This window comes from Anabrus simplex, chromosome 1 (genome assembly GCF_040414725.1).
Source record: "Anabrus simplex isolate iqAnaSimp1 chromosome 1, ASM4041472v1, whole genome shotgun sequence".
NCBI lineage: Eukaryota > Metazoa > Arthropoda > Insecta > Orthoptera > Tettigoniidae > Anabrus > Anabrus simplex.
In genome coordinates this window covers 1,557,370,477-1,557,514,655 of record NC_090265.1, presented here as the reverse complement: position 1 = coordinate 1,557,514,655, position 144,179 = coordinate 1,557,370,477, and the positions used below count along the sequence as shown (strand labels likewise).

Genomic DNA, 144,179 nt, shown 5'->3' with positions numbered 1-144,179 from the left:
CCATAAAAATAATTCACTTTTTTCACTTCCTTTCAAACTCCTCCCCCTCCCCCCTAAGTGAATTTTCCGGCAAAAAATACTTGTTTCTTTAATAGTAAAGGGTTTTCTAAATACCAAATATCACGACTCTAACTTCTTCAGTTTTAGATTTATGTGTCCTCACGAAAGGAATTCAGTTCCTCTTCACTCCCCCCCCCCCCACACACCCCAAGATGGTTTCCCCCCAAAAACGCGTTTTCCTTTGTTTTAAAAGGAGATCCAAATACCAATTTTCACGTCTGTAACAATTTTAGTTTTTATTAGCTTATGTATTCTCATACAAATAGTCAATTCATTTTTCTATTCCTTAACCCCCCCCCCCCCCCATTTGATTTTCCGAGAATACGTGTTTCTTTACTTTTAAAGCAGATTCCAAATATCACATTTCACGTCTGTAACATCTTCATTTTTGAGATATCAGTAGCCTAATTAAAAGAATTCAACACCATTTTCAGTCATTATTAACTACCCCCTCCACCCAAGTGGCATTTCCGAAAACAAAAAATACATGTTTCTTTATTTTTAAAGGAGATTCTAAGTACAAATTATTACATCTATAAACTTTAGAAGTTTTGATATATAGATATACTCATTTTAAAAATTCACCCCCCTATTAATTGGATATTCCAAAAACCAAAAAATACGTGTTTCTTTATTTTTAAAGGAGATCTCAAACGCCAATTTTCAGGTCTGTAATATCTTCATGTTCTGAAATATAAGTAGCCTCATTTAAGGCATTCAACCCCTTTTTCACCCTTTTCCACCCTTCCTATTGGGATTTTCCGAAAACAAAATAATACGTGTTTCCTTATTTTTAAAGGATATGCTAAAGACCAATTTTTAGATCTATAAACTTTAAAAGGTTTGAGATATAGATACACTCATTTTAAAAATTCACCCCCCTTTTCACCCCCATTAATTGGATTTTCCGAAAACAAAAAGATACACGTTTCTTTATTTTTAAAGGAGCTCCCAGACACCAATTTTTAGGTCTGTAATATCTTCATTTTCTGAGATATAAGTATCCTCATTAAATTCACTCAAACAATTTTGCACCCCTTTTCACCCTGCCTATTGCGATTTTCGGAAAACAAAAAAATACGTGTTTCTTTATTTTTAATGAAGATTCTAAATACCAATTTTTACATCTGTAAACTTTCAAAGTTTTGAGATATAGATACACTAATTTTAAAATTCACCCCCCATTTCACCCTCCCATTAATTGGATTTTCCAAAAATAAAAAAATACGTGTTTCTTTATTTTTAAAAGAGATCAAAAGTACCAATTTTCAGGTCTGTAATATGTTCAGTTTCTGAGATATAAGTACCGGTATCCTCATTAAAGGCATTCAACCAATATTTCACCCTTTTTCACCCCTCCCATTGGAATTTTCCGAAAACAAAAAAATACGTGTTTCCTTATTTTTAAAGGAGATTCTAAATACCAATTTTTACATCTGTAAACCTTTAAAGTGTTGAGATATAGATACACTCATTTTAAAATTTCACCCCCTTTTTCACCCCCTTAGAGACGGAATATCCAAAAATCCTCTCTTAGCGAGCACCTACATCTTATTATGAATGTATCCTCAAAATTTCATTTCTTTATGTCAAGTAGTTTTGGCTCGGCGATGATGAATCAGTCAGTCAGTCAGGACAAGTTACTTTATATATATATAGACTAGCAATATACCCGTGCTTCGCTACGGTGTTATACCGAAATTTGTAATTGAATGCTTATTGTTGAATGCCGAAATTCGCGATCTGACTCGTTTTCTGCGAGAATCCACCAAAATTCGAGATCTGACTCGTTTTCTAATAGATTACGGCAAGTTTCCTCCCATTTTTCAATCTTTCTTTCCAGCAATCGGTTTCGTACTTCCCGGGCTAGGTCCAGATATTCTACCCGGTCAGTTGGGTCCCTAAATCTTTGCCATCTTTTCCTATAAGCATTTTAAATATGGATCAAATCGTTCAGGAGATCCGGCGTGGTGTCGTCCTGGATGCCTTGGCGGTACTGAACCCGCGGCCGGACTGCATTCTTAGTCATTAGCAGTCCAGGACCCGTTTCCAGCGCGGTCCGCACATTTGACGACGGTCCACAACATTATTATTATTATTATTATTATTATTATTATTATTATTATTATTATTATTATTATTATTATTATTATTATAGATGTTCTGGACCCCACAGCAAGATGCAAGACCGCTACTTGGCGGTAACTTACACCCGCTGCCATTGTCATTGTTGACAATGTGTCCAGCACCATCGTCGCGCGTAGGCAAATGTGCGGGATTTCTGGCGATACGAATGACATACTTCCGTGCATTATTGACCTTATTATAGAGGTGAACGGACGGTCAATCTCTTTCCTATCGTTTATTTGAAATTAGTTTAAATTTTTATTTATATGCCAGCAGAATCTACTGTAATCTAAGAACGTTCTCCAAAGGAAAAGATGGTTCTTGAAAATGAACCCAGGAAAGGTTAGAAATGATCGGTTTATGATCAGAATAAGTTCATCGAAAATCTACAGCCTGTTTCCAGTCATTCGACAGGGTCAGGAATGGAATGAATAAAGCCCCCGTCTAGCGGCGACAATAGGAATTGTTCCGGCTGCCGAAGCCTGTCGCACTTCTCTGGGGCAATGATTAATAAATGACAAATGAAATGAACTGATATTGGACAGTGTTGCTGGAGTGAATGATGACAGGGAAAACCGGAGTATTCGGAGAAAAACCTGTCCCGCCTCCTTTTTGTCCAGCACGAATGTCACATGGAGTGACCGGGATTTAAACCACGGAACCCAGCTGTGAGAGGCCGGCGCGCTGCTGCCTGAGCAACGGAGGCTCCTTGTAAGTACATTGTGAACAGTAAAATCAATTGGTCTCCCCTCCTTTTACACCCCACCGCCGTTAAGTTTATTTACCCCCCCCCCCAAAAAAAAAGAATGAAAAGATGGCGTGCTTCTTTATGTTTAAAGGAGATTCCAAACACCAATGTGGTCACGTCTATTACCTTCAGTTTTGAGATATAAGTATACCCATAAAAATAATTCACTTTTTTCACTTCCTTTCAAACTCCTCCCCCTCCCCCCTAAGTGAATTTTCCGGCAAAAAATACTTGTTTCTTTAATAGTAAAGGGTTTTCTAAATACCAAATATCACGACTCTAACTTCTTCAGTTTTAGATTTATGTGTCCTCACGAAAGGAATTCAATTCCTCTTCACTCCCCCCCCCCCACACACCCCAAGATGGTTTCCCCCCAAAAACGCGTTTTCCTTTGTTTTAAAAGGAGATCCAAATACCAATTTTCACGTCTGTAACAATTTTAGTTTTTATTAGCTTATGTATTCTCATACAAATAAGTCAATTAATTTTTCTATTCTTTAACCCCCCCCCCCCCTCATTTGATTTTCCGAGAATACGTGTTTCTTTACTTTTAAAGCAGATTCCAAATATCACATTTCACGTCTGTAACATCTTCATTTTTGAGATATCAGTAGCCTAATTAAAAGAATTCAACACCATTTTCAGTCATTATTAACTACCCCCTCCACCCAAGTGGCATTTCCGAAAACAAAAAATACATGTTTCTTTATTTTTAAAGGAGATTCTAAGTACAAATTATTACATCTATAAACTTTAGAAGTTTTGATATATAGATATACTCATTTTAAAAATTCACCCCCTATTAATTGGATATTCCAAAAACCAAAAAATACGTGTTTCTTTATTTTTAAAGGAGATCTCAAACGCCAATTTTCAGGTCTGTAATATCTTCATGTTCTGAAATATAAGTAGCCTCATTTAAGGCATTCAACCCCTTTTTCACCCTTTTCCACCCTTCCTATTGGGATTTTCCGAAAACAAAATAATACGTGTTTCCTTATTTTTAAAGGATATGCTAAAGACCAATTTTTAGATCTATAAACTTTAACAGTTTTGAGATATAGATACACTCATTTTAAAAATTCACCCCCCTTTTCACCCCCATTAATTGGATTTTCCGAAAACAAAAAGATACACGTTTCTTTATTTTTAAAGGAGCTCCCAGACACCAATTTTTAGGTCTGTAATATCTTCATTTTCTGAGATATAAGTATCCTCATTAAATTCACTCAAACAATTTTGCACCCCTTTTCACCCTGCCTATTGCGATTTTCGGAAAACAAAAAAATACGTGTTTCTTTATTTTCAATGAAGATTCTAAATACCAATTTTTACATCTGTAAACTTTCAAAGTTTTGAGATATAGATACACTAATTTTAAAATTCACCCCCCATTTCACCCTCCCATTAATTGGATTTTCCAAAAATAAAAAATACGTGTTTCTTTATTTTTAAAAGAGATCAAAAGTACCAATTTTCAGGTCTGTAATATGTTCAGTTTCTGAGATATAAGTACCGGTATCCTCATTAAAGGCATTCAACCAATATTTCACCCTTTTTCACCCCTCCCATTGGAATTTTCCGAAAACAAAAAAATACGTGTTTCCTTATTTTTAAAGGAGATTCTAAATACCAATTTTTACATCTGTAAACCTTTAAAGTGTTGAGATATAGATACACTCATTTTAAAATTTCACCCCCTTTTTCACCCCCTTAGAGACGGAATATCCAAAAATCCTCTCTTAGCGAGCACCTACATCTTATTATGAATGTATCCTCAAAATTTCATTTCTTTATGTCAAGTAGTTTTGGCTCGGCGATGATGAATCAGTCAGTCAGTCAGGACAAGTTACTTTATATATATATATATATATATATATATAGATAGATAAGAAGGAACATTCTCATTTTTTTGCTATTTGCTTTACGTCGCACCCACACAGATAGGTCTTATGGCGACGATGGGATAGGAAAGGCCTAGGAGTGGGAAGGAAGCGTCCGTAAAACCATCTTCAGGGCTGCCGACAGTGGGGTTCGAACCCACTATCTCCCGGATGCAAGCTCACAGCAGCGTGACCCTAAGCGCACAGCCAACTCGCCCGGTCATTCTCATTTTAGAATACTTACAAATTCCTATATTTGAAAAGAAATCTGTAATATTCCCGCGTCGTTTTATCTCTAACCCTGTGCTCTCGACAACATTCTTTAAGAGAACAACGCCATATGCTCTTCGCCTACTGAGTTATGTCGCCCTGTGCTGTAAACCGTTTGTTGGGGGTTAAGAAGTGGCCTTAAAGAGAGTTTTAAGCTAATTTGTACGTGGCCACTCAAGATCGCAAAGTTCATATGGCTAGTCAAACAATACACTCTGATTAAAATGTATAAGGAGACGATTTAAATTTATGTTTCTCGTACAGGAACTAGTTTTATCTGGGGATAATCAAGTACACGTAGGCGTAATGTTCTGCACATACTTCGAGTTAGTGAAAAACAGTTTACAGCTGGGCTTGAAAAATCCTTTGAGATCCGAAGAATTCGAGTGACAGAACTTTGAGTTATGGAAAATATATAACACATGGATTATACAGGATTCCGCCGGGAAACGGAAATTCTCTCAAGATATAGAAAAATTTAACTGTACCTGTATTGTACATTCCTTACATTTCTGCCATCTGTTATACCCCAATCATTCTCACTATTTTCATTTCTCTGTTATTCTAATTTTTTAATAAGCTATCTTGTGTTAATCCAGTTTTCACTCCCATAAAGCAAAGTTGGTCTGAAAAAGACCTAGGCCTATGTCAATATAGTTTCAACCGAGAACTCACTTCTTTCTTACAGAATACTGTTAATCGGAACTGCGAACTCAATGTATTAGCTTTGCTGCATCTTAAATCAAATTCACTTACCGGTACTATACTACCATCCTGGGACAACACACATCCAAGTACTTGAAATGATGCACCTGTTCCAGTTTTGTATTCCCAACAAGCCATTCAATTCTCTTAGGGAGTTAGGGATTGGAATAACTTACCAAGGGAGATGTTCAATAAATTTCCAATTTCCTTGAAATCATTCAAGAAAAGGCTAGGAAAACAACAGACAGGGAATCTGCCACCTGGGCGACTGCCCTAAATGCAGATCAGTAGTGATTGATTAGTCTTGAAAATGCTAATCTTCGTATCATACTCGCTGCAGCTCTTTTCAAACTCAAGATATTAGACTGCAGGCTTTCAGCACAGTCTGCCATTGACGCCAAGTCATCGACATAGGCCAAACTGCTTTCCACACGAACGTTTTCCTCCCTGCCATTTTTTACCTTTCAGTAAGTGATCCATGTGTATTATGAACAACTAATCCCTAATCCCGTTAACTACTTTGAACCAAGAACTTTTTCTACCATCAGTTCTCACTGCGGCCCGATTGTCTACGTAAATAGTTTCGATTGCGTGTAATAACCTACCCCTGATCCCATTATTCCCCAGTACGGCTAACGTATTTTCGCTTGGCAATCTGTAAAATGCCTTTTGTAGATTTATGTAACGTGTTCATAACTGTCTATTCCTCCTGCAGCATTTTTCAGTTACTTGACGCATACTGACAATCTGGTCCTGACAGCCCCTCTGTGTTTTCATCCTGATTCTCCGCCATTCATCGCACCCTCCTTTCCAAAATGCCACTGAACACCTTGCCTTGAAATACTGATCAGTGATTTGCAATCCTATCTATTCCTCTGCTTATACTGTAGATACTGTAGATGCATTCACTGCTTTCATCTAGCCAGAAAGTATCTTACATTCCACGATAATCCTATTACTATCCCAGTCTTCAGACTATATTTCACCATTGCTGCTTTATGACGATGTAGTTAGTTATCATCCTTTCCACTTCTGCGAGCGTTACAATATGGTTAAAATATTGCGATTTGAATTCATTTTAATTCGAAATAAACAGCCTCCGTGGCTCAGACGGCAGCGCGTCGGCCTATCACCGCTGGATACCGTGGTTCAAATCCCGGTCACTCCATGTGAGATTTGTGCTGGACAAAGCGGAGGCAGGACAGGTTTTTCTCCGGGTACTCCGGTTTTCCCTGTCATCTTTCATTCCAGCAACGCTCTCCATTCTCATTTCATAGCATCTACCAGTCATTAATAAATCACTTTGGGAGTGGCGACCCCATCGTACTAATAGCCTATATCTGCTTCCTTCATACCATCCCTGACCCGGTCAATGACTGGAAAACAGGTTGTAGGTTTTCATTTTTTTTTCATTTCGAAATAAACTCATTTTAACTTTGTTTAAACCATCTTTACGTCGCACCGACACAGATACGTCTTGTGGCGTCCATAGGATAGGAAAGGGCTAGGAGTGGGAAGGAAGAGACCGTGTCCATAATTAAGGTACAGACCCAGCATTTGCCTGGTGTGAAAATGGGAAACCACCTTCAGGGCTGCCGATAATGGGGTTCGAACCGACTATTTCCGGAATGCAAGCTAATAGCTATGTGACCCATACAGCATAGCCACTTCCTCGGTAATTTTAACTTTACATTAAAGTCTAGTAAAGATTATATTATAATGTTATTCAATATCAGCTATAATCAAAGAGCAGCAATTATTTTCGTTCATTTCAGCTTTTTGCAGCACACCTTCAACACTACTCCCGCTCCCCTAGCTGCCTCCTTGCCTCTGAGAGACCCCATTCCACTCCTAGGTTATCCCACCGCCGATCTGTGTAATCTCTCGGCTGGAACACCTTCCCCACTTTGATCTGTGTCTTTGACAACATTGAAGTGACAGAGGTGTGAGCAATTCTAATTCGTTATACAGCCAGTCCTGTGACGAATTGTGTGAAAGTGTGGCTTGACTCCACGGCTGAATGGTCAGCATAGCAGCCTTCCGTTCAGAGGGCCGAGTTCGCTTAAGTGCGGGCAGTATCCAGTATTCGGGAGACAGTGGATTAGAATCCCACTGACTGCAGCCCTGAAGATTGTTTTCCGTTATTTCCCATTTTCACACCAGGCAAATGCTGGGGATGTACCGTAATTAAGGCCACGGTGATTCCTTCCACTACTAGCCCTTTCCTGTCCCATCCTCACCATAAGATCTATCTGTATCGGTGCGACGTAAAGCCAATTGTGAAGAACAAAATCCGCTCAGAGGGCGCCGGGTTCGATTCCGGGTCAGCGATTATAATTTTAAGTGGTTAGTTTCCTTGGGCCCATGACTGGGTGTTAGTGTTGTCCCAAACAGCTTTGCAACTCAGACACTACACGCAACACTACCTTCTATCATAACACAAAGTCGCTATGCACGACATTGGATTCGGGATATTGAACCCTTGAACTTACCATTCCATCGTTGGTCGGCCACGGCTGCTACAGTAGAACAATATAGAACTCTTAAATCTTGGGTCGTCGCGGGAATAAATTCGGTCACGATCTTAACCAAACGATGGGGTTCAGAAGAGAGCCTAACTACTTGAAATGAGGAGCAAATATGTGCTTACTAACTTTTATTAAAATCGAAATGACACGACAACATTGTTATTTTAATATAAATCCTTGAGAGAAAAAAATCATAAATTATTTTTTATTGAATGTTTCAAACGCAGTCACACTGCATAGCGTTGATTTATTTCTCACAATATCGAAGAGTTGCTTCGGTGAAATTAGTACATTAGTGGACAGCGAAACTGAAAAACTGAAAAAGGAAAGACCTGAAAATCGGGCACCTATTACTCCAAACGAGAACTGAGAATTAATCCACACGATCCGTGGAAAATCTGACTTTCAACAAGTAGAACGCCTGATTTCCTCTCAATTAAGGTTATCCACCAGTCGAATACCCTTTACGGATACGGAACACCCGCCGAATGAACCCTTAATCGAACCAAATTGACTATCAGTTGCTTTGGATAGGTTGCGAAATATTATGGGAAAGCATGGTGTTCAGTACAACTTAACAGCATCATTCACAATTGAAATAAAATTCCACCATGTGTTTGTCATTCATGCACCCTTAAGTGATAAGGTAATCCCGATGCTAAATGTGCATCACCCAAACAGCTGTTCGGAAGGAACCAACAACAACATGATCCGCGAGGATCTTACGTTACGTCGTTCTAAAGGAACAAAACTGCGAAATGCAGGAAACACTTATTCATCACGCATTTAGAAGAAATGCCAAACACTGAAGTTAATTAAAAAGTGGTAAATCACTTGAAAAGTATTATTACCAAACCGATTTTCAGGTTAGAAATGGTTATGTTACGCTTAATGAAATTACCAGTCCACATTGAAAAAATATCACAACTTTAAGGAATTCTTTCCTTAAAAAAAAATGACTACCTTTACAGATCCATCTACTTATTGTCTGTCCCAACACACTACCTATAAAATGATTACTTAATCGAATTCAACTACGAATAAAATGAAAGTACGACAAAGATTGAAAATAAAATAATATTACTGGCTGACGAATCGAACCCGCATTCGCAGCTCAAGTCTCACGCTAATACACTGAGTGTCAGTATGCACACTATCAAAACGAAACGGACGTCAGAATGACAAAACATTTAAGTCCGTAAAATAAAATAACATATCGAAGTCATTAAAACCCAACACGCATGGAGAATTACAGTAAAAATATTTAATCTCCATCAGGTCGATATCCAATATTTGGGCAACCCTCATTCACCGATAGCGGCCCCGTTATCTCAAGGAACACCCTGCAGCTGTTGGAGCTACGCACTCGTTGGCCTCATTATTGTCGATCTAACACTCTTCATATTTCATATTTTACTGCAGAGGCTACCTTCGCCCAAGTCACTTCGCAAAACAAAAGAAACATTTAATCTGAGACTTGAGTATGTACAGCTGACATCCCAGACCTATCGTCGGGCTCACTTAAAATCTGTACATCCTAACACTAATCTCTATGTACATGACACCTTCCAAATTCTATCCACGGGCGTGAACTAGGACATCTCATCATCAGTAACTCCAAGGATAACATCTGACGTCCTAAATCTATTGTCGAGCGTCAAAGTGGATCGTACTACGTATCCCCTAGCATGTCAGGCGAACTAACAATTTCAAACCAACTCTGACATTTCAATACACATGGAACCACGTCTGTTACTATTAAACGAATGCAAGTCGGAAAATGCAGTAAGTCTCCATCTCGTTACAATACGTGCACTCGAAAATAAATATACGTGACGAACAATTCTCCAACTCAAACACAATCTCAGCCTGTGCAATGAAGTTTTTAGGGAAGCAATGGTAACTCCCAACACACGTCTACCATTTAGTGGATGTATTCAAAATAATAATCATCACTACCGCATTACAAACCCTCAAATCGCCTACCGTCAATTCCAAATATTTATATCAATGACATATCCAGTGAAACGAAATTCAATACACACCAACCATGTATTCGAAATGCTCTTTTATCCTTGAGGTCGCATTATCTTAATATTCATACGGGCTTTACGTAACTAGTCACTTGACTTTTACTACCAAGATTTTTAACCTTTTACTAGAGTCGTTTTCACTTGGGATCTTACTAGAAATCTACAATGCCTCACACAGTAGTCGTCTCAAATTTCGGATTGGTAGCGGAATACTCTACAGCCTGTCACAATACAGTCTGTTTCACAAATACTTCCTCGGCAAACATAGCCTGTCTCAAACTCATTCTCCTCGCCTTATCCCAGCGGTATCACTTAAAATCCAGACTTCATTTCATCTTCAATATTCCTATCCCTCTCATCTCCACAAATATAAATTCTTCGCTCTCAACCCATTTTTTTCATATTTCCAAGACCCCTTTCATTTTTTCAATCCTCCAGTGAAAACAACAACCATTATGAAATACACCTCTTTATTTTACTATTACTATGACTTTCGGACCTAGAGAATCCAAGAACACACCGCGACTTTCCGTATCACTGATATACACGATGTCCCAAAATTTTTACTTCCCATGAATAAATATAACTCTATCGAATTTCTCTGAAATATTCTAAGTGCCTGTGATCCTTGTAAAATATACAGGTTAAATGCATTTTTAACATAGACAAATTTCTTTATCCCGCGGTAGACATTATTATTATTATTATTATTATTATTATTATTATTATTATTATTATTATTATTATTATCGACAAACATTTCTGAATTCAACTGATATTTGAAATCAAGATATTCGCTACGACTATTTTACAATTATAGCTTTCCTAAATTTACTCGCTTTGGACAATATCTCATAGAACATTAACACCAGATTTAAACGTCGCATTTTTACAGTTTCTTGACGTGAAATTTACAAACTAAAATTTTCACACGCTGACCAAAATTATAACACTTTTCGCCTGATAATTACAAATATCAACCCGACAATCATCTTGAAAAATTTGTTGGGACAGAACAAAAAAATCTAACTACAACATAATACAAATATAGACAGACCTGCAAAATGGCGCCATCCTCAGTATTCTGCCTACATTGTCGCCAGATGACCTCGTGCCTTTAGCCGTACATTTGCACAAATAACATCATCATTTCCAACATATCACTCTTACAAACACTGCCTTTTTCACACGATATTAAATTACAACACAAATCACGCACTTTCCTCGTTATAATGTGTACCACGAACCTCCCTCGTTCTGCAGTCAACTGCTACTGTCTGCTTTCGTCCCAGAGTTGTCTCTCTCTGTCACCCACAAACACACCAGGTGTTCAACAGATAACGAAATCAGAACTACTCTGACTAGCTTCCCCAACTCTCTTACCACTTTCAAACGCACATGAGGTGATACAGTAACATTTCCTGTGAACTTTAACAGACGCCTATACTTTCACAATTTTTCGGCAATAGTTCAGAAATTATCTGTCACCTTCCCTTTCTAACCGACTGGGTGGACCTCAGCCACGAACATGTACTAAGTTGTTTGTAGATCAATCTGGTACAATTTTCTGCTGACGACGGGCGTAAGCTACCGCCGCTTCAAAACCCAGATCGACACTGAAAAATATGCAATGGGGGGGTTCCTCTTATAGTCTTAGGAGGGACGCTACACACACTACTAAGCTTGATTGCGTAATCTGCTAATTTCGCGTCCAATAGACCGATTTTTATGAGACTTGTCCCAGACTTCCGGACCGACTTGTAATTATTTTAGATGTTAATCTCATAATTTTACCACACTCACAACAGGTGAAATAAATTATTTCTGCCGGGACGTTTCGCGCGTTTTCTTCATCCATTGACGTTGGCACGTGGAGCTAGTTCACTGATCTGACGCTGACTTGTACTTAGGCTTAACTGCATTTATAATTTACCCTGGGGGCTCTGTCTTCACGTAGGGTTTAAGAATAATTTAGATGATTTATTTCTTTATTTACTGTATTGCCAAAATCCCTCGTTACGCAGAATTCCGTGAATTTAAAGAATTATCGGGCACTCGAAGTTCGCCGAGGTGTCACGGTATTTCACGAGCTTGCTGCGGGTGAGATCCTTCCCACGCGACATCGAGGCTCTTAGGAGCGCAACATGGCTGCCCTCAAAAATAAAAGTAGCTTGTTGATTTGAAATAAATATTGAGAAAATAAAAAAAATATTTTCTCATCGTGGAATTGTGGGTTCAATATAGTGGGTTCGAACCCCACTGTCGGCAGCTATGAAGATGATTTTCTGTGGTTTCCCATTTTCACCCTAGGCAAATGCTGGGGCTGTACCTTAATTAAGGCCAAGGTCACTTATTTTCCACCGGGCGAGTTGGCCGTGCGGTTAGAGGCGCGCGGCTGTGAGCTTGCATCCGGGAGATAGTGGTCTCGAATCCCACTGTCGGCAGCCCTGAAGATGGTTTTCTGTGGTTTCCCATTTTCACATCGGGCGAATGCTGGGGCTGTACCTTAATTAAGGCCACGGCCGCTTCCTGCCAACTCCTAGGCCTTTCCTGTCCCATCGTCGCCATAAGACCTATCTGTGTCGGTGCGACGTAAAGCCAATAGCAAAAAAAAACTTACTTCCCACTCAGAGCCATTCTGCCCCATAGTCGCCATAAGACATAAAGCAAATTTTAAAGCATTATCCTGTACACGGTAGATGCCGCCCAACCTTACAAGGAACGCATCAAACTAGCAACAGCCACATGAAATTATGATATTATTGGCGTAAGCATTTCAGTGGATTGGCCTAGTGCGGAAAACAACGGGAAATCATCTCACCCTTCATTTACCACGCACTTCTTTTCAGTGACACCTGCTGCAACTGTTGGCGATTAACCTGCCTAAGAGCTGATGGCGCATGCTTGTGGATGTTCAATAAGTCTTCATTGGTATACAATATAAGCTTGGTATTTACTCCTACAATCCTATGAATCAAAAACCACTCAGTCAACCAATTATCCGATCGATCAGTCAATCACGCAGAATTTTTCAACAATTCTCTCCCATACATCGATAGTGTAATTGAAGAAAGACCCAAAATGTTTAGACATCACCTTTCTTAAACGGTAGAATATTGCTAGCGCTGCAACCCCATAAATTTCACAGGATATACTTTAATTCATGGCATGACAAATCACAGTCGCCAGATCACCCCGATGTCTAAAATTAGTGGGTTTCTGCTAGTTACAAACTAGCCCCAGCAGCTGACTCAATGCTACACACCGTTCGTCAGCGGAGTTGTACAAATACTTATGGCAGTTTCTGTACACTGTAGTCGTAGTCTTCTACTGGACCTGGCTCCAGCTATTGACATATTCCTAAGTGCCTCTCTTGATGTGATCACACTTCTCACTAGAGCAAACTCTGTTGCAGTATGGTTGCTTTGCAGCCACGTTTTCACATACTCATAATTTCGCTCAACTGGAGGTGCATTTCAATGAATCCTTGCATTACAGAGGATTCGTTTTGGATTAAAACTTCTGCAGATTCGTCTTACTTCACCGTGATGAATGCCTCCTTTCCAGATTTTAGTAGGATCAAGAACTGCAATTTATCGCAACAGTACGTAACCTGAATCTTATTCCGTCTGAAACTGTTAAAAATGATTAAGTTTTTATTGAATTGTATTCAGGTATTGCTTTTTGAAACATACCACAGCGTAGTAGGCGTATTAAAACTCACCGAACGAAAGGCAAAATTAACAAGGAAAGAAACTAAAGGAAAATATATACAGGATAATTGAGAAGGTATACTCTAATGAGCGGAGTTAAGCAAATGACTTACGGCGTATACCCGCGTATGCGCTCGACTACAGCCCTGAATACTGCCGACTTCTAAACACGTAAGACTTCATGAACATCGACCGCGATTGCACCTGTAATCCTGTTTATTTTTGTATCTGGGTTGCAGCATCCAGGATCCATTCGCCAACTATGCAGACCTGTACAACAAACCGTGGACGAGGATCGGCCCCTACTTGATCGGCATGAGCACGGGCTGGGTGCTCTACAAGACCAACTGCACCTTGAAGTTGCACAAGGTAAGGGACCATCTCTTAGCTGAATTCATACTTGTGAAACTTCTCTTCAGCTCAAGAATAAAATATTTTTCGGTATTTTCGCTTCTCGATATGTCAAGTATTCATCGAGATAATTATAATATCAAACCAAATATCATATATTATGACGACATATGATATAAACATTTTCTTCGTACGATAAATATCTTAGGTATACATGAGGGAAAATAGAAATAACAAGCCCAGCTCCCTGTCTGAACGGTCAGCATAGTGGTCTTCGCTTCAAAGGGTATTGGGTTCGATTTCTGGCCGGACCGGTGATTTTAACTGCCAATGGTTAATTCCTTTGGCTCAGAAACCGGGTATTTGCATTCGTCTTAACACATATCTTCATTTAGATACATCGCAATACACTACCAACCACCAGAGAAACATGCAGAGTAGTAAATATTTCCTTCCACATAGGGTTGGCCTGCCTGTCGTAAGAGGCGACTAAAAGGGTCCCCAGAGGCTCTGTACTTTGGAGCGTGGGTTGGCAACCACAGGGTCCTCAGCTGAGTCCTGGCATTGCTTCCACTTACTTGTGCCAGGCTCCTCACTTTCATCTATCCTATCTGACCTCCCTTGGTCAACTCTTGTTCTTTTCCGACCCCGACGCTATTAGGTTTGCGAGGGCTAGGGAGTCTTTCATTTTCACGCCCTTCGTGGCCCTTGTCTTTGTTTGGCCGATACCTTCAGTTTTCGAAGTGTCGGATCCCTTCCATTTTTCTCTCTGATTAGTGTTATATAGAGGATGGTTGCCTAGTTGTACTTCCTCTTAAAACAATAATCACCACCACTACCACCACCACATAGGGTTGGCATCAGGAAGGGCATCCGGCCGTAAAACGTGGTTCAGTTCACTCCAGGGCTTTCTCAAGTGAATGGGAAAAAGCCAAGAAGAAGATGTAAATTGCAACTCTACGATAGAATGGACTGCTCTTGTTGGTGTGTGCCAGCTGGATATGTAAACAATCTAAGTGGCCACAGACGATCCACGTCTTATAGGCCGTGAAGCCCAGTATAGCTTAGCTGACATGTAGTCTTCGAGCTGCAGTGGCGAGAGAAGTGTTCACTTGGGAAATATGCTTCGCCGACTGGTAGCAGCAAGATATCAACAATGTCACCGGTTGAGAGGGCCAAAACATGTCTCCAGTACAGTGCAATGTATACGACAACAATGCTCAAATTACAATGTTTCAAAAAGTAGACGTGAATTTGAAGTGTTTAAGGAAAAGCTAGATAAACAAGACTGATAGGGAATCTGCCACCTGGGCGACAGCCCTAAAGCAAATCATGGATTGATTGATTGATTGATTGATTGATTGATTGATTGATTGATTGATTGATTGATTGATTGATTGATTGATTGATTGATTGATTGATTGATTGATTGATTGATTGATTGATTGATTGATTGATTGATTGATTGATTGATTGATTGATTGATTGATTGATTGGGAGGATAGAGGAGTGGAAGCACCCACCCACAGTTTGGAATTCTAAAATTCGATATTCGATTGTTTAATGTCATTCCATGTTACCACAGACACTGAAGTTACTTACATTCAACTAACAAGTGTTAAAACCCGTAACGATGTGCTTCTAAAATATGAAAGTGACAGAAAATAGATTGGCAGATTCCTAACGCAGGAACGTATACAGGATGATCGGAAACAACGTGAACCGGATATATCAGCGTTAGAAGGTTGGTCATGCTGGTAAATAATTAAAATATATATAATTCGATATCTCGCGCCGTTGTTATTTCATCAGCTGCCGAAGTTAGCCAATCAGATCGCTTCGCGGGCGAATTCAAATGGGCTATACGAGGCGTGTTGCTAAATCTACATGTGGCTTAAGACCGCCTTCAGAGCCATGCTGAGAAATCCGCATCGAACACAAAAATACCGTGGGTTTGAGCCAGTGTCACTCTAGCGCGATCCTGTCAACTCAGAGGTCTGTGTTGAAATCCTTCCCGTAGCAAATGTTTTATTTGCTGGCCTTTTCTCACTTGTCTGGGGTTGGCACTTTTACATGGATTTAGCCCAGTTGTACCGTCGGATGCCCTTCCTGACGTCAACCCTTTGAGAAAGGTTGTTTTAAGTATTGCGTTCTGTAGTGACGTGTTGTATGCAATGAAGATGTGTGTTAAGATCAGCACAAACACCCAGCTCCCGAGCTACAGGAATTAACCAAATGCGGTTAAAATCTCCCGACCCGGCTGGGAATCGAACACGGAGAATCGAAGCCACTACGCTGACCACTCAGCAAAGGAGCTTACAATCCAGTTAATATTTCCTGTAAACTTTCTTCAGATGAAAGCCACCTTCCAGAACATTAAAATGATCCCCCTTTCTACCATCATCCAACAATTTATAGGAAGAGAAATTAATGATTGGAATAATTTATCAAGGGAAATATTCGATAACATTCTTTTAAATCAATTGTTTACCTAGCCTTTCCTTTCAAAGGACTTAGAAATTTATGGAACATTTCCGTTGATAAATTATTCCAGTCCCTAATTCCTCTTCCTATAAATGAATATTTGAGTCAATTTGTCCTCCTGAATTTTAACTTTATATTTATATCATGATCTTCCTTACTTTTAAAACCTCCACTCAAACTTATTCGTCCACTTATGACATTCCACGCCATCTCTTCACTGACAACTTGGAACATACCACTTAGTCGAGCAGCTCATCTCCTTACTCCCAAACTTCCCAGCCCAAAGTTTGCAACATTTTCTAACACTACATTTTTTGTCGGAAATCACCCAAAACAAATCGTGCTGCGTGGCTTTCGATTTTTTCAGTTCTCGTATTAAGTAATCCTGGTGTGGTCCCTTACAATTAAACTACACTCTAATTGCGGTCTTACCAGAGGTTACACGCCCTCTACCTTTACATCCTTACTAGGCCTACAACATCTATATAACCTCATAATGTATTGTTACGAATAAAATAGCGTATGATTTATTGCTCTAATTTATTTCAGGATGACTTAATAAATTGCACACACACACACACACACACACACACACACACAAAATTCTATTCAGCCATGAATGACCACACTCACTAATTGCTGTCTGTTTACAAGTCTCTATTCTTTTTAACAGCAGGCGGTCCGGGCTGTTGGTATATCTGGGCTCGGCTATAATCCTTACTTTCACTTTTCCAAATCGAGTCGTCCCACACAGCTGCTGCGGGCAGACCGCTGGGTTCGAATACAGTGTTACTGGCTACACAGCACGCGATTACTGTTCCTTGGTTTGACTCCAGAGATTTACACAATCACATGCAGTGAACAACCGAACAGCAACAGCTCAACAGTGCTAAACAGCAAGAAGTATTCACACAATGACCATTAGCGCTGTTCCAATTACGTTTACGGTAGCTGCTTCCCTCACGGCGATCCCCAGTCCACAGAAATACACAAACAAACAGAACTCTCAAGTACACAGTCTTCCGTTCAGTACGCCGTCTCCAGTCCAGCTACTCGCTGGAGACTCTGACACACCAACAGACACAACTCTTTATTCAGACCTGGGTGGGACACTTGCTACAGCCGACACCTCTGTCGCCCTCAGCCCAGCCACCGAACACCAACACACTGAGTCTCACACTGACTCCACCACGGAGTTCAACACTGACCCCGGGTCCAACACTGACTAACTGTCTGCGGCTAGCCTCCCTTTTTATAGCTCGGTAATTTGTACCCGAATATTCACGACGTGGCTAGAGACGGAACATTCTCGTTGCATCTCCAAGAAACTCACAGGTAAACGAGCCGACGAGAACTCAAGAGCCCGGCTGAAAGATCCGCGGTCGTGTGACTCACTAGCCCCTTCCTGGAAGTACTGAGACAGGGCTACCACGGGGCTGGCCCGTAACAATATAAAGAAAGCTGTAACCTTTATTTACAATTTCGTTAATGTGATTATTCCAATTAAGATCTTTCCTTATATTAACACCTTAGTGCTTACAGTGAGTCTGGCTCCATGGCTAAATGGTTAGCGTGCTGGCTTTTGTTCACCGAGGTCCCGGGTTCGATTCCCGACAGGGTGTGGAATTTTAACCATCAATGGTTAATTTCGCTGGCACGGGGGCTGGGTGTATGTGTCGTCTTCATCATCATTTCATCCTCATCATGTCGTGCAGGTCGCGTACGGGAGTCAAATCAAAAGACCTGCACTTGGCGAGCCGAACATGTCATCGGACACTCCCAGCACTCAAAACCATACGCCATTTCATTTACAGTTATCCCCATAAACCACTATCACCCCATCAACACAGCAATTAAAACTAAGATGATTTTACCCCCATGGAGAAACGACCTGGTTTTCATCCCGTTTACCATACCATTGTCTGCTGTCCATCTCATGACATCGCGAGGTCTTTCTGTAGTCGATCACAATCCTGTATTTTTTTCTCTACACAGTATAACGTCAACCGCAGAAGTCTTATCTCTTATTCCTGTTTTTTTTTTACTCATATAATTTATATACATAAGAATGCATGAAGGTCCAATAATACTGCCATGCGCCCCACCCTCTCCCACTTTAATAGTTATACGATCAGATAATTCTTCACCTGTTCTAATTAGCTGAGTTCTGTTTTCTAGAGATGTTGCCACCTATTGAACCACTCTTTTGTCTTGTCGAGTAGCCCCCGTTTTCATCAGTAGTCTGCCATAATCTGCGCTATCTGAAGCCAGGGATAGACCAATAGCAATACAGACCATTTAACCTGCTGTATCTTGGAGGAATCCTATAAGTTGAGCCTCACTGAAATAACCTTTCCTAAACCCGAATTGCTTTCTATCAAAGCAGTTGTGATAAACAGTTCTGGGTGTTAAAACTTAGCTATTTCATAAGACCATCACCATACTAATTAATGGTTACAAATTGTATTTCTTGTTCCAGGGAGTGTTGTTGGCTTGCTGGGCTCTTGCACTGGGGTGTATGGCCAGCATTGTATATGGTCTGTACAACATGCACTTTACTCCAGCATTATCGGCAATCTACGTCGCGCTCAGCCACTCGGCGTGGGCTTTGAGCGTGGCCTGGGTCGTGGTGGCTTGCTGTACGGGAAATGGAGGTAAGTCATTTGTATGAGAAATAAACAGCTACGACAGTAGTTTAACCACTTGCAATCAAATAAGTGTGCCTGGTTACATAATTATATTCGTATTTATTATTCTGTAGAAGTTTTTATTACCATCTCAAACGCAAGTAAAATACAGTACAGTACATGATTATTAGAGGTGGCGAGTTTTCGCAGTAGCGATGTTATGCGAAATGCTGTATTGTAACTACATTTTTCATGATCTGTAAACCATTTTCACGTAGACTACATCTATAGTTCCGAAATGGTACTTGAAGCGGTGAGATGATGTCATACACGACAATCGAAATAATTTCAGACAACACGTATTACGACAGTGTTCAATACATCATTTTAAAAGGGAAGAACCAATGTATCAGGGAACATCAATATGACCTCGGTGTGACGTCAACGGGTGACGCAATATTCCTGCCATCTTGAGGTACTAAAATCGCTGCACCATGATCGTGTGTAGTCTGCTCTAACTTTCCAGATCCGAAGGTCAATCGTGTGACATAATGTGGTTTGCACGAGCTACGGGGCGCCTGTAACTGCCTTGACACTGCTACCAGTCTTATACTTTAAACACAGGGTTTCTCTAACGTGAAACAATTAGTAACTGTCCTGTTCTCGTGTCCGGCTCCATGGCTAATTGGTTAGCGTGCTGGGCTTTGGTCACAGGGGTCCCGGGTTCGATTCCCGGCAGGCTCGGGAATTTTAACCATAATTTGTTAATTCCCCTGGCACGGGGACTGGGTGTATGTGTCGTCTTCGTCATCATTTCATCCTCATCACGACGCGCAGGTCGCCTACGGGTTCAAATCAAAAGACCTGCACCTGGCGAGCCGAAGTCCTCGGACACATCCCGGCACTAAAAGCCATACGCCATTTCATTTTTTTGTCCTGTCCTCGTGATTCGGTCCATGGTCGGTGTTATTTTCAGGTGTTTAAATGCGACAACTGCTTGCAGTTGGCTTCCGCCACGGTAAAGAACCTCTCTGGGATTAATTCCAACATCCAGGCGGCTCTTAAAGTTTATAACAATTTGAGGAATGCTAAACAAAATTAAACCAAGAGACAATCTCCATACAAAACAAGAAAGTCTTTGGAGAATAGAAGGTAAACTGTTCTGCCATTCATAACCTCACACTAAATGGTTAGCTCTACGCCCAGGCGCCTTCGTTTCCGGGAATTAACCAGGTATTCATTTCTCGTGTAGGATGTGAATGCCAAGGTGATGAGCCCCTCCAGAGGAGGAAGTATTGTTTCTCAATTTTTAGACTTCGTAATAGGAAATCAAACATAAGTCCTTCCAGATGAATCAAAAACGCCCTAGCTACTTTGAGTAGGCAGGACCCTAACCAAAACTAACACCATTATTTGAATGCTCTAACACAGATCTCATCCATTTATATGCTCTAAGTCTGCCAGCCCACTGTAAGCCCCTTTGCGCTGACCACTCAGCATTTCTACTGCACGCCTATTTTCCACAACGGATTTCAATGAACTGACTCTAAAATCGTCAACCAACAATAACAGGATTTTATTTCGAAGCGTATAACATGGAAGGTGAGTTTCCAACCAACTTTGCTAAGCAGTTCATTCGTTTTCATATCTTCATCCACATTTCTGTAGAAGTTACCATCGCACTTTTAATTATATTTTTCAGATTAGGTAAGGATGACTTGCATGGTATGTGAGCCACTTTTCCAACTCACTTTGAAGGTGCTACGTTTGTTTCTAGGTTACGTGGATAGCATCTTGTCTTGGCGGTACCTGTACCCTGTAAGCCGCTTGACGTACTGCACCTATCTGATCCACACACAGGTGATACGTGTGGCAGTGCTCAGTTACGGCAGTTCGATACATCTCTCCAACGAGATTGTGGTAAGTTTATCTACTTAATCTATAATAAACATATCTATTTCACACCGTCTTTCAACATAAAATACAATTATCAAGCCAGTCCTCAAACAACAACACCATCACCACCACATAAACAGACGATGGTGCTATAATGAGAATGCATTTTCATCTGGACACTTCATTTAGGTAATTTCCTGTAGAATTAATATGCGACCCTAACATACATATCACACGTCGTTCCATCTTAAGCGATGGGTCGGCGAACGAGGCTTCTCCACCAGTTCCGGTCTCTGAACTTCTCTCCTTCTTCGATGCTTCCCAAAGTATGTCCACGCTGTTCAATGTCAATCTTCACCATGTCCTTGTACCTGAGTCTTGGTCGCCCTCTTGGTCTTTTGTCTTCAAGTTTTAGATCATACATTTGTTTCGGTAATCTGTTATCTCCCGTACGTCACATATGTCCATACCATCTCTGTCGCTGCACTGTTATTCTGTCCTGCAGTCTTACAACTTGAGCCTGCTTGCGGACTTCGTCATTACGGACTCTGTTCCTCCGTGTTTGACTGATCATGCTACGGACAAATCTCATTTCTGCTGCCTGGATTCTACTAACATCTTTATTTCTCATGGTCCATTTTTCGAAACCATAGGTCAGGACTGGTACGTAATAGGTTTCATATATGACTCTCTTACATTTTGTTGGTACTTTCTAGTTCCATATTATGTCTAACTATTTTGTAGAAGTTGCTACCTGTCTGAATTCTGTTGGAAATTTCCTTGTCTATAGAACCAGTATCAGAGTTAACACTTCCAAGATATTTGAACTGATGGTTCAGCTGTAGCTGTTTCCCCTCCATTTCAGTGTATCCCACTGGTTGTCCCTATCTTTTGATGACCATAACCTCACTTTTCTCTTGGCTGAAGATGAGTCCATATTCTTTAGCAGCTACTGTCCAGGAGTTTATTTGTTCTTGAAGGTCTTCTTTAGACCATTAAAAAATGCGACCCTAAAGCATAGGTAATTTGGTAAACGGCTCGCAGGACAGGGACTAGTGCAGTAGAAATACGTGAAAAAACACCTTAAGGTGGAACTAATTGCATCAAAAAGATTTTTGTTGTAAATCGTAGGCAACACGCTCCTAATCAACGTACTGAAAATATACATCCATATTGTCGCGCAAAATACGTTTTTGACCGCCAACTTGAAAATTAAGAACAATAATAAAATGACTCATATGTGGTATCAAATTACAGGAAATTTTATGCGAAAGAAAATATATTCGTTTTAAAAGTAAAATGTTTATAAGGTTGAAGTAGAGGGAAAATGATGAGAAACATATACCTACATTATCCTGAGCAATCAGGAAATTTTGAAATGCACTTACAGGTGGTTGAGCATATGCTACCTTTTTTGAGAGTTCAGGTCATAGTAATTATGGTAAATGCGCAAGAATATACCTTCAGCAAATGCAGTAACTAAAAACAACGAGGCCAGAACTCTACAAAACGCTTAAAAAGGGCCATTTTACTGCAGGAGGAGGTGTGGTGTTTGGACCGAGCTAACGCTCATGAAATGCACTAAAAATAATTCTGGTATAACTCATGGAGGCGGAATGACTGAACGTCAAGGTGCAACTTGGATTTTGAGCCATTCTAAATGCGATGAAGTGATGTGTGTAATGAGTTTGCTGACGAGTGTTTCACGTATTGGCAGTGAACAACAGACTGACTTAACTGATGCGAGGATGGCCAGAGATTTCGAAGATATGAAAAATATAATGCAATTTTCTGGAAAAACACAATCCATTTACTGCTTCTTCAAGTAATCTATGGAATATCTTTAATGTAATTACACATAGTGAAGACAAAGGTACTGCACTGGTCGTGTCACACCCTGTTAATGCGTGAACTAAAAGTAAAGTTTTGCAAGCCTCCTCTCCAATAGATCGTTGCATGACTTGAAAGTCACGAACTTCATCCGTTTGTGTGGCAGACTTCATTAAAATGTTTTTAGAAGAATTTTATAGCAGTAGGATTAAAATATCAGTATAATCAGCTGCTACAGTGACATGTTTCTCCTGGGCTATGATTAAAGCTTCTTTGATGATTAGTGTGTCTGCATCACCTTCTGCATGAATAACGGAATGATTTCTTCCTTGAAAATAACTCCCAATTATCAAGTTGGAAACAATGTTTTTCCTTGATGATCACGGACGAATGTTCATCAAAGACTTCTACAACGGACGACCACTTCATGCGGAATCTATGCTCCATATTTTTTATAGTTGGTCACCTTTCCATACCTTCTGTTCGTGTTGCCTTATAACATCACCAAATGTTGCAGAAGCAGACCGTGGTAACTGGAGAATTAATGCACTTCCATCAAGAACATAGGAGCACTTTGCTGGAAACGAGACCGTTGTATTTAATTGATATTAATGCTATCTAATGAGTTTATCAATTATGATTTATCAGTTTTTCTCATTTGCTGGGTATCATGGTCAAATAATGAAGTTGGTAGAGTGGATAACTTGGTATTGAATGCATCTTGAGCGTGATTATCCAAGGAAATATAAGCAAGCATCCTCTGTGTTAAAAGATGCGAATCTAAATGGTGTGTCTCACCAGCAATAACAATCCTCAGTACTTTCATGGTTACTGCTTGGTCTGATTTGATTTCAATAAAGTTTCATCTTAACAATTTTGTCGGTATGTTTATCTTGGATATTTCCTTCAATAATGTCAGCATTTTCTGCAGTAACTTCGTTTTCAATATCCGTAATTCCATTAAGAATATTCCATAAACCACTTGAAAAGGCAGTAAATAGATTGTGATCTATAAAAAAAATGCATTATCTTTTTCATATCTTCGAAATCTCTGGCCATCCTTGCATTAGTTAAACCAGTATGTTGTTCACTACCAATACGTGAAACACTGGTCAAGAAACTCATTGCCATGTTACTTCATCGTATTTAGAAGGGTTCAAAATCCAAGTTACACCTTGAGTTTCAGTCATTCTTCCTCCATGAGTTATACCAGAATGACTTTCAGTGTATTTCATGAACGTTTGCTCAATGTTTATAGCGGTCCAAACACCGGGCCGTTTCCTGTCCTTTCTTCGTACAGTAAAATGTCCTTTGTTCAGCATATTGTAGTGTTCTGGATTCATTGTTTTTAGTTCTCGCATTTGCGCATTTTAGCGTAATTACTATGTCCTGAACTCGCAAAAAAGAAGAAGAGGTAGCATATGTTTAACCGCCTGGAAGTGCATTTCAAAATTTCCTGGTCTCTCAGTGTCATGTAGGTGTACTTTAAAAAATTATTTTCCCCCTAATTCATCTTTGTAAACATTTTACTTTCAAAAAAGAATATCCTTTTCTTTTTCAGCATTACATTTCCTGTAATTTTATACCACATATTATTTTTATTACCTTTTAAAATTTTTGACATTTTTGCGGTCAAAAAACGCATTTTGCGCGGCAGTACGGGTGTATATTTTTAGTATGTTGATTAGGAGCGTGTTGCCCACCATTTACAACAAGAATCATTTTTGTTATAATTAGTTACTATTTCTACTGCAGTAGACATTTTGATCTGTAAGACTTGACGTGACGACCAGTGATGTGATGTGATAACCATCCTGACTGGGGTATCATCTATAGTGTACTCACGAACTCTGAAGTCAGAATACTTCCCCTTGTCCTACAAATCGGTTTGAACCCCACTCTCGGCAGCCCTGAAGATGGCAAATGCTAGGTCTGTACCTTAATTAAGGCCACGGCCGCTTCCTTCCTATTCCTAACCCTTTCCTATCACCATCGTCGCCATAAGACATATCTGTGGTTCGACGTAAAGCAGACTGTAAATCAAATGTCCTACAAATCCATCACATACATTTAGAGACAAGTAAAGTTTAAAGGTCTTTTATTTTCACAAGTTAATAGCAGTAATGGGTGATACTGTTGTTTATTTCTGTCAGATACCAACTGTAATAATGGGTGATAACGTTGTTTATTTTAATTGTTTCTTCTTTCTCCCGAGTGGTAAAGCGGTATGCGGTGAAACAAACGACTCTGAAATTATTGCTCGTCTGCTTTGCACGCTTCCCTAGCAACGAAGTATGTATTTGATTCACATGATAGTTGGACGTATTGTTAATTCAGTGTTGTGTTGATTTCTGCAATTATGTGGTTCTCATAACAGTGGAAAAGGTGTTGATCGCGGAATATTATTTCCAGTCATACGGAGTGGGGCGTCGGAATGGACCGAGTTTGCTACACGTTACAGAAGAGCACGAGCAGCAGTTTAGTAAGAAGGCGCATAACTATGTCAGCTGTCGTTGATAAGTTCCATCGTATAGGATCAGTTTTATGTCAACAGGGAGCCCAAGAAGAGTCGCCACAAACGATAATCATGGACGACTTCTCCAACAGGTGTTAATTGTCCGGTCATGGAATACTGGGCCTTATTTCGTCGAGGTTGCTGTGGACCAGGTAGTCTACAGTGCAGTGGCGGCGCGTTCCAGTAGTGGTGATTAGGGGGAGCGTGGGGGGGAGGGCGGTTGCCCCCCTCCAACTTCGTGGAGAAAACATTACATTTTTATTCCACTTTAGCCGGCTGAAACTAGGAATTATAGGAATTATTAAAAAAAAGCCATTTGTACAAGCTCTGTTGTCTCATCAGCTAACTATTTCCTTTAATAAAAGCAAAGTCATCTCCGTACAGGCCATGAAGGCCCTTGAGGGGTGGAAAGTAAAGGCTTCCACTATCCGTAACCCCGGCACTTGATGGGGTAGAGTTGTTAGCTCTACGCTCGGCCGCCTTTGCCCCCAGGAATTAACCTGGTACTCATTTTTGGTGTAGGCTGAGTGAACCTCAGGGCCATATGCACCTCCGGAAGTGGAAACCTCATTTCTTAAATTTTATGACTTCTTGACGGGGATTCGAACCCATGTCCTTCCGGGCGAACCGAGCGCGCCTTTACCGCCTCGGCCAGGCAGCCCCTATTTCCTTTAATAGCTTTAATTATCAACAAAATTATTGGCGGAAATACACACAAAATGTCGTTCGTCCCGGCTAACGGATTTGTATAGCGTCACAGCAAGTAGTGGACACTTTGCATGTGCTGTGGGACGTAAGGAGAGTTCACTTGGCGAGGGGCAATGAAGAGCAAGGAAAACAGTCAAATTATCGCTGGTGAGTTGACCAACGATAGACACGAGCTATATCGAGCAGGCCCGAAATTAGCCGAAGCACTGTCAGAGCGCGCGGTTAAAATTTGACGTATGTGGTAGATTTTGAAGGGATTTTAATTTCACGATTTTGCGATTCTCATGTAATTAAGTGCAATGAAGTCCGGCTCCATGGCTAAATGGTTAGCGTGGTGGCCTTTGGTCACAGGGGGCCCGGGTTCGATTCCCGGCAGGGTCGGGAATTTTAACCATCATTGGTTAATTTCGCTGGCACGGGGCTGGGTGTATGTGTCGTCTTCATCATCATTTCATCCTCATCACGACGCGCAGGTCGCCTACGGGAAGTCAAATCAAAAGACCTGCACCTGGTGAGCCGAACATGTCCTCGGACACTCCCGGCACTAAAAGCCATACGCCATTTGATTTTCAACTTCAATGAACCAGAATATTTTGGTAACTACGATTTGTATAGCATCAATAAGCGTACGTAGCTCAAGTTTTTAATTAAACTTTTGATTAGTAATACGTGTTTTATGAAAAGTAAATAGCAAATTGCGTCAAGAAATAAAAATAACAGTAGTTTGCCTAACACATTCTTGAAGCAGTTATTCCTAAGCAAGCAACGTCTTCAAAATCAGAGGAAACTGGATCAGCTTTAAGTAATTGAACCTCGTATTCTCTGTCATTCATTCTTCATTGTTTTGGTAACTTCTTCGAGCTGTAGCCGTGTGCCTTAAAAAAGAAAGTTGCGTTGCTAATCAAGCAGTGTCACTATTTTACATCCACGCGGCGTCACTGTTACGGAGACATTATCACTCTATTCGTGCGGAATTTACCTGTTTTTGTCGCACCAGAAACTTACGTCTCCAATGACAGGATGCAGCAAGATGCAGCTACAGCTCATAGCGTTGGGGAGTCACGTACCCTTCTAGAATGATACTTTGGAGATCGTCTAATTTCTCGTGGAAATCCATTCCGGTACCTTTCCTGCTCCCTCGCATCTTACGGCCCCAGATTCCTACATGTCAGGTATGTTGAAAGAATCAGTTTTCAAGACAGACTCGCCTACAAATATTCCCAAATTACGTGAGAACATAACGTCATTTTTGTGTCTTTACAGCAATAATAATAATAATAATAATAATAATAATAATAATAATAATAATAATAATAATAATAATAATAATAATGTTTCTTACATCCCACTAACTACATTTTTACAGTTTTCGGAGACACTGAGATGCCGAAATTTTATCCCGCAGGAGTTCTTTTAGGTGCCAGTAAATCTGCCGACATGAGGCTGACGTATTTGAGCACCTTCAAATATCACTGAACTGAGTCAGGATCGAACCTGCCAAACTGGTGTCAGAAGGCCAGCGCCTCAACCGTCTGAGCCTGTCAGCCCGGCCTTACAGCAACCATTGTTCATCAACATAACACATTCAACAATCTTCAGAAACGGTGTAGAGCGTCAGAATGGGCCGATATTGCTTCACGTTAAAGAAGATTATGAGGAGCAATTTTATGGTACACATGAATTAAATTACGGTACATTTCAGTGTCGTTTATTTTGACGCATACTGTATTAATAACGGATGTTATGTCTTTTACTTCAATGGTATCTTCTTTCTTCCAGATGTGTTAGTAACAATAGGTGATCACGTTTTTTGCTTCAATTGTTTGTTTCTTCTTCCAGATGGCGTTGTTTTTCGGCTTTCTAGTCATGTCCTACTGCGCTGCGTTTTTCGTTGTAGTGACCTTCGAGGCTCCATTCGTTTCTCTGCTGAGGATCGCTCACCCTATGCGCCGCAAGAAGTCCAGCTAAAAGGCCTATCGGCGAGCAACACCGCGGCTAGTACGACCTCTGTACTGAAGACCCTACCAGTGTCACGCTGCTGTAAAAACGAAGAGCTTGTATTTATAGAGTCTGTTGTCATGATCGCAATATGAAACCTACTTCAAGGAACTACAAGAAGTGTCACGAAGTGAGAGGTTTAGAAATATTTGTCCTTTGTTTGAGCGGTAGGGATCTGTAAAATACCGGGGAGTAAGCTCAGTCAGGTTGCGCATGAGGGATGTACGGTGTCTCTCTACTCTTAGCCCCCACAGCAGCTGAGCATACGATAGTCAGTAGTTCGTTGCCCTTATATGATGAAGAACAATATCTTCGAGAGCTGATACTATGCGTATAATATCCCTCCTACGTACAGCTTGTCGAGAGGTTCTTGTTGCAAGTAAAGTATGCACTGTGTTGAGGGTATTAACAAAAGATGAAATCGATAGAGTTGTCTTATCGGATAAAGGCCCATGAATTCAGTATTCTGGTCATGTGTAATTTCACGATAGGAAATAGGGTCTATTTCAGAATAATTCTTTCAAACAATTATGTTTCTATGTATAATGCTCTTAGAAATAACACAAACAAATATTCGGAATGTTATTTCGATAAATTAATTCGTTCAATATCCTTGAATTTAATATCGTTTATGCGGAGAATTGAATAATGTGAAACTAGTGACCTTGAGTTTTAAATTATTTTCCACTTAATGAATAACAATATACAACAACAACAATAATAATAATAATAATAATAATAATAATAATAATAATAATAATAATAATAATATTTGTATGGTATTCGGAGACGTCGTAATGGTACATACTGGAATGTCTATCGACGCGAGGCTGGCGTATTTGAATACTCAAACATCTCTGAAGAGAGCCGGGATTAATCTCGCCAACTTGGATTTAGAAGGCTAGTGTTCTACCATCTGAGTTTGGCAACTATCAGTTTGCGTCGTATGAATTAATTAATGAAGATGGGGGTTGTACTAGTCCACGATACATTACAATAAAGTCGTCTTCGGTGGTCTAACCACATATTGCGTGCAGCACCTACAACTGCAGATAACATTGCATTAAGCTTCGAAGTTGATGGCCATTGACCAAAGGAGCGTTGGCAAGACTTCATAAGCGATGACATGAAGAACGTTTGCCTACGCTCCTATAACGTGTGAAAAAGTAGCAATCAAAGATCCGGTGAAAAACACCAACGTGAAAGAGGATTGCAATATCAGTCCCATTGTATGAGACAAATACTATGTTATCAATACTATTACACGATGCAGCAGTAGTGATTAAGGTTGGTATTATCAGTGCAAACGAATCATTATAAATGCGTGAGTATTTTACTAAGGTAAATCCGGGACAGATGCCGCCCCGGTAGAGATGCCGCATACACTGTAGCTAAAGGTTCCCATCGTTACAGCTAGATGGCAATATGTGTGGTTTTTCAGTTTCTAAGGAAGAACTACTGTCTGCGAGTGTGACGAAATTTGCTCGTATATTACGCCAATTATAGCCGATATCATGAGGCGAGTACATGTTTCCTCCTGACAAAGTTTTTGCGTGTGTTAATTTATTGTATATTAAGTTGGCTTCAAATGCTTAAATCAGACGTTTTTAGTACAGTAGACGTCAGAAACATAACTGTAGTTGAGGGTAAGCTAATTTTGGGCCATGATAGCCTTGAGGTATGAAAACAGGAGGGTGCGGCGTCTCTCCCTGATAGTTGGCCTTCGGGCTGAGCAGCGGTCGCTGTGCAGGCGAGAGCCATTTCAAGGGTGTTAAGTGCCGTGGGGTTTTATATAACACAGTGAAGAATCCATTGCACATGCACATTTATAGTAAATCGAAATTAAAATATGATTTTAATGTTGTAAATTATCAGATAGATTTTTTCCATTGAATGATTATATTATGTGGATATAATTGTCTTGTAGTACGTTCTAGTGTTCGGTTATATTAAAGTTGAAGAAATTGGCTTATATTTGATTTTGTCATTAATTATTTTACTCGCGGCATCTTTCCCGAGCAAAGTTGGCATCTATACCGGGATCCAGGGAGAGACGCCGCAGATGCAACAATTCCTTTGTTCACTCCTTTCTCCCATTTACTTTCAATTGCCAATATTTTGTTCATCCCTGATCATATGTACATGTTTTCAAATTATGCTCGATGAATTTGCAACAATTTTTAAAGTAAATATACCGAGATATAACAAAAGACATAAAAAGTGCGGCAACTCTCCCGGAATTACCCTAGCACATTCAGTTTCTTGCGTCTTCGTTACAAATCGCGAGAGTTCCAGAAGTCTTCATTTTTCAAATCCTAATTTAGTCGGCAGTATTTGAAGATCTGTTCAGATCCATAGAGTTTATAGTGTATTATGTCTTCTAGTACAGACTAAGATTTTTAAAAAAATCAACGATCTGTCTCGGCCTGATCTTCGATTTTGGCAGTATGAAAGTGAGTGAGATATGAGCGATGATAGTAACGCTGCCCTTTGTAGAGTCAGTCCCTGTGATGAATGGTTTGTAGAGTCGACTGGTGTATACATTTCTGTGGGCTTGGTAGCTTCTTGCTAAAAAACGGGGAACCACTTCACTTCAAAGTTCCCTAAAATGCCTCTCCTAAAATGGATATGATTGATATTCATCCAACCTTCGGGCTGACGACTCAAACACATTCATTTTAACGTAATATTTTCAATTAAAATTGATAACTACAAGTAATAGCACAGTTGAATTACATTATCGTATAGTAAGTAGATAAAATGGTAGAATATGTTGCAACCAAATTAGTTTCACCGAGTCCATTAATTTTTATTTTGGGACTTAGTGCCATTATCTTATGAATCACACGGATCTTTAGCTGAGATTGGTATTTCTTCCAGTGTCTGCCCGACCATCCTTGGTCTTCCAGCCTTGAATATTAACCGATGTCTAGGGTGCCCTTCACTGTCATTTTCGAATGTCGAGCTCGTTCATTTTGTTCCCTCTAATAAGTTCATTCTTCGAAGATCATATCCCTTTCACTTCCCCTTTCTTCGCTATGCTTCTAAGTATTATCTTTTATATATTAAAAGAGTTTACTAAAAGCAGCTTTGGCTAGTGCGTCCGTTAGTTTCTACCGAACCGATTTGCTTAATTTTTATTTCATTCTCTCCGGAATTATCTGCCGGTGAACCATGAGACATTGACAGGTCTCTAAGTTTTGCCTACTTTGAGTTACCATAAAATCACATTATCACTCCAGTAATTGCAGGCGAAGGCTTACCCCAGCCCACAATACATTCTGTACTTAGCAGGTTGCTAAGCGACTAACACTTTCATTAATATTCTGATATATGTGATTTTCATCCTTAGTAATGTCATAGCAAGCAGCCATGTTTGATTATTACCTGTCAAGCCAGAGAGTATACACTTCTTCTGATCATGGAAAAATATTCTAATCTATATACTCTTTGATTCTCCGACCTTCCCCAGCTTCTAAATATATTCAGCAGATGGCAGACCTTTCCAAATAACTCACATGCTGCTAATAGAAAACATCTACGTACGCACAGATGGGAAGGTATCAAGTCGACTAGCCTTCTGTATAGCCATTACCGGTCATAAAGCGCAGTGACAAACTATTGTAAAAGTGAGTGTCTACTTACCCGAACCAGTATTCAGTCACGGCCGATTGTATGTTGCACTATCTCGGGCAAGATCGTTTAAAAATGTTGAGATCCTGATACGCCCAAATGGTCGAATCACAGTGAATACTGCATGGAAAGAAGTGGTTAAAACTACTTTACGAATGAATCAGTTACTATGTACCGGTATTAAATGCTCATAGAACTATTGGAAAGGCAGGCAAAACAATATGACCTATATTTAACGAATCCTGTGGAGTTGCACGGGTTTACTAGATTTTCTGTAACTTTAGTTTGGTTTTCTCATCATTTTAGTGCCTTTTGAAAACACTTTGTTTCGTGTTGAGTGTCACAGTGTCCGAAAGTTCGAAACAAATCTCGAGCTTTCCTCAATTACTTTTGGAAGTGTATCTAATGAGAAAACTGCGTATGATTCCATTTAAGTTCAGACGACTCCAATTATTCCTAGTTCCTAAATAAGGCTTAGTGGCAACGTCAAAGGTTGGTGGAGTCGTACCGAATGGAACATTACGCAGCATGTTCGAGGGTCGGCTCGCCAAAACGAAATAGCCCTGATTTTAACTACCCTTTTCAAAAAGTGTACACGAAAGACTGATTTTTGTCCATTATCAAGAGGAACTCAAGTGTATTCATATTCTCACCTCTTTCACTCTTTCCCGCTGAACCTGACATCTGTCAACGCGGACCTGGTTCTGCATCTCGACATCCGTAAGAATAAAATAGCCTATTTTGATTTGGTTTCAAATAACTAAATTGTAATATAGAAAAGTACAAGTTTAATGTTTAAAGTATTTACACAATTTTGATTATTTTGTGTTTTATTTACAATTTTTTTAAATGTGTGTTTTTATTTGTTTGTATGGTATCTACAGAAATAAATGTAATGTAAACTTTAAATGTATTTCTATTATCTCTACCCGTTGTTAACAATGGAATGTTGTATTGATGACATCCCTTTTATTTGTACAGAATACTCCTAACTTTGTATGTAAGCCTACTGTTGCTTCTATTTTATTGATATGTGATATGACTTTCACGCATTATGAGTCAGGGGAAATTCGAAAATGCAGATAGAAAATAATTGCAATATTTGTCTCTAGAGCAAGAGAGTGTTAGGATCAACTGCTGTATGCCTGGACTTTGATTGATATTAGCTTAACCTACTGGGGAAGGTCAGAGCACCAAACGAGTAGCTCTTGCCTTGGAAGACTTTCAACTTTAGACATAAACTTGCATTCGGGAGATGGTGTATTCTAACTCCACCGTCTGCTGTCCTCGCGATGGTTTCCCATTTTCGCAGCTTGTTTTCACCTCAAGACCACAGCCGCTTCCTACTCCAGCGTTGCCAAAACCTACTGTGACCATGCGATTTTACAGAGCAAGAAAGAAGAAAATAATTTTTCTTTTTATATTTTTGCTTTACGTCGCACCGACACAGATAGGTCTTATGGCGTCGATGGGATCGGAAAGGCCTAGGAGTGGAAAGGAAGCGGCCGTGGCGTTAATTAAGGTAGATCCCCAGCATTTGGCTCGTGTGAAAATGCTCTGGAAGATGACGCTCACCAGGTTGACATCGCGCTCGTAAAGGGTCGTCATTTGCATGAAGGCCCTCATTGATAAACACAACAGAGCGTCATTTCATTCTCCAGGCAATACTTTCCCGACACCAGAAGATACGTGAACGACTGTGACCATTCAGCCAAGGAGTCGGACCTGTCCTGCTGCATTGAAGACAATACCATTTCAAATTCAGAGCACACCCACATCAGAACTCCAGTCTTGTTCAGACAATATTTTTTTTTTTTGCTAGGGGCTTTACGTCGCACCGACACAGATAGATCTTATGGCGACGAAGGGATAGGAAAGGCCCAGGAGTTGGAAGGAAGCGGCCGTGGCCTTATTTAAGGTACAGCCCCAGCATTTGCCTGGTGTGAAAATGGGAAACCACGGAAAACCATTTTCAGGGCTGCCGATAGTGGGATTCGAACCTACTATCTCCCGGATGCAAGCTCACAGCCGCGCGCCTCTACACGCACGACCAACTCGCCCGGTCAGACAATATTAATACAACCTGTGACAATACAACTCGGTGAATGAAGTCACAACTGTCGATCCGGCAACACTGGTGACACAACGCTGCACTTGCGTAGCAGCAGGTTTTGACCACCTGTTCCCAACGTTGTTCAGTTGAGCATCGTTTGTATGCCGTGTAAGACCTGTTTGACACAGTGCGTGTTTAGTGCGTTGGTTCTGAACTGCGAACAGGAACATAAACAACCAAAAGATAAATGTACAGTTCTGTTTTAAGCTTGGCAAGACACCGAAAGAAACGCATGCGATACTGGTACGTGTTTATGAAGATCACGCACTGTTCTTGAAGTGTGTACGAGTGGTTCGCCCGTTTTTGAGGAGGCCGGGAAAGTGTTTCTGACAACCCCCGTAGCGGAAGACTCGGCGACCGCCATCAGTAACGAAAACAGTGAGAAGGTGAAGACATTAATCAGGAACAATCGCCGATTAACTGTGCGCATGATAGCGGATGAACTGCAGATTAACTGTGAATCCGTGCGACAAATCGTTAGCCATAAGTTAGGGAAGAGGAAAACGTGTTCTCGTCTTGTGCCACATCACTTGACTGACGATCAGAAGCAGGCACGTTTAGAGGCTTCACAGGATTTTGTCGAAACGGCGGATGCGACACAAAATTTCTTGAACTGTATTGTCACTGAGGATGAAACCTGGTGTCTCAGGTACGACTCTGAAACGCAACGGCAAAGCATGGAATGGCGTTCTCCGATCCCCTCGTCGGAAAAAGGTCAGAGTCGAAAAGTCATGCATCAAACTCGCTTTGAAAGGAAAGAGATTTGACGACATTGCTGACATCCAACGAAACGTGACGAGGCTTTTGAACACCATCCCAAAGGAAGTCTTCTTGCAAAGTTTCCAGGACATGTATCGCCGATCTCGGTAGTGCATAGTTATGGGAGGGACAGTAGGGTCACTGTCATGCAGTGTTCATCTATGTTGATGGTACAGGACTATTCACCGAACTTTATTGTCTCAGGTTGTACAATGGGGTCACCACCTGCATCGCCAAAATCTACACGCAGTACGACTGTCGTATGTTTATTTCTCGTGGACGGTGTTTTGACGGAAGAAGAACCAAACTCCATGGCGCAACAGCCCCGAAGGGCCTTGGCCTACCAAGCGACCGTTGCTCAGCCCGAAGGCTTGCAGATCACGAGGTGTCGTTACTCTTGGCTCTACTAGCTGTACCGTAATTAAGACCACGGCCGCTTCCTTCTCACTCCTAGCCCTTTCCTATCCCATAGTCACCGTAACACCTATCTGTGTCGATGCGAAGTAAAGCAAACTGTAAGAGAGAGGCCCTACCAATAGTAAACTACCGCCGGCATAGCTCACAGGATCATCTGACCATGCAAGACCCACCGCCATGGTGAGGTAAGGATACGCTTGATTTTTTTTCATGAACCTTGTCGCCCTGGGTATCCGTATGTACACCTATCTTCGAAGAGATGATATGTGAAGTACTGATACAGGTCCGCCCATTGGCGCTCCTCTGTCGGTCTGTTGGGTGTGTGTGGGTCAGTGTACTGTAGTGTAACATTTTAGTGTAATTTTGTAAGTTTTAACTGTTTATGTACTGTGATGTATTTGTGGATGTTTACGGTGTGTGCGTGTGCATGTGTGTGTGTGTGTGTGTGTGTGTGTGTTTGCCAGGAAGTTCGGTATTCTGCAGTGATATGGCTGATACAGTTATTTAGTGTTACAGTGAGTCAGTCCTGGAGGGGAGCCATCCAAGTACTGACCACGCCAGATGTTGCTTCAGTAATTGCAACTGACTGCACTGTGTAAATGGGCCCTACTTGTTTTGCTTGTGCGTTAATAAGTTAATGCGGGTGGAAATTTTGAATAAGCATCTGTTTTAGCAGCTGTTGACGCTCCACCTCGGCTGCACCCGAGGTTCCAGTGCTTCGGCAGTTTTATTGGGAAGTGAGAACTTTATAGGGTTGAGTCTTGGTGTGAACAGTCTTTCTTGGTGGAAGGGTCTGTTTAAGTTTGTTGACTAGGGTATTGGCTTGGCGGGGGAGGTGATAGTGCTCTGTTTTGGATCGAGATGAACCTTGTCTCGCTGTTGATGATGACTATATGGCATGATGTATTTGAATTGATGAGTGTTTGGGTTCATTCGAAGAATAGACTGGTTTGGATATCCAATTTATGCGTAGGCCTGTCATATTTCACGTCATCCTTAGTATAATTTCGCCGGCCCCGCGGTGTTGGGGTAACGTGCCTGCCCCTTACCCGGAGGCCTCGGGTTCGATTCCCGGCCCTGTACCTGAGGGCTTGTTCGAGGTCCACTCAGCCTACGTGATCACTACTGAGGAGCTATTAGACGGTGAGATAGCGGCCCCGGTTTAGAAAGCCAAGAATGATGGCCGAGAGGATTCGTCGTGCTGACCACACGACACCTCGTAATCTGCTGGCCTTCAGGCTCAGCAGCGGTCGCTTGGTAGTGGTGGTAGTGATTATTGTTTTAAGCGGAAGTACAACTAGGCAACCCTCCTGTATATAGGGCTCACACTAATTAGAGAGAAAAGATGGAAGGGACCCGGCACTTTGAAAAATGAAGGTATCGGCCACAGAAAGACAGCGGCCACGAAGGGCGGGAAAATGAAAGACTCACTAGGCCTTAAATGCTCTAATACCGTCGAAGTCGGAAAAGAACAAGAGTTGACCAAGGGAGGTCGGATAGGAAGGATGAAAGTAAAGAGCCTGGCAACGGTAAGTGGAAGCAATGCTAGGTCTCAGCTGAGGGACCCGTGGTTGCCAACCCACGCTCCCAAGTTGAGATCCCCTGAGACCCCTTTCAGTCTCCTCTTACGACAGGCAGGGGATAGGCCATGACCCTTCGGGGCTGTTGCGCCATGGGGTTTAATTTCACCCAAGGAAAAAAACCTTGGCGCAACAACTCTGGAAGGCCTTGGTCTACAAAGCGACCGCTGCTCAGCCCGAAGGCCTGCAGATTACGAGGTGTCGTGTATTGAGCACGACGAACCCTCTCGGCCGTAATTCTTGGCTTACTAGACCGGTTAATTTCACCAACCAGTGAAAATAAAAATCATGATGATGAACCTGTTCCTTTCAATAAAGACGATACATTTATTACCAGTAAAAAAAATCTCGCCCAGAGTTGTCATTTCTTGATGGATACACTACCTTTACATCTGTCCTTTGTCAATGGTCAGAGTAAAATGTAGTTTCCACTGAATTCTCTCTCATGCATAGCTGTGGCTGTGCTGGGGTATGGGTGGTGCTGAGTATTGACATTCGGAGCACAATCGTAGTACGTCTGGCTGGATGTTATGAAGGGTGCAACTCATAGGGTCAGTGGTGCTGCAATAGGTATTTCTGGTCCAGTGAGGAAAGTAATGGTAAGCTACCCTACTCCTCGTTATGCCTTGTACGCCTCATTATGGTGTTGTCATTGGTTTTACCGTTTCCTTTTAGCCGCATAATCTTTGGTGATGTCTGAGGATCCAATCCGCCTCAATACTGAAGACTTATCAGCCTACTGTATACATCTTTTGTACAGTACATGTTACAGCGACACACTAATTATTGTTTCATTTAAATTTCAACACTTCCACGAAGTTATAACGCAGGAAAAGACTTCTGTGGTTGATGGAAACAACCTTGAAATGTCTTCCTATCATTTATCATTCATGTGCTGCATGAAGAAACAGGCTTAATTGCGGGTGAAGGAAGTAAATAACACAAGGCACTAGTTGATGTTTGCGCCACAAACCATGATTATTGAAATATATTTTGAGATATGCCCTTAGATGTATCTATGGCGATGCTAATAAATTGAAATGCATTCAGAGACAAATATTTACTTCAGATTCGCCGACATCTTTGAAAATGTCTCTACTCTCGTAACATTTTTATGTTGGCTATAAGTAATATTTTATGAAGGAGAGAACGTATAACCTACATTATTATAAAATTGTCAAATACATATATTATTAATCTTGAATGTTCAATGGATCGGGAAAACACTCAGATTAGCCGCTATCATCATAGCCAGGATTTGGATGGTGGTGGTGATCATTGTTTAAAGATGAATTCCGATATTTCGAAGAATGAAGGTATTGGCAAAAGAAAGGGAAGGGGCACGAAGGGAGAGGGAAGGAAAGACATCTTCGGCGTCGTAAACCTAACGCCGCCGGAGTTGAAAGAGAACAACAGTTGATTAAGGGAGGTCAGACAGAAAAGATGAAAATGAGGAGCCTGACACAAGTACGTGGAAGAAAAGTCCACGACAAGTACGGGGTACTGTGGATCCAAGATTCGGACCTTGAACATCAAAATGAAAATGCTTGCCATTCAAGGTAGTTCTATTGTGAAAGCCAGGTGATAAATTATAGTGTCTACTCAACAGGAAAGGTGTTCAAAATATTATACCTACGATGTTACAATTACCAGCAGATCTGACAGGGGTTAGACCAGGCTACTTGCAATAAAACTTCGTAGGTTGTCAATTAAGATACCAGAACATCGATAGACCCCTGCCGTTGTATGTAGGCTGTTCACAGCATGACAAAGTGAGTGAATCTGAACGGAATCCGGTAGTTTCATCGTTTGTACTAACAAGAGATTATAACGTTTACCAAGTTTCATACCACAGCAAAACGTCGATAAGACGCTCTCATTCACTGCGCTATCCCGGTCCCTAGACATTTCCTGTAGAAAGTCATATAAAATACCCCGTCATATCGCACTTCGCTCCGTTTGAGACGCTTGTTTTCGAGGGAATTTTCTTTGGTTCATGGTTAGCAAAGTTCAGAAGAAATGGAAAATGTTACTCCTTTGTCGCAAGTGTACCTACAGTATAAACCTGAAGAAAACTCTAAACTTTACCTGGAACTTAAGGCGTCGTAGTGTATTTTGTCTTTCAGACCTCCCAGTCAGCTTATCTTAATCCCGCCACGGGAAGCCTTTTAGAGGTTTCAGGCCAAACTAAGATTTCACCCATGTGATCATTTTTAGCCACTCTTATGACAGGTAAAACTCTTCTCTGGATAGAATTATTGGATATGTTGGGGTTACCCTCTAACCGATATTCATCATTTACGTGTGAGGTGTTGTCACTCGAAGTTGCAGGTAAATTAACTGTTATGTTTGCGGGTATTTCCTCTAATATCTGGGTATCAGCCTGTGATAATTCGGCCCTCCCATCAGCCTTTCAAGGCTTGAAACTTACTCCACAAATGAAAATAATGATGAAATCCTAATGATTTTCTCCTGACCCATAATGTCCTGAATCGTTTCAAAATATTTAATATTTTCCTCCCCAACGACTTCCGAGAATTCTTTGTAACTTACAGACGTACCATCCAGTCGTAAAGAAGGCATCAGGCCTGCTGTTTTTCTCTCACTTCTTGATGACACTAAACATTAGTATAATCAACTACATCGGGGTCCAAAGGGTACAAGATCGCATATACGAAATCCATTTATCAACGATTCAGGTTTTATACTCGTGTTTACAACCTCCTTCAAAACTGGTGCGAAGTTTGATTTGCTTATACGTAGGTGGATCAAAAGGTTAGTTGCACTAACGCGCCGCAGCAGCGCGCTGTGTGTCGCAAACGTGGGCACAGCGGAGAAAGGTACAGACACTGTCCACACGTCTTTTAGGCAGGTCGCTGTGGTGTCTCGTCGAGTATTGTGTGAATAGCGGCCAAATGCAAGGGCGCGTCAACTGGACGTTCACTCCTATGGGCCAAAAGGAAGAATTGCACGGACATTCATCGTAAAATTAGTGCTGTGTATGGGGAGCGGGCCATTTCCCGGCAAGGTATCGTAAAGTGGTGTCAGCAATTCGAAGCCGGACGCACGGATATCACGGACAACCATCGCGAAGGCAGTACCGCAACGTCCAGAACCCGTGCAAAGGTCAGCAGTGTGAATGCAATCATTAGACAGAACCGGCGCATTAAACTGAGAGAAATCGCGACGCAGCTAAACATGTCGTATGGCAGTGTATTCGCCATTGTTCACGAGGACCTGGGATATCGTAAGCTGTGTCAAAGATGGGTCCCACGTCTTCTCACCGATGAGCACAAGGGACAGCGTTTCCAATCCTCCCTGGCATTTTTGCAACGCTATGCCACAGACGGCAACGGGTTTCTGCGGCGAATCGTCACAGGCGACGAAACGTGGGTCCACCACTTCACCCCTGAAACGAAGCGAACATCATTGGAATGGATGCACCCCTCATCACCACAACGAAAGAAGGCCAAGGTTCAACTTTCAGCCGGTAAGGTTATGGCGACAGTGTTCTTTGGCATGGAGGGTTTGCTGCACGTGGAATTCATGCCGAAAGGAACGACGATCAACGCGGCGTCGTATTGTCAAACGTTGCACCAATTGCGTAAAGCGATTAAAGAGAAGCGCGGGGGAAACTTAGCGTCGGTGTGATTTTGTTGCACGATAACGCAACACCTCACAAGGCCCGCCAAACGAGAGAACTGCTGCAGCGTTTCAAGTGGGAGGTCGGGCAACATCCACCCTACAGTCCCGACCTAGCGCCATGTGACTTTCATCTGTTCGGTAAGCTCAAAACGGAGCTCGGTGGTCGACGTTTCCAGACCGATGAGGAGGTGATGGCCGCTGTCTCCGAGTGGTTGCAGAACGCTGGAGGAAATTTCTATGCATCCGGCATCGACAAGTTGGTTCTGTTTTCGCACAAATGTTTGGAGTCTCTTGGAAACTATGTGGAAAAGTGACGTTACAGTGTATGTCGTTATAGTCGTGTTGCTGTTGTATAGGTGGTGTAATAAATGGCCGTAACTGGGAAGTGCAACTTATTTTCTGATCTGCCCTCGTAACTTCAACAAGGTGACTTGTGTATTATTCCCTAACAGCCCTTCTCCAAGAAATTTTCCGTGGATGGTATGCCAACATATCTGCTGGTTGTAGAATACGAGTCGCATTAGGATTCAGAGCATTGAGTTGAATTTTCAGTTCTGAATACAGCTGGTTCACCTGGAAAGTTAAATGCGGCTTTTGTCCCGTCAACGAAGAGAACCACTGGGAATTTTATCTGTTGTTGAAAGAGGAAAGGATGGAAGTCATTTCTGATGTATTCGTAGAAAACACTGGTTGTCATTCGACACCCCAAATACACTAGTGTCCAAAAGTTAAGCATAAGTTACGAGCCAGCAGGCCAACAGGAAATAGACTGCAAATCGCACGACATATGCGCCTACCAACCTTACGTGTTCTCTTTGTATAGGAAATGAGTGTTCCCTGCTTTGACTAGCGGCGTAACCGCAAGGTAAACAAAGCCAGTGCCTATGCCCCATATTCCCTCAGTCGTGTTCGCCCTCTTATAGTGTGCGGAGTGTAGCCTCGTGGTGAACGTGACAACATAATGGCACAACGACGCCATTTGGACCCCGTTTTGTAGGGTAGAATACTCGGCCGCCTGGAAGCAGGTCAGACACAGACCGAAGTCGCCGTATCCTTGAATGTGCCACAAATTGTCATTTCCAGGCTTTGGAGACGATTTTGAGACACAGGAGATGTTAGTCGCAGGCCAGTACCAGGTCGACCAAGGGTAACCACCCCACAGCAGGACCGATATCTGGCCTTAACCGCCCGACGAAATCGGAGCGTACCTGCCAGACAATTGTCGACAGAGCTTGCAGCCGTTTCAGGGGTTGCCGTTTCCTGGCAATTTGTGTACCGGAGGCTCAGAACAGCAGGGCTGTTTGCCCGACGTCCAGCGATGTGCGTTCCGCTCACTCCAGCACAGAGACGGGCCCGTTTGCTGTGGAGCCGTCAACATTGAAACTGGATCATGAATAAATGGAGGCATGTGCTCTTCACAGATGAATCCCGCTCCAGTTTGCAGAACGATTCCCGTCGCACATTAATCTCGAGAGAAGCGGATAGCCGATACAACCACAGGAACATCGTTGAACGGGACCAGTATGGTGGTGGTGGCGTCATGGTGAGGAGCGGCATCATGTTGAATGGCCGTACGGTCCCGCACATCTTCATGGGTGGTCCGAGGAACACTGTTAACGCGCGGAGATACAGGGATAAGGTACTGAGACCACATGTTCGACTCTTCAGAGATGCGGTTGGTTCAGACTTCCTCTTAATGGACGATAATGCCCGATCGCACCGCGCTGCTCTGGTGGATGAATTTCTGGCTACTGTAGACATCCACCGCAAGGACTGGCCAGCGACATCTGCAGATCTGAATCCTATATAACATGCCTGGGATACATTATGGAGGCGAATTGCATCCCGTCAGCCTCCACCAAGGACCCTCCAAGACCTTCGCATTGCCCCTTCGGAGGAATGGGATCGGCTGCCACAAGAGCTCTTGGATCATCTGATATAAATCATGCCACGTCGCTGCGAAGCATGTGTGGCCGTTAGGGGTAACCATACACCATTTTAACAGCATATTTTGTTGTGGAAGACACTGCCAATTTTTGTTAATTGTTGTCAAAGGTGTACCTTAGCTATCAGAACATTTCTGACACTGTTGTTTTGACAAGTTGTGTGATATATGGTGTGTGATTCAGCCTCCATTTGTTCAGCAATCCGTCGGACATTCCTATCAGGCGGTATGGAGGCCATACCCCCTGATAGTGATTATGCTTAACGTTTGGACACCAGTGTATTTGGAACAGATTGGGCAATTTTTCAGGTACTCTTTGATATGCATGAAGTGTCATTGGGCAACAAACGAATCCACTTTCCGAAAAAGTGAACATTACGGACAAATTATGTTTAGAGACACCCTACTCTACTGAATACACGTTCCTGGGAACCATTGCTGCGAGGACCTTTCCAGTACTTGGAAAAATTTGAAAATTAATCTCGTCACCGTTAAATACCCGTGATATGTCAGACATTGCCTCAGGTAAGTTGTTTTCATACAGTACATCTGAACCTCTCTAAACCACCTTCTTATATCCTTTTCACTAACAAAGGAGGTCGCTGCTGTCACTGTTTAATTTGTTCTTTCAGTCACTTCAGGGCGACGCCTCAAAATGCCTGTAAATACAGTACAGTTTTAGATTAAATTTGAAATAGAGCATACGCAGTAAAGATCAACAAAGAATTATTTTACTTCATCCTTTATTCCAGTTCTGTAAAACTACCCTACTTTCATCCAGTCATCACCAGGACGATTTTTATTCCTAAACGTATTAGGGTGTGGATGAATGGCCAGGAATTGGTGGACACTTGTTTTCAAGTCCTCCTTTTCCCTTTGGAAACCTTTCTGAGATAGTTCTAGTATCCGTCTATATTTATAAAATAACTTGTCCTGACTGACTGACTGACTGACTGACTGACTGACTGACTGACTGACTGACTGACTGACTGACTGACTGACTGACTGACTGACTGACTGACTGACTGACTGACTGACTGACTGACTGACTGATTCATCATCGCCGAGCCAAAACTACTGAACATAAATAAATGAAATTTTGGGGATACATTCATATTAAGATGTAGGTGCTCGCTAAGAGAGGATTTTTGGATATTCCGTCACTAATGGGGTGAAAAGGGGGGTGAAATTTAAAATGAATGTATCTATATCTCAAAACTTTAAAAGTTTACAGACGTAAAAATTGGTATTTACAATCTTCCTTAAAAATAAGGAAACACGTAGTATTTTTTGTTTACGGGAAATCCCAATAGGAGGGGTGAAAAGGATGAAAAAGGAGTTGAATGCCTTTAATCAGGATATCGGTAATTATATCTCAGAAACTGAAGATATTACAGACCTGAAAATTGGTACTTTTGACCTCTTTTAAAAGTAAAGAAACACATATTTTGTTTTTGGAAAATCCTATTAATGGGAGGGTAAAAAGTGGGAGGGGTGAATTTTTAAAATGAGTGTATCTATAAATCGAAACTTTGAACGTTTACAGATGTAAAAATTGGTATTTAGAATCTCCATTAAAAATAAAGAAACACGTACTTTTTTGTTTTCGGAAAATCCCAATAGGAGGGGTGAAAACGGGTGAAAGAGGGGTTGAATGCCTTTAATGAGGATACTTATATCTCAGAAAGTGAAGATATTACAGACCTGAAAATTGGTGTTTGGGATCTCATTTAAAAATAAAGAAACATGTCTTTTTTTGTTTTTTGGAAAATCCAATTAATGGCGGGAGTGAAAAGGGGGTGAATTTTGTAAAATTAATGTATCTATATCTCAAAACTTTTCAAGTTTATAGATGTTAAAATTGGTATTTAGAATCTCCTTTAAAAATAAAGAAACACGTATTTTTTTGTTTTGAAAATCTAATTAATGGGGGTTAAACAGGAGTGACAAATTGGGGTGATTTTTTTTTGCTACAGGCTTTACGTCGCACCGACTCAGATAGGTCTTATGGCGACGATGGGATAGGAAAGGCCTAGGAATGGGAAGGAAGCGGCCGTGGCCTTAATTAAGGTACAGCCCCAGCATTTGCCTGGTGTGAAAATGGGAAACCACGGTAAACCATCTTCAGGGCTGCCGACAGTGGGATTAGAACCCACGATCTCCCGGATGCAAGCTCACAGCTGCGCGTCTCTACGCGCACGGCCAACTCGCCCGGTGGGGTGAATTTTTAGATGGACTATATCTACAGTATATCTCAGAAACGTAAAAATGTTACAGACGTAAAAATTGGTATTTGGAATCTCCTGTAAAAGTAAAGAAACATAGGTGATTTGTGTTTGAAAACTCCACTTAAGGGGAACTAAAAAGGGGGTGAAATTTTAAAATGAGCATTTCTACAGTATATCTCAAAAACTGAACATATTACCGTAGTGAAAAATAGTTTTTTATCTCTATTGAAAATAAAGATATATGTACTTTTTGTTTTCTAAAAAAACACTTGGGTGGAGGGGTAAAAGTGACTGAAAATGGGGTTGAATTATTGTAATTAGGATACTGATATCTCAAAAGCTGAAGATGTTACAGACGTGAAATTTGGTATTTGGAATTTCCTTTTTTAAAAAAAGGAACACGTTTTCGGAAATCCACCTAAAGGGAGGAGGGAAATTGAAAAATAAGTTGAATTATTTGTATGAGGATACTATTATCTCAAAAACGAAAGATTTTGCAGACGTGAAAATTGGTATTTGGAATCTGCTTTAAAATTAAACAAACACGTATTCTCGGAAAATCCAATGGCGCTGGGGGAAGGTGAAAAATTGAAAAATTAATTGAATTTATGAGGATACTTTCATCTAATAAAACCTGAAGTTGTTAAAGACGTAAAACTTGATATTTGGATGTCCTTTAAAAACAAAGGAAAAAGCGTTTTTGGGTGAAATCATTTTGGGGGCCGGGGGTGAAAAGGAGTTGAATTCCTTTATGTGGACACATATCTCAAAAACTGAAGATGTTAGAGTCGTGATAATTGGTATTTAGAAGATCCTTTACTATTAAAGTGACAGGTATTTTTAACGGGAAATTCACTTAAAGGGGGCGGATTGTGATAGGAAGTGAAAAAAAAGTTAATTATTTTTATGGGGATACTTATATCTCAGAACTGAAGGCAACAGACGTGAACATTGGTATTTGGAATCTCCTTTAAACATAAGGAAACACGCTTTCTTTCTTGGGGGTGGGGAATCAACTTAACGGCAGTGGGGTGGAAAAGAAGTTGAGACTAACTGATTTTATTGTTCATAATATACTTATTCTGATCATAAACTGATCATTTTTAATCTTTCCTGGGTTCGTTTTCAAGAACCATATGTTCCTCTGGAGTACATAGGGTCAGATTACAGTAGATTCTCCTGGTATATAAATAAAAATTTAAACACATTTGAAATAAACGATATGAATGATATTGACCGTGCAATTGTTCACCTCTATAACAAGGTCAATAATGCACGGGAGTATATCATTCGTGTCGCCAGAAATCTCGCTCACTTGCCTACGCGCGACGATGGTGCTGGTCACATTGTCAGCAATGACAATGGCAGAGGATGTAATTTACCACCAAGTAGCGGTCTTGCATCTTGCTGTGGGTTCCAAACCATCAATAATAATAATAATAATAATAATAATAATAATAATAATAATAATAATAATAATAATAATAATAATAATAATAATAATAGTGCAAAATGAAAACATACAACCTGTTTTCGAGTCATTGACCGGGTCAGGAATGAGATGAATGAATCATATATAGGCTATTAGTACGATGGGTTCGCCACTCCCAAAGTGATTTTATTAATGACTGATAGATGCTATGAAATGAGAATGGATAGTGTTGCTGGAATGAAAGATGACAGGGAAAACCGGAGTACCCGGAGAAAAACCTGCCCCGCCTCCGCTTTGTCCAGCACAAATCTCACATGGAGTGACCAGGGATTTGAACCACTGTATCCAGCGGTGAGAGGTCGACGCGCTGCTGTCTGAGCCACGGAAGCTCAATAATAATAATAACCTAAATTCAACTAATATCACCCATCCGAATAATAATAATAATAATAATAATAATAATAATAATAATAATAATAATAATAATAATAATAATAATAATAATAATAATAATAATAATAATAATAATAATAATAATAATAATAATGTTCTGGACCGTCGTCAAAATGTGCGGACCACGCTGGAAACGGGTCCTGGCCGGGTAATGACTACAATTAAGTCCTGCCGCGGGTTCAGTACCGCCAAGGCACCCAAGACACAACGACGTTACTTCTCAAGGATTTGATCCATATTAAAATGATTATAGGAAAAGATGGCTAAGATTTAGGTACCCAACTGGCCGGATGGAATACCTGGACCTAGCGCGGGAAGTACGAAATCGATTGCTGGAAAGAAAGATTGATAAATGGGAGGAACTTTGCCGTAATCTCTCAGAAAACGAGTCGGATCACGAATTTTGGCGGATTCTCTCAGAAAACGAGTTAGATCTCGAATTTCGGCGGATTATATATAAAACGTTAGCATTCAATTATAAATTTCGTTATAATACCGTAGCGAAGCACGGGTATCTTCCTAGTCGTAAGATGATAAGGAGTAGGCCTACACGAGAATGGCGTAGGGTTTGTTATAAAAGTATTCTGCAAGCGCACTAAGGAAGAGGAAAGGTAGAGGCCTATCTCACTAATGTTATCTCTTCGTAATAATTATAATTTCGTGTGGCTATTTCTAGCCGAGTTCAGCTCTTGTAAGGCAGATCCTCCGATGAGGGGGGTGGCATCAGCCATGTTTAAGTAACTGCGTGTTATTGTGGTGGAGGATAGTGCTATGCGTGGTGTTTGAGTTTGCGGGATGTTAGGAACAGCACAAAGACCCAGCCCTCGGGCCATTGGAATTAACCAATGAAGGTTAAAATCCCCGAGCCGGCCGGGAATCGAACCCGGGACTATCTGAACCGCTGACCATTCAGACAGCGAGTCGGACAACGTATACTCGTGTCCTCGTCCCGAGGTGGTGCAGCTCTTTTCAGGCACACCCCCAATGGAGGTGAGCTGCATGTACCATTTTAACCACATATCAGCCCTCCTGCCATTCTTAAATCTCTGGCAGTACTGGAAATCGAACCCGGGCTCCCCCAGGACGGCAGTTAATAATGCTAACCGTTACGCCACGGAGGTGGACTCTCTTCGTCAAATATATCTTTATGCGCTGATTTTTTTTATTCTCAACAGGAGACTGGATTCTGTACAATGAACATGATAGCCACAGCTCGTACAGAAGCATTATTTAACTGAACAGACAGTAAGCCATTGATATCTCCATTGCCTCTGCACTATAAGCCTGCTTGGGAGGTTGGACATGATGGATACTTAAATATCTGCACCTGTGTTAACATTTGGACACAGTTATTAGCCATCACAGTGATTGGCCACCCAAAAACTGCGCGTAATGTTATGATTCCTGGCATTTCAATTACGCTAAAACAACATTCCGTACGTACAATATAACTATTTGAGCATAAATTGTTCTCCTACGAAATGATCTAACAAATTGTCCAAACCTTAACAAATATTTAAGACATACCTTAAAATCCCGAAGGAGCTTCGCATCAACGAACATCATTCGCCATTACTCGATAGTCACACACCAGGTGATAACAAAAGTAAGCTGAAATCAACAACAAAGGTCGTTGTCGTCGGCCGCTGCTAGTTTTCGAGGATACGTTTTCCTCCTGCAATTCTTCTTAAAGTCTGTTGGTTCTGTGGAAATGTCGCTGATGACTGATCAAGCCAATCTTCGCATGAAACATGCGGCCACAATGTTCACATCTAAAAGTGGGTGGAGGACGCGGTTACATCTGAGGTAGTTTCTGCTTTTCATGGGTTTCAATTTCTTGTCTGCGATGTGCCTGCTCAAACAGAGACACCCTCTGCAGTACCTTTGCAACAAAGAACACGGTTTTGTGCAGTTGTGTTAGCATTTATGTTGGTGCTATTCATAGTCTTCTTAAGCTGGTCTTTATAACGTTTCAAAAGATTACTTTGCGGCCTTCTGCCATGACCAATCTCACCGTAGAGATTGTACAAAGGTACACAGCTGCTTCTAGAGGCATCAGCTGTTGTTCGACTGTATCCAAAGAGTATAACAGGCAGAAAGATCACACGGTGGCCACTCACTATGTATATGGTTTTCTCTAGGAGGTACGGTACACTTTTCCTTGTCATTGTTCTTCTCAGCTTCGGTGACATCCTTTTCGTGGAATGAACATTATAATTTTCTTCTTGTGCAAGATGAGCATCTCCATTACCCTCACTGGTGTAATAAGCATTACAAAGTTCACAATGATATTTTTTGTTTGTCCAACCCTTGTCCCGTTTCTCTACGGGGTGGCTATGAGGTGATATGAATCTGTTTTGTGGCGAGTTTTTATGACCGGATGCCCTTCCTGACTACAACCTCATCAGAGGAGTTAATGAGATGAAATGAATGACGTTAGATATGGTAGTAGGAAGGGAGAGGGTGAAACCCGGTGCCGGCTCATAGCCTACTCCTGTCAAGAGGTCAGCTTGAGGCTAAACGTTCCCATCCGACGGACGATTCACCATCAACAGCGTCATATGCCCCCACTCCATATGAGCACTCTGGAGAGGTTTGAAATTTAACCCAGACTTCTGGCACGCAATCTAGTGATTAAACATTGTATACCACCACCTCCCCTACCCTGCCGGCCAACATTCTGAGGGTGAAAGTTTCTTCGATCGACGAGTCTTGAACCGGTTAACCAGCTAAACTTAACGATCTTGGCCACCAGGCGGGCTTTCACATTGATCATTTTTGGGTATGTGAAATTCAGTGTTACCGAGCTCGATAGCTGCAGTCGCTTAAGTGCGGCAAGTATCCAGTACTCGGGAGATAGTAGCTTCGAACCCCACTGTCGGCAGCCCTGAAAATTGTTTTCCGTGGTTTCCCATTTTCACACCAGGCAAATGCTGGGGCTGTACCTTAATTAAGGCCACGGCCGCTTCCTTCCCAGTCCTAGCCTTTTCCTGTCCCATCGTCGCCATAAGACATATCTGTGTCGGTGCGACGTAAAGCCAATAACAAAAAAATGACATTCAGTGTTAAATTCTCACAGAAAATCTTACTGTAAAGCCATTTCTTCTCAGGTTTCAAATTATTTGAAATACACCTTTCAACATACGTTTCACATAAAGACAAATTTGCCTCAAAATATCCCTTCTATGTGTTCCATCAACAGTAACACGGTGGTACGCGGGGTAAACTTTGAATGTGTTCTCTATTGGTGTTACTTTGGTCCTCTAGGAATCCTTTATGGGTGTTCTTACCACCAATATCTCTGTTTGGTGTTACTGAAATTCTTTGATTTTTCACTTTGTACCCGTGCTTCGCTACGGAATATTAGAAAGACTATCTTTGTGGTTTTCCCAGCTGAAATCAACATAGGTCATAACAATGACATCAGAAGGAATGTTGCGATTAAAAGCAATGCTATCATATGAAATACTCTATCAAATGAAAATTCACAGATTTTCTTACTTTTAACGAATAGTCCAAAGTTCCAGAGCTGGAATGACCAGGCTGCAGACAGCCGTAAACATTCTGCCATTATTTGGTTAAGTCTGCACACTGGTCATTCCAATCAGTGCCTCAGAGAGGGGATTGATATGATGAACCAGTGTGATTACCTACAAGTAGTATCAGAAAATTTATGAGCCAGACAAATGGTATGCTAAAGAGGAGAGCGATCTAACTCTCCAGCTACTTCCCGCCAACATTCAGGCAGGCTGTTACACTCGGTACGCAGCAGTAATCCCATCTATCGGAGATAATTGGCAGCAGAATGCAACAAACCATGGTCAATGTAATGTTATTGTTGCTTTCTATATTGTAGGCTTTCACATTTAGCTTTCTTCCGATTCTGTGATATGAGGGTATCTAATGTAAAGTGAATCCTCCTTTCTTTCCTGGCTCCCTCTTGTCTTATTATTCATGCGATCCTTCCTTCACGGTATTTTTATAAACATCTTCACAATATTTCCCTTGTCCATGAGTCCTGACATTGCTTCCACTTACTTGTGCAGGGTTCCTCCTATCCGACCTCCCTTGGTCAACTCTTGTCCTTTTCTGACCCCGACAGTATTACGTATGGAGGCCTAAGGAGCCCTTCATTTACACGCCCTTCGTGACCCTTGTCTTCCTTAGGTCGATACCTCCGTTCTTCGAAGTGTCGGACCCCTTCCATTTTTTCTCTCTGATTAGTGTTATATAGAGGATGATCAGAAATTGTACTTTCTATAACTTTTATTATGTAGTACTTTTCGACAGGACCAATAGCATTTAAATTTTAGGCTCCTTTCCCTAAGCTACAATTTCAACCAAGGTGAATAAAAATATTTATAGCGTAGACTGCAGTTCCTTATTGGCCGACTTTACGTACCGATTTTCATTAAATTCTGTTCACCCATCTTCTCACGGCTTGGCGATGATATGGACTTATCAACAAAAACCGAAATTCATGAATACCTGTTATCATAACCGGTACGATAAAAATGTATAAGATGATCGGAAATGTAATACTATATAACTTTAGCTATAGAGCCTCCGTGGCTCGGGCGGCAGCGCGCCGGCCTCTCACCGCTTGATACCGTGGTTCAAATCCCGGTCACTCCATATGAGATTTGTGCTGGACAAAGCGGAAGCGGGACAGGTTTTCTACGGCTACTTCGGTTTTCCCTGTCATCTTTCATTCCAGCAACACTCTCCACTATCATTTCATTTCATCTGTCAGTATTGCCCCAGAAAAGTGCGACAGGCCTCGGCAGCCGGCACAATTCCTATCCTCGCCGCAAGTTGGGGGCTTCATTCATCCCATCCCTGAGCCCGTCGTTGACTGGGTAACAGGTTGTAGGTTTCATTCATAACTTTAGCTATGTAGTATTTATCGATAGAACCATTAATAACAGATATTTGAGAATTAAATTTTAGGCCTTCCCCTAAACTACTATTTTATTCATGGGCTAGATTGTAGCGATTTATTCCCCGACTTTACATACCGATTTTAAATTCTCTTCAGCCATTTTTACGTGATGATACAAACATACAAACATACATACAGACAGACAGATAGACAGACAGAAATTACGGAAAATTAAAAAAGTGCATTTCCTTGTTACTGTGGATACGACCGATGCAATGAAATGTCGTATAGCTTTCATTGCTGGGATATTCCAGGAAGGGTTCGGCTCGCCAGGTGCAGGTCTTTCTATTTGACTCCCGTGGGCGACCTGCGCGTCGTGATGAGGATGAAATGATGATGAAGACAACACATACACCCAGCTCCCGGACCATTGGAATTAACCAATTAAGGTTAAAATCCCCGACCCGGCCGGGATTCGAACCCGGGACCCTCTGAACCGAAGGCCAGTACGCTGACCGTTCAGCCAACGAGTCGGACTTCTAAGCAATGTATAATACAGACAAAACTTTTATACATATAGACCTACCGGTAGATATCTCTGTAGTTCTGCCTAAAAGAAAATAACTTTCAACATCTGGCAAACCCCAAAACTCTTTGTGAATTTCAAGACAAACTTCTAAATAAATAATGTGATTTGCACTTAAATTTATATTTATTACAGTCCTTTTCCAGACGAACTTTCTTCTCAGGAATATATATTCCTTTCGAATTTACATAGGCCTAACTCTCTCCTGCTTGGCGTTGGCGTTGCCTTTCCTGTTGGTACAGTATTTCATCCCTTTCAAATAGCCACAGTTCGTTTTTTCCTCTCTTAACTTGAAAAATATTAATATTACAATAATACTTATAACATAAAATATGCACAAGTGTAGCAAACAGTATTAGAAATAAGCATCATTAGCACTCCTTTCAATGAAAATTTATCATTTGCATTTTCGCCTGTCTCTTCTATGTTGTTTTCACTCTTTTGAGATAGTCTATGATTATTTTTTAATGAGTTTCAATGCATCAGACTGTGCAGCTGCTTTCAGTACAGTTGAACTAAAGAACGAAGAAATAACTATTTTCATTATATCAGGGGCGGATCCAGGGAGCAGTTTGGTTGTGGTGGGGGTGGGGGGGTGCTTCGACAATAAGCCCTAGCGGATGTGAACATTTGGCAGGAGTCCGGGATTCGGGACCATCGCAAAAATAATTTCACCATACTTTGAAGGCATCTGAAAGTGCTTCTGACACCTGAAAGTAAACCAGTTAATTACTGAGATGACGCCATCTAGGCTACGCGGGTGTCAATTTCCCCGTTCCGTTTTACTCAGCCAGATCGCATTAGTGAACCGAAAGTATACTGGGTGGTTTATGGCTGAGCTTTTAATTAATTTTGTCAGGATAAACACCAAATGTGGTACCAGAGATCTTCAACATGTCGAAATCGTAAGACAAGGAGTGCCGAGGATTTTCTTTTTTACAGCCTTCAGAAGTCGACTACCTCTACCGGTTTTTGAACCTGTGATCTTAAGATCAAGAAGTTGATACACTATGATTGATCCACAGATCTCACACTCGTTAAGATACACAACATAAAATAAAATATACTCCACAATACAGAAGCCAAATATATACAGAACATAATTTACTTCATATAAGTACAAATAACTAATCTAGAACACAAAACTGGATAACTAATTTTAACTACATAAACGAATGAACCAGAGAAATACAAATACCAATAAACTAATAATAATCCCAATAAAATAACTAAGAAATAAATAAATCACTTGTCCAAAATAACACATCACTTTCTCCACTTAATATGCTCTGTGTACAGCATAAGGAAAGCAATGGCAAACTACCACACTCCTCACGTTTCCTCATCCTGTATTCAGTAACTTCATACGGTGCAGTCAGTGGACGAGAGGGTTAGTATCCACCCAACCTACGGGATGATGACTTCACAGACAGACAGACAGACAGACAGACAGACAGACAGACAGACAGACAGACAGACAGACAGACAGACAGACAGACAGACAGACAGACAGACAGACAGACAGACAGACAGACAGACAGACAGACAGACAGACAGATAGACAGACAGACAGACAGACAGACAGACAGACAAAAATTACGGAAAAGTAAAAAGTACATTTTCTTGTTACTATGGGCATGACCGATACAGAAATACCATTCTTTTCAAATTCTGAGCAATGTACAGACAAAACTCTTATTTTATATATATAGATGTAACAGTTTGATAATGATTTTAACATTCTTCAACTTCTCAGTAATTCATAGATGAAAAGTATTCACCTTCCTACATCCCTCTTTAGAGAATTAGTTATCTTGATTGCAACAGCTGGAGGAGGTGACGAAATAAGTAGTAAAAATCAGTATTCGACATTAGCATAGCCATCTTTGTACTAGCCACCAAGGTCCATGGAGGAGAGGAAAGCTTCCATTGTACATAACCACGGCATTGAGTGAAAAAGAGTGGTTAACTCTGTACTTGGACGTCTTTCCCCTCAAAGATTCATTTGGGTTGAAGGCTGAGTTAACACCAGGCCATGTGTTTCTTAAGAAGTGAAAATCGCGTTTATATCCTCATCTTCATATGAGGTGGAAACGAATATCCTCCTGGTGAAGAAAGCTCACTTTTGCTGCCTCGGATGGGTAGCTTCCAGCTGTTACACACTCGAATTACGGTATAACTTATAAAAACGCAGTCGCTTACATACTTTTTAAAGAGAAATGTTTTGGTCTCTAATAATTATAATGCATTATTGGCGACGTGTTTGGTGAGTGGTTACCTGGCCTGATAGCTACTTACGTCAGTACAAAGGAACATAAGTTCAGTGGTTCATTACTAAGCTACAAGCGACTATCAAGTGCTCTCCTATGTTTGGTATATCTTAAAATTTTACAATACATTATGATAATTCGGTGCACAATACTGCGATAATGACAGTCTTCAAGTCCAAAAACATAGCTGAAATATAGCCTCGCGTTAATGCTCGTAGATAACACTGGTTATCGAAGTGTTCTCATACTTACAACAAATTATGACCATGGCATCATTTATTCATAAAATAAAATAATGTCTTTATTCATTACAAAATCCCTTATTATAAAGCAGTTTCTGAAGTGAAAAATGTATAGATATATTGGCCACATAACATAAATATACAGGGTCTGGCAGAAACAATGAACATATTTTAAAGAGGAAAGATTGAATTATTAGTAAATATTTATATGTAATTGTCACACCTACGCGGATTTTAGAACATCTTTCACGTTTTGAAAAAAGCGCTGTCTAGATGCACAGTTCATATGGGTATGAAAGTGGTACTGATGTGCCCGGCTGTACCGCGTTCTTGTTAATATTTGTTTCTTCAGTTCTTGTAGATTTTTCAGTCGGTGATGAAAAATGCAAGACATGTTTCTTGACTGATTTATTTGGACTCCACCGCACATTCCCACTCTGCTGTGCGCACTCGTGATAATATTGTGATAATGGTTACCCCAGTTGACAAACTGGTTTATCTCATCGTCATATTCCCACCATTACTTCAACTATCAGTGAATAGCGACATAAGAAGGAGATTATTAGCTATTAATCCTTACAGGACCAATACTGATGATATATCGCCATTGTCCACCGCTGTGGTAAAGACCAAATGACGATACATCGCCAATGGATATTTTGACTAAAAAGACCAGCTGACGATATTTTATCGTTGTAATCACGATAGTCCGCCTCTGCGATGTAGTGTTTAGTGTGATTAGCTGCCACTCCCAAAGGCCCGGGTTCGATTCCCAGCTCCGCCACGATAATTGAAACGTGGTGCGAGGGCTGGAACGGGGTCCACTCAGCCTCGGGAGGTCAAGTGAGTAAAGGTGGGTTCGATTCCTATCTCAGCCATCTTGGAAGTGGTTTTCCGTGGTTTTCCACCTCTCCTCCAGGCAAATGCCGGGATGGTACCTAACTTAAGGCCACGGCCGCTTCCTTCCCTCGTCCTTGTCCATCCCTTCCAATCTTCCCATCCCCAACAAGGTCCCTGTTCAGCATAGCAGGTGAGGCCACCTGGGCGAGGTACTGGTCATCCTCCCCAGTTGTATCCCCGACTCAAAGTCTGAAGCTCCAGGACACAGCCCTTGAGGCGGTAGAGGTGGGATCCCTCGCTGAGTCCGAGGGAAAAACCGACCCTGGAGGATAAACAGATAAAGAAGAAGAATTACGGTAACCTAAAACGTGTTTTGAAATAGTCTACTTATTCACAACTCTTTATTCTTCTTTTATTATTTCCTGCGGAAGAAGAATTGTTTTCTCAACATTTTGGAAGAAAATTATATCGATATTTTAGTTATAATCTATGATATTGATTGATGGAAAGATAACTTCAAAACACGCCTTGGTGTTTATTAACACACCACCTGATAAACAACTGGTGATTTTAGGTGCTCCCTTCTTCAAAATGCCCGATCCTAAAAGTTCCTTTCCGTGTTTCTGTTATGGAACAACATAGCTTTGCGTTCCTTTAATATCCAATGCTCCACGGTTATTCCACTGATGAACACATCCGACATGGATATTTGCATAGGTTTTAGATAGTATTTCATTTCACCATATTCTAATAAAGTATTGTATCAATACTGTATCTTATGGGGTGGGGGGCGTGATTAGCTCAGTCGGAAAGCTGAGGTTCGAATTCCGTCTGTCCCGGAGTTGAAATTTTCATCTCAAAAATCACATGGCGTGAAGAAGGGCATCCGACCCCAAACTCCAGACCGAAACCAAAACGAGCCTGGGTAGCTCCAGCGACCCCAATAATACCTGGAATAAGTAGAAGAAAGTGTAACTGCGCGTTATACTTAATTGTGTAATGTGAATTACAAGAAGTTTCTTCAACATTATTCCATAAAACAAACTGGAACTGACCACACAATTAAAGAAAATCATCAGTCACAATAAATTAGAAGCTCCCGACAAGAAAATCATTATTCTGAGAAAATACTAAGCTGAACTCTACAGGCTGTCCGGAGTATACTACCGAAAAGGCCGCCAGTATCCAAACGAATGTACAAGCGACAAGAACCTGCTCATAGTTTCTGCCAAAATCTGTCCAAAACAATCGTATTGTATTTCTCCATCCAGAAGTTCTGGCCTGTATCTGCTTGGCAACCCATCAGACCTAGAATCGTAGTATTTTCAATGAGCTGGACACTCCAACATTCACTTTCAATGGTCCCAATGTCGTACAGCTGTCTCAGCTGGACAACTTTTCGGATTGCCTTCAGTGTTACAATAGTAAAGTCAGTATTACAAATATAATTTTCTAATGTTATTGTCAAAAAGAAAAGTTTTTACACACCATATTACCGACAATTAAGATAATAGACAATTAAGTATCTTCATCTGAAGAGGACAATACTATCCTTACGAAGCGATTTCACACACGTATACTTCGACGAAGCCGCAGGGTTCATCGTAGAGCGTCTTACTTAGGACGTGATAGAAGATGCAGTCTCCACTCTTGTCGGGTTCGCCCTTCGCCCAGCGAACATACGGCAGGCTGCTGAGAGGCTGACCTGTGGAGAAAACAATGAGTTGAATATCCAGTTTGTGCGAGCGAGCACTAACGGGCCATAACAACGTTTTGATATTGTTTGACAAAACAGTGAATATCGTTGGAACCATACAAATGATTTCCATAAAATGTTTATAACATTATAGTCCATTTCTGGATCAAGTGGCTTTATTTGTAAATGTGTATCTTGAGAATATCTTCTTCTTCTTAATCTGTTTGCACCCCAGGGTCGCTTTTTCCCTCGGACTCAGCGAGGGATCCCACCTTTACCACCTGAAGGGCATTGTCCTGGAGCTTCAGACTTTGGGTCGGGGATACAACTGGGGAGGATGACCAGTACCTCGCCCAGGCAGCCTCACCTGCTATGCTGAACAGGCGCCTGGCGGGGGCTGGGAAGATTGGAAGGGGTAGACAAGGAAGAGGGAAGGAAGCGGCTGTGGCACTGATCTCTATACCTGGATGGCTGGTAGCTTGGGTAGCAGTAAGCCGAATAGAAGATGACTGGCGCAGTAAGATGGCAGTGAGCGCACGGTGCAGTAGACCACGAGGAGAGCGCTTGCTTTGTTTTTGCTCAGTTCAGTGACGCCAGGCCTCTTGATTGTAGTTCCACGAGTGTTCTGTGCTTTGTTATTGCAAAGTAAATAGTAGTGTATTTTACGAATTTAGGTTCGTTGCCTTGTAGTATACTTGTGGATTACAAGATTCAATTTAAATATGTATGTGTTTATCTGAGTCCGCCTCTGTGGTGTAGTGGTTAGCGTGATTAGCTGCCACCCCCGGAGGTTCGGGTTCGATTCCCGGCTCTGCCACGAAATTTGAAAAGTGGTATGAAGGCTGGAACGGGGTCCACTCAGCCTCGGGAGGTCAACTGAGTAGAGGTGGGTTCGATTCCCACCTCAGCCATCCTGGAAGTGGTTTTCCGTGGTTTCCCACTTCTCCTCCAGGCGAACGCCGGGATGGTACCTAACATAAGGCCACGGCCGCTTCCTTCCTTCTTCCTTGCCTATCCCTTCCAATCTCCCCATCCCTTCACAAGGCCCCTGTTCAGCATAGCAGGTGAGGCCGCCTGTTCGAGGTACTGGTCATTCTCCCCAGTTGTATCCCCCGACCCAATGTCTCACGCTCCAGGACACTGCCCTTGAGGCGGTAGAGGTGGGACCCTCGCTGTGTCCGAGGGAAAAAGCCGACAGATGATGATGATGTGTTTATCTGAAATATGAATGAAGAAACATTCTACGGGGTATTAACATACCGCAGTGTTCAGCTTATGGATGTACAAACAGAACCGATCATTAGAAGGAGAAATCATTTCATCGGGGAGTTTTATACTGTACATAAGAATCTTCCTAGGGTAGTGTTTTGAGTTTTAGGTTTATTGTATCTTATTTCGCATATTCCGGGAGCAAAATGGCAATTAATTTTTGTAGGTTTCCTTTCTCGAGACCCGAACATCTAAGATCATCGATTAGGAATATCAGGCGGGAGAAATGGGAGCCTTCTAAAACAGCTGTTCTCTGCTCGGATCACTTAGAGGAAGACTGTTTTGATAGAAATGAACAAACTGTACACCTTAGAAGTGATGTACAGCCAACTGTTTTCAATTTTATTGAACATTAACTGCAAGTAAAAATTTACTAATATTTTTTTTCTCGTAATTAAACTGACGGTTTCGATGAAATAATTGACGTGACCTTATAACAATCTTAGAAAATGAAGTCTGGGTGAATTCTAGACCTTATTAACATCAGTAATAATTATGGGTGGGAGAAGGGAAAGTATGGTGGGTGTTTGGGGCTATCCCATTATACAATTCGTGGTATCTGGGACTCTTTTAACTGGTGTTACATATATCTGATGATGACTATCAATATCGCTTTGCTAGCTGAATTTAATTAAAGAGGTCTGTAATAGTAAATTAGGCTGCAGGTAATGTGATATATTGACAAGTTTTGAATATTTGCTGGTTTTATAAATGTGTACATTTGCTTCACTGATATTTTAATTTGATAATATGCGCATTATTTCATGGAAACAGGAAACAGGAAACAGAAATTCATTATCAAGCACCGATTACGATATGTCGAATCTAGGCCTGTATAGTGAGCTACGTTTATAGGTACATCATTTTAAGAATGCATAATTTCGTGGCATACATGTATACAATTTACAGCAATGTTTCCAGAAACTGGTTTTCACTCGTATTGTGTTACCGATCGCTAATTGCATGTATTCAGCACCTAAGTTAATATTTGTCGGCCGTTATTATACACTCATGTTTATTGCTATCCCGGAGATTTAGTGACCTCGGAATGACGTGTCAGTAATCCCAATATCCTTATGCTTTGAGTGAACATATCTCTATATTTTTAATTATTCCAATGCGCCATTAATTGCGACTTGAAATTGACTATATTATCATTGCTTCCCCATAAGGAGAGCTCTAGGTTGGGTACGCCAACATGGCGAACCGCGCACTCAACTTGGCGTACTTTCTCCTGCAGCGGAGACCTGCCATCAGCGATCCATGTATAGAGATCAGTGGGCTGTGGTCTAAAGTTAGGTACCGTCCCGGCATTCGCCTGGAGGAGAAGTAGGAAACCACGGAAAACCACTTCCAGGATGGCTGAGGTGGGAATCGAACCCACCTCTACTCAGTTGATCTCCCGAGGCTGTGTGGACCCCGTTCCAGCCTTCGTACCAGTTTTCAAATTTCGTGGCAGAGCCGGAAATCGAACCCGGGCCTCTGGGGGTGGCAGCTAATCACAATAACCACTACACCAAAGAGGCGGACATCTTGAGAATATATTTCTTTAATATTCTTCTTTGCTGAGGGGTTAAAATTATTTAGGATATACATTACTTCTGAAAACACCCATGGTATTGATCTCCATGCTTTCTTGCTATACCGTCTGAGTGTAAGGAGTAATCTAATCTTAAAATGACCTGTACTTCAATAAATATATTTAATAATGTGTTTTAGTTAAGTTTTAAACAATACCAACAGTTATCCGCGGCTTCGCTCGCGTGAAATTCGTAATATGTCAAAAGTAATCGTTCCTCGGTATTCACCAAAAAAATGAGTTTCATTTACCCCAGAAACTCTTTGTAAACTACGTTTGTGGAATTGCCTTTTCGCTCTAAGATGACCGTGCGACATAGAACTGTACTTGTGAGAAAGAGTGTTATCTCGAGTTGAAAAAAGAAGTTTCTTTATTTTTAAAGGAGATTCCAAATACCTATTTCCACGTCTGTGACATCTATAGTTTTTTGTTTTTTGTTTTTTGTTTTTGCTATTTGCTTTACGTCGCACCGACACAGATAGGTCTTATGGCGACGATGGGACAGGGAAGGGCTAGGAGTGGGAAGGAAGCGACCGTGGCCTTAATTAAGGTACAGCACCAGCATTTGCCTAATGTGAAAATGGGAAACCACGGAAAACCATCTTCAGGGCTGCCGACAGTGGGGTTCGAACCTACTATCTCCCGAATACTGGATACTGACCGCACTTAAGCGACTGCAGCTATCGGGTTCGGTATCTATAGTTTTTGAGATATAAGTATCCCCATATAAAGAATTCAACCCTTATATCAGTCCTTCCCCCACCCCGACTCCCCCCTAGGAGGATTTTCCGAAGGAATAAATGTTTCTTTATTTTTAAAGGAGATTCCAAATACGAATTTTCACATCTGTAACATCTTTAGTTTTTTAAAAGATATAAGTATGTTGGGTATTCAGCCCGAAGGCTGGTTTGATCCTCTGCAGCTCCGTCAACAGCTGTCATAAATAGCCTAGGCGTCACCGAAGAGGCGTACTAGGGAAATGAGGAGTGAGGTAGTTTCACGTTGCTTTCCTCACCGAACCAGCTGTTGCTATTACATATCAGTCTGCCAAGCCCAGTGAAATACATGCACCAACCGACCCTATGAGCGACATTTTCACACCATTCATAACAGGGACTGGCTGCATAAGGAATGGTATTACTAGCATCACTCATACCTCGGTCACTTTCATATTGTCAAAGCCAAGGATGAGACTGAGACAGGTCAATGAAAGTAACAAATTTGATATAGCCCATATCAGAAGACATAGTGCACTGTAAACACTACATCTCGCCAGCAAAGGCATAAGATATAAGTATCTCATACAAATAATTCAACTAATTTTTAAACTCTTTAACCCCTCCCCCTCCTTAAGTAATTTTCGAAAAATAGTACGAGTTTTTTATTTTAAAATGGAGATTCTAAATACCAGTTTTCACGTCTGTAACCTTCAGTTTTGACATATAAGTATCCCCATAAAAATAATTATTTTTTTTAACTTCCTTTCGTCCTCCCCTTAAGTGAATTTTCCAAAAACAAAAAGTACCCGTTTCTTTATTTATAAAGGAGCTTCCAAATACCAATTATCATGACTGTAACGTCTTCAGTTTTTGAGATATATGTATCCTCATAAGAATTCAACTCCTTTTCACCTCCCCCCAACCAGTAGATTTTCCCCAAAAAATGCGTGTTCCTTTGTCTTTAAAGATGGTTCCAAATACCAATGTTCACGTCTAACATCTTTAGTTTTTTTTAGTAATAAGTATCCTAATACAAATAATTCAATTCATTTTTCACATCTTTCACCCCTTAAGTGAATTTTTCGTAAACAAAAGAATACATGTTTCCTTATTTTTGAAGAAGATTACAAATACCGATTTTCACGTCTGCAAAATCTTTTGTCTTTTAGATATATGTATCCTCATACAAAGAATTAAAGTAAGTTCTCAATTCTTTCACCCCACCCCCACCCCCTAAGTGGATTATCTGAAAACAAAGAAATACATAGTTATTTATTTTTAAAGGAGACTTCAAATACCAATTTTCACCTCCGTAACATCTTCAGTTTTTGAGATAACACTATCCGAATAAAAATAATTAAACACCTTTTTTCCGTACTCTTCAACCCCGTTAAGTGGTCTTCCCGAAAATAAACAAAATAAATGATTCTTCATTTTTAAAAGAGATAAAAATACAAATTTTCACGTCTTTAATATGTTAAGTTTTTGAGATAAACTTATTTCAAAATTTCACCTTTAACACTTCCCCTTAAGTGTATTTTCCTAAAAATAAATTACCTATGTTTCTCCACTTTTCAGGAGATTTCAAATACCAAAGTTCACGCCTGTAACAATTTACGTTTCTGAGATATACTGTAGATTTAGTCTTTTTACAAATGCACCCCGTTTGTCACTTCTGTTCACCACCTCCCCCCCCCCCCCGCCTCCCCACATTAATTGGAGTTTCCAAAAACAAAAAGAATGCGCGTTTCTTTATCTGTAAAGGAGATTCCAAATACCGATTTTCATGTCTGAAACATCTTCAGTTTTTGAGATATAAGTATCCTAATAAAAGGTATTCAACCCCTAATTCACTTTTTCACCCCCCTTTAGAGGATGTTTCAAAAACAAAAAAAATTCGTGTTTCTTTATTTTAAAGTAGATTCTAAATACCAATGTTTACGCCTGTACACTTTTAAGTTTTTAAGATATAGATATGATCATTTAAAATATTCACCCCCCTTTTCAACCCCTTAGAGACAGAATATCCAAACACCCTCCCCTAGTGAGCACCTACACTCTAATATAAATGTATCCCCAAAATGTAATTTCTTTATGTTCAGTAGTTTTGGCTCGGCGATGATGAATCAGTCAGTCAGGAACGGTTTCCCGACAGGCGACACCCGGCTGCTACGACATTCAACCGTGTTGAAAGACGCCTAAGGACAACAGGCGTGATTTCCAACTAGCCACCAGTCCGCGATAGGCCCGTTACATCGGGTGAAACAGAAGAGGCCGTTCTGGAGGCAGCTCGTAATAATCCACACATCAGTACAAGGGCGATTGCACGACAGGTGAACACCAGCCAGCCATTCGTCTGGCGAATACTGCATGAACATAAATTTCACCCGTACCATCTTGAGCTACAACAAGAGCTCCATGGGCGGGATTTCAAAGCTCGAATGGAGTTCTGTCGGTGGCTATTAGGCAGGCTGGATAACGATGCAGCATTCGTATCGCATGTCTTGTTCTCTGACGAACCGCGCTTCCACAATAACGGGAACGGCAATCGCCACAACATGCACTATTGGAGTCCGTACATTCCTCACTGGGTGCGACAGGCGGCTCATCAGTACGATGAGGAGTGAATGTTTGGTGTGAAATCTTAGGGGTTCACTTGATTGGACCTTATTTCTTTGAGGGCCATTGGACGGGCCCACGCTACTTGCACTTTCTGCGTCAGGTACTCCCACTGCTGGTGGAGGGTGTGCCCTTGCACGATCGCTTTACGATGTGGTTGCAATAGGATGGAGCTCCACCACATTCGACTTTGCCCGTTCGTAACCATCTGAACGAGAAACTGCTAGGGAAATGGATAGGACGGGGAGGCCCTGTTTCTTGACCCGCCAGATCACCGGATTTGACGCCGTTAGACTTCTTCTTGTGGGGACATTTGAAGAACGTCGTTTACACTCAAGCGCCGGGAAGCCCCTACCAGTTTCGGCAACTCGTCACGGACGCCTGCCGAGCAATTACACCTGGAATGCTTCAGCGCGCAAGACGATCTATTGGACACCGGCCCCGAATGCGCATAAACCAAATCGGTCATCACATCGAATATTTGCTGCTGCTCCTATTATTTCCGGTCTGTATGTGTAGAGCCTGCTGACTATTCGTCCCTTCTGAGGACCACATTCATTCACATACAATTTGGCATAAAAGCGGGTATTGAACTTACATTGTATGCAGAACGTATTAAACAAATATTTCCAAAATTCGTAGTCTTCGCCCTGTACTCGAACCTCCCACCTCACATGCAAGCCTGCTCCACCACGCCTTTACCAACTACACTACGGTTCCACGCTGCACACCGGGCAGTTTATAGCAAGTATGCAAGTATTGGATTTACTGCGGCCACAATATAAATTTAGTGTTTCGCCGGCGTGTCAGGTTCATAAGCTCTAGAAGACACACGCATGTCTTCCAGTGTTTAATACGAGTATAACATTACGGCTTCCTATCATGGTCAGGCGGTAAATACTAAGCTATCCGGTTGTGTTGTCTGAGCATACCGGCAGGACAGATGTTTAAAGGGCGGTATGAATATTGTAGGTTGCATAAAAGTACATTGGAAGGGGCGGCTGAATCACGCTGAATAGATTGTTCGTCGGAATGTTTTACCATACTACGAAGAGTGATCAAAACATATGGTTGAAAATCCAGCAGTGAAACGTGTACATTTTATTTCATACAAGCTATCACCCCCGGAGGCCCGGGTTCGATTCCCGGCTCTGCTACGAAATTTTAAAAGTGGTCCGAGGGCTGGAATGGGGTCCACTCAGCCTTCGGAGGTCAACTGAGAAGGCGGTTTCGATTCCCACTTCAGCCATCCTTGAAGTGGTTTTCCATGGTTTCCCACTTCTCCTCCAGGCAAATGAAGTGATGATAGGTACCTAACTCAAGGCCACGGCCGCTTCCTTCCCTCTTTCTCGTCTATCCCTTCCAATCTTCCCATCCCTTCACAAGGCCCCTGTTCAGCATAGCAGGTGAGGCCGCCTGGGCGAGGTACTGGTCATCCTCCCCAATTGTATCCCCTGGCCCACAAATCTCACGCTCCAGGAAACTTCCCATGAGGCGGTAGAGGTGGGATTCCTCGCTGAGCCCGAGGGAAAAACCAACCCTGGAAGGTAAACGGATTAAAAGAAAGAAAGAAAGAAAGAAAGAAAGAAAGAAAGAAATAAGAAAGAGAGAAAGAAAGAAAGAAAGAAAGAAAGAAAGAAAGAAAGAAAGAAAGGCAACCAATACAGCCAACTGCTAGTACATTCTTTAGGTTATTTTTTCGATATCGTCTCCATATCGGTTTAGGCATTTGTCGCTTCGTGGGATCAGTTTGAATATTCTTTCCTGGTTAACATCCTGTCCTTGCGTGTTCAGCCACGTTGTCCCAAAGTGTTTCACCTCCTAGTCTGAAGCAAATCGTCGGCCTCCTAAGTGCTCCTTCAAGTGAGGAAAGAGGTGAAAGTCGCTTGGAGCGATGTCCGGGATGTAAGGAGGGTGGTCGAAATGTCCTAGCGAAACTGCTTCAGCGTGGTGGTCTGCTGGGCTGTGTAACTATTTGAAGACTACCAATAAATAATAAAAATATGTATAATTAATGAACGGAGTGAAATAAGTATAAATACCAAGACAATGGGCGCCACCTGCAAAACAATTGCAGGAATATTTAATTGTGTAGAGCAACGAGCCACTCTCTCTCTCAAGGCGACGGTCATCAGGCTGACGAGGCTCCAGACTTGCTTTGTAACCTTACCTGTTTACCCCTGAAATTAGATGAAGGTAGCATGCCAGGTTCATCCTCACTCCACTGATAAAAAGATTTACTGCAAGTTTGATACCAGAACTTTACTCCCAAAATAATAAACAAAAATATAATAAATACCACAATAATCATCACTTAAAGAGACCCCCTCCTGATTGCCGTCCGCAAAGGCAACGTACAAACAACTACGACCAACATTAATCATTACCTCACGAGACCTACTCGCTTGTCGTTTACAAAAGCAAATATACACACCACTAACAACAACCAAATCATTACTTCACGAGACCTACTCGTTTGTCGTTTACAAAGGCAATATACACACTACTAACAACAACCAAATCATTACTTCACGAGACCTACTCGTTTGTCATTTACAAAGGCAAATATACACACTACAAACCATCAATAAAATTGTTGATACTATATATAGGCTACATTTCTTAACATACCTCCAGGTAAGAGTCCCACTACACTCACTACTGTTATAGAACAAAAATCGTATTCTGGTAGAGAAAAGTACGACGACTTTCTCTACGTACGGATGCAACCTTCTTTACGAAGAGCATCCCTAACCTTATTTACACACTTCATCGACGTCTTGAGTTCTTCTCGAGTGCCGCACAGATTGGTGTAACGCCTCAGGTTTCTGCAACTGAAAGTGGATACTCGGCCGACGATTTCCTCGACCAAGAATCAGCTCTGTGCTCAAACACACATCCACTACCGAATCTCGATTCTGTACGCATCACCACATCCACTGTACATAATCTCGTAGAAGAATTGTAGTCCAACTTATTATACAGAGTTGAAGTTACAAATAAACACTTAAGTAGCGTCTTTGACCTAACATCCGCCAGAAACTCATTAGCATCAGCAACATATAGCGTGCTCACTCCGAAAACGATACTCAAGAACAATACAACATTGCTTAGGACTATGCGCAAAGTAGCTCCCGCGCGCCGATCAGAGACAGAAACACAATCAGAAACAGCATTAGAGTTCGAATCAGAATGACTTGCCGCACACGCGTACATGCTTATATAGGCTTGCTACACGTGGTAATCGCGTCCTGAAAAGTTTAGTGGTAGCAACGCTCACACCGGCACTTCTTCCCGCGTCACTCTGTCAACACAAACCTCGCTCAAAACAAAGCCCTCGCATTGGCTATCGAGTATATGATGTGACATAGACCGTCCACTCATGTATGTCCACATTGATTCACTCCATTTCTTCAACCGATACAACCTGCCGTACCCCGTGTTTTCAAGCCACTTGTTGCAACACATCCAACTGACTTCAACCGTCCTTCCCGATATAGTCGCAGTTTTCCCAGTTGCACAATCCTTACGGCTAGGCCATATTTACGGACTCTTACCCAAACGGAAATTTATACAAAATATAATGATGAACATATACAATATTCCCTAACTATACATTCTTCTTATAATATTACGTTTATACATTATAAATAAACAAAATTACATGATTTTAACCTAACAAACTATATACGAAAATTTCCTAACCTAAAAACTCGGGAGTCGTACATACGTACGGTTACAGCTGTATGAGGTCACACGTTGTCGTGAAGGTAGATGACGCCGTCGGGGAGAAGTCCTGGCCGTTTTCTCCTGAATGCTTTGCGCAATCGTGTAAAGGTCTCACGATATCAGTCAGCGGTCACTTTGTGCCCTCTTTCCAAAAACTGCACGAGAATGACACCCGCGCTGCCCCAGAATACTGTGGCTATCACCTTCTCGGCAGATGACACCACCTTAAACTTCTTTGTCTTTGGAGAGGAGGTGTGTTTCCACTCCATTGACTACCGATTTCCGGAAGAGTTGTAGTGGTGGATCCATGTTGCGTCACCCGTGAAAATGCGGCGAAAAAAAGCTGTCCCTTCCGTGGAGAACCGTTGCAAAAGTTGCAGACTTGTCCCCCACGCGCTTCTCTTTGTGTTGGTTGGGTAGATTTCGCGGAACCCATCGGGGACAAACTTTCCGGCACTGCAGAATATCGCGAACAATGTGACGAAAGCTTCTGAAGGGCAATTCCAATTCTACCATCATATGCCGTAACGTGATACTCCTGTTGTCCTGAATCAGCTCCTCCACGCGAGCTGTGTTCAATTCTGTTGATGACGTGCTGGGTTGGCCATTGTGATTCTGGTCGGTGACCTTTTCTCTACCGGCCGCAAACATTCGACACCATTCTGCGACATGCCTACGAGATATTACAGTCTCTCCGTAAACCTCTACCAGCTGTCGGTGAATTTCAGTCGCAGTTACATGTTTCGCCCACAGAAATCGAATTACTGAATGGATCTCTTCGCGAGATTTTTTTTTCCAAACCAGTCGCCATTTGTGTTTTCCTACAACTAGCACTGTAGGTGGCGGGTGGCTGAAACTCTGCACAGTTGCCAACGGCATATATTAGAATTATCAAAACCAAACCAAACCCTTTGACGCAAGAGCCCCTAAGGACTACGGCCTAGCAAGTGACCGCTGCTCAGCCTGAATTCCTGCACCATGATTTCTCTCGGCCATTATTCTTGGCTTTCTAGACCGGGGCCGCTATCTAATCGTCAGATAGCTCCTCCATTGTAATCACGTAGGCTGAGTGGACCTCGAACCAGCTCTCAGATACAGGTATAAGTCCCTGACCTGTGCGTGAATCGAACCCGCGGCCTTCGGGTAAGAGGCAGGCGCGCTACCCGTACACCGCGGGGCTGGTACATATTAGAATTACCACACACTACTAATTTCTCTATAACAGACGAAACTCCAGGAATATCGGCCTTGTAACCTTAGTATTTGATCATTCCTCGTATACGCTTTCTTTTATTTCAGACTAGCAAGATACCCGTGTTTCGCTACGGTATTACAATAGAATTTATAACTGAATGCTAATCATTTTATATACACTGACTGACAGAGCAAATGCAACACCAAGAAGGAGTGGTCAGAACTTTATGCCAATTGCAGGGTAGACTGACGTCACTGAGGTATGCTCATGATGTGAAATGCGCCGCTGTGCTGCGCACGTAGCGAACGATAAATGGGACACGGCGTTGGCGAATGGCCCACTTCGTACCGTGATTTCTCAGCCGACAGTCATTGTAGAACGTGTTGTCGTGTGCCACAGGACACGTGTATAGCTAAGAATGCCAGGCCGCCGTCAACGGAGGCATTTCCAGCAGACAGACGACTTTACGAGGGGTATGGTGATCGGGCTGAGAAGGGCAGGTTGGTCGCTTCGTCAAATCGCAGCCGATACCCATAGGGATGTGTCCACGGTGCAGCGCCTGTGGCGAAGATGGTTGGCGCAGGGACATGTGGCACGTGCGAGGGGTCCAGGCGCAGCCCGAGTGACGTCAGCACGCGAGGATCGGCGCATCCGCCGCCAAGCGGTGGCAGCCCCGCACGCCACGTCAACCGCCATTCTTCAGCATGTGCAAGACACCCTGGCTGTTCCAATATCGACCAGAACAATTTCCCGTCGATTGGTTGAAGGAGGCCTGCACTCCCGGCGTCCGCTCAGAAGACTACCATTGACTCCACAGCATAGACGTGCACGCCTGGCATGGTGCCGGGCTAGAGCGACTTGGATGAGGGAATGGCGGAACGTCGTGTTCTCCGATGAGTCACGCTTCTGTTCTGTCAGGGATAGTCACCGCAGACGAGTGTGGCGTCGGCGTGGAGAAAGGTCAAATCCGGCAGTAACTGTGGAGCGCCCTACCGCTAGACAACGCGGCATCATGGTTTGGGGCGCTATTGCGTATGATTCCACGTCACCTCTAGTGCGTATTCAAGGCACGTTAAATGCCCACCGCTACGTGCAGCATGTACTGCGGCCGGTGGCACTCTCGTACCTTCAGGGGCTGCCCAATGCTCTGTTTCAGCAGGATAATGCCCGCCCACACACTGTTCGCATCTCCCAACAGGCTCTACGAGGTGTACAGATGCTTCCGTGGCCAGCGTACTCTCCGGATCTCTCACCAATCGAACACGTGTGGGATCTCATTGGACGCCGTTTGCAAACTCTGCCCCAGCCTCGTACGGACGACCAACTGTGGCAAATGGTTGACAGAGAATGGAGAACCATCCCTCAGGACACCCTCCGCACTCTTATTGACTCTGTACCTCGACGTGTTTCTGCGTGCATCGCCGCTCGCGGTGGTCCTACATCCTACTGAGTCGATGCCGTGCGCATTGTGTAACCTGCATATCGGTTTGAAATAAACACCAATTATTCGTCCGTGCCGTCTCTGTTTTTTCCCCAACTTTCATCCCTTTCGAACCACTCCTTCTTGGTGTTGCTTTTGCTCTGTCAGTCAGTGTACAATCCGCCGAAATTCGCGATCTAACTCGTTTTCTGAGAGAATCCGCCAAAAATCGTGATCTGACTCGTTTTCTGAGAGATTACGGCAAAGTTCCTCCCATTTTTTTCTGTCCAGAAATCGATTTCGTACTTCCCGGGCTAGGTCCAGGTATTCCCACCGGTCAGCTAGGTCCCTAAATCTTTGCCATCTTTTCCTATAAGCATTTTTAGTATGGATCAAATCCTTGAGGAGAGCCGGCGTGGTGTCGTCTTGGGTGCCTTGGCGGTACTGAACCAGCGGCCGGACTGCAATTGTAGTCATTACCCGGCCAGGACCCGTTTCCAGCGCGGTCCGCACATTTTGACGAGGGTCCAGAACATTATTATTATTATTATTATTATTATTATTATTATTATTATTATTATTATTATTATTATTATTATTATTATTGATGGTCTGGAACCCACAGCGAGATGCAGGACCGCTACTTGGAGGTAAATTACATCTGCTGTCATTGTCATTGCTGAAAATGTGACCAGCACCATCGTCGCGCGTAGGCAAGTGCGCGAGATTTCTGGCGGCACGAATGATATACTTCCGTGCATTATTGACCTTATTATAGAGGTGAACAATTGCACGGTCAATGTCATACCTATAGTTTATTTCAAATGTGTTTAATTTTTTTATTTATATGCCAGGAGAATCTACTGTAATCTAACTTTATGTTGTCCAAAAGAACAGGTGGCTCTTGAAAACGAACCCAGGAAAGATTAATAATGATCAGTTTGTGATCAGAAGAAGTATATTATGAACAGTAAAATAAATTGGTCTCAAGTCCTTTTTCACCCCACCGCCATTAAGTTAATTTAACCCCCCCCCCCCAAAAAAAGAGGGCATGTTCCTTTATGTTTAAAGGAGATTCCAAATACCAATGTTCACGTCTGTTACCTTCATTTCTGAGATATAAGTATCCCCATAAAAATAATTCACTTACCGGGCGAGTTGGCCATGCGCGTAGAGGCGCGCGGCTGTGAGCTTGCATCCGGGAGATAGTAGGTTCGAATCCCACTATCGGCAGCCCTGAAGATGGTTTCCGTGGTTTCCCATTTTCAGACCAGGCAAATGCTGGGGCTGTACCTTAATTAAGGCCACGGCCGCTTCCTTCCAACTCCTAGGCCTTTCCTATCCCATCGTCGCCATAAGACCTATCTGTGTCGGTGCGACGTAAAGCCCCTAGCAAAAAAAAAAGAATTAACTTTTTTTTAAATTTCCTTTCACCCCCGCCCCCAATAAGTGAATTTCTCGCTTAAAATACTTTTTTCTTTAATAGTAAGGGAACTTCTGAATACCAATTATCACGACCCTAACATCTTCAGGTTTTGAGATATGTGTCCTCATAAAAAGAATTCAACTCCTTTTAACCCCCGCCCCCAAGATGATTTCGCCCCAAAACGCTTTTTTCCTTGTTTTTAAAAGAGATCCAATAACCAATTTTCACGTCTGTAACAACTTTAGTTTTTATTAGATGTACCATCATACAACTAATTCAATTCATTTTTCAATTCTTTCATCTCCCCCCCCCCCTTGGATTTTCCGAGGATACGTGGGCTTGGCAGACTGATATGTAATAGCAACGGCTGGCTCGGTGAGGAAAGCAACGGGAAACTACTTCACTCCTCATTTCCCTAGCACGCCTCTTCAGTGACACCTAGGCTATTTATGACAGCTGTTGGTAGAACTGCAGAGGATCAAACCAGCCTTCGGGCTGAATACCCAACATACACATACTGTACGTGTTTCTTTAATTTTAAAGCAGATTCCAATACCAATTTTCACGTCTGCAAAATCTTTCGTTTTTGAGATAATAGTATCCTCATACAAATAATTCAATTAATTTTTCAATTTCTCCCCCCCCCCCTTTTAGGTGGATTTCCGAAAACGGAAAATACGTATTGCTTTATTTTTAAAAGAAGTTCCAAATACCAAATTGCACGTCTGTAACATTTTCAGCTTTTGAGATATCAGTATCCTAATTAAAAGAATTCATCCCCATTTTCAGTCACTTTTACCCCTCCACCCAAGTAGTTTTTCAGAAAACAAAAAATGCATATTTCTTTATTTTCAATAGAGATAAAAATACTATTTTTCACTTCGGTAACATGTTAAGTTTTTTAGATATGCTGTAGAAATGCTCATTTTAAAATTTCACCCCCCTTTTAGTTCCCCTTAAGTGGAATTTCCAAAAACAAATCACCTATGTTTCTTTACTTTTACAGGAGATTCCAAATACCAGTTTTTACGTCTGTAATATTTTACGTTTCTGAGGTATACTGTAGATATAGCCTTTCTAAAATTTCACCCAAATTTCTCACACCTGTTTAACCCCCATTAATTGGATTTCCCAAAAACAAAAAATACATGTTTATTTATTTTTTAAGGAGTTCCCAAATACCAATTTTCACGTCCGTAATACCTTCAGTTTCTGAGATATAAGTATCCTCATTAAAGGCATTCAACCCCTTTTTCACCCTTCCTATTGGGATATTCCGAAAATAAAAAATACATGTTTCTTTATTTTTAAAGGAGATCCCAAATACCAATTTTCAGGTCCGTAATATCTTCAGTTTCTGAGACATAAGTATCCTCATTAAAGGCATTCAACACCTTTTTCACCCTTCCTATTGGGATTTTCCGAAAACAAAAAAATACATTTTTCTTTATTTTTAAAGGAGATCCCTAATACCAATTTTCAGGTCTGTAATATCTTCAGTTTCTGAGATATAAGTATCCTCATTAAAGGCATTCAACCACTTTTTTTTACCCTTTTTCACCCTTCCTATTAGGATTTTCCGAAAACAAAAAAAACATGTTTCTTTATTTTTAAAGGATATTCCAAATACCAATTTTTACATCTGTACACTAAAAGTTTTGATATATATATACCGTACTCATTTTAAAAATTCACCCCCCCCTTTCACCCCCCATTAGTTGGATTTCAAAAAACAAAAAATACATGTTTATTTATTTTTTAAGGAGATCCCAAATACCAATTTTCACGTCCGTAATACCTTCAGTTTCTGAGATATAAGTATCCTCATTAAAGGCATTCAACCCCTTTTTCACCCTTCCTATTGGGATATTCCGAAAATAAAAAATACATGTTTCTTTATTTTTAAAGGAGATCCCAAATACCAATTTTCAGGTCCGTAATATCTTCAGTTTCTGAGACATAAGTATCCTCATTAAAGGCATTCAACACCTTTTTCACCCTTCCTATTGGGATTTTCCGAAAACAAAAAAAATACATTTTTCTTTATTTTTAAAGGAGATCCCAAATACCAATTTTCAGGTCTGTAATATCTTCAGTTTCTGAGATATAAGTATCCTCATTAAAGGCATTCAACCACTTTTTTACCCTTTTTCACCCTTCCTATTAGGATTTTCCGAAAACAAAAAAAACATGTTTCTTCATTCTTAAAGGAGATTCCAAATACCAATTTTTACATCTGTACACTAAAAGTTTTGATATATATATATATCGTACTCATTTTAAAAATTCACCCCCCCCCTTTCACCCCCCATTATTTGGATTTCAAAAAACAAAAAATACATGTTTATTTATTTTTTAAGGAGTTCCCAAATACCAATTTTCACGACCGTAATACCTTCAGTTTCTGAAATATAAGTATCCTCATTAAAGGCATTCAACCCCTTTTTCACCCTTCCTATTGGGATATACCGAAAACAAAAAATACATGTTTCTTTATTTTTAAAGGAGATCCCAAATACCAATTTTCAGGTCAGTAATATCTTCAGTTTCTGAGACATAAGTACCCTCATTAAAGGCATTCAACCCCTTTTTCACCCTTCCTACTGGGATTTTCCGAAAACAAAAAATACATTTTTCTTTATTTTTAAAGGAGATCCCAAATACCAATTTTCAGGTCTGTAATATCTTCAGTTTCTGAGATAAGTATCCTCATTAAAGGCATTCAACCACTTTTTTTTTACCCCTTTTCACCCTTCCTATTAGGATTTTCCGAAAACAAAAAAAACATGTTTCTTTATTTTTAAAGGAGATCCCAAATACCAATCTTCACGTCCGTAATACCTTCAGTTTCTGAGATATAAGTATCCTCATTAAAGGCATTCAACCCATTTTTCACCCTTCCTATTGGGATATTCCGAAAACAAAAAATACATGTTTCTTTATTTTTAAAGGAGATCCCAAATACCAATTTTCAGGTCCGTAATATCTTCAGTTTCTGAGACATAAGTACCCTCATTAAAGGCATTCAACCACTTTTTCACCCTTCCTATTGAGATATTCCGAAAACAAAAAATACATGTTTCTTTATTTTTAAGGAGATCCCAAATACCAATTTTCAGGTCCGTAATATCTTCAGTTTCTGAGACATAAGTACCCTTATTAAAGGCATTCAACCCCTTTTTCACCCTTCCTATTGGGATTTTCCGAAAACAAAAAATACTTTTTTCTTTATTTTTAAAGGAGATCCCAAATACCAATTTTCAGGTCTGTAATATCTTCAGTTTCTGAGATATAAGTATCCTCATTAAAGGCATTCAACCACTTTTTTTTACCCCTTTTCACCCTTCCTATTAGGATTTTCCGAAAACAAAAAAAACATGTTTCTTTATTTTTAAAGGAGATCCCAAATACCAATTTTCAGGTCTGTAATACCTTCAGTTTCTGAGATATAAGTGTCCTCATTAAAGGCATTCAACACCTTTTTCACCCTTTTTCACCCTTCCTATTGGCATTTTCCGAAAACAAAAAATACATGTTTCTTTATTTTTAAAGGAGATCCCAAATACCAATTTTCAGGTCTGTAATATATTCAGTTTCTGAGATATAAGTATCCTCATTAAAGGCATTCAACCCCTTTTCACCGTTTTTCACCCTTCCTATTGGGATTTTCCGAAAACAAAAAATACATGTTTCTTTAATTTTAAAGGAGATCCCAAATATCAATGTTCAGTTCTGTAATATATTCAGTTTCTGAGTTATAGGTATCCACATTAAAGGCATTCAGCCCTTTTATATAAACTTTATTGCGCACAAGTTGTGCAGTATTAGGATACATTAATCAATACAGAGGTCTATGATTGATTTCACACGATTTTTACACGACAGTATGTGATATCGGTCACAATTTTTACCACAGAGTTCACATATGCACATCGAGTCCGGGTCGTGGTACAGACCTACAGATTTTATGATGGTAGCCATGGACTGCCATGGAATTTACAAAATGTCTCAGCTCCTAGTTCGTGCCGGTCCATGCTCTGTTCATCATGGCCTCTGAAGAGTAGAACTCTGGCCATATCTCCTTCTATTTCTTCTCCCTCTCTAACCGCAGTTTCTTCCAGTTGTCTGTACAGGGCAGATTGAATTTCCATCTCAGGTCCTCTATTAGAAATGTTTCTCTCGCGAGTTCGTACGCTAGTCTTGACTTGGTGTACTTTGAAATTCCGCCCTTTTTTACCCTTTTTCACCCTTCCTATTGGGATTTTCCGAAAACAAAAAATACATTTTTCTTTATTTTTAAAGGAGATCCCAAATACCAATTTTCAGGTCTGTAATATCTTCAGTTTCTGAAATACAAGTATCCTCATTAAAGACATTCAAACATTTTTTCACCCTTTAACACCCCTCCTATTTGGATTTTCCGAAAACAAAAAATGCGTGTTTCTTTATTTTTAAAGGAGATCCCAAATACCAATTTTTACATCTCTAAACTTTCAAAGTTTTGAGATATAAATACACTCATTTTAAAAATTCACCCCCCCATTTCACCCTCCCATTAATTGGATTATCCAAAGACAAAAAGTACGTGTTTCTTTATTTTTAAAGGAGATCCCAAATACCAATTTTCAGATCTGTAATATATTCAGTTCTGAGTTGTAAGTATCCTCATTAAAGACATTCAACCAGTTTTTCACCCCTTTCACCCCTTTCGCCCCTCCTATTGGGATCTTCCGGAAACAAAAAAATACGTGTTTCCTTATTTTGAAAGAAGATTCTAAATACCAATTTTTACATGTGTAAACTTTTAAAGTTTTGAGATATAAATACACTCATTTAAAAATTCCCCCTCCCCTTTTCACCCTCTTAGCGACGGAATATCCAAAAATCCTCTCTTAGCGAGCACCTACATGTTAATATGAATGTATCCCCAAAATGTTATTTCTTTATGTCTAGTAGTTTTGGCTCGGCGATGATGAATCAGTCAGTCAGTCAGTCAGTCAGTCAGTCAGTCAGTCAGTCAGTCAGTCAGTCAGTCAGTCAGTCAGTCAGTCAGTCAGTCAGTCAGTCAGTCAGTCAGTTATTTTATATATATATATTATAGATTGACTCACAGCTATAAGAGAAGGCATGCTGAAAATGTTAATGTCAGCCGAACTTAACCTCCTCTAAAAGGCATCACTGGCTCAGAATTGAGATACACAACCGTGACAAAAACATTTTTTCTTTTTCACTGAAATATGTGCACAAAACAATGTTTCTTTCGTCTGAAAGTTGAAATTTATAGTACATGTTTTTGCATATTGTTGACCTTTTCATAATGGCATAATTTTGAGAATACCGTTACAATTAGAGCCTCCGTGGCTCAGGCGGCAGCACGCTGGCCTCTCACCGCTGGGTTCCATTGTTCGAATTCCGGTCACTCCATGTGGGATTTGTACTGGACGAAGCGGAGGCAGGGCAGGTTTTTCTCCGGGTCCTCCGGTTTTCCCTGTCATATTTCATTCCAGCAATACTCTCCAATATCACTTCATTTCATCTGTCATTCATTAATCCTCCAGAGGAGTGCAACAGGCTTCGACAGCCGGCACAATTCCTATCCTCGCCGCTAGATGGGAGCTTGATTCGTTCCATTCCTGACCCGGTCGAATGACTGGAAACAGGCTGTGGATTTTTTTCACCGTTATAATTATACATATTTTTTATTTTTATAGGATCGCAAATTGGACACAAATTAGTCTTACTTCGAATTCTATTTTTCTTCTGTTGATGATCGTAAGTGAATCTGATCGCAAATGGGATACAACCAAGCGCTCTGCTCAGGCTTTACTGGTCTGATCAATCCCCGTCGGGAATTCCTCGCCCCCGACCAATGGTATTTTCAAGATACGGCTCCAAATGAGCTTTCTTTCATTTTTCTGCATTCTTTATTGTTATTTTAAAAATGTGTGTGTATAAAACCGTCCTCCCGTTTCTCAACTGGGTCGAACATGAAGTGAGATGAATCTTCGTAGCGAGTTTTAACGACCGAATGCCCTTTCTGACTCCAATCTCATTAGAGGAGTTGATGATACGGCATGAATGACGTGATATATCGTATTAGGAAGGTAGAGGGCGTAACTCGGTGCCGGCGCATAGCCCATTCATGTCGAAAGCAACAAGGGGTCTGCTCAAGACTTAAGGTCTCCATCCGATGGGCTATTCAGTCAGCTGTATGTCAAGGTAGTTGGATATAAAGATAATGTCCAGATAGAGGAGGCAACTAACCCTGGCAAATTACTGAAATTTACCTTTGATAATAAAGCAATTTACGAAAAGGTACATACGTTGAAAGCTAGAGAGGCAGCTGGGATTGATAAGATATCTGAGTATATATTAAAGGCTACCACTACGACCACCACAACATCTGCCCATACCCCTTCCCATGTTCCTTTCACCACTGTTACAACGTGCCATCCTTCACCAATAATGACATCAACCCTCCCTCTTTCTTCAACTATTGGACCACCTCTTCCCCAGCACCTACCTCACAACACATTGGACTCTACAGCAGCAGCATCGCCATGTCACCACCATCTTCTCAAGCCGACGACGCAGCAGCCGCCGAAACACCATCGACAACGCAGCCCCTATCAACTACCCACGCCATGTATAGCTGTGTGATCCGCGGCGTGGATCCTGCTCTCTCGGAACGAACAATCCTCAACGAACTTTAAGCAGAAGGCATCCCAGTCCATCACGCCTTTAGGGTCATGAACGCATCCGGCCCAACGTATAATGTCCGCATTCATCTCCCAACCGCCGAAGATGCACAACGCCTTACTAGCAGCGGAGCCTATATATTGAACCATTCTGTTCATGGACCAATAGTATAGATTTTAGTATTGGATATTGGGATTACATAAGACCACCCATGAAGTCATTGTCTTATAGTCTATTTCATAAAAGATTCCAGAAGAAGCGTTCTTGTGTGAAGAGAGCTAGAGCGTCATTATGAAAATCTCCAGAACCTCATTAAAGGGAGTTATGTCCCAAGTCAAGCCTCTTAATGAAGATTGGGTACGCTTCCCGGATCCCGGCAAAACTTACCTTCGGAGGGAAGAAAGAATTAAATTAATATCATTGGTTACGGAAGAGTTGCATTGGATTTGATACAAGAATTGCAACCTGCATAATTTCTGCTTAATTTTGATATGCATTAGGGCTGCAATCATAAATGCATTCGTTAAGTAGGGTACTTGACGTGCGTTGTGCGGGAAAACTTCGAGTCGCGGGCGCGCGTATCCTCCACGCGATCAAGCGGCGTGGCTACGCTAACCTGATTATAAATGCAAGGCCGCCTGGCACATCAGCCTCATTCTTTGACCGTAAGGCTGCTTGAACGAAGTCGTCATGCTACAAGTCGGCACCGCGAACAACATTTTGACTTCGAGCTGCACATACAACTAGTACTACTGAATCTGCGAGGAAGTAAGTAATCAACTTGCATATTCAGCTAAAGTCTTGATACTACCTGTGTTGATATGCTATGGTAAGATGAGGTACTGTCTATAATAGACTGATGAACTAGTAGCTTCATATTTCTGTGAGGTCAAGTTGTAACTGACGTAATGCTAGAATAAATATAGGCTCAGGGTAGTTATTCCAGAACTACATGTTGTCCGAGTGAAAGGATGGAATAACAGTGTTACTAAGAGTGGTGAAGAAACTATAGTGTACCAGGTTTAAAATTCAGAACAAGACTTGTTCAATGTAACGTGTGAGGCACGATAGTAGTGGAAACAGACATCGAGTCTGGACAGTCTATAATAAATGAATTTGTTTTCAGTTACCCCTGCATCAAGCCAGAACGAGCTTTTACATCATCATTGCGAGGAAGCCACAACTGGAGCTGAAGCCGACACGACATCGGGAATCGATCCAGGAACGTTGGGCGTACCTGATCAGCGCGACGTCGAAGGGGACATCTTCCAACCATCTAAGGAGCTGTACGAAGGACTCACGCAAGATAGAATGTCTCCAAGTGTTCACCAGTATCTGCTGCAACCGTCGCAGTTTGTCATGATGTGGTAAATTCAGTGGTCCACAGGAAGGGCCGCTCCGTCATGTCATCAATCATATAAGGTCAGAGCTTTCCAATTCTGTTTCAAGCATGTCATTTAAATTTAGATAGGAATAGGGGGGCCGTCAGCCAACAGGTTAGTTATGGTAGGTAAATTCTTGGTAATAAAGAGCTAGGCCTCAAGCTCGAACCCCGTACATTAGGGTAGATGATAGTTTGTAGATTCCTTGTTGGTGTGTTTATATTTCATTTCGATAGTATTATATTAGCGTACGTGTTATCTTCATGGGTCAGGTCGAACTCCCTTGGTCATGGTAGGTTAGTCAAACAGGCAGGCACTATTTATTTTGTCGCGTTCAGGCATTCGTCTCTGCAGACGTAGGCTGTATAGTTGAGACCAGGATTTAATCCGTCATTCACCTAGCTTTACTGACAGGGCGAGCGAGTCCGAACGTTTGAGAGATGTGAGCATTATGCATGTAGCTGACTGTATGTATTGACATGAGAAAGCCCAGCACAGTTTGAGAGTGTATTGGATGCATTGGAGATGCCTTATTATGGCCATGTGACTATAGCTTAATGATTTGTGCCTTTGTATTATCAAGGTTGAGCCCATGGGAGGCGGAAATAAGATTTGTTATATTGCGGGTGATATTGAGATGAGGGCGGATAGCCCAGGTGTATTTAAAAGAGTGATTTTAGCAGCCAGATTATGTGAGGTACTGTGAAAGGCGAGGTTTCTTAGCCCGCAGTCAGCTGAGCTCGTAAATTGTGTGGGCTGCTGCTTGTCGAGTGTTCGAATGGTGAGGGTTGTTGTGTCTGACGTCACAGTCTTGAAACTCGGTTATATTGCTGTCTGCAGCTTGTCGAGTGTGTAAGGGGGAGAAGACGACCTTGATGTTTTGAACGCAGGGAGAGATTTTTGTTCTGTTTGTTCTATTCTAATTTTTACACTGGCCCGTTTGATATTGACCCCTTGGACATGTTGGTTGTGTTCTTTTTATATTGTTTGTATATGAATATTCTACGCCTTACTCTTCATGGGACCAGGGTTCGTGACCGAGTCAGGACACGGTACTTTATGTGTTTATATTTGTTTGCACCAGGGTTCGATGGTACGAGGCATAGTAAATTTTATGGGAATTACTGTTAAATGTGTATTTCAGCAGATATCCGTTTTTCTAGATTTCATTACTTATACAATTGTAACATGCTTGTTACAGCACAGCTGTGTCGTGAAGGCAGTGAACTGGTTGTCATCGGCTCAACATTATCTTTACCCCAATCATATTTGAAAGCTCTTACATTTGTAATTAGTATATTTTATGTAATAAATCCCTGATTGTTAAACTTTGAATGTAGCGATGTTTTCTGTTAGTTTATTTTTATTTTAGCTGATTCTTACCTGATTAGTCACATATCCTAGTGTTTTATCTTAATGTTGCCCATTGTTCACCCATGTTATCCCTGAGAGGTGCGCTATTGTGCGGCCGAGCATTGATGTGTGTTCAGGTAAGACTATGTGCACAAGCTCACGTTTGTGAGAGTTCTTTCACTACTGTACTCTGGGTTCGAGACCGGCTTTCGCCTGGCCGGAACCATAGGGTCCTGTAGGGCACATAGTATTAATGGCGCCCAACGTGGGGCCCGATATTTCAGTAAAAAGGACCATAGCGCCATAGTAAACATGACGCAAGCCAAATCTGGGGCCTGAGATATCCGTAAATGAGGGTTACCCAATAATAGTGCGCTATTGTGCGGCCGAGCATGGGTGTGTGTTCAGGTAAGACTATGTGCACAAGCTCACGTTTGTGAGAGTTCTTTCACTACTGTACTCTGGGTTCGAGACCGGCTTTCGCCTGGCCGGAACCATAGGGTCCTGTAGGGCACAATATATCGCCGCCGACATAAAGTGGAGCCCCCTCATTTCCCACCCCAAGCTATTCGACATCCCCCCAACAATACCTATCGTCGCACCCGGCCGGGCCCTCCTCCCTTTCAACCTCATCAACCTGTCTGTCCACCCCTTCCCCCAACTAGTTTCATCGCCCAACCACCCTCTACGCTCGATAACATCTGACTCCTCACCACTTCCCTCTATAATATCACTGCAACCTTGCACCTCCTAACCCTCCATTTCCATCCTGATACTCTGATCTAAACTCTACTCCTCACGAAAATCCCCTATCATTCCCATCTCTGTAGCCAAGAGGCCCCATCATTCCTCCTCCCTCAATTCCTCACATCGCTTTACCCACTTTCCTCATCCCAACGCATCGCCCAGTTCTTGCCAAAGCTCCGGCCCGGGAGACAGCGTCACTGTTTAGGGGCCCGCCGCGCCCTTTGGGCGGGGAACGTAACACATCTTCGTGTCGTCTGACGCGATTTTCTTGAGGCCTAGCAGTACTCGTTCTTCTTGCTGTATTGACGTCCTTTAAGCTCAAGGCCATGATTCCTATTATTTACAATAAATTCTTGTTACATACTTGATACGCCCAGAATTGAAGGTTAACCATTTGTGGCATTAATTGTCTTAGCTATTTTCTCTTTAAGAGTATATTGTTGCCTAAATTGAGCTCTCAGCTATAAATTTTATAGTTCTGAGCACGTACATAATATGTCCATATTGAAAGCTGACATTGTGGTATTCATTCTCCTGAAGAAGTATGAATGTATTTATCCTGGAAGCACTTCGTGCTGTCGTAGACAGGCTTGCAATTAATTTGTGAGAAAATTGGAAGGATGCGAGAGAAATTAATAGGCGCCATCGTCACTCAATCACTACTGATCTGCATTTAGGACAGTCGCCCAGGTGGCGGATTCCCTATCTGTTGTTTTCCTTAACGTTTTCTTAAATGATTGCAAAGAAATTGGAAATGTATTGAACATATCCCTTGCTAGTTATTCCAATCCCTAACTCCCCTTCATAGAAACGTGTATTGGCCCCATTTTGTCCTCTTGAATTCCAGCTATATCTTCATATTGTGATCTTTCCTATTTTTAAAGACACCACTCAAACTTATTCGTCTACTGATGTCATTCCACGCCATCTCTCCACTGACAGCTCAGAACATAGCACTCAGTCGAGCAGCTCTTCTCCTTTCTCCCAAGTCTTCCCAGCCCAAACTTCGCAACATTTTTGTAACACTACTCTTTTGTCGGAAATCACCCAGAACAAATGGAGCTGCTTTTATTTGGATTTTTTCCAGTTCATGAATCAAGTAATCCTGGTGAGGGTCCCATACACTGGAACCATACTCTAGTTGGGATCTTACCAGAGACTTATACGTCCTCTCCTTTACATCCTTACTACAACCCCTAAATACCCTCATAACTATGTGCAGAGATCTGTACCCTTTATTTACAATCCCATTTACGTGATTATTCCAATGAAGATCTTTCGTTATAGTAACACCTAGATACTTACAATGATCGCCAAAAGGAACTTTCAACCCATCAACGGAGTAATTAAAACTGAGAGGCCTTTTTTTTCTATTTTTGAAACCCACAACCTGACTTTTAACCCCGTTTATCATCCTACCATTGCCATCTCACAACAAAACCAACATGGATAATATCAAAGGGAAAGTTAATTTAATGAGTTAATTGAGCGCATATTGTGACTTACCTAGCACAGTCATGTACTGTCCTTTCCCCTTGCTGTAGTATATCCCGACCCAGGGATGTTTGGAGCTCAGCTTTGTGAGCACGTTGTATTCCTCCTCGGTGTCGGGCACAGCGAGGTGCGCTCCTTCCTGTTCGCATGCGTTACGTGCATGCTGCCACACCAGCCAGTCGTCGTAATACTTGTAGCTGCTGTGGAGAGACGGTACCCGGATGTAGCCCTCTGGTGGTGCCACCGTCGAGGTCATATTTCCATGGCGAGTGCGTGGGACGGGCGTCGTCTTAGGAGGAGGCAGACCTAGTACACAAACAAATATACAGTACAAGCTAATTCCTATTTATTAAATTTCGATCCTGTTGTTCCCTAATGCAACAGGATGTTTTATATGCCTTATGAGAAATCTGTACTCGGATCAGAAATCTACGTTGAGAACCCTATATGGAACAACTGAATGGGTCAAGATTGAGAAAGGTGTACGTCAAGGCTGCATATTGACACCTTACTTATTCAAGTTATATGCAGAGTATGTGATGAGGAATGCCAAATTAGATGAAACAGAAACTGGAGCTAAAATTGGTGGGAGACATATAAATAACCTTAGATATGCTGATGACACCACCCTGATGGCAGAAAGTAAAGAAGAACTTAAGTATCTACTAATGAAGGTGAAAGAAGAAAGTGCAAAAGCTGGACTAAGGATGAATGTCAAGAAAACAAAGATCATGGCAACTTAACCTATCACCTCCTGGCATATAAATGATTAAACAATGGAGGTTGTTCCTAGTTTCATCTACTTCGGCTCCAAAATAACTGCTGCCGACGATTGCAGCCATGAAATTAAGAGACGCTTGCTCCTTGGGAGGAAGGCAATGGCCAACCTTGATAACATTTTCAAGAGTAGAGACGTAACTTTAAGAACGAAGATTCGTATAGTGAAGGCTATGGTCTTCCCAGTAGCAATGTACATAAGGGTACGGAAGCGAGACCTGGACAGTAAGAAAGTCTGAGCATCGAAGAATAGACGCATTTGAACTATGGTGTTGTATAAAACTCCTTAGAGTTCCGTGGACTGCGAAGAGATCTAATAAGTTCATATTACAGAAAATCAACTCAAGCTGTTCACTGGAAGGTCAAATACTCAGAAAAAAATTAAAGTACTTCGGTCATATTAGGAGAAAATATGATTCACTGGAAAAGACCTTAATGCTGGGGAAGACTGATGGTAACAGGAGAAGAGGGCGACAACGGATGAGGTGGATTGATGGCATCAAGGAAGCCACGGCTGTAAATTTAGAAAGACTTCGGAAAATAGTAGGCTACATGCCAGGAAGAAATGGCGCACTTTGGTCTATGGGGTCACGGAGAGTAGAAAGCGACTAAACGACTAACAACAAGTGTGTGAATTTGTAATGAAATAGCGCTAGCTTTGGGAAGGAACTGGTTTATAGGTCAGGTATCAATTTCGCATTTCCCTTAAGTCAAGAAAGATGCTGGGAAGAGACAAGGAAGGTTAGCGCCCTTCTACAAATATCATGAAATCATATATTTATTCGAATACATGGAGTTGAAGTCGGCTGCGTAAATGTACAAGATTTTTTAAATATCGGCGTTCCCTCTCGAAATACCGTTATGTGACAACGTTATCAGAGGAATACTGAGCCGCAGCACATGTATCACTTAAAACGGAAATTCGTTCACAGAGTTCATCAATACTGAACCTTAGGTGACAGAACCTTTCTGGTCAGAGCTCAAAGCTGAAATTATCACATAGCGGTTTTTCTAGGCTCAGGGACGATATGCAGTTTGGCAATCGCGTCGATGCTTACTCAGCAGGTTGCAAACTCTGTAACTGTAAAAAAAAAAATTAAAAAGGCAAAGTCATCTCCGTACAGGCCATGATTATTATGATTATTTATTGAAGAACATTACAGGCTTTCGCCCCAATTACATGTTCCCGTTACAAAGTGAAAAAATATATGAACTAAATCTACCATGTGGACGCAAAATAAAAATAAACTAAGTCTACAATGTGGACGCTCACATGGGAGGGGAACCTATTCACATGTGGGCGCCCCCCTTATAACTGCCTTACTGACCGGCCGTGCCGTCCCCCCTTCCTGGTGAGGAAAAGAAATGTCGCCCTCCGTGGAACGACACGTCCGGTACAGGCCATGAAGGCCCTTGGAGGGGTGGAAGATAAAGGCTTCCATTATCCGCAACCTCAGCACTTGATGGAGAAGAGTGGTCAGCTCTATGCCCGGCCACCTTTGCTTCCAGGATTTTTTTAGTGTAACCTGAGTGAACCTCAGGGCCATGTTCACCCCCGGGAGTGGAAATCTCGTTTCTTTAATTTTTCGACGTCCTGACGGGAAATAGAACCCACGTCCTTCCGGGTGAACCGAGCACGCCTTTACCGCCTCGGCCAGGCAATAATCACCAGTTATATGCTCTATGAGATTCTCATATCCTTATGTGGATCAGTGGTAGTGTATAAACTGTGCTCAAACCCGGGTTTTTGAGCCGGGCTCATTGCCTCACTGGCTTTCCGAGCTCAAACTTGTACATTTACTGGTACGTAAAAGAACTCCTGTGAAACAAAATCTCGGCACCTCGGCGTTTGCAGAAACCCTGCCAACCTGCTGGCCATGATCCTTGAGGCGTCATATCTATAGTAGGTCTGACACTGTGATTAGCCGATTTGAGTTCCGTTGGTGGAAGAAATGTTCACCAGCAGAATCTCGGTCGACACAGTAGAAGATGTGGTGGTATACAATTCCTAATCACTAGATTGCGTGCAAAAATCCTGCATTCAATTCCAAACCTCTCTGTGGTACTGTATTTATATGGAGTAAGGACTTATGCCACTGTTGATGGTGCCTCGTCCGTCGGATGGAGACGTTAAGCCTTGAACTACACTATCCGACAGGAGTAGGCTATGTGCCGGCACTAGGTGTATCCCTATCACATTATCATCATCATCATCACCCCACATCCAGACGCTCAGGTCGCTTATGGGCGTGCAATAGAAAGACGTGCACCAGGCGAGCCGAACACTCCCGACACTAAAAGCCATTCGCTCAATCCGAAAACCATAACATTATTATTATAGGATGTTTGAAGGGGGAGAAGAAAGATCCATTCGTGACTCCATGCTGTATGATGTCTGCATGTCAAGGCAGCGAACTTCTAATTCGCGAATGTTGGGAGGAATATCAAGGGCAAACCGCTTTTAAATTTGACGTCACCGGGCGAGTTGCCGTGCGGTTAGAGGCGTGCGTCTGTGAGCTTGCATCCGGGAGATAGTGGATTCGAATCCAACTGTCGGCAGCCCTGAAGATGGTTTTCCGTGGTTTCCCATTTTCACACCAGGCAAATGCTGGGTATGTACCTTAATTAAGACCACGGTCGCTCCCTTCCAATTCCTAGGCCTTTCCTATCCCATCGTCGCCATAAGACCTATCTGTGTCGCTGCGACGTAAAGCCACTAGCAAAACAAGAAATGCCGTCCACCATAGCCGCGTAACCTTCCTCAAGGACAAAATGCTGATATCCCAATCCTCACTTACTTGTTGTCAGGCTTCATGGCTAAACGGTTAGCGTGCTGGCCTTTGGTCTAGAGGTTCCTGGGTTTGATTCCCGGTAGGGTCGGGGATTTTAACTTTCATTAGTTAATTGTAATGCCTCGGGGGCTGGGTGTTTGTGCTTTCCCAACGCCCCTGCAACTCACACACCACACATAACACTATCCTCCACCACAATAACACGCAGTTACCTACACATGGCAGATGCCGCCCATCCTCACCGCAGGGTCTGCCTCACAAGGGCTCCACACGGTTGGAAATAGCCACACGAAATTATTATTAATACTTCCTTGTTGTGTTGTGCCTTATGATAGAGATGGTCATACCTTTGGGCTGATGGAGCGCTGCGTGGGGGATGGTGACGTTAGCCTCCATGAGCACCAGCTGTTCGTTGCCCGGACACTGCACCACGGTGTGTACCACGTCCACCCGCCATTTGTCTGAGCTCGGCGAATTCACGTCGTCATGGATCAGCCTTACCTGTGGATAAACATTCTATAGTCTGTGTAGAATAGTGCACAGTATTATTTATGTAAGTGTACAGGCCTTCCATACACAATCATAAGTACCATTAAAAATGGAGTTGAACATGTAAGTGATAAACTTTTCTACAATGTAACCTCTGTGGATCAGTGGTAGAGTGTCGGCTTCCGGATCCCAAGTCAGTAGGTTTAAACCCGACAGAGCTAGTCGGATTTTTGAAGGGCGGAAAATAAGTTCATTCAACACTCCATGTCGTACGATGTCGGCAATTAAAGATCTCTGGTGTCACATTTGATATTCACCCATCAAAATTCGTTAAATCTCAGCCACAAGCGCCCAAGAGAGATTCTCTTTACTCTGTCTGCCATCTAATAGGCCTAGAGTAAAACGGAACGTCGAAATTTATGAGCAGACAGCCACGTGGTGTCAAATTGAAATGTCTGCACACTATAGCTGAGATCATACGATTATTATTGCCTAATTTGTGTAACATAGGGCATGGAAGCACACCGCAACTTGCAATCAGTTTCCACCGCAGTACCAGCACCGAAACTCAGTAAAATAGGTACTATTTTCGCTTCAAGAGAAGTCGCAGCAGTTTGTAGCTATGGCACCGGGAATAAATACACCGCTAAAACATTGATTATGAGTAACTGTGTAATCTCGCGGTGAATCAGATGCAAACTCAAATTATAAGTGTTCCATTTTCTATATTTCTGAACCGATGTTCATGATATCTGGTTTACTACGGCTCTGAAGATATAGACATACATAGAGTGTAACTCGAAATAATACTGTACATTTGGATTAGTAGGAGAACTCCATTTCTAAACGTAAATGATGATGAACAAGGTTGTGCGACAAGATTTGAAATTTTCCTGTGCTTGCCAGTTTTTTGCATATTTGAGCCCTAAAAAGTTGTCAGCGGAAATGTTTTTCGAAAAGGATGAAATACATTGCAAAAATATTTTTTTCGATAAGATGATTAGTTCCTTCAAAATCGATGCACAAAGTGGAAGGCTTATGTGGACAGTAAGGTGTTTCTGCCTCATGACAACATTACACACCATGGACACACTTCAGTATACTAACACAGTTATATTCGGCTAAAAGAAACATATTTTTAAAAAATAATAACGACCTTTTTTTCCCTGACGTTCGTGTAATAGTAATAATGTTGTTGTGTCTGAGTCTTCAGTACATAGACTGGTTTGATGCAGCTCTCCATGCCACCCTATCCTGTGCTAACCTTCTCATTTCTACGTAACTATTGCATCCTACATCTGCTCTAATCTGCTTGTCATATTCATACCTTGGTCTACCCCAACCGATCTTACCACCTACACTTCCTTCAAAAACCAACTGAACAAGTCCTGGATGTCTTAAGATGTGTCCTATCATTGTATCTCTTTTTCTCGTCAAATTTAGCCAAATCGATCTCCTCTCACCAATTCGATTCAGTATATCTTCATTCGTGATTCGATCTAGCCATCTCACCTTCAGCATTCTTCTGTAACACCACATTTCAAAAGCTTCTATTTTCTTTCTTTCTGAGCTAGTTATCGTCCATGTTTCACTTCCATACAATGCCACGCTTCACACGAAAGTCTTAAAAAACATCTTTCTAATTCCTATATCAATGTTTGAAGTGAGCAAATTTCTTTTCTTAAGAAAGCTATTCCTTGCTTGTGCTAATCTGCATTTTATGTCCTCCTTACTTCTGCCATCGTTAGTTATTTTACTACCCAAGTAACAATATTCATCCACTTCCCTTAAGACTTCATTTCCTAATTTAATATTTCGTGCATCACCTGCCTTCGCTCGACTGCACTCCATTACTTTTGTTTTGGACTTATTTATTTTCATCTTGTACTCCTTACCCAAGACTTCGTCCATACCATGCAGCAGCTTCTCGAGATCTTCTGCACTCTCAGATAAAATAACAATATCATCGGCAAATCTCGAGTTATTGATTTCCTCTCCATGGATTGTGATTCCCTTTCCAAATTCCTCTTTGATTTCCTTTACTGCCTGTTCTATGTAAACATTGAAAAGGAGGGGGACAAACTGCAGCCTTGCCTCACTCCTTTCTGCTGCTTCTTTTTCAAAGGCCTCGATTCTTATCACTGAAGACTGATTTTTATACAGATTGTAGATAATTCTTCGTTCTCGGTATCTGATCCCAATCACCTTCAGAATCTTAAATAGCTTGATCCAAACAACATTATCAAATGCCTTTTCTAGATCTACGAATGCCATGTACGTGGGCTTGTCCTTGATTCGATCCTCTAAGATCAGAAGTAAAGTCAGGATTGCTTCACGTGTTCCTACATTTCTTCTGAAGCCAAATTGATCTTCTCCCAACTCAGCCTCAACTTGTTTTTCCATTCTTCTGTAAATAATACATGTTAAAATTTTGCAGGCATGAGATACTAATGGTGCGGTAGTTTTCACACCTGTCAGCACCGGCTTTCTTGGGAATAGGTATAGCATCATTCTGCCGAAAATCGGATGGGACTTCTCCTGTCTCATAGCATCTAAGGTGGGTGGCAAGACTTTTATCTATCATGTGAACTTACTTGCGTGTGGGGGGAAGGGAGGAAGATATATAATCGTGCATGCCGGGACATCTGGCACTGTTGTAACCAACGCTCTCTGTCTATTTAAATCGTAAAGAACTGGAGATTATCATGAAGAGATGGATGGCGATAGGTTTATACGGTGGTTCAAGCAATGAATGCTGCCAAACCTAAATGTGAACAGTGTCGTTATAATGGACAATGCCCCATACCGCTCAGTTCAGATAGGCAAGGCACCTACAATGTCGTGTAGAAAGGATGAGATGATCGAGTGGCTCGTTAGGCACGGCATTGAAGTAGACCGCACTATGACGAAGGGACTTTTTTTGAGTGTAATTGATAAGGTTAAGCCCAAGATTCCTCGGTATTATGTGTATGTATGTACTTGCTAGTGAACAGGCGACGAATTCATTAGGCTACCACCTCACCACTGCCAGTTCAATCCCAGAGAACTGATAAGAGCTGAAATAAAAATGTATGTTGCCAGCAACAACAAAACATTCACCATGGTAGAGGTTGCAAGACTTGTCGCTGAGACGCTGGAGATGTCGTCTCATAATATCCTATGCGTACTCAATGAGTGAAAGGGCTGGTGATCTCTCAGGCCAACACAACTGGTCGATACGTTGGGTGACAACAATGGTATGTGAACGATCGTTATTCTTGAGTACTGGGGATGAATGACAGGACAACAAATTCAATCAATCAATCAATCAATCAATCAATCAATCAATCAATCAATCAATCCCTATTGATCTGCATTTAGGGCAGTCACGCAGGTGGCAGATTCCCTATCTGATGTTTTCCTAGCATTTTCTTAAATGATTGCAAAGAATATGGAAATTTGTTGAACATCTCCCTTAGTAAATTATTCCAATTTCTAACTCCCCTACTTATAAACGAATATTTGCCCCAATTTGTTCTCTTGAATTCCAACTTTATCTTCATATTGCGATCTTTCCTACTTGTAAAAACACACAAACTTATTCGACCACTAATGTCATTCCACACCATCTCTCCACTGACAGCTAGGAACATACCACTTAGTCGAGAAGCTCGTATCCTTTTTCCCAAACCTTCCCAGCCCAAACTTTGCAACATTTTCGTAACGCTACTCTTTTGTCGGAAATCACCCAGAACAAATCGAGCTGCTTTTCTTCAGATTTTTCCAGTTCTCGAGTCAAGTAATCCTGGTAAGGGTTCCACATGCTGGAACCTTACTCTAGTTTTTCAGTCACCAGGCTGACGTACAAATCTACTGTCAAGGTTCTTGGGATAACGATGAGACTGCTCCTGTTGTCAAAGGAAATCGTCATAACTCCTGGTATAGCTCCAGTGTATCTACGCCACAGTCAACTTACTTCTGTGTGCTCATCTGGTCTCCTTCTTAACAAACTATGGCTATCACTGGCACCAAGACAGAAACGGCTTTCATCCCAGGACAGAACAGATCTCCACTCGTGCCGATGACCTTCGATGTTAGGCCCCTTAAAACAACAAGCATCAGATCTCCACTCCGTCCACCTATGAACTCTAGCTTGACACCACAAAAGTCGCAGCTGACAGTGATTCGGAGTTAGTGGAATGAACGCTACAGGACGTACCCCAAGTAATCGATTTTTTTTACAGTTCACTGTGTCACTCTGGTGTAAACTGAAGCTCTAATGGCTGCTGCAGATGCAGTATTATCCACCACAGCCATGCGGCGAACACAGCGGTCTTCCCTCTCCGTAGTGGCCCGTGTGCAGCCGGAACCCGGTCTTCTTCAGGCAGTGCCTTCCCGTGACCATTGTTGCCAACACCGATGCACTGAGCATACAATCCTGCCAGATCTTTCTGCAATATCGCGGAAAGAACATCCACATCCTCTTAGCCCTATTACTAGGCCTCGTTCAAACTGAGTAAGCTGCTCATAGTGCCTTCTTCGTATCCTTAAAGGTATGTTTGACTCACACCTACCTTACAACATCAACACCGGACGCTCATGACGACGAAGAAATTTTCGTTCCCCAACCTGAAGGGTTGGGGCGAGCCACCCAAAGGGTTACGCCCCCTCTCTGACCAAGAGATGCAGACGAGTTGGGGTGATGTGCTGGAAGAGGGACGTGGGTTACAGTACGTATGTCAGAAATAAATGAGGTGGTAGGGAGATTTGTGGCTTCTTGGTTAAGTTTATCAAATTGCCGTGTGTTTACAGAATGTTGTTTAGACAGGATAGATACATACATTTTTATACCGGTATATACACCTAGTTTCGTTGTGAGATACATACACTGAAGATGAGTATAGTTTTTATTTTTTATTTAATTTTTCCTTTCCTCTTTTATTTTATACATTTTAAATATGTAAATATATCTCTTTATATATTATTTTTCCAGTTTCTTCTTACGCCTGATGTACATTACAAAGACTGAGTTATCAATATAAAAGTTATATAAAGGTGATTGGGTGGTTCTGTTTGCACGCATACTCCTATATTATTCTTTACTTGGTTGTCCTACATTGTACATACCGTGTTAATAGGCGTGTGTCTGAGGCTGAAAATGCTATGAAAACGGTTATAGGCTACAAGAGTTTCTAAAGTTCTAAAGTTGAAATATGTATTTAGACCTGAATGCGTTGTGAGACAACGTAAATTGAGCGTCTGATTAGCTATGGTCTGTAAATGGTTAAGAACTAGCGATCGATTGTGTGGGTGGATAGTAAGCGATGACATTGTTACAAATCTCACCAGATTTGGAATGGGAAAATAGTGAAGGGATAGTCGTGGTTCGTGGGTAGATAATGAGAATGGGGACTGTTTTCATGGCAGTTTGGCGAGAATAGACTAGATGTTTGCCTCGCAGGTGTTACACCGGGGAGGGGGAGTGAAGGTGTTGGGGCACGTGGGAGTGAATTGGTGTTGGGTGTAATGACTGTAGATGGAGTGATTTTCTTTGCACTGGGCTGTTGTGCGATGGGTTATAATTGAGACATCTTTCGCTTATGAGAAGTTGTGAAGATGGATCGTGCCACGGTTGGGCTTTGTGATGATGACTATAAATAGAGACACCAGTGGCAAGCCGTCTGTCCATATCGGCTAGTGAAGGCAGGAGGATCCGCACCATGAATGCTGGTCCTGCCTCATTTCAGATGCGGAAGGCCCTCTGAGCTGGTATTCCCTCCGCGTTGATCTCGATGACTATCGTTTTTTTTCTGTGAGTGAGGGATCCACACCACGGATAACACAGTTTAGCAGATTATGGCGCGAGTGTGGAGGTGGGGATTGAATGGGTGGTGGTGGGAGGATTTAAAGAAGAGTGTTTGTTCCGAAAGGAGTTGCTCTAATTTGGGAGGCGAGTTGATTAGCTGCAGTGTCTCCGTTGATTTGGACGACTATTCCTTTTGATGTCTTCCGGATATCGGCGATGTCTTCTCGGCGCAGATTATAGTGGAGAAGCGTGGAAAAGATCGCTTGAGGGGGTTGGGGGTGGAGACGGGAGTTCTGGAGAAGGACTGGAGAGGAGAAATCCACGGGTTCCAGATGGGGTAGAAAATTGAGGTAGTTGATCGGTCTTCTGGTGCCGGAAATGGAGGAATATTCGAGCCGGGAAGTGGTGGTGGTGGTAAAATGAAATGGTGTATGGCTTTTAGTGCCGGGAGTGTCTGAGGAGAAGTTTGGCTCGCCAGATGCAGGTCTTTTGATTTGACACCCGTAGGCGACCTGCGCGTCGTGGTGGATATGAAGACGACACATACATCCAGCCCCCGTGCTAGCGGAATTAACCAATTATGGTTAAAATTCCTGACCTTCCGGGAATCAAACCCAGGACCTCTGTGACCAAAGACCAGCACGCTAACCATTTAGCTATGAAGCCGGATGGTGGTGGTGGTGGTGGTGGTAATAGTGGTAGGTAGCGAAGAGTGCTGTATGCTGGAATCCACGGGAGAATATGTTTCGTCTGCTGTGACCAACTGCGGTGCTCGTGTAAGTCCACCACCAGACGACGTGGAGCTCGTTCCTCGCTGTAGGCTGGATAAGGGGCCCTCGTCATGGATTGTGCTCGTGAGCTGTAAGGATGCTGAGCTGATGTCACTGGTAGAAAGCAGGCTTCGTAATTCGGAGCTGCGTGGCTGAACATAAGTGCAGTCTGGAAGGCAACGGCGGCGGTGTCTGCGGCGAACTGTCCGAAGATGGCGATGGAGGTCGTGGTGGTGCTGATAGTAGTAGCAGGAAGATATGGCGTGTATGGGTACATAATAATAATAATAATAATAATAATAATAATAATAATAATAATAATAATAATAATAATAATAATAATAATAATAATAATAATAATCGTATGAGTAGTATAATAAAGGGATTCGGCGGCCACCGCAGGCTCCCAGAGGCCACCTCCACCACCACCACAGCCAGAGGCCTCCCAGATGCCTCCTCCACCACCACCACAGCCAGAGGCCTCCCAGATGCCTTCTCCACCACCACCACAGCCAGAGGCCTCCCAGATGCCTCCTCCACCACCACCACAGCCAGAGGCCTCCTAGAGGCCTCCTCCACCACCACCACAGCCAGAGGCCTCCCAGAGGTCTCCTCCACCACCCGCGGGAAATTTGAATTTGTAAACAAAGCCACGTGCTTTTTGACAGCTGTCATCGACAACAACGCATCGCTAACCTCAGTACTGCCATCTTGACGGGCCTAAACCTCAGTAGTACCAACTTAACCTAACTACGGCGAGGTAAACAAAGCCAGGTGTTTTTTTGACAGCCACGTGCTTTTTGACAGACAACAACGCATCGCTAACCTCAGTACTGCCATCTTAACGGGCCTAAACCTCAGTAGTACCAACTTAACCTAACTAGCGCGCGGTAAACAAAGCCACGTGCTTTTTGACAGCCACGTGCTTTTTTGACAGCTGTCATCCGCCATCTTTAAACCACAGAGCACTGTGCTGCCCTCTTTATCGTAGTAGATGTAAATTCGTCACCTGTCATCCGCAGTGCTGCCATCATGGTGGGATTAAACCTTGGTGCTACCAACTTAACCTCACTAGCGTGAGATAAACAAATCCACGTGCTTTTTTGACAGCTGTCATCCGCCATCTTTAATCTATAGAGCACAGTGCTGCCATCTTTAGCTACTTACCTTTGAAATGTGGTGGCGGATAATTTGAAAAATGCTTTTTGACAGCAGCCATCTTTGAGCACCGTGCTGCCCTCTTTAGCTAGATACCTTTGAAATGTGGTGGCAGGCAATTCCACATGACAGCAGCCATCTTTAATCAAGAGAGCACCGTGCTGCCCTCTATGTGGTGGCGGCAAATTCTACATGCTCTTGTTTGGAAACAAACTCACGCGCTTTTTTGACAGCCGTCATCCGCCATCTTTAATCAACAGAGCACAGTGCTGCACTCTTTAGCTAGATACCTTTGAAATGTGGTGGCGGCAATTTGAAAAATTCTATGTGCTCTTGTTTGGAAATAAAGCCACGTGCTTTTTTGACAGCTGTCATCCGCCATCTTTAATCAATAGAGTACTGTGCTGCTATCATGCGGACAATTTCGTCAGCTGTCATCCGCCATCTTTAATCCACAGAACACCGTGCTGCCCTCTTTATGACATGTAGTAGCGGGCAATTTGAAAAGTTCTGTTAGCTGTCATCCGCCATCTTTAATCAAGAGTGCACCGTGCTGCCATCTTTAGCTAGATACCTTTGAAATGTGGTGGCGGCAAATTGAAAAATTCCACGTGCTCCTGTTTAGTAAACAAACTCACGCGCTTTTTTTTGTCAGCTGTCATCCGCCATCTTACATCGCAAACCTCAGTGCTACATTCTTTAGGTACATACCTTTGAAATATGGTGGCGGATAATTTAAAAAAAGAAAAATTCTACAGCAGCCATCTCTCGACGCTAATTGCACAAGATGGTGGCTATACATGACTCCTTAAAGGTGCTTATGCAAGATGGCCGCTATACATAGGTTCTTATGAGACTCCCTTGGGATGCTTGCGCAAGATGGCGGTTATACATGGCTCCTTATGAGATGCCCTAGGGATGCTTGCGCAAGATGGCGGTTGCTCTTATGAGGCGGCTTAAGGGTCCTTGCACAAGATGGCTAGAGACGCCCTAAGGATGCTTGCGCAAGATGGCGGACACAAGATGGCGGCTATACACGTCTCCTTATGAGACGCCTTAAGGGTGCTTGCGCAAGATGGCTGCTGCTCTTATGAAGAAAGCTAGCTTAGAGGCTAACGCGTCGTGCTAGTTCGATTCATTAAATTTGGGGCTTAAATGCAAAATGTTAAATATCTCGAAAGCGGTGCATCGTAGAGCAAAACGGACAAAAGTTTTTCTGCCCAGTACCTCGGTTCGCAGTACGAGGAACAAGAAAAACATAGTCTAATGATGAGATCAACGGTTCGGTTCCTACTTAGGCCCTTTGGCATTCGCTCTGTTTTAGCTTGTATTGAAGCAAGTCTTCGTAACATGATCAGGTTTAGCTATGGTAGAGAGTATAACGTGCCGTGCAGGTTCGATTCATTAAATTTGGGGCTTAAATGCAAAATGTTAAATATCTCGAAAACGGTGCATCGTAGAGCAAAACCTGATACCTAGGTTTGCAGTATCAGGAACAAGAAAAAACATAGTCTAATGATGAGATCGACGGTTCGATCCCTACTTAGGCCCTTTGGCATTGGCAGATATCTAATTCTACAAGATGGGGGCTATACATAGCTTCTTATGAGGCAGCTTAAGAGCGCTTGCACAAGATGGCTGCTGCTCTTATGAGACTCCCTAGGGGTGCTTGCGCAAGGTAGCAGCGACAAGACGGTGACTATACACAGCTCCTTATGATACGGTCTAGAGGTGCTCACACAAGATGGTGGCTGCTCTGATGAAGAGAGCTAGGTTTGCATCGTGCAGGTATCTTTACAGCACTAAACCTCATACCTTTGAAATGTGGTGGCGGGTAATTTGAAAAATTCGACGTGCTTTTTCTTAACAGCAGCTATCTTTAAACAATAGCGGCTATACATAAGCTGTTAAGGCCTCCTCTTATGTCAAGGCATAGCTCTATCGAACAAGTTTAAACCTGCATCGGGATAGCTAGAGTAAGCACGTGCTGCAGTGATGACGTCATTATGCATGTTTAGACTTGCAAATCACTAAAGAAACATAACAAGACTAGAATCGAACACTGCACTCTATGCCGTTAACTTTATCATGTGATCGGAACATTGATTGAAGTGTTTAGAACACTAAATAAGTAGAACCGAACACTGTACTCGATACAACATGTGTTTAGAACATGTCAGGGGATACCTTTTTCTAAGAAGATTAGATTACCGCACATTCCTCGTAGGGCTAATGGGCTAAAGGGCTAAAGGGCTGATGGGTTAAAGGCTAATGGGCTAGGGTGCCTCTCCTCTCTTTATCCGGGCTTGAGACCGGCTCTACAACTAGAGGCGGAGTTAACACCCTAAGGAAGGGAGAATGTTGGGAAATAATCTATACGAATATAGCTACTCGATCGACTATATACTACAGATGGATGACTTAGGTGAGGGTAAGCGCTTACTTAATAATACCTACACGACGTAATTCATACTCTATTTCAAAAATATCTTCTTTGTACTGTGTGTAACCAGCATCATGATAGGCTCTTAGCAGTTGTAAATGTTTTACGAGTACGTTGGTGTCTTTACAGTAGCTTATATCTACATAGGGTAACAGAGGCTTGTTGTGAACTTTGAGTCTATATGCAGACAGTTGATGTGCAGGGATTTGTTTTGATGTAATACGTGCTTCAGCAGTAGCGTTTCTAGGTACAAACTTAACTTGTTTCGATAGCGATGAAGCGTTGAAATTTCCTTCTTCTTTACCTTGCATCTCTTCTTGAGATGTTTGCACTTCGACAGAACGTGTAGTAGGCTTAGGAAATGAAGTAAAATCATCAAGCTGTAATGGCAATGAAACATTAAGATTTTCTTCTTCTTCTACTTTCCCTTTACTACTGTTTTGATCAACATCATTATCCTTATTATCATAATCATGATCTTGCCTCTCTTTATCTTGAAGTTTGTGCTTAGTAACAGAACTTGCGGCAGGCCTAGACAACAAGGGAGAATAAAAAATCTCTCGCAGAGGTGTACTTTTTAAACATAAATCAGTGTTCGCTGGAATATGGTTGAGCTCTTTGTATTTTGTTCCCGATGAAGCTACATTACACGCGGCTTCATGACGTTGAGCGTTGTATGCGTTCTTGAACTCTCTTCTACAATGTTTGCATTGAAAAATTGTCCTACATGATATCTCATGACGTCTCCTGTGATAGCTTCGGGAAAATGCTTTTCCACACTCTTCGCAAATATACCTAGACATAGGTTTTTCCATGACGGACGTTTATCTTCTGCTAACAGATTCTTCTTTAAATCTACTCGACATTTGTTACTCTCTACTTCGATGATGCGAACAGCTTAACGATTAACAGTAAACTAACACAAAAGCGTATAACCAAGGTAGCAACAGTAAGGTTTAAGCCCAGCAAGATGGCAAGAGTGAGGTTAGCGACGTTCTGCTGTTGGATTTTAAATTCCGCGCTTTAACATGCATAAGGTGGCAGCCTTGAGGTTTACCGCCGTAAAGATGGCAGCAGTGAGGTTAGCGACGCTCTATTGTCCTTCAAAGTGCGGTTAGGGTTCGTCAAGAAGACAGCTGTCAAAAAAAGCACGTTACTATGTTTACCAAACAAGAGCACGTGGTCGTGACGTCACGGTCACGTAATCAATCCTTAGCTCTACGTCGTTAAGAGCAGCATTAGGATTAGCTATGTTTAAAAATCTTAGGAACAGAGCAGCAGTATGAATAGCCATGTTTTAAAGCGTGTAGACATCACCTATCGATTTTACATGCATCAAATATCGCACTAATCTTCTTCCGCTAGATCGTGCTGCTATCTTAGCATAACCTATACGTATGAACTTAAAGTATAAAGAATAGCCATGTTTCAAAGCGTGTACACATTACCTATCGATTTTGCATGCATCGACTCTCGTACTAAACTTCTTCCGCTAGATTGTGCTGCTATCTTAGCATAACCTATACGCATGACCTTAAAGTACAAAGAATAGCTATGTTTCAAAGCGTGTACACATCACCTATCGATTTTGCATGCATCGAATATCATACTAAACTTCTTCCGCTAGATTGTGCTGCTATCTTAGCATAATTTATACACATGAACTTAAGGTACAGAGAATAGCCATGTTTCAAAGCGTGTACACATTATCTATCGACTTTGCATGCATCAAATATCACACTAAACTTCTTCCGCTATCTTAGCATAACCTATACGCATGAAATTAAAGTACGAAGAATAGTCATGTTTCACAGCGTGTACACATCACCTATCGATTTTGCATACATCAACTATCACACTAAACTTCTTCTACTAGATTGTGCTGCTACCTTAGCATAACCTATACGCACGAACTTAAAGTACAAAGAATAGCCATGTTTCACAGCGTGTACACATTACCTATCGATTTGCATGCATCAGCTATCGCACTAAACTTCTTCCGCTAGATTATACTGCTATCTTAGCATAACCTATACGCATGAAATTAAAGTACGAAGAATAGTCATGTTTCACAGCGTGTACACATCACCTATCGATTTTGCATACATCAACTATCACACTAAACTTCTTCTACTAGATTGTGCTGCTACCTTAGCATAACCTATACGCACGAACTTAAAGTACAAAGAATAGCCATGTTTCACAGCGTGTACACATTACCTATCGATTTGCATGCATCCGCTATCGCACTAAACTTCTTCCGCTAGATTATACTGCTATCTTAGCATAACCTATACGCACGAACTTAAAGTACAAAGAATAGCCATGTTTCACAGCGTGTACACATCATCTATCGATTTTGCATGCATCAGCTATCGTACTAAAATTCTTCCTCTAGATTGTGCTGCTACCTTAGCATAACCTATACGCACGAACTTAAAGTACAAAGATTAGCCATGTTCCAAAGCGTGTACATATTACTTATCGATTTTGCAAGCATCGACTCTCGTACTAAACTTCTTCGTCTAGATTGTGCTACTATCTTAGCATAACCTATGTGCATGAACTTAAAGTACAAAGAATAACCATGTTTCAAAGCGTGTACACATCACCCTGAACTTCTTCCGCTAGATTGTACTCCTATCTTAGCATAGCCTATACGCACGAACTTAAAGCACAACAAATAACTATGTTTAACAGCGTGTACACATCACCTATTGATTTTGCATGCATCGACTATTTTTACCGCCAGAGTGTACAACGATCGCATATGTGTATTGCTAACGTATGTGTATAAAGTTAAAGCACAAAGAATAGCCAAGTTCAAAGCGTGTACACATCACCTATCGATTTTGCATGCATTGACTATCGTACTAAACTTCTACCGCTAGAGTGTACAACGTTCGCAATTGTGTGCTGCTACCTATGTGCGTGAACTTAAAGCACAAAGAATAGCGTGTACACAACACCTGTCAGTTTTGCACGCATTAACTCTTGTACTAAACTTCTTCTACTAGAGCGTGCGATCATTGCTTGTGCATGCTGCAATCTTAACATAACCTATGTGCACGAACTTAAAGCACAAAGAATAGCCAAGTTCAAAGCGTGTACACATCACCTTTCGATTTTGCATGCATCGTCTTTCTTACTAAACTTTTTCCACTAGACCGTGCAACAACCTTATAAGTATGCTGCTAACTTAGTATAACTTATACGCATGAAATTAAAGCATAAAGAATAGCGATGTATAAAAATCTTGTGAACATAGCAGCAGCAGCAGTAAGAATAGCAATGTTTTAAAAGCGTGTACACATTGCCTATCGATTATACATGCATCAACTAGAGTACAAAACTTCCCCCGCTAGAGTGTGCTGCTATCTTAGCATAACCTATGTGCACGGATTTAAAGAACGAAGAATAGTTAAGTTTCAAAGTGTGTACACAACACCTATCGATTTTGCATGCATCAACTATCGTACTAAACACATCCCGCTAGAATGTACAACGTTCGCATGTGTTTGCTCTGCTACTTTAGCATGACCTATGCGAACGAACTTAAAGCACAAAGAATAGCGATCTTTGAAAATCTTGCGAACATAGTAGCAGTAAGAATAGCAAGGTTTAAAAGCGTGTACATATCACCTTTTGATAATGCATACACCAACTATCGTACTAAACGACTTCTACGCAAGCGTGCGACCATCGCTTGTACGTGTGCTGCTATCTTAACATAACCTATGTGCACGAACTTAAAGCATAAAAAATAGTTATGAGTAAAAGTTTTGTGAACATAACACAGTGTTTACTACGTAGGTGTAGACATTGAACTTTGCATGCTGAAGCAGCATACTACGTGACCGTGACGTCACGACCACGTGCTCTTGTTTGGTAAACATAGCCACGTGCTTTTTTGACAGCTGTCTTCTTGACGAACCCTAACCGCACTTTGAAGGGCATTAGAGCGTCGCTAACCTCACTGCTGCCATCTTTACGGCGGTAAACCTCAAGGCTGCCACCTTATGCATGTTATAGCGCGGAATTTAAAATCCAACAGCAGAACGTCGCTAACCTCACTCTTGCCATCTTGATGGGCTTAAACCATACTGTTGCTACCTTGGTTATACGTTTTTGTGTTAGTTTACTGTTAATCGTTAAGCTGTTCGCATCATCGAAGTAGAGAGTAACAAATGTCGAGTAGATTTAAAGAAGAATCTGTTAGCAGAAGATAAAAGTCCGTCATGGAAAAACCTATGTCTAGGTATATTTGCGAAGAGTGTGGAAAAGCATTTTCCCGAAGCTATCACAGGAGACGTCATGAGATATCATGTAGGACAATTTTTCAATGCAAACATTGTAGAAGAGAGTTCAAGAACGCATACCACGCTCAACGTCATGAAGCCGCGTGTAATGTAGCTTCATCGGGAACAAAATACAAAGAGCTCAACCATATTCCAGCGAACACTGATTTACGTTTAAAAAGTACACCTCTGCGAGAGATTTTTAATTCTCCCTTGTTGTCTAGGCCTGCCGCAAGTTCTGTTACTAAGCACAAACTTCAAGATAAAGAGAGGCAAGATCATGATTATGATAATAAGGATAATGATGTTGATCAAAACAGTAGTAAAGGGAAAGTAGAAGAAGAAGAAAATCTTAATGTTTCATTGCCATTACAGCTTGATGATTTTACTTCATTTCCTAAGCCTACTACACGTTCTGTCGAAGTGCAAACATCTCAAGAAGAGATGCAAGGTAAAGAAGAAGGAAATTTCAACGCTTCATCGCTATCGAAACAAGTTAAGTTTGTACCTAGAAACGCTACTGCTGAAGCACGTATTACATCAAAACAAATCCCTGCACATCAACTGTCTGCATATAGACTCAAAGTTCACAACAAGCCTCTGTTACCCTATGTAGATATAAGCTACTGTAAAGACACCAACAAGCTAAAACAGAGCGAATGCCAAAGGGCCTAAGTAGGAACCGAACCGTTGATCTCATCATTAGACTATGTTTTTCTTGTTCCTCGTACTGCGAACCGAGGTACTGGGCAGAAAAACTTTTGTCCGTTTTGCTCTACGATGCACCGCTTTCGAGATATTTAACATTTTGCATTTAAGCCCCAAATTTAATGAATCGAACTAGCACGACGCGTTAGCCTCTAAGCTAGCTTTCTTCATAAGAGCAGCAGCCATCTTGCGCAAGCACCCTTAAGGCGTCTCATAAGGAGACGTGTATAGCCTCCATCTTGTGTCCGCCATCTTGCGCAAGCATCCTTAGGGCGTCTCTAGCCATCTTGTGCAAGGACCCTTAAGCCGCCTCATAAGAGCAACCGCCATCTTGCGCAAGCATCCCTAGGGCATCTCATAAGGAGCCATGTATAACCGCCATCTTGCGCAAGCATCCCAAGGGAGTCTCATAAGAACCTATGTATAGCGGCCATCTTGCATAAGCACCTTTAAGGAGTCATGTATAGCCACCATCTTGTGCAATTAGCGTCGAGAGATGGCTGCTGTAGAATTTTTCCTTTTTTAAATTATCCGCCACCATATTTCAAAGGTATGTACCTAAAGAATGTAGCACTGAGGTTTGCGATGTAAGATGGCGGATGACAGCTGACAAAAAAAAGCGCGTGAGTTTGTTTACTAAACAGGAGCACGTGGAATTTTTCAATTTGCCGCCACCACATTTCAAAGGTATCTAGCTAAAGATGGCAGCACGGTGCACTCTTGATTAAAGATGGCGGATGACAGCTAACAGAACTTTTCAAATTGCCCGCTACTACATGTCATAAAGAGGGCAGCACGGTGTTCTGTGGATTAAAGATGGCGGATGACAGCTGACGAAATTGTCCGCATGATAGCAGCACAGTACTCTATTGATTAAAGATGGCGGATGACAGCTGTCAAAAAAGCACGTGGCTTTATTTCCAAACAAGAGCACATAGAATTTTTCAAATTGCCGCCACCACATTTCAAAGGTATCTAGCTAAAGAGTGCAGCACTGTGCTCTGTTGATTAAAGATGGCGGATGACGGCTGTCAAAAAAGCGCGTGAGTTTGTTTCCAAACAAGAGCATGTAGAATTTGCCGCCACCACATAGAGGGCAGCACGGTGCTCTCTTGATTAAAGATGGCTGCTGTCATGTGGAATTGCCTGCCACCACATTTCAAAGTTATCTAGCTAAAGAGGGCAGCACGGTGCTCAAAGATGGCTGCTGTCAAAAAGCATTTTTCAAATTATCCGCCACCACATTTCAAAAGTAAGTAGCTAAAGAGGGCAGCACTGTGCTCTATAGATTAAAGATGGTGGATGAAAGCTGTCAAAAAAGCACGTGGATTTGTTTATCTCACGCTAGTGAGGTTAAGTTGGTAGCACTAAGGTTTAGGCCCGCCAAGATGGCAGCACTGCGGATGACAGGTGACGAATTTACATCTACTACGATAAAGAGGGCAGCACAGTGCTCTGTGGTTTAAAGATGGCGGATGACAGCTGTCAAAAAAGCACGTGGCTGCCAAAAAGCACGTGGCTTTGTTTACCACGCGCTAGTTAGGTTAAGTTGGTACTACTGAGGTTTAGGCCCGTCAAGATGGCAGTACTGAGGTTAGCGATGCGTTGTTGTCTGTCAAAAAGCACGTGGCTGTCAAAAAACACGTGGCTTTGTTTACCTCGCGCTAGTTAGGTTAAGTTGGTACTACTGAGATTTAGGCCCGTCAAGATGGCAGTACTGAGGTTAGCGATGCGTTGTTGTCGATGACAGCTGTCAAAAAGCACGTGGCTTTGTTTACAAATTCAAATTTCCCGCGGGTGGTGGAGGAGACCTCTGGGAGGCCTCTGGCTGTGGTGGTGGTGGAGGAGGCATCTGGGAGGCCTCTGGCTGTGGTGGTGGTGGAGGAGGCATCTGGGAGGCCTCTGGCTGTGGTGGTGGTGGAGGTGGAGGTGGCCTCTGGGAGCCTGCGGTGGCGGTGGCCGCAGAATCCCTGTATTATACTACTCGTATGGCCTCAGCTACCGTGTGCAGACATTTCAATCTGACGCCATCTGGCTGTCTGCTCGTCAATTTCGACGTTCCGTTTTACTCTAGGCCCCCACTAGATGGCAGACCGAGTAAACCGAAACTCTCTTGGGCGTCTATGGCTGAGATTTAATGAATTTTGTCGGGTATACACCAAATGTGTCACCAGAGATCTTTTACATACCGACATCGTACTACATGGAGTGTCGAATGGACTTTTTTCCGCCCCTTCAAAAATCCGACTACCTCTGCCGAGTTTGAACCCGCTATCTTGGGATCCGGAGGCCGACACTCTACCGCTGATCCACATGGTCGTTGGTAACTCAAGACCCCGGAGAAATGTGTAGAATGCTTGGAAGATACGGATCAAGACTGGATCACTGGCTGATCCATCTACACTGTGATGAAGCCAATGAACACGTCCCGAGGTGAAACCTCACTGAATTGCTTCGTCCACCTGGTGAGTCCACAATTTTCAAGAGACAATAAACCTCCGTGGCTGCTCTCAGTGTTGCGAATAGTGGGACGGCGAAGGTTGACGCTCACGAAGTGGACAGCGCGTATTTAAAGCAAACTTTCTTTGCAAGGTCATAGTGACGGTACTAGCACCACTGTTCGTCGACTAGCACACAAATTTTAATAGGCGTCATCTTTCAGATGTGCAAACACGACTCCCGAATTTTGTTTATGTAGCACAACTCCTTCTTGGTGCTGGTAATTCATTTTCCGCCAGTGTATTATAACATCGTTAATATTGTGATATTTAATATAATATTGTCTGTCTAAATGCGACAGAAATATTAACCAAGGCAAGGCGTAGCGCGCATGCTTATGAGCCCGGCGGGACGCGCTCCTTCCCGCACCCCTGTTTCTTTGCTAGTTGCTTTACGTCGCACCGACACAGATAGGTCTTATGACGACGATGGGACGGGAAAGGGCTAGGAGTTGGAAGGAAGCGGCCGTGGCCTTAATTAAGGTACAACCCCAGCATTTGCCTGGTGTGAAAATGGGAAACCACGGAAAACCATTTTCAGGGCTGCCGACAGTGGGGTTCGAACCTACTATCTCCCGAATACTGGATACTGGCCGCACTTAAGCGAATGCAGCTATCGAGCTCGGTCACCCCTGTTTCAAGCGACATGATACCCTTTCATACCTGAATTCTTTCCTACGAACAGACAATTTCGTTTATGTGAAATTTAACTTACCGAAGGAAAACACAGTGAGCGACATTCTTAAAGGACGTTTCGTTTTATTCTTATTGCCATTTATGATATCTCCATGACAGGTAAAAATAATCTGGAGGTTTCCATTACCGTTGAGGATGTGTTGTCCCATTTTCAACTCTATTTTGCTCCAAGATAAATGAAGTGTGTAGGTACAGTGTTTCACGTGCTGCACAAAGACTCTAACGAGGCATATTTTATGTCAGTAGGAATCGAAGGAATTTTTTTAATTGTCCAAATTAAGCGAAATTGTCCAAATTGTCTTATCCTGTAAATAGTATTCAAGACAGTTAACTGCCATTTTTAATTAAATTGAATTTTACGCAGGGATTTTTATCTGGATCCGAAGGTTGGTTCGAGGTCCACTGAGCCTTCGTTATTAGAATTGAAGAGTTATTGACGGTGATATAGCGGCTCCGATCTAGAAAGCCAAGAATAACGGCCGAGAGGATTCGTCGTGCCGACCACACCACACCTCGTAATTTGCAGGCCTTCGGGCTGAGCAGCGGTCGTTTGTTAGGCCAAGGCCCTTCGGGACTGTAGCACCATGGAACTTGGTTTGGTTCCACTAAGTCAGATAACAAGACCATTTACACATATATCGTTATCTGTTTTTTACCAAATTCCCGACAAGCAAGAGAAGATAAAAATCCCTTTCACGGAGGAGCCATACAAGTCACTTCGTCTACAAGCCCATCCTGCTCACGATATATAGGAATCAAACATTTCATGACAGACTAAAATTCCGAAAAAGTAATATTGTTTAATGAAGATTGTTTTTAAACATTATAATATTTGTTTCATTTTCACCTATGAGAGCGCTCGGGATTAACCGAACCACCCCATTTTTGGCTGATGTTTGTCCAGTACACTATGAGGAACGTATTTACTGTCGCATACAATTGATCATCTTGTCAGCTTGCAGTAATACAACTCACCCTAGCGACCCAGTCCCCGGAGCGGTTCTTCTCACTGCTCAACACTAGACGTGCCGTACTGGAGTTGCAGGCTGCCTCCGGCTTATGTGCTCCGTGACAAGACGCTAGTAGAAGCGCCAGTGTTCCCAGCGTCGTACCTAGAGAACGGATAATACTATCATTATTAGATTATATTTAAAACATGCACAGCGTTACTTGAAAATTATTTCAAACCTTTCAGTGGGCGAGTACCTAGCGACCAACATACACTTAAGAAAATGGAAATTGCAACACCATGAAGGCATTGGTCGTTTGTGTTGTTTTTCAAGGTATGGAACGATGCCATGTAGGTATGTAAACGATCAAAGTTTCAGAACCATTGGATTGTTACTACAGGTCTCCCCACATGATTGGTCGCGGAGGAATCAACTCCAGTATACGGACTCTGGTGTAGCGTAGGTGACTTGCAGTCTGTGCAGTGAAGTGTTCCCCGTCAAACATGCCTCGACGACAGAGAAGAGCACGCTATCAACAACTGTCGCCGTTTGAGAGGGCTCGGATAATTGGGCTGTGTGAGGCTGGATTATCGCTAAGGACTGTCGCTGCACGTGTTGACCGACAGGCATCTACGCTACAACGTGTATGGCAGCAGTGGTCAAATTAAGGTACCCACACTCGTAGACCTGGCACAGGCCCAGCGCGACAGACAAATGTGAGAGAGGATCGCCGCATCATTCGGATGGCCCGGATGGAACCCAATGCAACAGCAGCGCAAATTCGAACAGGTGTGGCACCCCACGTTGCACAACAAACAGTTGGTAATCGCTTGCTTGCAGCTGGCTTACGAGCCCGTGTCCCTGCAGAAGGTGTTCCATTGACCCCACAACAGCGACGTGTCGAGAAAGATAGACGTGGGTCGACGAATGGCATAGGGTCGTCTTTAGTGATGAATCGCGCTTCTGTCTTGCCCGCAGTGATCGCCGGAATCGTGTGCGCCGACGTACCGGGGAGAGGGGCCGCCTAGATCTTATTGTCGGAAGGCACACAGGGCCAACACCAAGCATTATGGTCCGGGGAGCTATTGGCTTTAATGTGAAATCACAATTAGTGCTTGTTGAGGGCACTATGACTGCTCGACAGTACGTTGATAGGGTACTCAATCCAGTGGTTGTCCCTATGATGGCGAACATTGCTAATGGGATGTTTCAGCAGGACAATGCCCGGGTTCACACTGCACGCATCTCCAGAGAAGCTCTCCACGACATCACAACCTTAGAATAGCCCGCCAGATCCCCGGACCTCAGTCCTATTGAGCATGTGTGGGACATGATGGGTCGACAACTGGCCAACCGTTCTCAGCCACCCATAACTCTGGAACAACTGACCTGTGCAGTGCAGCAAGCTTGGGCCACAATTCCTCAGGAAGCGATCCAGGGCCTTATTGACTCCATGCCTCGACGAATTCATCATTGTATTGCAGCTCGTGGTGAGCACATCCTGTATTGATTGTTGTCCAAACTTGCGGTCAGAGGGACCTGAAAGTGTAATAATCGAATCACAACTGAACACTCGTCCTGCATGTTCAATTGCAGCGATGTAGCACCACTCCTTCTGGGTATTGCAATTTCCATTTTCTTCGGTGTATTTTTTTTGTAAAATTTAGTCTATAGGGTTATTTCAGTCCGCCTCTGTGGTTTAGTGGTTAGTGTGATTACCTGCCACCCCCCGGAGGCCTGGGTTCGATTCCCGGCTCTGCCACGAAATTTGAAAAGTGGTACGAGGTTTGGAATGGGGTCCACTCAGCCTCGGAAGGTCAACTGAGTACAGTTCGATTCCCACCTCAGCCATCCTGGAAGTGGTTTTCCGTGGTTTCCTACTTCTCCTCTGGTACCTAACTTAAGGCCACGGCCGCTTCCTTCCTTCTTCCTTGTCTATCCTTTCCAATCTTCCCCTCCCCCCGCAAGGCCCCTGTTCAGCATAGCAGGTGAGGCCGCTGGGCTAGGTACTGATTATCCTCCCCAGTTGTATCCCCCGACCCAGAATCTGACGCTCCAGGACACTGCTCTTGAGGCGGTAGAGGTGGGATCCCTCGCTGAGTCCGAGGGAAAAACAGACCCTGGAGGGTAAGCAGAAAAAGAAGAAAGAAGAAGTTTTAGTTTTTGAGGGATGAATTAACATGTGTCGTACATTTGAAGCTTCCAATAGAAAAACAGTTTACTCAACCGTTCCCTATCTTTGTTCCAACACAGTGGTGGTAGTGATTATTGTTTTATGAGGAAGTACAACTGACATACCCTCCACTATTAACACTAATAAGGAAAATGGAAGAGGTCCAGCACTTCGGAGAATAAGGAATCGGCCACGATGGACGTGAAAAAGAGACTCGCTAGACCTCGCAAACCTAATACCGCAGCGTCAGAAAAGAACCAGAGTTGGCCATGAGAGGTCGGATAGGATAGATGAAGGCTAGGAGCCTACCACAATTAGTGGAAGCAATGCCAGACTCAGCTAGGGGAACCGTGGTCACCAACCCACGCTCCCGTGTTGGGAGCCCCTAGTTGCCCTTTTCGTCGCCTCTTGCGATAGACAGAGGATATCGTGGCTGTGTTGTACCGTCCCCACGAACACGAGGTCATTCCAACGCCGCTTATTTAAAATACTAATAACACTATCTATCCGGACTTTCTGGTAGAGCGAATAGCTTTTTAAAAATTGTCGAGAAACTTCACCGAATGAGTATTGGGAGGAAGTCCATTAAGGGCATTGTCCTCCCAGGACTGCTGCAGCCCAGCCGGGTGGCCTTCAGATACTAGAATATCACGTAGTCCTTGGACAAGTCGGGAAGTGAAAACCGGTAGCCTCAGATAAAGAGCGAGATATACTGCCTGCCCTACACCACGGACCTGTCAATAAATATTTCAAGACAAACTTCCGCTTACTTGTGCCAGACTCCTCACTTTCATCTATCCTATCTGAACATTCGACGCCTCGTGAGTCTTTCATATTCACGCACTTCGTGGTCCTTTTCCTTCTTTGGCCGATACCTACATTTTTCGAAGTGTCGGATCCCTTCCATTCCTTCTCTCTGGTTAGTGTTAATAGAGAATGGTTGCCTAGCTGTACTTCCTCTTAAAACAATAATCACCACTATCACCACCTTATCAAGAATTCCATTATTTTATTATTGTATGTATTAACTTACAAAAAATGTAGCATAGAAAGGGCTGTTTTCGTAAAAAGGTGGTTCAGTTGAAAGATTTGCATATTTTAACTCCTATCTAGAAAACTGTTCCTCAAGTTGGAAAATATAGGGAAATACTGCAATATCTCTAATCAGGCACTAAAAGGTCTGAAATCATTTCATGTTCATCTCCATATTACGCCAAAATATTTCATTTTTCATTCTTCCCCAGTCCATTCATAAACTCTTTTTGTAATTACTGAAAGTATAAATTCTCCGAAGAAAGTTAAGAGAAACTATGTGTACAATACCTTGCCCGTGAATTTTGATCCTTATTGAAGGTTCGGTCGCCTAACGTCATGAAAATTTTGTAATTATTGTAAGCAGTGTTGCAAAAACGGACATAAGCTGAATGATATCAAAATTGCATTAAGCTAAAATACTCTTTTACTCATAGAAAGCATTAATTTCCATGAGTTTGTCGATTCCTTTTTTTTCATTTTTTGTTTTTTTCATGTTGAAACATAAGAGAATTTCTTACTACAAACACAGCCCATATTACAAGAACTATGTCTCTGCAGGAAATATTGTGCTATCTCTGGATCAGTGGTAAAGTGTTGGCCTCTGGATCCCAAAATTGTGGTTTCAGATCTTGCAGGGATTTTTGAAGGGTTGAACATGTGTTAAACTTTTCGTTAAATAAAAAAAGTATCAACAAATGACGATACGAAAGCACTTTATTTATTTTAACACAATATTAATCATTCATTTATTATTGCACATAATCAAAAACTCCGTCCGACTCGTTGGCTCAATGGTCAGTGTACTGGCCTTCGGTTCACAGGGTCCAGGGTTCGATTCCAGGCCGGGTCGCGGATTTTAACCTATATTGGTTAATTCCAATGGCTCTGGGGCTGGGTATTTGTGCTGTCCCCAACATCCCTGCAACTCACACACCACATATAACACTATCCTCCACCACAATAACATGCAGTTACCTGCACGTGGCAGATGCCACCCACCCTCATCGGAGGGTCTGCCTTACAAGGGCTGCACTCGGCTAGAAATAGCCACACGAAATTATTATTATTATTATTATTATTATTATTATTATTATTATTATTATTATTATTATTATCATTATCATTATCATAAACTCCACTGACCGATCATGAGCATCTTATCTTGGATTAATTTCTATCTGTATTCGAACTGTCAACCTCCATCTTCTTTACGGTGCAGCAATTGGTACATAGGTCAAAAATACCTGGTTGTGTGAAAATATCCGTTCTTTTTGCCATGTTCACTTGGGAAATAGTGATCCAGGAAAATAAATTGAAGCAAGAAATGAATGTAACAGGGTATCACTTAAAGTGGTGAAATAAGTGGGCCTATTTCCTAGGAGGAAACCATTAAACCAGTATCTAACAATTTGTTCATGGTGTTGTCTTTGTTTAGCTTGCAATTTTTCTTTTTCTTGTCCGAGTAACACGATTTCAATCCAAACTGTTGCTATGTTGACTGTTTTTTGCATTTTCCAGCAAACTATCTTCTTCTGTCCAGGGTTGGGCCAGATTTACACAAGTAAGTGAATGCTGAGATTCTTTCATTATCCTACACGAACACGGGGTGTTTTCTCCTTCCGCGAGCAATCCCATCGCTGAAGAATGGTTTTGCATTTCGAAACCCAGTGCGGAGCCTTTTCAAAGTCTTCCACACAGGTAAAAACAAATTATGTCCCGGCGGTAGCTCTTCTAGCTTCCCCACTTCCTTCTATAAATGTTGCTCCTGTCAGAAAGCTATGACGGGATGGAAGTCTACAACTGACCTGTTGATGGCCATGCAGAGGGTGCCTAAAGACCACATCTTGCTTGTTCCTTGCTGCTTCTGCAACAACTTTCCTTCTTATCTCTGGCCGCATAAGGGCGTACAGATGGTACCGGTAGCAAGTTAGAGGTAGCCTGTAATGAGGGCTCTGTAAACCTGCTTTGCATGTGTTGATGCACCCCATGCAGGAGCGGCGTACTCGGCTGCAGTGAAACGAAGTGACCTTGGCTTAGTGGCACTACGGTACAATGAACGTTCATCCGACAAGATGGTTCACATCTCATTTTGAGACTGAGATCGGTAACTTTCAGAGATTTTCTCCATTCTAGAATTGATTGATCCAACCTGCTTTTTCCTGTGGTGTAATTTAATTCGTTGTGATTATTTCCTTGAGGACTAGCACACAACGTAGTAATCTCAAAGGAAAGCAAGATATATTGGCGGTCAGGAGTTAATATTCCAAGACAGTAGTATAAGTGGACAGTTCACCTGCCGCCCCCGACTCCGGCCCTCCGCAGAGGCCTCCTCCTCCTCCACATGCCCCTCAGCAGAGGCCTCCTCCGCCTCCACCTCCACACGCTCTCGGGAGAGGCCTCCGCCGCACTGACTGCGCTGGCTAAGAGCGCGAGCCTAACCTCACATCCGCCATCTTGGAGGGGCTTAACCTAACTTTTTATGTGTAAGAGAGCTAGCCTAAACTTATGGAGGGGATTAACCACATTTTTACAGCCGGATGCCCTTCCTGACGCGAAACTAACCTAACATCCGTCATCTTGGAGGGGCTTAACCTAACTTTTGACGCACAAGACAGCAAGCCTAACCTCATGGAGGAGCATAACCTCAGTTTTACGGCTGGATGCCCTTCCCGACGCCAATTGCACAAGATGGTGACTATACACGGCTCCTTACGAGATGCCTTAAGGGTGCTTGCGCAAGATGGTGACTGCAAGATGGCTGCTATACATAGGCTCTTATGAGACTCCCTAGGGACGCTTGCGCAATATGGCGGCTATCTAATTCTACAAGATGGCGACTATACATGGCTCCTTATGAGACGCCTTAAGGGTGCTTGCGCAAGATGGTGGCCGCAAGATGGGTGCTGCTTTTATAAAGAAAACTAGCTTAGAGGCTAACGTGCCGTGCTAGAAAAAATGGTTCGATTTATTAAATTTAGGGCTTAAATGCAAAATGTTAAATATCTCGAAAACGGTGCGTCGTACAGCAAAACGGACAAAATTTTTCTGCCTAATACTTGGGTTCGCTGTATCAGGAACATGATAGCATAAGAAAAGAGTAGTCTAATGAGATCAACGGTTCGGTTCCTGCTTAGGCCCTTTGGCATTTGGTCTGTATTAGCCTCTTATGTTGTGTCTTGGAGCAAGTTTTCATAACTTCATCAAGTCTTGCTATGGTATAGAGTATAACATGCCGTGCTAGAAACAACGGTTCGATTCATTAAATTTGGGGCTTAAATGCAAAATGTTAAATATCTCGAAAACGGTGCGTCGTAGAGTAAAACGGACAAAATTTTTCTGCCCAAGACATAGGTTCGCTCTATCAGTAACATGATAGCATAAGAAGAAATTAGTCTAATAATACTAACGGTTCGGTTCCTGATAGGCCCTTTGGCATTTGGTCTATTTTAGCCTGTTATGTTGTGTCTTGGAGCAAGTTTTCGTAACTTGATCAGGGCTTGCTATGGTATAGAGTATAACGTGCCATGCTAGAAACAACGGTTCGATTCATTAAATTTGGGGCTTAAATGCAAAATGTTAAATATCCCGAAAACGGTGCGTCGTAGAGCAAAACGGACAAAATGTTTCTGCCGAATACTTACGTACGCTGTGTCGGGAACATGATAGCATAAGAAAAAAGTAGTCTAATGATGAGCCTGTTATGTTGTGTCTGGAGCAACTTCTTATAACTTGATCTGTTCTTGCAAAGTCATAGGGTGAAATAAGGCAGGGCTATACTCTATTTGTACAGACCTTAAGTAGAGGTCTGCCTCAGGGGCTCACAACGTGTAACTTATAACCTATTAGTTTGATCAGCCTGAAATTCGAGAAATGAGGCAAGGGTTATTATGTAGGATAACTGCTATACTCTATTCGTACAGACCAGATGGCGACTGCTCTTATGGATAAAGCTGGCTGAGGAGGCCTACTACACAAGATGGCGGCTCTACACAGGCTCTTATGAAGAAAGCTTATGAAGAAAGCTAGCTTACAAGTTACTGCACAAGATGGCGGCTGTACATAGGCTGTTATGACTTCCTCCTCCTCTTCCTTCTCTGTCAAGGCATAGCTTTATCTCTCTATCAAACAAGTTTAAACATGCATTCTACTGCGCAAGATGGCGGCTCTACACAGGCTCTTATGAAGAAAGCTAGCTTACAAGTTACTGCACAAGATGGCGGCTATACATATGCTGTTATGATTTCCTCCTCCTCCTCTTCCTTCTCTAACTAGTTTAAACATGCATTCTACTGCGCAAGATGGCGGTTATACACAGGCTCTCATGAAGAGACCTAGCTTAGAGGCTACAGCACAAGGTGGCAGCTATACATAGGCTGTTATGACCTCCTCCGCTGTCAAGGCATACCTCTATCGAACATGCATCGTGAAGGCAAGAATGAGCACGTGCTGCAGCGATGGCGTTATTGTGCATGTTTAGACTTGATCGTTTTCTCAAGAATGAGTAGGTGTAGTGTAAGGAATGCAGTAAGTACAACATATTTGAATGCAATAATATATTTATTTACAATGTACTACAACAGATTTCGTTTTGCTGCTGACAAGGTTGCTATGCTTCTTAACAGCTTTCTGCGGCATGCTTCTGAAATTTTAATGTCTCCTGCTACATTGAAATTAAACAAAACATTTAGAAATGTATTATACTATGTATGTTATGCTTTACAAAGAAGATAATGCACTTCTTACCTTGTTGTTTTTCCTTTTCTGAATCATCATCATCATCATCATCATCATCATCATCATCATGTACTAGGAAAGTTTATCCATACACTGTATACAGTGTTCAATCTTCGGATTTGATCCATCCCAACCATCATCATCGCCATTTTCCCCTCGATGCTTGTAATGACGTTGACAGGTTCTGCATTAGTCTACATCGATTAACATCTTACTATGGAGAGGAAGGATCTCTCGAAAATTATTTACGAAAGGAGCAGCGTACGTAGATAAAAATCCTGGTGGTAAACATTGAATCAGATGTTTTTTCATCAAGGTTTCATGTTTATAGAACATTTTAATAGCCTTACTTACTTGTGTGAGATAAGATGTTGCCTATTAGCATGCGAACCGCATGCACATTGACAGTTTTGTTCGTTGCTCTGTTCCATAGCGTACGATGTCGAAGCACACACTAATGTTGATGATAAAGGACTATTCCGTAGGAGGAGGGATTGAGTTAACCTTAGTAACTGCGAGGAGGAGGAGGAGGAGGAGGAGGAACGTAGCTGACCTGTGAGGCGGAGGAGAAGGTACAAGGCTATGTCCGGTCGTTGGAGGAGGAGGAGGAGGAGGGAGAGGAGGAAGCTGTTTTGTCAAGACAAGCTCTTACTAGAATTGGTTGTAGAACAAGACGAAACATGTTGGCTATCAGTGTTCAGAACAGAAACATTATAAGATTAATCTCTCTGTTGATACAGTCGTACTCAGCGCACACACATAGAACTGCAAATGTTGCATTTCTCTATCCGACATAATTCTTCTTATTCACTGCAGATAAAATCATTTTACTACTTTGCAGAGGACACTTTTGTCTTAAGAAGTTAAAGTTTGCGGGATTCGAACACATGCAACAGAAAAACAATCTGTATAGATTTCGAACTCTGATTTAGTTACAATAGAAGAACACAGATTCAAACCCTGTTCTCTTATCAAAAACACGGAAAGTAAAATTAAACAGCACGCTGGTGCTATAAGAAATACACTGCTTACATTTAAGTCACTAGCAGTCGAACAAATTATCGGATAAACCTGTAACTTGAAATTTCGGTTCGGAAACATATTATTTTAATCTGTTAGCATGGGTTACAAGCATGTAGCTTGTGCAGGAGAGGGCTACTATGCAAAATGCTGAACCAAAAAGTAATTGTGCTACACACATAATAGAGAATAGGACCTAAGGGTTCTATCTTATTAGAAGGGCAAAATGATGAAAGGACTCTTCCTCCTCCTCCTCCTCCTCCTCCTCCTCCTCCTCCTCCTCCTCCTATCCGCGTCTTCCTCCTCTTCCTCTTCCTCTTCCTGACCGCGTCCTCCTCCTCCTCCTTCTCCTCCTCCTCCTAGAAGCAGTTAGCTGAAGTTGGTACATTTTTAACAGCAGCAACACCTTCATCGATTGTTATCAGCAAGAACGCTTCTACTTTGTTAAGTGTAGCAAATTAATCTCTAGTGGTAAATGGTTTTGTGTTCAGAACTGAAAAATTTATACCACACATAACAGGGAATGGAACCCAGGGGTCACGTCTTATCAGAATTATCTAATAAATAATAAAATCCCCGATCTATTAGTGGAGCAATGAGTTGCGTTTTCCTAACAGAAATCAGTATCTGCTTGATAGTTTTTAGTGTTTGGAACACTGAACTTTTGAAGATGGCAGCAGTGAGGTTATCGATGTTCTGTTGTGCTTAAAAGTGAGGTTAGGGTCCGTCAAGGTGACAGCAGTCAAAAAGCACATGTCTTTGTTTACAAACAAGAGCACGTGGTTGTGACGTCACGGTCACGTGGTATGCTACGTCAGCACGCGAACTTCAAAATCCACGCCCAAGTAGTTAGAACTCGTCAACAGCCGTAGATTTTAAATTTCGCACCTACATCCTTACGTTAGTGCACATAGGTCATGCTAAGATAGCAACACAACACACCTGCGAACATTGTACATTCTAGCGGAATAAATTTAGTACGATAGTCGATGTATGCATCATTGATAGCTGATGTGTGCACGCTTTTAAACATCGTTATTCTTACTGCTGCTATGTTCACAAGATTTTTAGACATCGCTATTCTTTATGATTTAAGTTCGTGCGCATAGGTTATGCTAAGATAGCAGCAGACTCATACGATTGCTGCACAATCTAGCGGAAGATGTTTAGTACGATGCATGCAAAATTTATAGGTGATGTGTACACGCTTTTAAGCATGGCTATTCCTTGTGCTTTAAATTTGTGAACATAGGTTATGCTAAGGTAGCAAAACATATGCGATTGCCGCATGCTCTAGCGGAAGAAGTTTAGTACGATAGTCGATGCGTACATCATCGATACGTGATGTGTACACGCTTTTAAACATAGCTATTCTTTGTGCTTTAAGTTCGTGCACATAGGTCATGCTAAGGTAGCAGCACACAATTGCGATCGTTGTACACTCTAGCGGAAGAAGTTTAATATGATAGTCGATGCATGCAAAATCGATAGGTGATGCGTACACGCTCTAGCAATTTTTCAATTTACTACTGCTATGTTCACAAGATTTATAAACATAGCTATTCTTAATGCTGCTCTTAACGACGTAGAGCGCAGAATTGACCATCTTAGTGCTTTTAACGAGTTCTAACTACGTGGGCGTGGATTTTAAACTTCGCGGGTTGACGTAGCATAGTACATGCCTGTGACGTCACGACCACGTGCTCTTGTTTGTAAACAAAGCCACGTGATTTTTGACAGCTGTCACCTTGACGGACCCAAACCTCACTTTTAAGGACAATAGAGCATCGCTAACCTCACTGCTGCCGTCTTTAGGACACTAAACCTCACTGCTACCACCTTATGCATGTCGTAGCTTGGAATTTAAAATCAAACAACAGAACATCGCTAACCTCACTGCAGCCATCTTCAAAAGTTCAGTGTTCCAAACACTAAAAACTATCGAGCAGATACTGATTTCTGTTAGGAAAACGCAACTCATTGCTCCACTAATAAGTCGGGGATTTTATTATTTATTAGATAATTCTGATAAGACGTAACCCCTGGGTTCCATTCCCTGTTAAGTGTGGTATAAATTTTTCGGTTCTGAACACAAAACCATTTACCACTAGAGATTAATTTGCTACACTTAACAAAGTAGAAGCGTTCTTGCTGATAACAATCGATGAAGGTGTTGCTGCTGTTAAAAATGTACCAACTTCAGCTAACTGCTTCTAGGAGGAGGAGGAGAAGGAGGAGGAGGAGGACGCGGTCAGGAAGAGGAAGAGGAAGAGGAGGAAGACGCGGATAGGAGGAGGAGGAGGAGGAGGAGGAGGAGGAGGAGGAGGAGGAGGAGGAGGAGGAGGAGGAAGAGTCCTTTCATCATTTTGCCCTTCTAATAAGATAGAACCCTTAGGTCCTATTCTCTATTATGTGTGTAGCACAATTACTTTTTGGTTCAGCATTTTGCATAGTAGCCCTCTCCTGCACAAGCTACATGCTTGTAACCCATGCTAACAGATTAAAATAATATGTTTCCGAACCGAAATTTCAAGTTACAGGTTTATCCGATAATTTGTTCGACTGCTAGTGACTTAAATGTAAGCAGTGTATTTCTTATAGCACCAGCGTGCTGTTTAATTTTACTTTCCGTGTTTTTGATAAGAGAACAGGGTTTGAATCTGTGTTCTTCTATTGTAACTAAATCAGAGTTCGAAATCTATACAGATTGTTTTTCTGTTGCATGTGTTCGAATCCCGCAAACTTTAACTTCTTAAGACAAAAGTGTCCTCTGCAAAGTAGTAAAATGATTTTATCTGCAGTGAATAAGAAGAATTATGTCGGATAGAGAAATACAACATTTGCAGTTCTATGTGTGTGCGCTGAGTACGACTGTATCAACAGAGAGATTAATCTTATAATGTTTCTGTTCTGAACACTGATAGCCAACATGTTTCGTCTTGTTCTACAACCAATTCTAGTAAGAGCTTGTCTTGACAAAACAGCTTCCTCCTCTCCCTCCTCCTCCTCCTCCTCCAACGACCGGACATAGCCTTGTACCTTCTCCTCCGCCTCACAGGTCAGCTACGTTCCTCCTCCTCCTCCTCCTCCTCCTCGCAGTTACTAAGGTTAACTCAATCCCTCCTCCTACGGAATAGTCCTTTATCATCAACATTAGTGTGTGCTTCGACATCGTACGCTATGGAACAGAGCAACGAACAAAACTGTCAATGTGCATGCGGTTCGCATGCTAATAGGCAACATCTTATCTCACACAAGTAAGTAAGGCTATTAAAATGTTCTATAAACATGAAACCTTGATGAAAAAACATCTGATTCAATGTTTACCACCAGGATTTTTATCTACGTACGCTGCTCCTTTCGTAAATAATTTTCGAGAGATCCTTCCTCTCCATAGTAAGATGTTAATCGATGTAGACTAATGCAGAACCTGTCAACGTCATTACAAGCATCGAGGGGAAAATGGCGATGATGATGGTTGGGATGGATCAAATCCGAAGATTGAACACTGTATACAGTGTATGGATAAACTTTCCTAGTACATGATGATGATGATGATGATGATGATGATGATGATGATTCAGAAAAGGAAAAACAACAAGGTAAGAAGTGCATTATCTTCTTTGTAAAGCATAACATACATAGTATAATACATTTCTAAATGTTTTGTTTAATTTCAATGTAGCAGGAGACATTAAAATTTCAGAAGCATGCCGCAGAAAGCTGTTAAGAAGCATAGCAACCTTGTCAGCAGCAAAACGAAATCTGTTGTAGTACATTGTAAATAAATATATTATTGCATTCAAATATGTTGTACTTACTGCATTCCTTACACTACACCTACTCATTCTTGAGAAAACGATCAAGTCTAAACATGCACAATAACGCCATCGCTGCAGCACGTGCTCATTCTTGCCTTCACGATGCATGTTCGATAGAGGTATGCCTTGACAGCGGAGGAGGTCATAACAGCCTATGTATAGCTGCCACCTTGTGCTGTAGCCTCTAAGCTAGGTCTCTTCATGAGAGCCTGTGTATAACCGCCATCTTGCGCAGTAGAATGCATGTTTAAACTAGTTAGAGAAGGAAGAGGAGGAGGAGGAAATCATAACAGCATATGTATAGCCGCCATCTTGTGCAGTAACTTGTAAGCTAGCTTTCTTCATAAGAGCCTGTGTAGAGCCGCCATCTTGCGCAGTAGAATGCATGTTTAAACTTGTTTGATAGAGAGATAAAGCTATGCCTTGACAGAGAAGGAAGAGGAGGAGGAAGTCATAACAGCCTATGTACAGCCGCCATCTTGTGCAGTAACTTGTAAGCTAGCTTTCTTCATAAGCTTTCTTCATAAGAGCCTGTGTAGAGCCGCCATCTTGTGTAGTAGGCCTCCTCAGCCAGCTTTATCCATAAGAGCAGTCGCCATCTGGTCTGTACGAATAGAGTATAGCAGTTATCCTACATAATAACCCTTGCCTCATTTCTCGAATTTCAGGCTGATCAAACTAATAGGTTATAAGTTACACGTTGTGAGCCCCTGAGGCAGACCTCTACTTAAGGTCTGTACAAATAGAGTATAGCCCTGCCTTATTTCACCCTATGACTTTGCAAGAACAGATCAAGTTATAAGAAGTTGCTCCAGACACAACATAACAGGCTCATCATTAGACTACTTTTTTCTTATGCTATCATGTTCCCGACACAGCGTACGTAAGTATTCGGCAGAAACATTTTGTCCGTTTTGCTCTACGACGCACCGTTTTCGAGATATTTAACATTTTGCATTTAAGCCCCAAATTTAATGAATCGAACCGTTGTTTCTAGCATGGCACGTTATACTCTATACCATAGCAAGCCCTGATCAAGTTACGAAAACTTGCTCCAAGACACAACATAACAGGCTAAAATAGACCAAATGCCAAAGGGCCTATCAGGAACCGAACCGTTAATATTATTAGACTAATTTCTTCTTATGCTATCATGTTACTGATAGAGCGAACCTATGTCTTGGGCAGAAAAATTTTGTCCGTTTTCCTCTACGACGCACCGTTTTCGAGATATTTAACATTTTGCATTTGAGCCCCAAATTTAATTAATCGAACCGTTGTTTCTAGAACAGCACGTTATACTCTATACCATAGCAAGCCCTGAGCAAGTTACGAAAACTTGCTCGAAGACACAGCATAACAGGCTAAAACAGACCAAATACCAAAGGGCCTAAGTAGGAACCAAACCGTTGATTTCATTTTTAGACTACTTTTTTCTTATGCTATCATGTTCCTGATACAGCAAACCTAAGTATTAGGCAGAAAAAATTTGTCCGTTTTGCTGTACGACGCACCGTTTTCGAGATATTTAACATTTTGCATTTAAGCCCCAAATTTAATGAATCGAACCGTTGTTTCTAGCACGGCACGTTATACTCTATACCATAGCAAGACCTGATGAAGTTACGAAAACTTGCTCCAAGACACAACATAACAGGCTAGAACAGACCAAATGCCAAAGGACCTAAATAGGAACCGAACCGTTGATCTCATTATTAGACTATTTTTTTCCTATGCTATCATGTTCCTGATACAGCGAACCTACGTTTTAGGCAGAAAACGTTGGCCGTTTTGCTCTACGACGCACCGTTTTCGAGATATTTAACATTTTGCATTTAAGCCCTAAATTTAATAAATCGAACCGTTGGTTCCAGCACGGCACGTTAGCCTCTAAGCTATCTTTCTTTATAAGAGCAGCAGCCATCTTGCGGCCACCATCTTGCGCAGTGCCCTTAAGGCGTCTCATATGGAGCCATATATAGTCGCCATCTTGTGGAATTAGATAGCCGCCATCTTGCGCAAACATCCATAGGGCGTTTCATAAGAGCCTATGTATAGCAGCCATCTTGCAGTCACCATCTTGCGCAAGCACCCTTAAGGAGTCTTAGAAGGAGCCGTGTATAGCCGCCATCTTGTGCAATTGGCGTCGGGAAGGGCATCTGGTTGTAAAACTGAGGTTAATCCCCTCCATGAGTTTAGGCTAGCTCTCTTACGCATAAAGAGTTAGGTGAAGCCTCTCCAAGATGGCGGATGTGAGGTTAGGCTCGCGCTCTTAGCCAGCGCAGTCAATGCGGCGGAGGCCTCTCCCGAGAGCGTGTGGAGGTGGAGGATGCCTCTGCGGAGGGGCGTGTGGAAGAGGAGGATGCTTCTGCGGAGGGCTGGAGGCGGAGGCGGCAGCTGAACTGTCCACTTATACTACTCAAGACGAAACGCTGAAACTATGTGTAAACACCGAGAGTTGTTACAAAGTATGCCAACATATCAGGAAGATGTATCATTTGATTACTGAAAGTAATGTTGACTAATTTCAACAACACGTGTTTTCATTTTAATTTTTAGTGTGTGGATAGAGAAGAAAGTGCAATCATCTCAGTCTCTATAGTCAATGAAATACACTTATATCTTAGTTTTTATCATAATAAATGTATATAGAACTGTCGACAAACTGAAAAGAAATGAGGAAATTAACGTGGTAGCAATAATGCTTCAAGCTGTCACTATCTGATGTGAACATCCACAGCCTGTTTCCAGTCATTCGACGGGGTCAGGAATAGAATGAACGAAGCCCACATCTAGCGGCGAGGATAGATATTGTGCCGGCTACTGAAGCCTGTCACACTTCTGCTCAATAGATAAGCGTCATCACGAAACTTGGGTTATGACATTCATCTCCCATTGTAACGATAGACGTAGAACATTAACTCAATCACACGATACCTCTTTATCGAATTAGGTAGTGATTTGAGAATTTTAGGTTTGATAGGTAAAATAGACTACTCGGCAACACAAAGACAAGTGAACTATTCAACATGATGGCTTAGTGTGGGAAGAAATGGTCCCAGTTAAGTCTTAAGTGTTCGTGTGGTTATGAACTCATAATAAGATGACAAGGCTAATTAAGAGGCTCTTATGTAACAAGTTTCTTGTGTCGACTTTTAGCCTTGTTCCATAAACCTCGATTTACAGAATGAATGATCCTCAAATATCCAAGAGCAAAACGAAATATTGAGGTTAGTCTTTCAAGTACAGTTTTAAATATCATGAAGTACAGATACAATAAACAAGCATTGTGGTTAAAAAAAGTTACTGGTCCTACTATTTTAAGGGTTTTCCATATCGATGTGCCAGAATGTTGTGCCTCAGGGTTTTGTACGTGCTTGCAAATCTACCTACACGGACATATTGTATTTGAGTACCTTCACATACCACTGGTCTGAGCCGGGGTCGAACGTGTCAGCTTAGCCTCAGAAGGCCAACGCTCTTAGTCTGAGCCTCTCAGCCCGGTCATCATGGTGTCATTTTGTACTTCTGTAGCATTAAAGATTTTCGATGTTGCAAATACTGTATCTAATGATAGAAACCCGTTTTACAGCAAAACGTATTCTTACGAGCACTTCTGAATAGCAGACCCTTCTAGAAAAACATACATACATTATCATTATAGATCACTATGCCTTTCAACTTTCAGTCTGCAAGCTTCTGTGAATTTACTAAACGTCGCCACAATCCTCTATTTGCATCTAGTGTTGAGGCCTCATTAAGTTCTGTACCTCTTATCTTTAAATCGTTAGAAACTGAGTCTAACCATCGTCGTCTTGGTCCCCCTCTACTTCTCTTACCTTCCATAACAGAGTCCATTATTGTCCTAGGTAGCCTACTCTCCTCCACTCGCCTCACATGACCCTACCACCGAAGTCGGTTTATGTGTACAGCTTCATCCATCGAACTCATTCCTAACTTAGTCTTTATCTCCTCATTCCGAATACCCTCCTGCCATTGTTCCCACGTGTTTGTACCAGCAATCATTCTCGCTACTTTCATGTGTGTTACTTCTAACTTATGAATAAGATATTCTGAGTCCACCCAGCTTTCGCTCCCGTAAAGCAAAGTTGGTCTGAAAACACACCGATGCAAAGATAGTTTCGTCCGGGAGCTGATTTCCTTCTTACAGAATAGTGTTGACCGCAACTGCAAGCTCACTGCATTAGCTTTACAACACCTTGATTCAATCTCACTTACTATGTTACCACCCTGGGAGAACACACAACCTAAATATTTAAAACTATCTACCTGATTCAGCTTTGTATCACCAATCTGACATTCAATTCTGTTGAATTTCTTACCTACTGACATTAATTTAGTCTTCTTAAGGCTTATTTTCATATCATACTCATTGCACGTATTTTCAAGTTCCAAGATATACTGCAGGCTTTCGGCACAATCTGTCATTAAGACCAAGTCGTCAGCATAGGCCAGACTGCTTATTACATTTCCACCTAATTGAATACGTCCCTGCCACTTTATACCTTTTAGCAGATGATCCATGTAAACTACGAACAGTAAAGGTGAAAGATTACAGCCTTGTCTAATCCCTGTAACTAACTTGAACCAAGAGCTCATTCTACCACCAATTCTCACTGCAACCCAATTGTCAACATAAATGCCTTTGATTGATTTTAATAATCTTCCCTTAATTCCATAGTCTCCCAGTATGGCGAACATTTTTTTCCCTCAGTACCCTGTTCTATGCTTTCTGTAGATCTACGAAACATAAATACAACTCTCTATTCCTCTCGTAACATGTTTTCAATTACCTGGCGCATAACTTACTGAAAATCTGATCCTGACAGCCTCTCTGTGGTCTGAAACCACGCTGGTTCTCATCCGTTCGAACCCCACAGTCGGCAGCCCTGAAGATGGTTTTCCATGGTTTACCATTTTCATACTAGGAAAATGCTGGGACAGTACCATAATTAAGGCAACGGCCGCTTCCTTGTCACTCCTAGCCCTTTCCTATTCTAAATGTCATCACGTAGTTGCTCTAGGGAGCCGGTGTTACTTGCTCCGCTCGGGACGGCTGTTTGTCACGTGACAAGAGAGCAGCGGACAGGCGGGTTGCATACCGGGCCCGTGCTATACCTTTGAGCCACTGGCCTGCAGTACGTACTACGTCATGCACTTCCCCTACTTCTTCCCCTGCTTGCTCGCTAAGCTGCTCTCATTCCTCGAGAGCGGGGAGCAAACTGGCTCCGAAGGCATTTCGCTCTCGATTGACGATGCCTGCCCTATCCCATCGTCGCCATAATACCTATCTGTGTCGGTACGACGTAAAGCAAATGTAAAAAAAAGGAGAAAAGGAGCCAGTTTCATGCGTACGATAAAGCTCACTGCTATCGCATACAGGTGCTATACTAGTTGAGGCCTCAGAATTCCCAGACTCGCTTGCAGTATTGTGGACATGTGATGGCGAATCTTTATGAAGGGTGACAATTCATGGCGGTGTGATGAATGGCATGTTCTGGTCAGTGGACACGGTAACAAACTACTGAGCGAGATCGTCACGCAGTTTCGGTCGCGTAGTTGTTAACATGCACTTGCATTAAAGATATAGTGGGTTCAAACTCCATTATCGGTAGCCCTGAATATGGTTTTCCGTGGTTTCCTATTTGACTCCAGGCAAATGCTAGGGATGTACCTTAATTAAAACCACGTTCGCTTCCTTCCCAAACCTAGCCTATTCCCATCCCATCGTCACTATAAGACATGCGTGTGTTTGTGTGACGCAAAACAAATAACAAAAGTAAACAAACAAAACATACATTTTCTTGGTTGGAAAAAAGATAGACGGGTACGCAAAAAAACAACCACTCAGTGAAGGTGGGCAGCAGTTTCAAGCCATTGGTCCCACATAATAACCATAAACGCAATGATATTCAAGGAATGAGTCATAGAGTGATTTCACACAAACCTAGAGACGTTTTATAAAATTAACAATTTGGAATTTGATAAGCAAGTGTTCCAGCAGAACGGAGCCACCGCACTCATAGGCCAAGAAAACTGAGCACTGATAGAAGAAATATTTCCACATCGGCTTGTGTTAAGATTTTCTGAATTTCCATACCCACTTCGATGTCCAAACCTCACTATATCCGAGGCATGTATGTGGGAACTGTTAAAAGAGAGCTGTTTCAGACCACCTCCACAAACTCTATACGAGCTACGCACGAAGATGAAGTTTTCTTCTCTGAGAATGCTCTGTTATGGTTTACCAACAACCGATCACATGGAATTTGTTCTTCGCACTGAATGAAGACATGCAGGGCATGTAATTGTCTTATTGAGAGTCGGGGTGGTGATGATTATTGTTTTAAGAGGAAGTACAACTGGGCAATCACCCTCTATTGACACTAATCAGAAGGAAAATGGAAGTTGTCCGACACTTCGAAGAATGAAGGTATCGGCACAAGAAAGGGAAGGGCCATAGGGCGTGAAACTGAGACTCCCTAGGTCTTGCAAACCTAATACGTTCGGGGTAGGTAAATAACGAGAGTTAACCAAGGGAGGTTGGATAGGAAATATGAAGGCGAAGAACATGACAGATTCAATAGGGGGACCCGTGGTCGCCTACCAACATTTCCAAGATGAAAGCACCTGGTCCCCCTTTTAGTAGCCTTTTACAACAGGCAGGCAATACCGTGTATGTATTCTACCACCTCCACCCACAGGGGAACGATAGAGAGTCTTAACCTGTAGAGCCTATGTGTATATAATGTATATTGTAATCTTTCCTTTGCACCACCCGGTGTTATTGTTATTATTGTCTATACTTAAATTGTTTTTCTTTTTTCTATTCGACATTAATTAAAGAAAACAGTCTCACCACTCCTGTCACCATGGCTCTTTGCTTTGCTTGTGATTACTTCATATACCGATGACGATTTAAATTTAAAATTTGCTCCCTATCCCAAGAAAGAGGACATTTACCGAAATTTCAAAAAAATCGCCCGGACGTCTTTTTATGCCCGATGAAAAAGAGTTCGTGTCCCCGAAAAAGAGACATTATGATCACCCTACAAGTCACTGTTTGTTATTCCATTGTAAAATACCGAGGATGAAAAGTTGTTCATCATGAGAGATATTGAAGAAACGTAATGGAAGAAACATACTATTGCTCATGGAATCATAGTGGGAAAGTTTTTGTTACGCAGAAGTTTAAAAGAGAATAATAAAACTAATAATATTAAGGACAACAACGGCTCGGAACTTCGAAATATCAGGAAATGTAATTTAGAAATGCATGTTAATAGTTGGCAGTGATGAAGAATAAAAAAGGAAATATTAAACTTTTATGCAGTTCATGTGATGAACACTTTTATTGAGATACACAACGACGTGAAGCACTTTAGTGGTTATGTTCCTGCACTTTTTGTATAATTTTCTTTAATTTTATTGTAGCAAATTACATTCTGTCTTACTGTGTGACAAATGTAATGGAAATCCTACAATTCTGGGGACCCGTTCGGGATTTAACGATGATAGGAATACATGAAAATGTAACACGATGGTAAGACGCGGTAAAAGAAACTCACGACGTGGGAAGACGTAACTAAGCCCAAATTAATGCTGGTGCACGAAAATTGAGGGAATACGACTTTTGTCAAAATTTAAGACGAACAATCGTCCACTTCAGTAACGACGACGCTAAATTAAATTAACGATGACTTATTGTGACTATAATGGCGTACCGGTAGATATCAAGTCATCAAGCCGACAGTAATTCTCAAGACCATGCTAGTGTTGCAATGGAATAAATATTGTTTCATCTACATTGCAGGTTATGGCCTGTCGTCATAGAAATGAATTAACATATGAAGATCACCTCTGGATATATTAATAAAAATTTACAATTATCATATATATGTTTTCAATATGGTATCAGAAGTGGAATATTCAGAATATAAATAAAAATAGAGAAAAGAGTGTGAAAAATAGTTTCAAGGAACATGTTGCACAAGGACTAAATGAAAAGGCTGAAGGAAACGGCGAAGGGGAAGAATGGACAGTCGTGAAGAATGGTATTCGTAAGGCTGCTGAAGAAAAGTTAGGAAGAAAGAAAAGATTAACTAAGAATCGTCCGACTCGTTGGCTGAATGGTCAGCGTACTGGCCTTCGGTTCAGATGGTCCCGGGTTCGATTCCCGGCCGGGTCGGGGATTTTAACCTTCATTGGTTAATTCCAATGGCCCGGGGGCTGGGTGTTTGTGCTGTCCCCAACATCCCTGCAACTCCCACACCTCACAGTAACACGCAGTTACCTACACATGGCAGATGCCGCCCACCTTCATCGGAGGGTCTGCCTTACAAGGGCTGCACTCGGCTAGAAATAGCCACACGAAGGACAAAAAACTAAGAATCAATGCATAACTCAGGAAATAGTATACCTGATTGACGAACGACGAAAAATTCAAGAATTCATAAAATGAGAAGGGCAGAAAAGAATACGGAAGAACAAAGAATGAAATTGATAGACAGTGTAGGACAGCTAAGGAAGAATGGCTGAAAGAGAAGTGCAAGAATGTTGAAGGTTTTGTGGTCCTAGTAAAGGTAGTGCCGCACACAGGAAAATTAAGGAAACCGTTGGAGAAAGGAAAACTAGGTGCATGATTATTAAGAGCTCAGGTGGAAAACCAATTCTAGGAAGAGAATACAGGCAGAAAGGTGATGGGAGCATGTCCAACAGTTGTATCAAGGTAAAGAAGTAGGTGATACGGTTCTGGGACAAGAAGAGGCTTTTGATGCTGATGACGTGGGAGACCCAATTTTGAGGTCAGAATTCGACAGAGCTTTGAGAGATCTAAGTAGGAACAAGGCACCGGAAAATGATAACATGCTCTGAGAATTACTGACTGTTTTGGAGAAACTAGCATCGCGAGGTTATTCCATTTAATGTGTAAGGACTAATACCATATTGATTCCATATTGAAAACATATCTCTGATAATTGCTAACAAGTGTGAAAACTACCGCACAATTAGTTAAGAATCTCACCTCTGCAAACTTCTAACACGTACTATTTATAGAAAAATGTAAAGACAAACTGAAATTGGGTTGGGAGAAGATCAATTTGGCTTCAGAAGAAATGTAGGAACACGTGAAGCAATTCTGACTTTACGTCTGTTCATAGAGGACCGTAGATCTAAAAAGGCGTTCGATAATGTTGATTGAACCAAGCTATTTGAAATTCTGAAGGTGATTGGGATCAGATACCAAGAAAGGAGAGTAATCTATAATCTGTACAAAAATAAGTCGGCAGTGATAAGAATAGAGGGCTTTGAAAAAAAAGCATCAATCCAGAAAGGAGTGAGGCAAAACTGCAGTTTTCCCCTCTCCTTTTCAATGTTTAGATAGAACGGGCGATGAAGGAAATCAAAGAGGAATTCGGAAAGCGAATCACAATCCAAGGAGAGGAAATCAAAACTGTGCAATTTGGTGATGATATTGTTATTTTGTCTGACTCTGCAAACGATCTGGAGGAATTGCTGAATGGTATGAACAGAATCTTGGGGAAGGAGTACAAGATGAAAATAAATAAGTCCAAAACAAAACTAATGGAGTGCAGTCGAACAAAGTCAGGTGATGCAGGAAATATTAGATTAGGAAATGAAGGGGGCAGACCAAGGTATGAATATGACAAGCAGATTAGGGCAGATGTAGTAGTTATGTATAAATGAAAAGGTTAGCACAAGATAGGGTGACAGTCTAACCAGTCTCTGGACTGATGACTCAAACAACAGCAAATAAAAATATTTCTGTCCACTGCATCTGTGGCTGCAATCAAACCAGAAAGGTATAATTGTACATAGCTGCGAGAATTTAAAAGATTTCGGGTTTCAGAAGGTTCTGATGAATTTTACAACAAGGTTAGGATTGCCAAAGATAATTTCGTTGAATGTGTTTTAATTATAGTGTGTAATGGGTTGTGTTTGGTACATGGACAAATCTTGACGAAACTCTCACAAGTATGAAGAAAATAATAATAATAATAATAATAATAATAATAGTAATGGCTGGCACCAATGGACTCTGCCATTGGCTGAAAAGATTTGCCCAATGAAACGTCACTCCCATAATTCAAGACAGCGAGATGTTATGACCAACTTAGGCCGTATAAAAAGTCCAAAAGCGATAAGTCGATGTTACAGACACACTAATCGTCATTGTAGTAGGGAGGACGAATGGAAAGAATAAGTATATTACATTAATAACAATCATGGACACTGTTATGGATAGATTGCGCTACAATCATTCTCGTGATCATTATTTTTAATGGAGAAATAATGACACTTTTAAATGGTCCAGGGCTAGCCATAGTGTTTAATCCAGAGTAAACAAAGCGTATGAGTGATTTCAAATCTAATATCTCGTCACTGTGAAGCATAGATTGATCTGTTGTCACTCTTGTAAATCATACGACAGAAATTATAAAAATAGTAATGTATTTGTATACGAGAAGTAACGAAGCGTATAATTCTAAATGTGGACATAGTGAGGCATAGATTGCACTGGTATCAAGAGGCCTAAAGACGTTTTGCGGCCTTAGCCAAAAGCCCCCAGACCCCAATTTGTTGATCACAGTCCAATGGCTTTGCCACTAACCGGACCTAACCAATCCAGACCAATGGTATTGTGACCAGCTGGACCTAACCAATCCAGGCAAATGGTTTTGCCGCTAGCCTAATGATCTAACCAATATAGACCAATGGCTTTGTCAGGAAAAAGTGCTACAGTAACTGGCACTAATAGACTCTGCCATTGGCTGAAAATATTTGCACCAATGAAACGTCACTCCCATAATTCAAGACAGCGAGTTTTATGACCAACTTAGGCGATGTTATAGACACACTAATCATCATTGTAGTAGGGAGGACGAATGGAAAGAATATAATTGTAATAAAAAATAAATAAATTGTAATAACAACATTTTAAATGATCCAGGGCTAGCCATAATATTTAGTCGATGGGAAACTATCCGTGTGATTAATTTAAAATCTAGACACTGTGAATCATAGATTGCGCACATGTCACTCTTATAATTGATACGAGGGAAATGATGACAGTTATTTTAAAAAATACGGAAGGAATGATAAAATCTATGAATGGTCCAGGGCTAGCCATAATTTTATAAAAATTAGAACTGTTGGTCTAGGGTAGACGAACGCTGAAACTGATGAAAAATTATTTCATACTCACACGTAAATAAAGTCTAACGTATATAGAAAAAACACTGTAAAAATTGTACGTGTCTTAATGGAGAGGAGTTCCCTCGTCTAATACTACTCAATTTCGTACGATGCCCGCATTTTTCATGTTATTTTAATTGTTTTAATGGAGAAGAGTTCACTTCTCTGATAATTAATTTCGTGCTATGCCCGCATAGCAACGAATAGCTTATTTATTAACATAGCAACTAGTAATGTATTTACTGACATACCAACGAATCAATTAAACAGCGTGCCCGCACAACGCCCCTCCATCTCAGTTGGTAACAGTGGCAAGGAACTAAGCACGGCCCTATCGGCAAATGAAAATCGAACAGTGGTACCTCCACTGCTGAGAGTTTGGTAAAGATTTAACTTTTAATTTAATTTAATTTCGTACAATGTGCATAAGTAGAGTAGGGTACATAATCTTAAATCTTAAGCACTTTCACAGAATTTTGTCAGAGACATTTCTCTGCGCTTACAAGTCATTACATGATATCTGTCGCATGGGTTACCACAAAGTTTGCATACGCATAGTTCGCCCGGTTGATGGTAGATGTCTCTCCAGCAGATACGGTGGTGAAAACCATGAACCGCAAAACGCGTCATGATGTGTCTCAATGCATATTGGCTTTTATTGATCATTGCATCTGTAGCGTAAAATTAAGAAAATAATTCCAGTCTGTTTCCTGCATTTCTCGGAGAAGACTCTGGTATGCTTATGTTGATGGCAGGAATAGGTCATATCTCAAATTCTCAATGTAGGATTCTCCGGCGAATACACATGCCAGGCATAGGGTGATACTTGGAAATACCTGAAGTCTTTTTCAGGAATCTTGCTTTTAATGTTTCGGTTTCCTTAAGGTTCTTTTTGAGCTGGTCCCAGATTGGTGTCAAACCATGTCTCTATTGGAGTGATTTTTAACTTTAAAAATTTTCAACGCGGTATTTAATGACAACTTACGTAAATTTGGTATACTGTTCATAGTTGATTAGGCAGCTATAACTCTCTCCCGAACATGTTGAAGACGACGAAGACGATGACGACGACGACGACGACGACGACGACGAGAACGGCGAAATGACAAATGAGACTTCATGCAGTTCTCGTTTCAAAACAGAGAAGGAATTATGGCAACGTAGTAGAATGAAGAAGAGAGCAAATTACGAGGCAGAAACCACCTCAGAAGATAGTGAAATTGAAGATGACCAGCTCGCGAACCCACCTCTTATCACCAAGGCTTGAAAATTCGGATCGTGGGTTCGCACATATTGAAGATTCTATTTGCACTTTTGATGGTAAGGGTGACAATCCAATTAAAATATGGACTAATTATTCGAGAAGACTTATATTCCGATGGTACAGGACGACGTGCAGAAATTACTATTCGCTAAACATTAATATGCGGCTTGGCGAAATTATTCATAAAAATGAAGCCGGTTTATCAACATGGAAGAAGCTGGAAAAGGTGTTCTTAGGAGAGTTTGACGTCAAGATGAGAAGTGTGGAAACATACACACAACTAAGTAAGCGGAAAAATAAGAAAGACGAATCCTTGCAGGAGGAGTGCCTGCTCATAATGAAGGAGATTGTTCATCGAGATGAGGTTGATGATGATTACTTTACTGGTATACAGTACAGAAGAAACACAAACGTTTTCAATAAAGATGGAGATTCAAAACCTCTTTCAAGGGACAAAGACACGACAGATCCTGAAGAAAACAAGGATCACAATGATGCTTCAGTAGTGGGAAAGCAGGTCATAATCAGGTAACTATAGGCATGAGGATAAGGGTCTGAAATGTTTCAGTTGTGATAAATTTGGTCGTAAATCAGCAGAGTGTGAAATGGTAGAAAGTAAGGCAAGTAATAGATATTTAGTGAACTCTCTAGTGACTGCTACCCTTCCCCTCTTGACCAAGGATCTGGGATTTTCTAATACCTCAGTTAGTGCTTTTGTGAATGTTGAAATAAGTGTTACTTTGTCCGGTTCCATGGCTAAATGGTTAGCGTGCTGGCCTTTGGCCACAGGGATCCTGGGTTCGATTCCCGGCAGGGTCTGGAATGTTAACCTTAATTGGTTAATTTCTCTGGCACGGGGGCTGGGTGTATGCGTCGTCTTCATCATCATTTCATCCTCATCACGACATGCAGGTCACCTACGAGTGTCAAATCAAAAGACCTGCATCTGGCGAGCCGAACTTGTCCCCGGACACTCCCGGCACTAAAAGCCATACGCCATTTCATTTTCAGTGTTACTTTGATTCAGGAAGACATAAAATTAATAACTCCTCCTCCAAGAGCAGCGCTGCTTTTAATAGGCTTTTGGAATAGCTATGGTTCGCATAAGCTCTACCGTCATGCCGAGGTCCTCGTTAAGGATGAAATGTTTGACACGGATATTTAAGTTGTATCTGGCGACACGATCAAGATGAGTGCAATAATATAAAAGGGTACTTTACGTCAGGAAGAAGTAATGATCAATCAGGATAGTGTTCGAATTTCCAAAGCAAAATGCAATATCATTCTTACGCGGTGTAGAGCTGACCCTTACAGTGCTGGATGAACAACCAGTTTTCGGCAAACCAAGATGACTATCACTGCTGCTGGCAAGGAAGTAAACTAGAGGAAATAAAAAGGAATCATTGAACTAAGTTCTTCAGAGTATGCCAGTCCTATCGTAGTTGTGCGTAAGAAAGGTGGTTCCCTCATTTTGTGCACTGACAATCGTAAAATTAACAAGTTAATCCTAAATAATCGCTAAAAGAAGATTTACTCGATAGGTCACAAGGTCAATCACTATGCTTGACCTAAAATGGTTTCTTTTAAGTCCCTGTGGAACCTCAAAGCATAAAATACACATTTGTCACTCGTGCTGGCCAGTTTCAGTTTCAGAAAACGCCGTTTGGTTTGTGAAATTCTCTAGCAGTGTTCCAACGATTCATTAATTGTGTTTTTAACTGTTTGTGGTGCAGGTTGTGGTATTTATCTACATGGATGACTTAATAATCCTCGTCAGTAATGATTAAGCATTACGCCTCTTGAATATGGTACTTAGCACGTCTAGAGGCTATGGAGCGGAATTAAATCATTAAAAAATGTCACTTTCTGAAGAATAGAGTGTAGTTCTTAGAACATGTCATGGAGAATGGACAAGTTCAGCCATCACGAGAGAAAACTATGACTAATAAAGTTCCCAGAACCAATAAATGCCAAACAAGTGCAGGCTTGAGTTTAATTGGATTGTTTAGAAAGTTCATACCAGACCGAGTTATTGCTAAACCATTCAGTGACTTGCTCAAGAAGGATCAAGGATTTCAGTTCCCTAAAAACAAGAGAATTTCATTTAAAATTGCATATCAAAATTGTGTTTTGAACATCTTTATTCATCGTATGAGGCTGAGGTTCATAATGACGTGATTAAGTTACGATTTGGAGCCATAAAACACCGGAATGTGGCTAGCTACATCCTGTATATTTCACGAACAAAACGACTACTCTACAAGAAGAGAAGTACCACAGTTACGAGCTAGAAGTATTAGCAATCAGTTTCTCTTAAGGTGTTAAGAAAGGAGTATACCTACTTTCGTAGACTTCATCCACGAAGGTTTAGTTAAAGAATTCGGGGGGAAACGAAGATATCTAAGAGAGGACGCAAAACAATAAGTTCTCAGGGTTCAACAAGGGAACAATAAGTTTTTGAACCGACATCACCACCCTGTCCGAGAACAAGTTCGGCTCGCCAGGTGCAGGTCTTTTGACTTGACTCCCGTAGGTGAACTGCGCGTCGTGATGAGGCCACCTGGGCGACTGCCCTAAATGCAGATCAGTAGTGATTGATGATGATGAAGACAACACATACACCCAGCCCCCGTGCCAGCGAAATTAACCAATGATGGTTAAAATTCCTGACACTGCCGGGAATCGAGACCCCTGTGACCAAAGGCCAGCACGCTAACCATTTAGCCATGGAGCCGGACCGAGTACATGAAACCATGGTTTGATGGTTATGTTGCTCGGGTCACATGGACGGTAGGATATTCCAGCGTGTGGAATGAATTGCGTTGCCAGTGATGAAGAACAAAGAAAAGAAAAACATTAGAGTAATTGTGCGCGTCATGTGTTGAACATTGTGGTTAGATGCATGACGATGTGTCGTTATGTTTATGTTCTTGTCTCTTTTGTATCATTTTCTTAATTTTACTACACTAAATTACGTTCTGTCATACTGTGTGACAAATCAAATTGAAATCGTATACAAATCCAACAGTGTCTAATTTTTGCGACAGTATTCGGGAGATAGTGGATTCGAACCCCAGTATCGCCAGCCCTGAAGATGGGTTTCCGTGATTTCCTATTTTCACACCAGGCAAATGCTGGGGCTGTACCTTAATTAAGGCCACGGCCGCTCCCTTCCCACTCCTAGCCCTTTCCTGTCCCATCGTTACCATAAGACCTATCTGTGTCAGTGCGACGTAAAGTAACTTGGAAAAAAATGCGAGATAAGGAACTCATTTCCAGGTGTTAAAGTGCTACTTTTAACATTTTCCTTCTGAAAAGATGATTGGCTAATACTGCGAAGCTATAAACTTCAACAAGCACAATCCTGATTAACAAATCGAGAAATGTGAAATGAAATCTGTAGTTGCTCCTTTGGCTAACAACCTGACAAAACAAAGCTAAGAAAAAACTAAGAATGACAACTTCGCTCTATGATAAGGAAGATGACACTGTACGTAGAAACTGGCTTCATTGGTGGAGTCGTGTGAAGTGAATCGAGGATGATTTATTCCCTGGCAGAATAATAGACTCTGTCATAGAATGAGAGGCTGAGAGACGGAGGCGACGATGGTTAGACTCAGTTCTTAAGAGGAGTGAAACTAAGCGAGACCAAAGAGAGAGTTTCAAACAGAGAATTGTAGAGGCACGTACGAATAGTTAATTGACAGAGGCTTGCAGACTTAAAGTTGAAAGGCATAAGCGTATATAACGAATATGTATGTATGTGTGTATGTATGTATGTATGTATGTATGTATGTATGTATGTATGTATGTATGTATGTATGTATGTATGTATGTATGTATGTATGTATGTATGTATGTATGTATGTATGTATGTACACTGACCGACAGAGCAAATGCAACACCAAGAAGGAGTGGTCAGAACTTTATGCCAATTGCAGGGTAGACTGACGTCACTGAGGTATGCTCATGATGTGAAATGCGCCGCTGTGCTGCGCACGTAGCGAACGATAAATGGGACACGGCGTTGGCGAATGGCCCACTTCGTACCGTGATTTCTCAGCCGACAGTCATTGTAGAACGTGTTGTCGTGTGCCACAGGACACGTGTATAACTAAGAATGCCAGGCCGCCGTCAACGGAGGCATTTCCAGCAGACAGACGACTTTACGAGGGGTATGGTGATCGGACTGAGAAGGGCAGGTTGGTCGCTTCGTCAAATCGCAGCCGATACCCATAGGGATGTGTCCACGGTGCAGCGCCTGTGGCGAAGATGGTTGGCGCAGGGACATGTGGCACGTGCGAGGGGTCCAGGCGCAGCCCGAGTGACGTCAGCACGCGAGGATCGGCGCATCCGCCGCCAAGCGGTGGCAGCCCCGCACGCCACGTCAACCGCCATTCTTCAGCATGTGCAAGACAACCTGGCTGTTCCAATATCGACCAGAACAATTTCCCGTCGATTGGTTGAAGGAGGCCTGCACTCCCGGCGTCCGCTCAGAAGACTACCATTGACTCCACAGCATAGACGTGCACGCCTGGCATGGTGCCGGGCTAGAGCGACTTGGATGAGGGAATGGCGGAACGTCGTGTTCTCCGATGAGTCACGCTTCTGTTCTGTCAGTGATAGTCACCGCAGACGAGTGTGGCGTCGGCGTGGAGAAAGGTCAAATCCGGCAGTAACTGTGGAGCGCCCTACCGCTAGACAACGCGGCATCATGGTTTGGGGCGCTATTGCGTATGATTCCACGTCACCTCTAGTGCGTATTCAAGGCACGTTAAATGCCCACCGCTACGTGCAGCATGTGCTGCGGCCGGTGGCACTCCCGTACCTTCAGGGGCTGCCCAATGCTCTGTTTCAGCAGAATAATGCCCGCCCACACACTGCTCGCATCTCCCAACAGGCTCTACGAGGTGTACAGATGCTTCCGTGGCCAGCGTACTCTCCGGATCTCTCACCAATCGAACACGTGTGGGATCTCATTGGACGCCGTTTGCAAACTCTGCCCCAGCCTCGTACGGACGACCAACTGTGGCAAATGGTTGACAGAGAATGGAGAACCATCCCTCAGGACACCATCCGCACTCTTATAGACTCTGTACCTCGACGTGTTTCTGCGTGCATCGCCGCTCGCGGTGGTCCTACATCCTACTGAGTCGATGCCGTGCGCATTGTGTAACCTGCATATCGGTTTGAAATAAACATCAATTATTCGTCCGTGCCGTCTCTGTTTTTTCCCCAACTTTCATCCCTTTCGAACCACTCCTTCTTGGTGTTGCATTTGCTCTGTCAGTCAGTGTATGTATTTATGTATGTATGTATGTATGTATGTATGTATGTAGAGCCTATTTAGGCATGGGTCTTACGGGTCCGGGACCAAGGCGGCAAATTTATGGGGCGACAAAAAAGTAAAGTTCTAATAGTCTGAAAACGAGTTTTTAGTATGCGCGCACTTTCATAGTGTTCTAAGGCGAAAGCTCCCGATATTAATAACGGAATTTCCGTTCCGCTTATGCGTAAGCTGTCGGTAATTATATTATAAATACCACCACAATGTTGAAATATAGCCCCCTCGGTTCTGCATGGGGGTATCAAGATGACTTCCGACTGCAACTTATTCAAACGGGCGGCGAATCAACGCTACATAGAGACAACCGCGTGCTCCTTGTAAACATTTTGTAGGGACATCCCGATTTGCAACAACTGATTTTGCAGAGTGGACGGGCGTCTGCTCTCTCAGTTGAATTATTATTATTATTATTATTATTATTATTATTATTATTATTATTATTATTATTATTTAATGGTGGTGATGTTTGATATATTACCTTGGAGGCATTCTACTGTATAATCGGGTTCAAACCGGGTACCCCAGTTCTGGCTCAGTTACTGCTGCTGTCTGGCTGACGATGGCAGAATAAAACTACCAAGACCAAGGTGAAGCTGCGGGGAGCTCGACATTTTACTGTGAAGATTTGTTCAGTTTGCCTCCGTGGCTCAGACGGCAGCGCGTCGGCCTCTCACCGCTGGATACCGTGGTTCAAATCCCGATCACTCCATGTGAGATTTGTGCTGGACAAAGTGGGGGCAGGACAGGTTTTTCTCCGGGTACTCCGGTTTTCCCTGTCATATTTCATTCCAGCAACACTCTCCATTCTCATTTCATTGCATTTATCAGCCATTAATAAATCACTTTGGGAGTGGCGACCCTATCGTACTAATAGCCTATATATGATTCATTCATTCATTCTCTGACCCATCAACTACTGGAGCACAGGTTGTAGGTTTTCATTTGTTCAGTTAAGACGAATGTTTTTGTATTTTTTGTGATTTCTTGTTTCAACTTTATATTAAGCTGCATCGATTACATCGAAGTACTACAACAGAAAGAGTAAAGCTAAGTACATTGTATGTAGCTTATATCTTTAGGCTTACGACGATATGGCTGTATTTTAGATTCGGTTTAATTTTGTTTGGCTAGCTCATGTATTTCTTTACAATTACCAGTGGGATGAAGCCGGGTATGACACGTGGGGCAGGACCGGGTGGTGCCCCATTTTACCCCGTCTGTTCAGCACTGCACAATAATAGCTATATAAATATAGTTTTAAATAACATAGAGAAAGAGAGAGAGAGAGAGAGAGAGAGTGTGTGTGTGATAAGTGTTATTATTTGAAATACAACTTTACAATATGTAGGCCTACGCTTTGAAGTTTTTAATTTGTACGAAGCAAAAAAAAATGTTGTGTTGTTAATTTCATGGGTTTTTTGTTTTTTTGTTTTTTGTTTGTTTAGAATCTGATGCACCGGGCGAGTTGGCCGTGCGCGTAGAGGCGCGCGGCTGTGAGCTTGCATCCGGGAGACAGTAGGTTCGAATCCCACTGTCGGCAGCCCTGAAGATGGTTTTCCGTGGTTTCCCATTTTCACACCAGGCGAATGCTGGGACTGTACCTTAATTAAGGCCACGGCCGCTTCCTTCCAACTCCTAGGCCTTTCCTATCCCATCGTCGCCATAAGACCTATCTGTGTCGGTGCGACGTAAAGCCCCTAGCAAAAAAAAAAAAAGAATGATGCTGGAATAAGATACCGAGAACATCATCATCATCATCTGTTTACCCTCCAGGTTCGGTTTTTCCCTCGGACTGAGCGAGGGATCCCACCTCTACCGCCTCAAGGGCAGTGTCCTGGAGCTTCAGACTCTTGGTCGGGGGATACAACTGGGGAGTATGACCAGTACCTCGCCCAGGCGGCCTCACCTGCTATGCTGAACAGGGGCCTTGTGGAGGGATGGGAAGATTGGAAGGGATAGGCAAGGAACAGGGAAGGAAGCGGCCGTGGCCTTAAGTTAGGTACCATCCCGGCATTCGCCTGGAGGAGAAGTGGGAAACCACGGAAAACCACTTCCAGGATGGCTGAGGTGGGAATCGAACCCACCTCTACTCAGTTGACCTCCCGAGGCTGAGTGGACCCCGTTCCAGCCCTCGTACCACTTTTCAAATTTTCGTGGCAGAGCCGGGAATCGAACCCGGACCTCCGGGGGTGGCAGCTAATTACCGAGAACATACGTAAGAAAATGGGAACAGAAAATACGGAATTATCAGTGACGATGACTTTGTTTGTGATCTGTGAAACCAAAATGATTGTTTAATGACGGGGACAAACAACATTTTTTTACCATAATCAACAATTTTGTGCACAAATACATTCAAATATATACGCTGTTTTGTTGCTAAATAGGATTAGTTTTCTCCGTTTACAATCATTAAGTAGGCAATGAAGAAAAAAGTGTTTTCTAATTTTCCGGGCTGAGTGGTTCAGAGAGGCGCTGGTCTTCTGGCCCCAACTTGGCAGGTTCGATCCTGGCTCAGTCCGGTGGTATTTGAAGGTGCTCAAATACGTCAGTCTCGTGTCGGTAGATTTACCGGCACGTAAAAGAACTCCTGAGGGACTAAATTCCAGCACCTCGGCGTCTCCGAAAACCGTAAAAGTAGTTAGTGGGACCTAAAGCAAATAACATTATTATTACCCCAACGGTGGGGTTAAACCTGGTGATTTGACAGTTTTTTTCTCATTTTTATAATAATACATAATTATAATATACATTATTATCATAATAAATTATTATTATGGAATGCAATATTATGAAATAAAACTATTCAAATATAACGTGTGCAGGTTTTGATAGTTATCTGAAAAAAAAATATAGATGCAGGAAGCTGCAAAAATCTAGTCACCCGGTTTTACCCCACTTTCCCCTATTAGTTTATTCATTTTATAAAAATAATAGTATTGCAATTTTGGCTCATCAAGTTTAGGGAAGGGGGCGCAAAATTATTGGGGCCCAGAGGCGTTGCAGTAGTTAAATTCAACCCTGTATGTATTATAGAAAACCCGGGCGTCACTGAAGAGACATTCCAGAGCAATGAGAAGTGTGGTAGTTCTCCGTTACTTTCCTCACTGAGCCACTGCATTTACAGATCAGTCTGTCAAGCCTACTGAAATGAATACACCAAGTGGCATCTTCACATCATGGATACTTCAGGAATGTACTATATGTTTCACGTGCGCCAATCACTTTGTTATTGCCAAACCCAAAAAGGAGACAGATTAATGAATGCAATAAACTTGTTCTAGGCCATAATAGAAGACATGATGCACTGTGAACACTTCATCTCATTTGAGGTAGACCTCGACTGAATAATAATTTCTCAAGTCTTACAGCATAATCTTTCTACCCCATGTTCCAACATCTGAGAAATTAGTCTCCTAAGTAGTCTACATTTCACCGGGTGAGTTAGCCGTGCGGTTAAGGGCACGCAGGTGTGACTTTGCGTCTGGGAGATAGTGGGTTCGAGTCCTACTGTCGGCAGCCCTAAAGATGATTTTTCCATGGTTTCCCATTTTCCTGCCAGGCGAATGCTGGAGCTGTACTTTAATTAAGGCCACGGTCAATTCCTTCCCACTCCTAGCCCGTTCCTATCCCATCGTCCCCGTAAGACCTACCTGTGTCGGTGCGATGTAAATCAAGTTGTAAAAAAAAAAAAAAAAAAAGCTATAATACCCAACTATTGGCTTCTCAGATGGGTATTCACATCTATATCGAACTCTTAAGGACTGTCGAATCATGTGCTTTGTATGTGTTCATTCTCTTGTTTATTTTAATGGTTTTACGTCAGACCGGCTCAGATCTTATGCCGATGGAATTGAACAGGCCATGGACTGGGAAGGGAGCGACCCTTTCATTAATTAAGTTGGTTTGGTGAAAAAATGGGAAACCATGGAAAACCATTTTCAAGGTTACCGACGGTAAAATGTCAACCCACCAGTCCACGAATACAAACTTAACAGTTAAACGGCCCGAATCTCGCAGCCAACTTGCTCGTTATTCGAATGTATTTATTGGGTAATTCAAGAAACAGAGATCTGTAAGTGACAAAAGGACATAAATAGAGGAATGGCCGGCGTCAGCAGAAAGAAAAGCTGTCAAAAGTGTTTTAAACTTTTGTCTGTCTCACCATTGCCTAGCCTTTATATCTTCCATTATATACGTGAGAGAGAATCAAATACTGTACAGACTCTCTACTGTATTTGAGAGAATGTAATCAAATTCACCACAAACGAAAATATAGGTATGTAGATGTAATATTGAAAATAAACACAATCTGTACCTAAAGCTACGTAAAACCAAGTTTTATGAACTAAATTGGAGTTGTGCTTAATAAATTGCCTGGGAGGCCGATGACCTTATATGTTAGGACCCTTTAAACAAGAAACATCATCATCACCATCAATAAATTGCCATACTATGTTAAGTGTACAAAACTACTTTCTAACTTTAAGAATGATTCAAATTTGTTTGTAAGCAGTGTTTTAATTCTATTGAATACCTAGCTCTTGGAAATTAACTTGTTTATCATAAGCTATGTATTTCTGTTACTGTATATTTATATTTATTTCTTGAGTGTTTTGTATACACTGGCGCAGTTGTTGGTCGGGAGGGGGGGAGGCAAGGCATTTTCTGTCCCAGCCCCCCAAAATGATCTTAGGTGGACAGAGTGCCATTTTGACCCCTCAAAAATTTTCCTCCTAGATGTTAAGCCCCCTTAAAAAGTGGAGTTTTGTGTTCTTCGGAGGCTACTAAGGAGAAGCTGGTAGATGGTTTTATATCAAGAAATGAGAGTAGAAAGCGGGCATTCCTTCAGAGAACTACATTTCCCAATGGAGACTGTTCTGGCGGTACAACTGGTGCTAGAGCTTTTCACATTTCATATCATGAAGTCCATAATGTGCATTATTAAGAAAATGTATTTATGGAGCAAGTTCTATTTTTTTAACTTGTGATTATTTTTGATAGCTTCGTACATAAAACATTCCTTCAAAATATCTACTGTATTTATGAATCAAATTCTGTTTTTCTGTTTCATCATCATCATCATCATCTGTTTACCCTCCAGGTTCGGTTTTTCCCTCGGACTTAGCGAGGGATCCCACCTCTACCGCCTCAAGGGCAGTGTCCTGGAGCTTCAGACTCTTGGTCGGGGGATACAACTGGGGAGTATGACCAGTACCTCGCCCAGGCGGCCTCACCTGCTATGCTGAACAGGGGCCTTGTGGAGGGATGGGAAGATTGGAAGGGATAGGCAAGGAAGAGGGAAGGAAGCGGCCGTGGCCTTAAGTTAGGTACCATCCCGGCATTCGCCTGGAGGAGAAGTGGGAAACCACGGAAAACCACTTCCAGGATGGCTGAGATGGGAATCGAACCCACCTCTACTCAGTTGACCTCCCGAGGCTGAGTGGACCCCGTTCCAGCCCTCGTACCACTTTTCAAATTTCGTGGCAGAGCCGGGAATCGAACCCGGACCTCCGGGGGTGGCAGCTAATCACGCTAACCACTACACCACAGAGGCGGCCTGTTTTTCTGTTTACTTGTGAATATTATTGAAAACTCCGTACATAAGACTCGCTCAAAAATGTATTTGAGAAACAAGCACACTCTTGTTCTGTTTTTTTCTGTTTGTTCGTGAATACTGTTCGTGAATATTGTTATTATGTAGGAATGTTTGCATTATCTCCTTTGTTACTGTAAAAATGATTATTGACGCATCCCATATCATTGTATGATAAGCTGGATGATATAAATGCAAAATACAATACAATGCAACTATTCATAGGACCAACATTTTTCCACATATCACATCTCAATGCATGCCCTTGTTCAAAGTTAATATACCTTACAGTATTATTACTTACTAATAAACATGGTGCTACTTCCAAGGTCATCCATTGGGGTGCTTCGTACCCTGTCCTCTACTGCTCACAGTGACTTGGGAATGCTAGTTCCCCGTAGAGTAGTCATGTTAATAGTGAGCCCCGTCTTCACCGCTTGTTTTGCTAATCCTCAAAGAACTTCCAGCTGTCCGCTCAAATTAGTCTCATTGACTGCCGCGACCCCGAGATCATTGCTTCACGCCATACGTTTCTAGTTGGTAATAAAACGAAGTTGCCGCAGATTGTTGACATAAATATGTCTTACGCTGGGAGTCATCTGAAATTATCGGTACAAAATGTGTGACGCAATGAGATCTAGCAACCGCGCAGGATATATCTTATGCCGGGAGTCATCTGAAATTATCGGTACAAAATGTGTGACGCAATGAGACCTAGCAACCGCGCAGGATATATCTTATGCCGGGAGTCATCTGAAATTATCGGTACAAAATGTGTGATGCAATGAGACCTAGCAACCGCGCAGGATATATCTTATGCCGGGAGTCATCTGAAATTATCGGTACAAAATGTGTGACGCAATGAGACCTAGCAACCGCGCAGGATATATCTTATGCCGGGAGTCATCTGAAATTATCGGTACAAAATGTGTGACGCAATGAGACCTAGCAACCGCGCAGGATATATCTTATGCCGGGAGTCATCTGAAATTATCGGTACAAAATGTGTGACTCAATGAGACCTAGCAACCGCGCAGGATATATCTTACGCTGGGAGTCATCTGAAATGTGTGACGCAATGGGACCTAGCAACCGTGCAGGCTGGGATGTGACCATTGATGGATGGTTATGACGTACAGAAGGCTCTTTTATCAAAGAGGCCTGATCCCATCACACTTTAAAGTGGTAATGGTGGTAATTATTGTTATAAGAGGAAGTACAACTAGGCAATACTAATTAGAGAGAAAAATGGAAGGGATTTCACACTTCGAAGAATGAAAGTATCAGCTAAAGCAAGACAAGAGCCACGAAGGGCGTGAAAATGAAAGCCTTCCTAGGCCTCGAGTGCTCTAACACCGTCGGGGTCGGAAAAGAACAAGAGTTGACCAAGGGAGATCGGATAGGATATATGAAAGTGAGGAGCCTGGCACAAATAAGTGGAATCAATATCAGGACTCAGCTGATGGCCCCGTGGTCGCCAACCGTTACTCCCAAGTTAAGAGCCCCTGGGGCCCCATTTAATCGCCTCTTACGACAGACAGAGGATACCGTGGGTGTTAATTCTACCGCGCCCACCCACCACACTTCAGAGAACCGATTATTTCAGGCATGGTAGTTCCCCATTTCGATTCACTGCATTCTTCACTTGACTCCAAATTTCATACGGATGTCTCTCGATAACGATCCGTTAAATGCAAATGAATTATTCGTTATGAATTTATGATTAATTTATTGTGTAACGGACTCACATTCGCACCCG

General features: G+C 42.0%; 1 protein-coding gene across 1 annotated transcript; it reads right to left on the bottom strand.

Moving 5' to 3' along the window:
- Positions 1–53,248: 53,248 nt before the first annotated feature.
- On the bottom strand, positions 53,249–142,860 carry LOC136880543 (hemolymph lipopolysaccharide-binding protein). Its single transcript, XM_067153309.2, has 5 exons — positions 142,725–142,860; positions 106,218–106,354; positions 86,745–86,898; positions 82,841–83,134; positions 53,249–57,206 (listed from the first exon to the last, which is right to left on the bottom strand). The coding sequence occupies exons 1-5, from the start codon at positions 142,756–142,758 to the stop codon at positions 57,055–57,057; spliced, it is 771 nt and encodes a 256-aa protein (XP_067009410.2). The 5' UTR covers positions 142,759–142,860; the 3' UTR covers positions 53,249–57,054.
- Between the last annotated feature and the right edge of the window lie 1,319 nt (positions 142,861–144,179).

Excerpts from the sequence above, each read along its gene's own strand:
- LOC136880543 (XM_067153309.2), bottom strand. The coding sequence starts at position 142,758 with ATGGATGACCTTGGAAGTAGCACCATGTTTATTA. Across the intron at positions 106,355-142,724 it reads AAGTAGCACCATGTTTATTA|GTACGACGCTGGGAACACTG; the intron begins GTAAGTAATAAT and ends TCCGTTCTCTAG. Across the intron at positions 86,899-106,217 it reads CCGGGGACTGGGTCGCTAGG|GTAAGGCTGATCCATGACGA; the intron begins GTGAGTTGTATT and ends GTTTATCCACAG.